The sequence below is a fragment of the Canis aureus genome, chromosome 10 (assembly GCF_053574225.1).
Source record: "Canis aureus isolate CA01 chromosome 10, VMU_Caureus_v.1.0, whole genome shotgun sequence".
NCBI lineage: Eukaryota > Metazoa > Chordata > Mammalia > Carnivora > Canidae > Canis > Canis aureus.
Window position 1 is genome coordinate 4,931,774 of NC_135620.1, and position 112,982 is coordinate 5,044,755.

A 112,982-nucleotide genomic window follows, 5' to 3' on the forward strand; every position below is an offset into this window, starting at 1 on the left:
TAGTATGTACTTCCAGGTACTTCCCTTAGATTTGCACACATGTGTGAATATATACTGAGCTTTTAATTGCTTACTTAATTTTTTTTGAGAGAGAGAATGTGTGCATGTGAGGGAAGGAGGGGCAGAGTGAGAGAGAGAGAGAGAGAATCATAAGCAGGCGCCATGCCCAGTGTAGAGCCTAGAGGGGGCTTGATCTCATGATCCTGACATCATGACCTGAGCCAAAATCAAGAGTCAGACAGTTAAAATTGGACCAACGCAGGCGCCCCCTGGGTAATGAATTAATGAAGTCATTAATGAATTACTTTATTTTTTTTACCTATATGGGATCAAACTCTTTTTCTAAAAAATCTTATTGAAGGTTTTGAAAGCAGTGGAATGACTGTAATGAAGGAGAATAACAGAGACCTTATATCATCTACACACCTAAAAACCACTGTTTGTGCAAGGAGGAATTGCCTGCATTGCTTAGGTATTTAAAGGAACAAAACTTGATGAAGTGATTTTCACGCTATTCATGTGAAAGCTATGGAGTTTATGGGACCAGAAGGTAATAGGACAAATCTCATACAATACACACACAGAGTCTACCCAACTGTGAAGTCACATCTTCAGACTTAGATATAAAAAGTATAGGCAACTTCCTTGTTTTTCTTTGACTGGTTGATACCTTAAGAAATTAACACTTTTTGGAGTACCTGGGTGGCTCATGGTTGAGCAGATGCCTTTGGTTCAGGTCGTAATCCTGGGGTCCTGGGATCAAGTCCCACATCGGGAGCCTGCTTCTCCCTCTGCCTACGTCTCTACCTTTCTCTCTATGTCTCTCAAGAATAAATAAATAAAATCTTTAAAAAAATTAACACTTTTTCTTTATGTGTTATATGTTGCATTTTCCTTCTTCTGTTTGTTAAATTGAGGAATCATAGCTAGTTGAATTAATTATCCAACCTAGAACATGCATGAAATTAAATCCAGATATCTTGGGGATCTAAAATCTGGAGGAAATTAGATTAAACTACAGATTTCTCAGGGAAGGCATCACCCTCGGTTGAGGGACTGATTGTATCAATGGTAATGTAGAGAAAAAAGGCATTGCCTTCTGAATTATTTTCTAGTTATTGTGTTACAGATGAACAAATATCTTGTTAGTTTTGTAGATATTTGGGTTTTGCTTGTAAAAATTCAGATGCTTTAGGCTGTTGCTTGTTCTTTTGGCACAAGGCCATCTCCGTCTTTGATCATTTGATCTATAGATAGATATGCAGAGTCTGCATAGAAGGTTGTACCTTCTATGGTGAGATGTCTACCCGCACCTCAAACCATGTAGAATCTCTCTAGCTTTTGTGCCTCTCTGCATGTCAGTCTTCTCCAGAGTTCAAAAGGGCTTCCTGGAGTGGAGTGGAGACTAGGTGGATTTGGGGCCTCAACTCCTACTTGGAACCAAGTCAGCAACATTTTAGGATAAGAATCTTGAGTCTGGTGAACCATAGTCAATAGTCAACACATGTGAATTCCCTCGTCTTTCTCTTTCTGGTGCCATAAGATTCTAAAACAGGCTTGTGTCCACCCATACTTCCTCATTTTTTGTTTTAAGATTATATGTATGTATGTATGTATGTATGTATGTGTGTGTGTGTATGTATTTATTTATTTAAGAGGATGAGAAAGTGTGTGAACAGGGGAGGAGCAGAGGCAAAGGAAGAAAGAATCTCAAGCATACTGTGTGCTGAGCGCAGAGCCCACATGGGGCTTGATCCCATGACCTTGAGATCATGACCTGAGCTAAAACCAAGAGTTGGACATTTAACTAACTGAGCCACCCAGGCATCCCTGAGTCCCTCATTTTTTAAATCTTTAGAAAAAAAATTAAAAAAAAATTGAGTATTCTCTATTCTCAGTGTGGGGCTTGATCTCATGATTCCATGATCAAGAGTTGCATGCTCTTCTGACTGAGTCAGCTAGGTACTCCAGTTACCTATTTTTTTTTTTTTTTAAGATTTATTTATTTATTTTAGAGAGAAAGAGAGAGCACGAATGGGAGGGGCAGAGGGAGGGACACAGGGAGAAGCTCATGCAGACACTTAGCACAGAGCCCAACATGGGGCTTGATCTCATAACCTTGAGATCATGACCTGACCTGACGTTTAAGTATTGGTGCCACCCAGGCACCTCCAATGCCCCATTTTAAAAAAAAACAAATGTTGGTGGCTAATAATAATGTATATGTTTATGTGCTTATTTAAACAATTTTTCTGAAAGATCTTATTTTTAAGTAATCTCTATTCCCAGTGTGGAGCTCAAACTCAAACCTTGAGATGAGGAGTTGCATGCTCTACTGACTGAACCAGCCAGGTGCCCTAGTTTTTAATTGCTTTAAAGACCTTACCAACAAGCATTGACTAATTGCCTCCTTTGTGTAAAACACTCAGCATTTATTTCCAGCTTATTTTGACCAGGGAGAAATATATACTTTATGTCCTTAGCTTTAGACTTGAGCAGAACCAGGTAAGCAAAGATATTTGGATGTCGTGGGACACTGGGTGTCTTAAAGTTTTGTTTTCTTTCTTTCTTTCTTTCTTTCTTTCTTTCTTTCTTTCTTTCTTTCTTTCTTTCTTTCTTTCTTTCTTCTTTCTTTCTTTCTTTCTTTCTTTCTTTCTTTCTTTCTTTCTTTCTTTCTTTCCTTCCTTCTTTCTTTTCTTTCTTTCCTTTAGTTAAATTGCCTGTCATCAAGGGAGTTGATTCTTGATGAGCTGGTTTAAAGCAATCATTGAGAGGCAGATCAAACAAACAATAAGTTTATTAATAATCTGTGCATATGGAGTATTACAGCTTCCAAAATGTATCTACTGGTTTTAATTTGTGTAAGCTACAGTTTAAGGAATGATGGCAAAACCAACTTGGATGGCAAGAGATGGAGATGGTATTAAACCAAGTAGAGTCTGAAATATCTGAAAATGCAAATGACTATGGTATTTGTTAATGAGATTGCTATTTTTGAAGACACACTAATACAGCCAATCTATTTCATAGCACAAGGTGACTTTTATGTTTATTGCTCCTTCTGTTTATTTTCTCCTTTTCTCAACCTTCCACTTAAACATTTCTTTTCCCTCTCTTTTTCTTCTAGGAGGATCCACTCAGCTACTGCATTTGGGTTAGGAAGCATAGAATAGGAAATGCACTTGGTTGGCTAGACTGGTCATGTGTCAAGAGGTTTCAGGGATCTTCCTTTGGATTCCTGGAGGTCCGCATGGCCACGTTCATCTTTGGAAAGACTCAGGTACACAGGAACATATTCCTAGAATTTAGGAGACATAGGTATGAGAGCCACACATCTGTTAACAGTTTGGGTGAACTAAGCAGGTGATTTGATCTTTCTGGGCTGTGAGTGACTGGGAGAAGAGAAAATCAACACTGACTCTGTGGAGGTCGGTTCACAATGGCTCTCAAAATTAATGCATATACTTTTTGATCAATCTCACTTCTGAGGGTTCATCCTCCAGACTGCAAGATGACAGACAGAACTCCTGCTGCATTGTTTGTATTATCAGAAGCCTGGGAGCAACACAACAGAGAATTGTTGAATATGATTTAGTACATCTGTACTATAGAATCTTATACAGCTATTTTAAAGAAGAAACTCCAATGCCGACACACATGTCTGAGATATATTGTTAAATGGGAAAATCAAGATTCAGAAGAGTGTGTACGATGTCTTTTGTTTAATAGAAGGGAGGAGGAACAAGAATATATATTAATGTTTCATCTTACTTGCACGAGAAGCTAATTGAGAACCCAAACCATCTACTACTTTTTTTTTTTTTTAAAGATTTTATTTATTTATTCATGGGAGATACACAGAGAGACGGAGAGACAGACAGAGGGAGAAGCAGGCTTCTCACTCAGAGCCCAGAGGACTCCATCTCAGGACCCTGGGATCACAACCTGAGCCAAAGGCAGGCGCCCCACCACTGAACCACCCAGGTGCCCCAACCCTCTGCTCCCTTACTGCACCTGATTATGGAGAATGGAAATGACACCTTACTGTCTCAGCTGACACCACTTTGTTTTTCCACTCTCTCTAGTACCATTTTTTTTCCCTTTTGGGGGACTGTCATGACCAAGCAGATGACTTGATTGCTTGTTACACAAACTTCTCAAAAGACCCATGAAGTCTTCATTGGAAAAACATCAATTTGTGTGTTAGGATTCTGAATCCCCTCATCTCAAAATTCTCACCTTGAGGGTTATATTTATCCTGTGCTGTTATATTGTGATTCTTACCCAGTTTTAGTCAAGACTGAGCATTGAAAGACAAGCCTTAAGCCCAACTTCCAATTCTCAATAAATTTTGACTTTATCTTACCCTCTCTGAAACACAATAGAGCTTTGGGATGTGGTGTCCTTTTGCTCACTGCAGTAAGCAACAAACTCAGCTTCATCTAATCAACAAACTGTGTTGGTGATCTTGGTGGAACCACCTTTTGTTAGATTAAAAAGTGGTTGCCTGGCGGGGTGGGGATATGTGTGTAAGGGAACCATCAGGGGATGGAAAGTGGGGGGCAAGACCCTTCACTGAATACTTTTACACTGTTCAATGATGTGAATGCATTATCTACCCAAAAGTGAAATACACTAAAAGTAAATCTTATTTTGAACACAGAAAAATATAAAATAAAATCAGAGCTTAATGATGAAGCCACTGAATTTCCTTTCAATGCTGTGAGCCCGTTACAATTTCATATTGTGCACTCAGAAAGTAATTTCCAAAATTGCAGTATGGAAGACAGCTGCTCAGTTTCTGTCCGGTTGTAATGGGATAGCTTGCAGATCCCCAGTTTATCGATCCACCCATGTTTCTAACACTGATTTCAATTAACATTTGTCAGAGCTAAAAATACAAATTTTATCTAGAGCCCAGGACTCTTTTGACAGAATGATTTTCAACATTGTGACTTTTTAGCACAGGAGACTGTGGTTTTAATTGGAAAACCAATTACTTCAACGACTGTTCTGCTCCTGCCCTTCAACATGATTTATATAAAAAGAGGCCCATATTTTTGGAAGGTTATGATGATTATTATGATTAGGGACAATTAGTGACTGGCAGGAAATCCAGGTGTCCCAGGGAGTATCGCATCTAACTTCAGAGGACTCTGAAGCTACTCTCAGAGACTTGGAAGACTGGAATTTATAAGTCTGTTGCTAAATTGAGGAATTGGAAGTAACAGAAAGGAAGGGAGGAAAGGGAAGAGAAGAGGGAGAGTGGGAAAGAATGAGGGAGGGAGGGAGGAAGGAAATTGGTAAAAAAGGGAAAAAGAGAGAAATTTGTAAAAGAGGTGAAAATGAGGGGCACCAGGGTGGCTCAGTCCATTAAGCATCTGCCTTACGCCTCAGGTCATGACCTCAGGTTCTTGGGATCGAGCTCCATGTTGTCAGGCTCCCCGCTCAGAGGGGAGTCTGCTTCTCCCTCTCCCTCTGCCCCTCCCCACTGCTTGTACGCTCTCTTCCCCATTCTCTGTCAAATAAATAAATAAAATATTATTTATTTATTTTTTTAAAGCAGTGAGAATTGAGTAGCAAAATGGACCTTGGCACTTTTTGTAGGACCATAGTTTGTTTTGACTTTTTTTTTTTCTTTAAATAAGGTATGGAGCAAAGGAGCTAAGTTAAAAGAAGAGAAGTGATACTTTGTAAGGTTAAATATCATGGAAAAGTAGGCTATGTAAATCCTTCTTTTTATAATCTATGGACTAAAAGATGGAGAAACTAGGCAGAGATAATTGAAAGGAAGCCCTGATCACTTACGTTTTATTATTCAGTATACACATTCTTCAGGTACTTCCTTTTTACCTTATTAAATCTGAGTGTAGAAAGAAAGAAATGATTAATTTTCAAAGTATTGTAACATAGATCTTGCATTTGCATAATAATATGTTTTGTTTGAATGGCATTTACAATTTGCCAGAGGCTTTCAGATCCATTCTTATTCCTGATATTATTCACTGTTGTCTGTATATGGCAAATGGAACAAAGAACATATCTTTCTTTCAATGCTGTTTTTTCCCTTTCATCCAATTAATATTTAACATTTACTGTGATCTTTCAGGCATATGTATTTATCATACTTCTTATCACTCATCACAAAACCCAATTACACATTCCAGAGAGAGTTCTTTTTCTTTTTTCTTTTTTAACTCCTACCCTCTGTGAAGCACGACCTCATTTGGCCGTGTCAGTTCAATGCTTTGCTGATGATCTGCTCTGTTCACTCATGATCATTTTATTTTTTTCCTCTGTAAATTGACAAAGGCTGTCATTTGCATATTGGCACATGGGATTGAAGTTTCTAAAACTCAGGGATTCAGTTTTCCTTTGTGGCTACAGAAGCAGTTGGATTGAAATTCTCTTTATCCTGCCATTGATTCTGATGAAAACTTGGAGCCCTGGGGCCCCAGGTTTACACAAAAGAGCGCCCTGTGCTGCTAGTTGGGTCTGTGTTGCCCTGAGCACAGGGGAGGCAGCCTGGAAGAGCATCTGTGAGAAGACTGAGGTGACATCTGGGAGAGAACTCCTCTTAAGGGTGAATTTGAATACTGCATGCAGTCTCTCCATCAGCTCTATTTCCTCCCCAGCCCTGTGGATATTTATCTTCCTCTTTGATGATACGAGAGAGGTTAATAAAAAGCAAGAAATAACTGTGTCATGGATCACCATGAAGCTCTGTACCTTGTATAACTGTGGGCAGGGCTGGAAGTGTCTCATAGATAACAAAGCTTTTGCATAATTAAGTGGCACTGCGTGGTGGCCCTGCGGGTAGGGATTCAAAGCTGAAGTAGTGTGTATGGGGTAGTTAAGAGGACAGAATCTTGAGCCTCGTGATTAGCCTCCCTGCTGTCTCCTGGCATTGACAGTTGAGAGCTTAGAGAAAACACTAGTTAAGAAAGATTTATTGTCATGAAAAGAAGTTCTTTAGATGACATCCATTTCTTAGTATGGGATCTAGGTTGGGCGGATTGACATTGGCCTGGAAAGAGGAAAGATTTCTAATCAGGAATGACTGCATTTGGCAAGGAGATCACCTAATTAATGCCAGCTTTAGGGCCAGGCCACTGAATTTTTAATTATCAGTCCTTCTCAACGAAGAGTTGGAGCTCATTCTCAGTGAGAGTAGTGGTAAAATCCCAGGTAGTTAGAGTAAGATTGTTCCTTAAGGGAACATTTATAGGTAAATTGAATTTGCCAGACCTTGAGCAGACTATATCCACAACACACAGGCGATGTGGCACTTCAGTGAGGAATTATTAAGGTTCTTTAGTAAGAGATACTGGTTAATTTTAGTAGGTATATGCTGCAAAACTATTAAAAAGACTTCCAATTTTTTAAGGATTTATTTATTTAAATAATCTCTACACCCAACGTGGGGCACAAACTCACCTAGATCGAGTTGCATGCTTTACTGATTGAGCCAACCAGGTGCCCCAAAATGACTTCTAATTTTTTTTAGAGTAGACTCTACACTGGGCTCAATGTGGGGCTTGAACTCACGACACTGAGATCAAGACCTGAGTTGAGATCAAGAGTCAGACGCTCAACCAACTGAGCCACCCAAGGTGCCCTGACTTAAATTTTTAAGATAGAAAGAACATAGGATCTCTATCACAGACCTTTCTTATGTCATAACTGAAGTATTAAGAAAAGGTACCTTTTATATCTATGAGGGAAGGTATTCAGTTTCAAATATTCGATGACTTAGTCAATGACTACTGATTCCTGAAGGTCTCTTCCAGCTTTGTGAGAAGTGTAATGTAGTAAAAAGAGTATCTTTGCTGGCTTTCTTTGTATTTATAAAATCTCTTCTTTAGAATCAATGGCTGATTTAGGTGTTTCTGTGCTAGAAGCTAAGATGCAGAACAGATGACAGTGAGAATTTATTAATGGTGCTGAAACTCTAGTATATTGTTCATAAAACCCAATTTCTGCTCATTCCTAATCCACAAGGTCCAGAGGCTCCTTCCTCTCTGGTAGGAGGAGGAATTTCAAATTATGGTCAGTTTTCATCCTTTTAGTCATGTTCTACTATGGCTGGGAAAAAACAAGTCTACTCTAACGTTATGTATTTCTTATTAAGTGATAAAAGTGTGGAAGTTTTTTTTTTTGGTCAAAAGTACAAAATTAAATATATAACATAAATTGGCAAAAGATTGATTTACTTATGAAATCTTAGTCTTTCTACTCTTGAGACAACTCCTTTTCCTCCCACGTGCTTAATTGTTCCTTCAACAAATATTTTTTTTAAAGGATTTTATTTATTTATTTGAGAGAGAGAGAAAGAGAAGCAGATTCCCCGCTGAGCAGGCAGCCTGACCTGGGACTCAATCCCATGACCCTGAGATCATGATCTGAGGTGAAATCAAGAGTAGGATCCTTAACTGACTGAGCCACCCAGGTTTCCCTGTTTCTTCAACAAATATTAATTGAACGTCTGCTGTGTGCCAAGAACTATGGTGTGTGTGTGTGTGTGTGTGTGTGTGTGTGTGTGTAATGGAGGGAGTGTTTACAACTGGAAACAGTGGAGATATGCTCTCTGCTCCCCTGGAGCTACCCGCCTAGCCCAGTGGGGTAATTAAGGACGTCTCTCCCATTCACTGGTCATGGGATCTCAGACAAAGTGCCTAATGTCATTTGCCTCCGTTCCATCTAGCATACAACACGTGAAAAAAATGCCTGGTTCATAGAGCTGGTGATTGTATTATATGAGATAAAGTATGTAGAGCACTTAGCAAAGTGCCTACCACAGAGAAAAATTAGTTCAGATAGGTGTATTATCTTTTTCTGGCTCTTGAAGCAAAACAGTCTGTAGGACAATACCACTATGAGTAAACCTAAAGATAAATCATCCTGGAAATATTTCTAAGGCCACCCCATTCTCCAGCCTTCCTCCTGCAGAAGATTGCCACTTTGTGTTTGCTGAAAAATCATTATAGTTGGGATGAGGGAATGAGGAATGATGCAAGTTTTCTGTTCTGCATTACTTCTTCGGGGAGTGCCACCGTCTTCCCTCGCTGGGCTAAGGAACGCAGTCCTGCTCACCTAACAGAAAGTCCTGCTGCTCCAGCACAGCCAGGGGACTGAGCTGATGGACTCATCCATGCCGGCAGTTGCCATGTTCCTTTCCAGAGCCACCTGGTGGATAAGGTCCAGCTATGAGCCATGGCGTCAGGTTGAGAAGCTCTTTCCTCTTACTCTGCCACAGGGGTAGAATGAAGCAGAATTCAGACACAGCCAGTAGTGACACTCAGACTCTTGCCAAAGAATCTGAGGTATAAAACATGCCCCTGACTTATCACTCCACCTCCCCATCGATATTGCAATAATTCGGGGATATAAAGAAAACAGAGTCTTAAGGTCAAGGAACTGAAAATCTGCGTGGGAGTTGGGACAGATAATGCATTTACCATGAAAACTGAAATTATAGGCAAATAACAACACTAGGTAACCACACTGTTTATTTACCAAGTCTTGTTCACCGGGCACTGTGTTGGGTATTGGGATGCCATTCTTAAGGAGCTTGTAGTCTAGAGAGGAAGACAGGTACAGAGTAGCAATCAAAATAGAAAGGTCGAGTCTTATGATCAATTATGCAAGTGTTTTGCTGCTGACTATATCTGAAGGGTCACAGGGGAGTACAGAGAAAGAGCTAAATGTGAATGAGAAATAATTGCTATTATATCTCTCCAGTCGGGAGGGAGATTATAGTAAACTGTGATAGGCCCAGGGAGGCTTAAGATGGGTTTTAAGGACTAAGAGAGACAAAGGACCTTCTCTGCTGGTCCCTTCAGCCTGGTGAGGGAGGCAGGGCAGGCAAGGCAGGATGAGGTCCTACGGTTTTCAGAGGAAGCCTGAAATGAAACTTGAGAGGGCTGTTGGCTTAGAAGACCAGACTTCAGTGTTGGCTCTGAAACCTACTGCTCCGATGATTTGTGTTATCGCCTCGCTTCTCTGGGCTTCTCTTCCTTCTGCATAAAACGAAGGGGTTGGGCTGGGGAATCTGCAAATGTCTTCTTCTGTTCACATCTTTGTCCAATTTCTTCACCTGGAACATAGGGTGAATTCAAAGGACGAGAATCTGAATGAAGGCTCATCAAGATTTGGAAGAGACAGTTTCTTTTCATATCAGAGCCAGCCATGTGGGAGAAAATGCAACATCCTAGGTATTGCTTTGCACTGGGAAATTTCTAAACTCTTGCAAATGTTTCACTGCTATGTGCTTCTACTTATTATATATTGCAGAAAGAACATCTCTCCCCACCAGCCACCCCAACCACGGGCTCTTTGTTGTTTTTATGCCCTAGGGAGCCAGTCCTCGATCATGCTTCCCAGTCTTGGAGAAAAGACGGACTGACTGTTGTTTGGATCTATCATTTTGGTAGAGTTTTCTCAATCTGGTCTGTACTGCACCAGAAATAATGTTCTTTAGGCTTCTCAACTCAGACTGTTTTTTCAGTTTTGCAAAAGCAATATGCCATACACCACAGACCACCATGGGCTGGGGACTGGTTGCTCGTATAAAAATACACAGTGGTTGCCGTGATGGAACTGACTTTATAATTTTTGTAAAAGAATGAGTTCTTTTCTCAGAACACATTCCTTCAGTAGCCTAAAAGGCTGTGTTTACACAGAAGCAAATAAAGGGAAGATCTGATCATTACACTGGCATCCTTGGAGGTACTTCAGGTTAAATTCCGGAATTCCACAATAAAGCAAATAAAGCAAGTATCACAATAAAGGGAGTCACTTGAGTTCTTTGGTTTCCCAGCGCATATGAAAGTTGTGTTTATATTAAACTGTCATCATTAAGTGTGCAATAGGATTCTTTTTTTTTGCAATAGGATTCTATATTAAAACATAAAGCACATACCTTAATTTTAAAATACTTTATTTTATGCTAAAAATGTTAACCCTTACCTGAGTTCACAGCAAGTCATAATCGCTGATCACAGATCACCATTAGCAAATGTAGTAATAATGAAAAAGTTTGAAATACTGCAAGAATGACCAAAAGGAGACACAGAGACAGTTAAGTGGGAAAATGCTGTTGGAAAAATGGTGCCAATAGACTTCTTGGGTGCAGGGTTTGTGGCAGTTTGTAAAAAATGCAGTATATGGGAAAAAACGAGGTGTGCCCATAAGACTCTGCTGATCTTTATACATCATCGAAATGCTGAAAATGAAAAGTTTGAAAATCTTTCCTATAGTTTTCTTTTTAAAGATAGTATCTATTTACTTGACAGAGTGAGAGGGCATAAGCAAAGGGAGTAACAGAAGCAGAGGGAGAAGCAGACTCCTACCTAGAGGGAGAAGTAGACTCCCTGCTGATTAGGGAGTCCGATATGGGACTCGATCCCAGGACCTTGGGATCATGACCTGAGCCAAAGGCAGACGCTTCACCCACTGAGCCGCCCAGGTGCCCCTTCTCTGTTGTTTTATAATCACAATATCCAGATTGGTTGCTTGCAATGGATAATGAATAAAACTCATCTTGTTTTGTGTGATAGTTACAAAAGCGAGACACATGACTTCTTCCTGCCGTTCAGAAGGCCGGCTATGGGGAAGGGTTTCCTGTGGGCAGCACTAGAAGCACCATCTTTGTGCATCCGGATTTTCTTTCACGGTCTCTCCTGCAGTTCTGCAAGCTTAAGAACGGTGGTGCTCCTGCCCTATTCTTGTTTCCCTGTTCATGCTTACAGGCTCTGGGCTGGGCTTTCCGCTCCCTGGTCATCAACATTTGCAGCGAGGTAAAGGAAGAAGAGAGCGCCATTCAACACCATGACACAAGCCAGTGACTTCTAAAGGTCAGGGGAGGACCTGCTGGCATCTTCCGTGGCTCCTGTGCCTGGTGTCCCACAAGATTACCAGGTGCACTGGCTGGGCTGGTGTCCCTTTTACAGAGAGGCATCAGATCCTGGCAACTGATGGATGGCGTGACCTGCAGAGGCAAACCCAGGGCTTATTCCATTCATTCCAGAAAGCTCTCCAATACTCCCCGAAGCACAAATCAACAATCAAATAAAAAACATGAATTAACTATTGAAAAAAGCACAGGGAGAGGAGAGCTTTCCACGTGGGTGGAGTGGTTAGATTTCTGCATTCCCAAAGCCTACAAGTAAAGGGCTAATAGGTATTTTGGGCAGAAGCATTCCAAAGACAGACTAGAGATGCATCTACCTGCCTCTGGGTATAGGCTCAATGTGCCCTGGGTGCCCTCAGCCAGAGAACAATGACTGTTTCTTCCCATTCTGAGTGCTCCCCGTTGAAACTATTGGGTGCACAGGGTCCTCAGTGAGACTGGCCCTCTCTCCCCGTTCCTCCTGGGACCAGAGGAGCACAGGTCTCTGCTGCATTTAGTGCTCAGACTTGCATTTTGGCTCTGGTTCAGAGAAACCTGGCCATCAGCAGGCTAGGGGGCCGTGGCAGGAGCCACCCTGGGGACCTGTCCCGATCATCCCTCTATGATCTTCTGAGGGTCTCTGCTTGGGAGGTGGAGACTGACAGCTCTGGCTAGCTTCCACCTCCCATAGGCTCATCTACAAGATGCCATCCTTCGTGGCTGTGTCTCAGATTCAGGCAGCCAGTGCCGTTCCGGGGCTAAACAACACTGCACACTTCTGACAGCTTTGAAGGCAGACCCTCCTGCTGGTTGTAAATCACAAGCGCCCTTCTCTGCCTAGCTCCACAAAGCAATCAAAATGAAAAAACAAAAAAGTGCAGGCTGGGAAGAAGCATGCGTGGGCGGGATCGTCTGGGGAGTGTTTCCAGGGATCTCTGGCAGGAGGCTTCTTGTTCATGAAGGATTTCCCCAGCACTGCGCCTGGGGGGTGGCAGGGGGTGGGGTGGGCAGGATAACAGATGGGCTTCTCTCTGCCGCAGAAGGGGAAATACCTTTTGTCTCCGCCAATGCCCTTCACTGCAGGCCAGCTACTAGCAGGCACCCCTTCTGCTCCTGGCTGCAGTCTCTGTCAGGAGGCATCCGATTTTTCTCTTTAGTGAGACTAGAAACCGCATTTTCACAAGTGTTCTGCTCCCAAAAGGTGTCGGCCGTGAAGACTAGTGCCCTGTCCTTGTTCGGAGGTGCAGCTTCTGGAACGGTCAGTGAAAAAGCCAAAGGCATTTTCATTTTTAGAGAGTGTCAGAAATAGACACAGGCTTTCTTCTGTTTATGACATACTGCCCCCCACCCCCCCATTACCTCCCCCTCCACCAAGGTGGCTGACCTCATTTTTTAAAATCTTCAGGCCGGGAGCATATATGAAGACCAGCTACCCGAGGATTTAGGATTGCAATTGAGAAACGACTCCCTCGTTGGAACCAGACTCTTGGCTCTTGGTCCTCTGATGTTCCTGAGTGGGCTCTAATGAGGGATGCAGGCTGAACCTGGTTGTTTGCAGGGCAGAATTTGGGCTTATAAATGTGTTACATGTACACAAGATTTGTGACTGCTAGGTCTTTGAGTTGGGATCCTTTTATACTTCTCTGCTTTCCTTCCTTCTTTTTCCTTTCTCCACCTCCTGTCCCTTTTCGTCCTTTGGATATTTTCAATCCATCCCACGGGTTTTAAACCCAACAAATGACCCACTTTCTGGTTGATGTCGTTATTTCTGACATAGATGTTTTGGAGGGTCTGGCCAAAAAAAGCATGCTAGGCTGCACGCTCCAACTATCTGATGATGATCTAGGTGGGTCTTCTAATCTAGGAATGCAGTTTGGTCCTGAAACAGGTTGAGAAAAACAGCTTCCCAGTTCAACATTTGTTACTGGTGACTTTATGTGGCTTTGCTTTTGTCAATATCCGGTAAGCTGCTACATTGTCTGTGCTCTTCTGTTCTGGATCCTTCTTGGTGGCAAGGATGGTCTCACCTCATTTTCATACCCTCTATGCTGACTGGTAGACTAATTGGGACTTCAGCTGATTTAATTTAATTCATATAAAAAGTGTGATGTGTCAGAGAGCTGGGGAAATGATTCATGCACAATTGAAAAGGGCACAACCATTTCATTTATGGATTTCTAGCTACTAAGCTATTGATTGGAAAGATTAATCTTTCCAGCTAAACTAGTTGGAGAAGTGGATCCAGGGAATCATTCCAGGGTTCTGTTATTTCCACAATGTTGTCAGGCATATTTGGAGCATTTTGGAAAGCTCTTGGAAACCTACTAGTTTGTGAGAGGAAATGTCCAGAGGAAATGTTTCAAATACTGAGGAATGTTTTCTTAACTCTCATAATCCCTGAATAGGAAAAATGTGTTTACTATAAAAATGTTTTCGGGGAACGGTGATAACAAAAATGCAGGAAGGTTAGTTTCTTGAGAGGAACAGAAATTAAAATTAGTTTTTGTGAAACTTTGTCGTCTGCATGGAGTCTGATGAAATAGAGGAGTCCTTTCCCATCCAACTTACACAGTGCACAAGATATTGAAGACTATGAAGAAAGCAACAGTGGTTGATTAACTGTCTTAAGTTAATGATTAAAATTTGTGTTTTTAGGGGCACCTGGGTGGCTCAGTGGTTGAGTGTCTGCCTTTGGCTCAGGTCGTGATCCCAGGGTCCTGGGATTGAGTCCTGCATCGGGTTCCCTGCAGGGAGCCTGCTTCTCCCTCTGCCTCTCTCTGTGTCTTTCATGAATCTTTATAAAAAATTGTATTTTACTTAGCAGATTCCTTTCTAGAAGGGGCTGTGTTGGTTGATGCATAAGCTGATGAATGGCTGGAGCTGGTATGTGAGGCACAAGAAAAGCATGTTTGGGACTCACAGACTTTTGTCATGTTACTTTCTAAGGATGATAGATTGAGGTAACTGCCTAGCTCTTATTTGGCTGCCTGAAGTTTGCAAGCTCAGTGAAGGATTAGTTGCTTAGGACATTAGGGAGGCTTTTAGAAGAAGAAAGGAGAGAAGCATGGTAAAGTGTTCAGTGACCAGAGCAGAAGTGAAGGAGGAGAAAGCATGGTCTCAGGAGGATTTTTGTTTAATATATAATTTATCTTACATCTCTTCCTTAAATTTTTTTTTTATTATTGAAGTTAGTTGTCATATAATGTTACAATAATTTCAAATGTGCAACCTAGGGATCTGAAAACTCTATACATCAGTCAATGCTCACTATGAGAAGTGTAGTCACCCTGAGACACTATTGCAATATTACTGACTGTATTCCCAGGTTATACTTTTCATCTCTGTGATTTATTTATTTTATAGCTGGAAGTTTGTACCTCTTAATCCCCTTTATCTATTTAAGAGTCTGTTTTTGTGTTAATTTGTTTGCTTGTTTACTTGTTTTGGTTTTTAGATTCCACATGTAAGTGCAGTCATGTAGTATTTGTCTTTCTCTGACTGACTTATTTCACTTAGCATGATTATTCTCTAGCTCCATCTGTGTTATTGCAAATGGCAAGGTCTTATTCTTTTTTATGGCTGAATAATACTCCAATAATACTCTCACATCTTTTTGATCCAATCATTTATCGATAGACATTTAGGCTGCTGCCATATCTTGGGCTCTAATGTTAAACCTAGGGGGTGCGTATATCTTTTCTAGTTAGTGTTTTCTAGGTAAATACTCAGAAGTGGAATTGCTAGCATTGTATAGCAATTCTATTTTTATTTTATTTTTAAATTTTTATATATTTTTGGAGGTAATTCTATTTTTAGTTTTTAAAAAAGATTTTATATATTTATTTGAGAAGATGAGAGAGGGAAAGCAGAGAGGGAGAGGCAGACTCCCTGCTGGGCAGAGAGCCTGAGGTGGGACTTGATCCCAGGACCTTGGGATCATGACCTGAGTTGAAATCAAGAGTTGGCCACTTAACTAACTGAGTCGCCAAAGCGCTCCAGGAATTTTTAAAAATGAAATTATGTTGCATGTTGTAAATTTTCTTTTCCACCACCCTTCCCATCCTCTTACCCCTTCAGTCTTCTGTAAAGTGTGTATTGCTCACAATGAAGTTGGTTTTCCTTGTTTGGGAAACCTTTCATTGATGAAAAGTTAAGGGTGATATGATGGTGGGCACACGAGCCAAGACTGCTCATGGAAAATCAGATACATTTTTATACTCAAGGAAACCAGTCATTTAAACTAACCCTGATTAAAAGATATGTCAGAGATGAGGCAAAATTGGCTTTGAACTATTTAGTGGACATGGCATTGGCTCTATTAGATTCTAGTAAGTATCCATTATTAGAACCCTCCAGAATATTCTTAATTTATCTAAAATTTGCAGAGGAGATTTAATAGGCCGAGTAGTCCCTCAAAGATATCAGGTCTTAACCCCTGGAAACTGTAAATGTTACCTTATACAGAAAGTATCTTTATTGATATGATTAAATTAAGGATCTGGAGATAGAGAGGTTATCCTGGATTATCCAGGAGGGGCCTAAATGTCATTGGATGTATCTGTATAAGATGGAAGCAGAGAGAGCACACAAACACAGAACAGAAAGCCATATGAAGACAAGGCAGAGAGATATTTGAAGATGCTGGCTTTGAAGATTGGAGAGACAAGGTCAAGAGCCAAGGAAAGCCCACAGCTACCATAAGCTGAAACTAGCAAGGAATGGATTCTCCCCTATAGCCTCTAGAAACAGAGAGTCCCACTGATGCCATGATTTTGGCCCAGTGCTACTGATTTCAGACTTTTGGCCTCCAGAACGTGTGAGAAGAAATTTCCATTATTGTAAGCCACTGAGTATGTGGTAACTGTCACTGAAGTCAGACCTTGCTATGTTAATGATCAGCCTAACTTTAGTGATTCTGGACAATCTTTTACATATCAGTGAGCACACAACTCAAAGTGGTATCACTGATGTTGATTATGAAGATTCAAACAGACTATCCCATCAATATGGAACTTGAGCAGATTGCCAGATGGCTTAGTTCAGTGATGAGTTTTAGAACTGGTGTTAGTTGTGGTGTTTCCCTTGTGAAACCCAACCAAATTGTATGAAGGATATGATGGGAAAAGAGGAATAAGGACCTACTGGAGAAGAACCTGAAGCTACACTACTCAGCTCTTTGATACTCAAGAAAGTGTAGGAGCAATCCAACAACTCCATTGTATATTAAGTAATACACGACTTATTTTGGGCAGAGGGTTTGCACAATTTTTGGAAGGAAGAGGCATAATTACCAATCACAGCCTACACTAGGATGGATGCTTACACTGTAGTCAGATTCCATCCAGCTCAGAACCACTTATACAACAATGCCCTGGAGTGTATCAGGCATGCTTCTGGGCATGGGGGATACAAGATGGGCAACATATGGTTTGGTCTTTAGAAAATTAAGAGAGTCCCATAGTAAGCCAATGTTTATTTAGTTCTGAAATCATGATTAAGGTGAACTAACACATGAGGTCAAAACTACCTTTGAGAATTCCCAAGGGAAGGCACCATGTTTGTCGTCAATGTATCATCTCTCAATTCAACCACACTTTTTAAAAAAAAGGTTTATTCATGAGACACACAGAGAGGCAGAAACAGAGAAAGAGGGAGAACCAGGCTCCCTATGATACCACTTTGAGTTGTGTGCTCACTCGATCCTAGGACCCCGGGATCATGACCTGAACCAAAGGCAAACACCCAACCACTGAGCCACGCAGGTGCCCCTGCCGTACATTTTTTTTCCAGCATTGAATCAGACAATTATTTCTTTAGTTAAGTACTTGATGAAACATTTGGTTTATATTTGGGACCATATCATAAAAGAATGATTTTTAACACTAGGGGCATACCTGGTGAGACTCGGACTGGAAGAAGAGCATAACATGTCCCATGTTCTCTTTACTTCTAGGATATTCCTGAATGATGGGTGAGATTTCTCTGCCATATGTAAATTGTGATCTATCTTTCTACACTTTGCCAAGTGTGTCTAGTTAATCTCAATTAAGTGCTCTGTGATGGGATGACACTTTTTGCCTTTTTATTTGTTCACCCATTCACATTTACTAACAGCTAGTAGGGCTGGGTAATAGCAGGTATTGCTGAGTAAGTGATTTGTGCCTGTAAGGAAATTACTGTCTAGTGGGGAGATAAATGTGCATGTTTTGGTATGTGACATATTTGAGAGTAAGCGTTGCCAACAGAGTTCAGAGATTACGTCTGGTGATGTAGGAAAGACTTTATGGGGGCAGGTAGTATTTTAGTTGGCTCTCACCTGCAGGGTAGGAGCTGAAGATGTGAGGAAACGTGAAAAATTATTTTCTAGATGGAGGTGAAGTGCGAGTGGGGTACAGAATGCAGGTAAGCTTCAGGCTTGCTTGGGAAATAGTTTTTTTTTTTTTTTTTTAAGAGAGGGAGAGGGACGAGAGGTAGAAGGAGAGGGGGAGAGAGAAAGAATCCCAAGCAGGTTCCACACTCAGCATGGAGCCTGACATGAGGGGCTTCAGCTCATGACCCTGGGATCACAACCTGAGCCGAAACCAAGAGTCAGATGCTTAACTGACTGAGCCAGCCAGGCACCCCAGGAAGTAGCATTTTTAAGAGAGAAAGAAACAACCGCTTCTAATTGAGGATGAATAAAGGGATAAGGTTTGCCTGGAACTAATGAATGGGAGAAGATATATAAAACAGTGGTTCTCAAGACGTCAAACAACAGAGCAATGAAGAAGAATAGTCCTTGAGAGATGGGAGACCAGTGAGATGGTCCCTACCATCGTCCCAGATGACTGCTCAGAGAGTTTCCAGCTGAAAGGCAGAGAGAGGTACTCAGGCTGAGCCTAGTGTTCTTCCTATGCTGAGAAGATGGAGCTATGGGTTCCGGGTAGTGAAAAGGGGTAGATGACTCAGGGAAGAGTACGAAAGATAAATATACACAGAGGAACACTGGGGCTCTGCGCACATTACCCCTGGCATACAGGAGAGCGCTGACCACACATGGGCATAAGGGAACCGTCCCGGCTGGGGCAGAAGTGCCTTAACAGACCAGAGGGAACAATGCTAGATGCTCACATTTGGCCAGGGAGAATGCTACCTTTCCTTATAGCCCTACTTTTCTTTTTTTTTTTTTTTTTAGCAGGCTCCACCATCAGTGTGGAGCCCAATGTGGAGCTTGAATTTATCACTCTGAGATCAAGACCTCAGCTGAGATCAAGAGATAGATGCTTAACCGACTAAGCCACCCAGGTGCCCCAAAGCCTTACTTGAAAGTCTCATAAATTATGGGGTTTTGGGTTGAATACTGAGAAGGATGGTGCCCCCAACATGGAACAAAATCAACTTTAAGCCACATGTTGCTCTGGTTTTGCCAAACAAAGCTTAAATCTAAGATCCATAAGAATCACAGTGCTGCCTAGAAACTTAACTGGATCCCAGAATAAAGCTCACACTTATTTGCAGAAATACACGTGTTTAGCATTACCAAAAAGGTAAACCAGGCATTCTGTCCTCTGTGCTGCCAGATGCATCTCCTCCTTCTTTGTTCTCCATCTATCCCAGAATGTTCTAGCTTCCAGATGCTGTGGCTTGACGCAGCTAAGCCCCAGGGTGATGCAAATGACTTACTTTTGGGAATGATGGGGTAGACCAGTTCTGTGGTCAACACACTTTGTGGTTAATGAAAGGGCCTAGCATTCTCTTCATCTGTTCCCGGCTTCTGCTGCCCTGCAGAATTTTGTAAGTCGGCCCGCAGAGGTGGTGTGCTCTGACGGCACTCTGGAACAGGAACATTTAGTGATTTATTGGTACCGGGGGTGGAGGATGCTCTAATAGAGCATTCTTATTTCCTTTTATTATTCCAACTTCACAAGCATGTAGCCCATCTGTCTTCACAAGGAAAACTTAATGTAGAAGCCGGAACAATTATGAAGTAATGAAGATCTTGTAAAACAGCTATGGATAAGGCACAGGAGAGGCGCGCTGGCAAAACTGGAAGGGATACGAAGCTGCAGGGCTGGCAGATGTGGGCTCTTCAGTCCTAAGGATGCTGCTTAGCTAATTTACATACTTGTTGGCAATTCATTTTGAAAATATTGTGGGAGAGAGAGCAGTCTGAGATATTTTTAAGTCGAATGGTTCTTGGCGGGTTGGTTCTAATAAATGGAACTGTACTGACTCTGGAGATATGTGAACAGGTGCTAAAATAGAAAGGAGGAGGAGAAGGAGGAGGATGAGGACGAGGAGGATGAGGAGGACAAGGAGGAGAGGAGAGGGGAGGGGAGAGAGAGAGAGAGAGGGAGAGAGAGAGAGAGTAGTAGGAAGAGTGGTGAGAGCACAGGTAACTGGTTAGTCCAGCCTGGCTCTAGAGTCTTTGCCTGGCCATTTATTAGTTGTGGGAATGTGGCCACTGTATTTAATGTTGCTAAGCCTTGGTTTCCTCTACCTGTAAAATGAAGACTTAACATCTATCTCAAAGTACCCTTGTAGAGAGTCAAATACCCCACCCCCCATCATATGAGCCTTTTTAATAAGTTTTATCTAATAACTCTTAAAGGAGGAATCATACCAGCCCACATTAATTGATATTTTGGGATGCCATCATAATACTAGAAAAAAAAAAAGGGCTTCACATTGTGTCTCATGTCATTTTGTTGATACCACTCTATTAGAATTCTCTTAGAATCTGGCTTTGTTACAGTTGCCATGAAAAACAAGCCAGAAAGGGTAAACCTGGTGGAAATGCTTTTCTGAAATCTCTGTTGCTTTGCTTTAGAACGTTCATCTCAGCAGGCATCCTGTTGCTGAGTAGAGCAGGTGTATGGCCCGTGTTGGAGGCTAGCAGAGGTCCAGATCCTCTGGAGTGCTTCTCAGGGCTTGTCATTCAAGAGAAATACTGGCATGTGAGTAAGATGGTGCTTCATCATAGGTGCTTGGTTGATTTTCAACTATGAGTGTAACCCAGATTAGCACAATGGGGAAGTGATCACATTAGACTCCCTCCCTCCCTCCCTCCCTCCCTCCCTCCCTCCCTCCCTCCCTCCCTCCCTCCCTCCCTTCCTTCCTTCCTTCCTTCCTTCCTTCCTTCCTTCCTTCCTTCCTTCCTTCCTTCCAGATTTTATTTATTTGAGAAAAAGAAAGAGCACAAGCAGGGGGAGGGTCAGAGGGAGAGAGAGAAGCAGACTTCTCATTGAGCAGGGAATCCCAAAGACCCTGGGATCCTGACCTGAGCGGAAGGCAGATACTTAACTGACTGAGCCACCCAGGTGCCCCCCATCACATGATATTTCTACCGAACAAATGAACCTGTATTGCTGCTCTTACAAAGAACCAGAGTCTACACTCTTAGGAGAGAGAACTGAACCAAGGCACAAACCAGATGACTTGATGCAGGGGGTGGTAGACATTAGTTTTAAATGACCTGTGGCCTGGATATAGGCCAACTAGATTCAGTTGCATCTCAGTATGATGTTTGGAAGCCAGTGTAAAACTAAAAATCAGGCCAATGAATGATTTGCCGTTCCTGGTTATACTTCCTTTCTTGTTTATTATGAAATAACATATCTAGAAATTGAGAGAAGGGGATCCTTTTACCTTTCCAGATCTGTAATTAAAAAAGGTTCCAAGGTGCTCATCTTTGAATGGAATCTGAAGTGACTACTCAGGACCTCCAGAACTTTGGAGGTGCCTCCAGAACTTTGCTATGGCCTGAAGAGACTTCTGGAAGAGCAATGCAGCTATCTGTGAAATTAGAAAAGTTGGCTTCTGAGAACGGAAAAGGATGATATGGTTATAAATTGCTAATGAAAGATTTATAACTTCTGGAAGTGGAGGAAAAACATGATTTATTGTGCCAAGAACCAAAAATGGGAAGTATTCACAAGGGAGGCAAATTAGCAGACCTAAGTCTGAGGTCAAGAGTCTTGGGGGTACATGAACCAGGGTAAAAGGGGACTTCAGGAAGAGGCCTAGGCAGAAACAGGACAGGTTTGGCCACATGTGGGGTTAGTCAACTGTCTAGTGATGGCTTTGTCATGGAGAAGCAGGCAGGATAGTAAGTCAATGGGGGTAAGACCCCCCTAGAGATGAGAGATACGGGGATCGGAGAGGTTTTGAGAGAGCAGCACCATATAGCAGAGCAGATGTCACTAAAATAAATAGCTGTTCTGAACAGAGGCTATTCATTCCCTGGGGCCCTACAGTGGTTCCTGTTGGTGATGGGGCCTCTGGGCTCTTGGGTGTTAACTGTGGCCAGGGGACGGGTCAGGACCCATGGAAGAGCTTCACCTCTTAATAGGACAGAGGACAGGGCTGAGTTTTCACCATCGCTGAGCATTCTGGAGTTTGTAAATGGTCCCTCCTTGGAACCTGGGCTATGGTCTAAGATTTCAGGGTTTGCTTTTATGTATTTACATCTAACTTGAAATTGGCTGGCCATTATTTAGATCTGGATTTTGGTGTTTGCAGGGAGGACTGGAAAGTTCATGTTTTTGTTTTGAGTGATGACTTCTATTCTACTTTGCTTAGTATTATTTAGGACCATCACCAATTTTGGTCCACACATGTTTCTTCTTATTTTTTCTTATGGCTGTTATTGATTTTTTAAAAAAGTCTTATCTTTTTCTCTTTTCTAATTTCTAGAGATTTTAGATATGAGACAAAGTAGGTGCCATTTTGATCTAACCTGGCTTAGCTACTTAATTTATTTTTAAATTTGGGGACACCTGGGTGGCTCAGTTGGTTGAGCATCTGACTTTTTTATGTTTTAATTTTTTTCTCTATTTACATTCAATTTACTTAACATATACTGTATTGCTAGTTTCAGAGGTAGAATTCAGTGATTCATCAGTTGCATATAATACCCAGTGCTCATTACATCACATGTGCTCCTTAATGCCCATCCCCCAGCCACCTCCTCTCCAGCAACCCTTTGTTTGTTTCGTAGAGTTCAACGTCTCTTATGGTTTACCTCCTTCTCCATTTTCATATTTTTTAATTTTTCTTTCCCTTCCCCTATGCTTATCTGTTTTGTTTCTTAAGTTCCACATGAGTGAAATCATATGGTATTTGTCTTTGACTGACTTATTTCACTTAGCATAATACCCTCTAGTTCCATCCATGTCATTGCAAATGGCAAAATTTCATTCTTTTTGATGGCTAATATATATATATATATATATATATATCATCTTCTTTATCCATGCATCTCTTGATGGACATCTGGGCTCTTTCCATAGTTTGGCAATTGTGGACATTGCAAACATCTGATTCTTCAACTCAGCTCAGGTCTTGATGATGTCAGGGTTGTGAGTTCAAGCCCCATGTTGGGCTCCAGGCTGGGTGTGGAGTTTACTTAAATTTTTAAAAATTTGTAAGTACATTCAAACAGGAAAAGTATAGAGATAGTACAAAGAATTTTATTACACCCTTTGCCCAGATTCACCTCTTGTTAACATTTTAGGCCATTTTGATCTATCTGCTTTGTCATTTGTTCTGTCTATCTTTATTCTATCATCTATCTATCTATCTATCTATCTATCATCTATCTATCTATATCTATCATCTATCTATCATCTAATTTTGGAACCAATTGAAAGCTGTGTAGAGTATAATTGTTTATCCCTAAGTACCTTACTGTAGATTTCCTAAGAATGAAACTATTATATTTTCACAGTACAGGGATCAATCTCAGTTGATTTCACAGTGACCCAAAACTTTTACCTAATCTCCCTTCTCACAATGCAATTTTGCCAAAAAGGCCTTTTGTATATTTCTGTGCATATGCATGTACCTTCCCCCTGTCTTACAAGGTCCAGTTTAGGACAAAGTAATGCATTTAATTATTTGATCTTTTTAGGATTCCCCAATCTGGAACAGTTCCTCAGTCTTTATTTTTCTTTTACGACATTGAAATGTTGAAGAATGCCAGCCCCTTTCAAAGCAGAACATTCTGCATGGAGGGTTTGTGTATGTTTTGCCATGGTTAGTTTTGGGTTATGCACTGACACCACCTCCCGCCTCCTGCCCCACCTCCTTCAGAATATTACAAAAGTGATATCATGTCCTTCTCAGGGTATGTCATCCAGAGACACGCAGTCTCCACTTCCTTTCATTTATGGTGGTTTTGATCAGTATTGCCTGATTTCTCCACTGTCTAGATACTATTATTTGCCCTGGATCCTCATAAGCAATCTGTGGTGAGACATTTTCAGACCATGCACGTACCCTGCTCTTCACCAAAGTTGACTCCCTATACACCCTCTGGAAATAGCTACAGAAAAACAAACAGTGACAATACCAAGGATCCATAGCAACTATAATTCTCATACATCACTGTGGGAGTGTTTTTGTTTTTGTTTTTGTTTTTAACTGTGGGAGAGTTATAATGGTGTAAATCCCTTTGCCGAATTTCTGGAAGTTTTTTTAGAAAACTTCCACGTGCCCTACAATTTTGCTCTGTTATTTGTCCAAAAGAAATTAAAGGATATGTCCATACCAAGACTTGTGCACAAATAGACATGGTGGCCTTGTTCATAATAGGCCCAAACTGGAAACAGCTCAAATGTCCATCAACAGGTGAGCACATATACAAATTGTGGCATATCCACACCATGGAATATGATTCAGCCATAAAAAGGGACAGCATTCTTTTTATTTTATTTATTTTTTATTTATTTATGATAGTCACAGAGAGACAGAGAGAGAGAGAGAGAGAGAGAGAGAGAGAGAGGCAGAGGCATAGGCAGAGGGAGAAGCAGGCTCCATGCACCGGGAGCCCGACGTGGGATTCGATCCTGGGTCTCCAGGATCACGCCCTGGGCCAAAGGCAGGCGCTAAACCGCTGCGCCACCCAGGGATCCCTGGATAACATTCTGATGTGTGCAACAGAATGTATGAATGTCAACAGCCAGGGACCTGAATGTGTTCCATGAAAGAAGCCGGGGACCAAAGAATGTTGTACTGTATGATTCCAGTTATGTGAAATTCTAGACAACGGAAACTAATATCTAGTGAGAGGAAGCACATTGCTGCTGGCCTGAGGCCAGGAATGTGGGGGGTGTTGATTGCAAAGGGGCACATGGGAATTTTTAAGGTGATGGAAAATATTTTAATCTTGATCTTAGTGATGGCTACAGAGGTGTGTAAATTTGTTGCAACTCCTCAAACTCTAACCAATGATGGATGCATTTTATTGTGTGCAAATTTTTCCTTGTAACGTTGGCAACTTCCTTCCTAGGTTTAGCATCCATTTGTGATTCTGCCCTGACTGATCTTTATTGTGATGGTTACAAAATAATGATTTGTTCACTCCAACATTCTCTCCATGTTTACCACACAGTCCTTGGCATTCTTCTGCAAGTGAGGGTCCACCCTCCTGCCACATCATTCTTTTTTTTTTTTTTTTTTAAAGATTTTATTTATTTATTCATGAGAGACGAGAGAGAGAGAGAGGCAGAGACACAGGCAGAGGAAGAAGCAGGCTCCATGCAGGGAGCCTGATGTGGGACTCGATCCCAGGACTCCAGGATCATGCCCTGGGCTGAAGGCAGGCGCTAAACCGCTGAGCCACCCAGGGATCCCCCTGCCACATCATTCTTGCCTTGTTTGTTATCATGATAGACTCACTGAGTCCCATTTCCCCACCAGAGGCTTGTAATTTATTAATGCCTTTAATTATTTCGGCACTTAAAATTGTCTTGGATTTGTCTCATATTTGGCTCGAGGTAGCCCTTTCCTAGAGGCCGATGCCTGTGTCCTTGTGACATGCCCCGTCCTTACCCAGAAAGCAACTGTTGGCCCATCGGAGCCCTGTTGGCCACTCTGCTTCTCAGGAAGGCAGCTGCCTCTGTGGGGTGTGTGCGTGTGAGTATGGGCATCTGTGAGTATGGGCATCCTTGTGTATGTGTGTGTGTGTGTGTGTGTGTGTGTGTGTGTGTGATTTAGGAAGGAGATGCAGAGTGAGCTGGAAATGGAGGTGGGATCTCGGGCAGCAGGCTTTGGAGTCTATTTCCATGTAAAGTAGGGCAAGGGAGGAATCGGCACATCTCTTTTTCTTGAGTTACCATTTATAATTTCACAGGCTGCTATATACCGTTAGCAAGGCAGCTTCCCCAAGGGTGTATGAGTGCTGAGATGTGCTTCCTAGATTTTCTTCTTGTGACTGGAAATACCCATTGATGAGTCCCATCTATGGCACCACTGTTGCTTAGTCAGAGTCCAGTGAGCTGTGGTGTGGCTGGGAGGTCCTTCTAGAGCTCAGTAAGGCACAGATGGCCTCTCCACACATTTGTAGTGCATCTGTCATCCCAGAGAGACAACAGTTGACTTCTATATTGGGAAATAGATGAAACCCTCATGCTTGAGTCATTTAATCCTGAACTGAAAGAACCCAGGAGAATATACACAGGAAACGTGGACAGGAGATGGGAGACCTTCTCCAGCTTTAACTGGTCTTATTGAATAAAGAGAAAGCAGGGATGCCCATTAAGTGATTGGAATGGCTGTCTCGGCTCGTGTTTCCTGTAGTGAAATCAAATTTACAGAATGGAAACTCCATTATTGTGTTTTCTTTGACTCATCTGGCGGACGCATTATACACATTATAATGGAAAACTCATCATGGTGATGCTAATTGTTCTCTCTTTCTCTTCTCATTTTACTCGTCTTATTTTTCATTTTGCAGTCAGTGGACTTTATTGGTTTTGCAAAAAGGAAACAAACTTGATAAGAAATTCAGGTCATAAAAGAAAAACAGAATCACTCAAAAGGCTCATTCAGAAAGAATGTACTTAATATTTGGTGAACCCTATGCCATAGGGGTTTTGATTTGGAAAAATGAAGACATACATGTATATGCATGTCCGTATGTATGTACATGGCATGTGTGATGTTGTGTTTGCACATATATGAGTGTATGCCTGTGCATGTGTACATATGTGTGTGTGTGTGCACATGTGTATTTGTAAAAATGAGTGTTTGGAACCAGAATCCCTAATTCTTCCATACATTGAAAATGCCTTTTTATGCAAGAGGAAGTCTTAAGTCAAACTTTCTTTCCCTTGGAAGTTTGTGAACGTCACTAGCAATAATCTGATTGTTTTTTGCTCTATAGGACTTGCTTTATAGGTGTAAATGTTTATGCAATTTTTTTTAGGTGCTTGAAACCTAAAAATTTCTTTGATACATGTATCAGAATCAATCATTCACTCTTGGGCAGCCTGGGTGGCTCAGTGGTTTAGCACCACCTTCAGCCCAGGGCATGATCCTGGAGACCTGGGATCGAGTCCCATGTCAGAAGCCAGCTTCTCCCTCTGCCTGTGTCTCTGCCTCTCTCTCTCTCTCTCTGTGTGTCTCAAATAAATAAATAAATAAATAAATAAATAAATAAAATCTTAAAAAAAATCATTCACTCTTTTTCATAGCACCTGGTATAGCTTTTTGAGTTGTACATTCAAACATTTCATGGGTGTGCCTGGGACGCTCAGTCAGTTAAGCGTCTGCTCAGGTCAGGATCCTAGGGTCCTGAGATCGAGCCCCACGTTAGGCTCCCTGCTCAGTGGGGAGTTTGCTTCTCCCTCTGCCTCTCCCTCCACTCATGCATGTGCATGTGTGCACGCTCTCTTTCTGCCAAATAAATATATAAAATCTTAAAAAATTTTCTTGATTTCAGGAGAAATACTAACGTACATGTGACATGTCAGTATTGATTTTGGTAGATTGTCTTTGTCATGTTTCAGGGCTTTCCCCCTATTCCTATCTGACCCGAGTTTTTATCCAAAATGACTGTTGGATTTTATAAGCTTTCCTTCCTTCATTTGATGATGTAATGCATGGCACTGGTTTCCTAAATGTCTTTACATTCCCCCAATAACATATTTCTTGGTCATGGTGTCTTGTTATTTCTATATACCTCTGTATTTTAGCAGATAATATTTTGTTTTGAATTTTTGTATCTGTATTTATGAGTGGGGTTTACATTAATTAATATTAGTGTTAAGGTGATATTAACTTTATAAATAAGTCTCCTTTTGTGCTGTTGTCTGAAACAGTTTAACTGTTACAAGACTAGAAACTGTTTTGTAAAGTTTTATTTTAGCTTGCCTACAAAGCTCACACATAAAAATAACCTTCAGCAAGCATCTTTCTTAAATGGCTGATCTTAAAAATTGCCTTTCGGTACCAATTATGTTTATTTTGCTAGAAAACTATCCATGTCCCTTAGCTTTTCAAAACTGTTGATAAAGAATTGCAGATGATGTTCTTTTTTAAGTCTTCCAATCTCTTCTATACTTTATAGTAACCAGTATTGTTATTTTTGTATTCCCCCTTTTAGAGGGGTTGATTTAATTCATTTTCTCTTTGGAGTGCTTGGTTGGCCTAGTTGGTGGAGCATGAGACTCTTGATCTTGGGGTTGTGAGTTTGAGCCCCACATTGTGTATAGAGATTACTTAAAAAATAAGAAAAATTTTAAGTTCTTATTTAAATTCTAGTTAGTTAACATATAGTGTAATATTGGTTTCAGGAGTAGAATTTAGTGATTCATCACTTACATACAACACCCAGTGCTCATGCTCATCACAAGTGCCTTCGTAATGCCCATCCGGCATCTAGCCCATCCCCCACCTCCCTCCCTCCACCAACCCTGTTTGTTCTGTCCTTAAGAATCCTTTATGTTTAGCTCTCTCTTCTTCTTTTTTCACCCCCTTTTCCTATGTTCACCTGTTTTGTTTCTTGAATTCCATTATATGAGTGAAATCATATGGCTAAAATAAAGTGTTTAATTCACTTTCTTTTTTAGAGCTTTTGTTTTGTTTATCCTTTCTACGGTTTGTATTTTCCCTTTCCTTAAGTTAGCTTTTAAAGACTTTATTAATCTTTTCCTACCTACGTGTACTTTCTTTTTCCTTATTATATATATTTCCCTAATATATGTATTCCAAATATGTTATTTTGCATACTTATTTTTTTGTATTTCTCTTATTGGAGTCCGATTTGCCAACATATAGCATAATACCCAATGCTCATCCTGTCAAGTGCCCCCCTCAGTGCCCGTCACCCAGTCACCCCATCCCCCCACCCACCTCCCTTTCCACTACCCCTTGTTCGTTTCCCAGAGTTAGGAGTCTCTCATGTTCTGTCACCCTCACTGATATTTTCATTCATTTTATCTCCTTTCCCCTTTATTCCCTTTCACTATTTTTTATATTCCCCAGATGAATGAGACCATATAATGTTTGTCCTTCTCTGATTGACTCACTTCACTCAGCATAATACCCTCCAGGTCCATCCACGTCAAAGCAAATGGTGGGTATTTGTTGTTTCGAATGGCTGAGGAATATTCCATTGTATACCTAGACCACAGCTTCTTTATCCATTCATCTGTCGATGGACACCGAGGCTCCTTCCACAGTTTGGCTATTGTGGACATTGCTGCTAGAAACATCGGGGTGCAGGTGTCCTGGTGTTTCACTGCATCTGTATCTTTGGGGTAAATCCCCAGCAGTGCAATTGCTGGGTTGTACAGCAGATCTATTTTTAACTCTTTGAGGAACCTCCACACAGTTTTCCAGAGTGGCTGCACCAGTTCACATTCCCACCAACAGTGCAGGAGGGTTCCCCTTTTACGCATCCTCTCCAACATTTGCTGTTTCCTATCTTGTTAATTTTCACTATTCTCACTGGTGTGAGGTGGTATCTCATTGTGGTTTTGATTTGTATTTCCCTGGTGGCAAGTGATGCAGAGCATCTTCTCACGTGCTTGTTGGCCATGTCTATGTCTTCCTCTGTGAGATTTCTGTTCAGGTCTTTTGCCCACTTCATGATTGGATTGTTTCTTTGTTGTTGAGTTTAATAAGTTCTTTATAGATCTTGGATACTAGCCCTTTATCTGATAGGTCATTTGCAAATATCTTCTCCCATTCTGTAGGTTGTCTTTGAGTTTTGTTGACTGTTTCTTTTGCTGTGCAGAAGCTTTTTATCCTGATGAAGTCCCAATAGTTCATTTTTGCTTTTGTTTCCCTTGCCTTCATAGATGTATCTGGCAAGAAGTTGCTGTGGCCAAGTTCAAAAAGGGTGTTGCCTGTGTTCTCCTTTAGGATTTTGATGGATTCTTGTCTCACGTTTAGATCTTTCATCCATTTTGAGTTTATCTTTGTGTCTGGTGTAAGAGAATGATCTAGTTTCATTCTTCTGCACGTGGCTGTCCAATTTTCCCAGCACCATTTATTGAAGAGACTGTCCTTTGTCCAGTGGATAGTCTTTCCTGCTTTGTCAAATATTAGTTGACCATAGAGTTGAGGGCCCATTTCTGGGTTCTCTATTCTGTTCCATGGATCTATGTGTCTGTTTTTGTGCCAGTACCACACTGTCTTGATGATCACAGCTTTGTGGTACAACTTGAAATCCAGCATTGTGATGACCCTGGCATTGGTTTTCTTTTTCAATATTTCCCTGGCTATTTGGGGTCTTTTCTGATTCCAGACAAATCTTAAGATGATTTGTTCCAACTCTCTGAAGAAAGTCCATGGTATTTTGTAGGGATTGCATTGAATGTGTAAATTTCCCTGGGTAGCATTGACATTTTCACAATATTAATTCTGCCAATCCATGAGCTTGGAATATTTTTCCATCTCTTTGTGTCTTCCTCAATTTCTTTCAGAAGTGTTCTGTGGTTTTTAGGGTATAGAATCTTTACATCTTTGGTTAGGTTTATTCCTAGGTATCTTATGCCTTTGGGTGCAATTATAAATGGTATTGACTCCTTAATTTCTCTTTCTTCAGTCTCACTGCTAGTGTATAGACATGCCACTGATTTCTGGGTATTGATTTTGTATCCTGCCACACTGCCAAATTGCTGTATGAGTTCTAGCAATCTTGGGGTGGAGTCTTTTGGGTTTTCTATGTACAGTATCATGTCATCTGCAAAGGGGGGAGTTTGACTACTTCTTTGCCAATTTGAATGCCTTTTATTTCTTTTTGTTTCCTGATTGCTGAGGCTAGGACTTCTCGTACTATGTTGAATAACATTGGTGAGAATGGGCATCCCTGTCATGTTCCTGATCTTAGAGAAAAGGCTCTCAGTTTTTCCCCATTGAGAATGATATCGCTGTGGGCTTTTCATAAATGGCTTTTAAGATATTGAGGAATGTTCCCTCTATCCCTACACTCTGAAGAGTTTTGATCAGGAATGGATGCTGTATTTTGTCAAATGTTTTCTCTGCATCTATTGAGGATCATATGGTTCTTGTTTTTTCTCTTGTTCTCATTGATTGCCTTACAAGTGTTTAGCCAGCCTTGCATCCCGGGGATAAATCCCACTTGGTCATGGTGAATAATCTTCTTAATGTACTGTTGGATCCTATTGGCTAGTATCTTGTTGAGAATTTTTGCAACTGTGTTCATCAGGGATATTGGTCTATAATTCTCCTTTTTGTTGGGGTCTTTGGTTTTGGCATTAAGGTGATGCTGGCCTCATAAAACAAGTTTGGAAGATTCCATCCCTTTCTATCTTTCAGAACATTTTTAGTAGACTAGGTATTATTTCTTCTTTAAATGTGTGATAGAATTCCCCTGGGAAGCCATCTGGCCCTGGACTTTTGTGTCTTGGGAGATTTTTGATGACTGCTTCAATTTCCTCCCTAGTTATTGGCCTGTTCAGGTTTTCTATTTCTTCCTGTTCCAGTTTTGGTAGTTTGTGGTTTTCCAGAAATGTGTTCATTTCTTCTAGATTGCCTATTTATTGGCTCATAAGTTTTAATTTTTAATTAATTTATTTTTTTCATAATAAGTTTTTAAAATCATTTGTATTTCCTTGGTATTGGTGGTGATCACTCCTTTTTCATTTGTGACTTTATTAATTTGAGTCTTTTTTCTTTTTAATAAGGCTGGATAATGGCTTATCTATCTTATTAATTCTTTCAAAGAACCAACTCCTGGTTTTGTTGATCTGTTCTACAGTTCTTCTGGTCTCTATTTCATTGAGTTCTGCCCAAATCTTTATTAACTATTTTCTTCTGCTTGGTGTAGGCTTTATTTGTTGTTCTTTCTCTAATTCCTTTAGGTGTGAGGTTAGCTTGTATATTTGAGTTTTTTCCAATTTTTTGAGGGATTCTTGTATTGTGATGTATTTCCCTCTTAGGACTGCTTTTGGTGTATCCCAAATATTTTGAACAGTTGTACCTTCATTCTCATTTATTTCCATGAATCTTTTTAATTCTTCTCTAATTTCCTGGTTGACCCTTTCATCTTTTAGCAGGATGCTCTTTAACCTCCACGTGTTTGAGTTTCTTCCAAATTTCTTCTTGTGGATTGAGTTCAAGCTTCAAAGCATTATGGTCTGAAAATATGCAGGGGACAATCCCAATCTTTTGGTATCTGTTGAGACCTGATTTGTGACCCAGTATGTGGTCTATTCTGGAGAAAGTTTCATGTGCACTTGAGAAGAATGTGTATTCAGTTGCGTTTGGATGTAGAGTTCTGTCTATATCTGTGAAATCCATCTGGTCCAGTGTATCATTTAAAGCTCTTGTTTCTTTGGAGATGTTGTGCTTAGAATATCTGTCCTTTGCAGAAAGTGCCATGTTGAAGTCTCCTGCTATTAGTGTATTATTATCTAAGTATGTCTTTTTTTTTTAAAGATTTTATTTATTTATTCATGAGACACACACACACACACACATAAAGGCAGAGGCATAGGCAGAGGGAGAAGCAGGATCCATGCAAGGAGCTCGATGTGGGACTTGATCCCGGGACTCCAGGATCACGCCCTTGACCAAAGGCAGGCGCTAAACTGCTGAGCCACCTAGGGATCCCCTCTAAGTATGTCTTTACTTTGCTTATTAATTGATTGATATACTTGGCAGCTCCCACATTAGGGGCATAAATATTCATGATTGTTAGGTCCTCTTGTTGGATAGATTCTTTAAGTATGATATAGTGTCCCTCTTCATCTCTTACTACAGTCTTTGGGATAAACTTTAATTTATCTGATAAGAGGATTGCTACCCCAGCTTCCTTTCTTTCTTTCTTTTTTTACTTTATTTAATAATCTGTCCTTTATTCATCATGTTTAAATGTATTTCAAGGTAGCATTAACTTTATATATGTAGAACAATTATGTTTTAGATTTTTAAATAGTAGAAGATCATAATAATATCAGTTAAGTTCTTTCTTAGCAGATAGCTAATACGTCTATATTTCTGTTTCCTGCAATCAAGGAACCTGATTACAGAAGAGCCTGATAATGGACCAAAAAGCTTAAGAGTTTTCTGTATAAGAATACACAACGCAGCATAGCTTGATGCAGAGAAAAGGGGGAAATGACTTCCCTTAATCAGGGATGCTTAAATAGATCGATGCTATCTCTAATCGTCAAAATACATATATTGAAACAATTAGGTCTGTATGAAAACATGGAAAAATGTTAATAAAAATATAAATAATGTTATTATATTGATGTTATAATAAAATAAAATAAAAAATATATGAACCCCCCCAAAAAAAACCACAGAAAAATAAAAACAATACATTTGCTTTGTTACTAAAAAAAAAAAAAAAAAAAAAAAAAGGAAAAAACTTTTCAAAGGTCTGCTATTTAGGACTATTTAGCACCTCGGTGGCTCAGTTGGTTAAGCCTCTGACTCTTGATTTTAGCTCAGGTCTTGATATCATGGGGCCTTGGACTGAGCCCCACCTCAGGACCCTGCTCAGCGCTATCCCAGCTTTCTTTTGAGGACCATTTGAATGGTAAATGGTTCTCCAACTTTTCATTTTCAGGCTGTAGGTGTCCTTAGGTCTAAAATAAGTCTCTTGTAGACAGCAAACAGATGGGACTCGCTTTTTTATCCACTCTGAAACCCTGCATCTTTTGATGGGATCATGTTCAGAGTTACTATTGAAAGATATGAATTTAGTGTCATCATAATACCTATTCAGTCCCTGTTTTTGTGGATTATTTCTTTGGGCTTCCTCTTTCTTTTACAGGGTCCCCCTTAATATTTCTTGCAGAGCTTGTTTGGTGGTCACGTATTCTTTCAGTTTCTGTGTATCCTGGAAGCTCTTTATCTCTTCTTCTATTCTGAATGAGAGCCTTGCTGGATAGAGTATTCTTGGCTGCATGTTCTTCTCACTTAGGACCCTGAATATATCCTGCCAGCCCTTTCTGGCCTGCCAGGTCTCTGTGGAGAGGTCTGCTGTTAATCTAATATTTCTCTCCATATAATTTAGGGATCTCTTGTCTCTTGCTGCTTTAAGGATTTTCTCTTTATCTTTGGAATTCGCTAGTTTCACTATTAAATGTTGAGGTGTTGAACAGTTTTTATTGATTTGTGGGGGGACCTCTATCTCCTGGATCTGAATGCCTGTTTCCCTCCCCAAATTAGGGAAGTTCTCAGCTATGATTTGTTCAAATATGCTTTCTGGTCCTCTGTCCCTCTTGGCGCCCTCTGGAACCCCAATTAAACATAGATTTTTCCTTCTGAGGCTGCCATTTATTTCCCTTAACCTTTCTTCTTGGCCTTTAAATGTTTTTCTCTTTTTTCCTCAGCTTCCTTCCTTGCCATCAACTTGTCTTCTATGTTACTCACTCTTTCTTCTACCTCATTAACCCTAGCATTTAGGACCTCCAGTTTGGATTACATCTCATTTTTTTCTCTTTTTTAAAAGATGTTATTTATTTATTCATGAGAGACACACACACACAGGGAGAGAGAGAGAGAGAGAAAGAGAGAGAGACAGAGACACAGGCAGAGGGAGAAGCAGGCTCCATGCAGGGAGCCTGACATGGGACTTGATCCCGGGTCTCCAGGATCAATCAGGTCCTGGGCTGAAGGCAGGTGCCAAACCGCTGAGCCACCTTGGCTGCCCTGAATTGCATCTCATTTAATTGATTTTTAATTTCGGCCTGTTTAGATCTAAAGTCTGCAGTCATGTAATCTCTTGAATACTTTATGCTTTTTTCCAGAGCCACCAGTAGCTTTATAATTGTGCTTCTGAATTGGTTTTCTGACATCGAATTGTAATCCAAATTCTGTAACTCTGTGGGAGAGGGTACTGTTTCTGATTCTTTCTTTTGTGGTGAGTTCTTCTTTCTAGTCATTTTGCTCAGTGCAGAGTGGCTAAAAATGAGTTGTACTTGTTAGAAGAGCGAAGTCTTCTCTCTGTAGCATTCCTGCTATTTTCTCTTTAAATCTCAGGTCGAATTCATAGGTTTTCAGGATGATTTGAAAGTTATCTAGGTAAGTTGGTGGGAACAGGTGACTTGGGGACCCTACTCCTCCGCGATCTTGTCCCACCTCCTATTTTGCAATCTTAAATTCTAGGTATTTCTGTAACTTTTTCTCATCTATTCCAGCTTGAGTAATGAACATAAATTATGCTTATATTGGACCGAGTATATGTGTGGCTTTTCTTTGTCATATTTTCACCTTTCTTTCCCTTTCTCTCTCTGATTCTACCTGCTTGCTTTTCATCCATTCATATGAACTCACAATTTCTTCTTTGGACTATATAATCTCTTCTTTGAGCTCTTTTAAATAATCAGTAAGCTTTCTGTAATTTCTTTGTGGCTATAAATGGCTATTACTCTGAATCCTTTCTGGGTTTCTTTTTGGCAGTTCCCCCTTTAAATGTGTTCTCTGCTTGCCTATTGTTTGTATTTTATTCTACCTCTCCCTCGACTCCGCCCCCCCCCCTTTTTTGCAAATTTTAAATACACATGTCCAGGTTGGTTCTTTTTGTGATTATTACTCACCTCTGAGTCTCCTGGCCACTGGTACAGGGTGTGGAGAGGGTTTGGGTTGTTGGACAAGAGGAGGAAAAATGATCTGGATAGTCCTATATGACTACTCTGGTTTTCTGTCTTAAAATTTCCCCCTTCATAGTGGAAGGGGAGGTGGGCGGGGGGTTGGAGTGTGACTGGGTGATGGGCACTGAGAGGGGGCACTTGGCGGGATGAGCACTGGGTGTTATGCTATATGTTGGCAAACTGAACTCCAAAAAAATTAAAAAAAATAAAATTTCCCCTTTCAATATGTTATTTCTATTTTCTCATGAGTCGTTTACATGATAGTTTTTCATGATTTGTCAGCTCCTTACTCCTGCCTCAGCTACACACAGCCTCATCTGTGGGATCTTCCTTGGCTAGGATACTAGAAGTGGCCTGGCAACATGGTTTCTCTTCAGCATCCCCTCCCCTGCTAGGTTTCTGTAGGAGCATTTGCAGATCCTTCAGGGTAGTGGGCATGTCCTAGATCTCAGCAAGCAATCACAGGATCAGTAGCGATGCATGTGCTGTAAACTTTTGAGGAAATCTGTATTGTAGGGGCCAAGGGCAGGCTGCCTCAAGATAAGCCACTTTGATGTTGAACTTTATTCTCAGTTAAAAGCAATCAAAACCCAGCAGATTCAGGAAAAGCTCTTTACCTCCCCCTCAACTGCCTGCTTGTACCAGGAAGAGAGCTATTAACAGACCTTCATATATATAAATGTGTGTGTGTGTGTATATATATATATATACACACCACATCTTCTTTATCCATTCATCTATCGGAGGACATCTTGGCTGCTTCCACAGTTTGGCTGTTGTGGACATTGCTGCTGTGAACATTGGGATGGGTGTTATACTATATGTTGGCAAATTGAGTTTAAATAAAATAAAAAGAAAAGAAAAGAAAACCAGGCATTCCCTTTAAGGGAAGAAGAAACCATTATCTACAAAACAGGGCAACTCCTTCATTTTCCCAACATCTCCTCTCACCTCCCTGCTACTACTGGTCTTTCTCCATTTGTATCCTCAGACCCCACCCCTCTCCTTGGCTCTTGTAAGTATCATGTTTCCTGTCTTTGGAATTGCCATGTCTGTGTGGATTCCCCATACATATGCTATTAAATTTGATTTTCTCTTATTAATCAGTCTCATGTCAATTTGATTCATGGTCTAGCTAGAAGGACCTTAAAGGGCAGAGGAAATTCTTCTTCCCCAAACAGTAGCTTGCTGGAGGTGTGGGTTGAGTGTTCTGCTGGCTCCTTTGTCTAAACCCAGACTTCACAGGATTTGGCTGATAGGCCTCAGAGGTTGTAGTCCTGTATTCATTCTTGCTGCACCTTTCAGAGAGCAGAGGAAAAAGCAGATGAATGGACGTTCAGGTTTGCAGGAGCAAAAGGCAGCAGGGGAGATGAGAAATAAGCTGGGAAAAATCTACCAACTGGCTCATCAGTCCTTGAATTGCTGAGAAATCTGTGTTCACTTGAGAGTAGAGAGGAGAGGCAGACCATTTCTCCTGAGACATAATGACTTATTGAGATTGATTTTGTTATTCTTTGAAGTCTTAGAGCACCGTGGCCCAATTTGTGTTTATATTTTGTCAGTTAAGAAGCTTCGTATGATCAAGGTTGTGTTTATTTATCTCTGGCGTTAGCCTCCTGGCCTCTGTGAGTGGAGATTTAGTGGGCGACTTGTGTGCTCTGTTTCAATACTAATAACCAGAAGTCCATATCTATTTCCAGAGGGATCACAAGTAGAATTCTTCAACTGAGCAGTCTCAAGTAGCTGTCAAACAGCCATTGGAGTGAGCACGTACCTGAGATCAGGCGGGAGGGGGGGTATGCTCTTGTTTCTCTCTTCGAAACGTTACCTGTCCACCTTCTGCTTTGTAATGAATGCCTGGCTCCTGCAAAACAGTTTTCTCTTTTGCCTGCTAGCTTTCAGTTAGGTTGCCTGTAGGGGGCGCCAGAGAGTACTCCAGAGAGCCCACAGAGGAGGGAGAAGGTGCCCCCTGAGCGGTGTGTTGAGGCACATAAGTCCAGGAGCCTCACGGGCTTGGAAGTGTGACAGTATTACTGTTACTTTTGAAAGACCCAGGTGAAGTATTTTCATTCATAGCTTTTATTCACTGTAAAATTTGTCAGATAGTGGTTGAGTGTTCTCACATAATTGGCGCACCCTTTGCAATTGCAGTCTAGACTGCTGTTGTACTGAAGTGTCCTAACTTGGAAATTCTTCAATCTTATGCATAGAAAGACACAAACACACACCTGTGTTTATTTAGTGAGCATTTGATGACTTTCCCAATTGCCTCCCTTTGTTATAATGCTTTGCCAAAGTTTAACTTTCCTATAGGGCATGATATTTATAGGATCCTGTTGAAAAATTTTGATTTTATTTCTTTCTAATTTCAGCTTGGTGGAAGTGATTTGTACAATGTTTATTTTTATGAAAAACATTCAAATTCAATCTATGTTGATATAGAAATAAGACCATTTGTCTCAATTCTCATTTGTCTCATGTTAACACATCCTGTGTTAGTTTCCTGGATGAACTGGAAGAGTATAGGCTGACTGCCTTCATCTGGCAAACCGGATTATTTGTGTGGCTTAATCAATGATGTCAGTGTATTGGCTGGTTTCTATGTCCTGCTCCATTTCAGAGCTTGGGGAGCTCACACTTCTGTGTCTCTCTGTTGACTCCTCTAAATAGCTTGGACCGTGTGATCACATTTGAAATTTCTGGAGGATATAGTTTGAATAATTCCTGCTTGTGGAGAATATCTTGCTTATGAGGATTTATTGTTGCTTGGATTTACTAATTTATGCGACAAATATGGCCAGTCACTGTCATGTGGCAGGAACTTTTTTAAGCTCTGGGCAGCAGTCAACACGCAGATAAGATCTCTATGCTCATGGAGCTAACATTCTAGTGGAGAGTAGTAGAAAGCATACTAAAAAGATTAATGATAACTGTAATAGATGCTCGGCAAGAAAGTAAACAGTCTTGTGATAATAACCATGTGGGGAGGGCCGCTTGAGTGGCTCAGTTCGTTGAAACTTCTGCTCTTGATCTCAGCTCAGGTCTTGATCTCAGGGTCGCATGAGTTCAAACCCCACACTGGGCTCTGCGCTAGGTGTGGAGTCTACTTAAAACAAGTTACTAACTATGTGGGGATAAGATGGTCTGGGGAAGTTTCTCTGAAGAGGTGGCATTTGAGATAGGGATACTTGGGTAGCAGGAAATTAAGGAGACAGAACATAGGGAGCAAGGAAGGGCATGGGCAATAATAATCATCATGCGGGAACTTTTAGAAATTTAGATTTTATTCATAGAGCAGTTAAGATGCCACTAACAGAGTTTAAGCTGGTGAGTGAAAAAATCTGACACGTGGCAGCAGTTATGTTCCTAATCATAAGCCAAAGGGTATAAAGTGGCTATTTGTCCATATTTGCATAATTGAGTTTCTATTCCCTAAAAAGTGCTTAAGATTATTATTATTTCATTTAAAGTCTAAAATCAGGTTGGATGAGATCCTGGGAAATGGAGGACTGCAGGTCATGCATGAAGTGTTTCTTTTCATTGCCTGTTTTCTGTCTTGTATAACATGGAAACCTTCATTACAGAGCAGTCTTTGCTAATGCTTAATAATCCAAAGAGGACCTCAAGGAAACCTTGGAAGGCTCTGGAATAACCTAGTTTACCTGTGGGTTCGGGGGAAGGGGAGGGGAAATGGCAAATGTATCCTCTTGTTGGTAACTGCGCTGTACTCAGAGTGTCCCCTTGGTGGAACTGGTAGGACTCTGAATCATGACATCATTGACATCATTGACACATGATGTCAGTACTCCCTTTCCTTTTTTAAAAATTTTTTTAATTTTCATTTTTTTTTAGTACTCCCTTTCCATCTTCATTCTTCCACTAGGCTATACCCAGGCTTTGGAAACCCCTGAACTGATGCTGCAGTGTAGAAAGTCAGTCAAGGAAGACATGATCTGTTGGCCAGTTTCTTAGGAAATACATAGCCATAAAAAAAAGAACCTCCTTTCCTGTTTATTGTTTTCAGGCACATAAATATGCCTACTGGGCATTAGGATTAGGTTGTATTGGGGGATTAGGTTGTTTGGGGTAGTTGGGGATAGAGAATTGGTCACATAAATATGTCCACTGGGCATTAGGACTAGGTTGTATTGGGGGACTAGATTGTACAGGGGAGATGGGGACAGGTAGACTAGCAGTCTACTATCTCACTTTGGCATTATGGAAGCATGATGGCATTACTTAAATTTAGTCCTACTTGTTGATAATGGTAAGGAGGAACCCAAAAGGTAAACTTTCGCTTCACATTTAGGGGATTTTATAAAAGGGACCAGAGCACCACCCTGAATCTCTTAAAACATGGTTTCCCAGTCTTGGCTTTTAATCCATGTAAATTCTTTCTTTTGTGGGTGAGGCTGCCTTGTGCATAGTAGGATATTTAGCAACATCCTTGGCTTGAACCCACGAGATGCTAGTAGCATCTGCTTTATTGTGGCAACCAAAAATGTCTCTAGGCACTGCTGTTTTAGATCCCCAGCCAGATTATCCATAGTCCCACCTTTTTCTTTCTTTTGTGTCTTGACTCCTTAAGCCATCACTTACATTGGTGAACATCCAGGACCTTTCCAACTTTTTAAAAAAGATTTTATTTATTTATTCATGAGAGACATAGAGAGAGAGGCAGAGACACAGGCAGAGGGAGAAGCACGCTCCCTGTGGGGAACCCGATGTGGGAGTTCATCCCAGGACCCCAGGATCATGACCTGAGCCAAAGGCAGATGCTCAACCACTGAGCCACCCAGGCATCCCTCCAACTTTTTTTTTTTTTTTAAATCAATCTCTTCCATTGTATCCAGTAATCTTAGGAATTGTACCGTGTGTCTGCACTTGCAATCATTCCAGTTTCTCTTTATTTAGCTTATTTTATATGTTCAAAGTGCTGAATGTGCTCTGATTATCAGCTAGGAGAATGTAGAAAAAAATTCTTAGAAAAGTGTTATCTCTGGTAAACATGAGGCAAGAGCAAAGATACCATCAAGAGAATGAGGTAGGGAAATATCTTTTTTATCTAATCAAATAGAGTTAACATTTGGTCATATAATTGCTCCGGTTGAATGGAACCAAATTTTTATTTTTATAGACTTCAATTCTATCACAGGAGAGAAAGAAAGCAACTTGAAAGATGAATTTCAAGGCTCTAAAATATTCTGATAAAATTGAGTTTAGCTTCATAATTTTCTAACAACAAAATTCTTCCATGAATATGTTTAGAAATTGGTGGCATTCAACTGATGTCCTGAAATCTGTGATGTGAAGATAATCTGGGATGACAAAATGGGCGAAACTGGATTCTGGTAAAATGTGTTTTGGGCTCTTAGTAGCTGGGTGACCTTGGACTTTCATTTTTCAATTTAGGGAAAAAGTTACTCATTAGGTATGCATATACATAATACCTTCAATTTAGATAATCATCCTTTAAAGACCCTTGGTAGAGGTTATTTATGTGATATTTCATAACAAATATGTAATAAGATGGAGAGAAATATACTTTCTCTGTATTCCAGGAGCATAATTTCAAGGATTTAGTGTGTAACTGACTTCACCAGGGTCAAACATAGGCAGTATCATAGACAAAAATCTTATTGGTCAACTCAATAAAATCAAATTTCAATTTTTAAATTATTTTTTAACTCATTATCTTAATAAGTGTGTAAATTTAACTGATAAACAATCCAAGTGAGAAATTTAAATTTTTGCTAGGTCCAACCTAGATAACCAAGTTCAAATAATGTGATTAGATGGTTCTTACTTGGAAGGAGCTTCATTGCTCTTTTTGAACTACTCTCACTTCATTCACAGATTTAATCTTTCCTTTCCTAGAAGGATAATTGTGTTGTCATTGTGGAAAATGAGATATTCTTTAGGATCTTTAAATCCAAATCTTTATGTTTCTAGGTGTCTTATTGGGGAATTTGGTTTTCCAACATGGTGGCATGACTTTGTGAAGTCAATGAAATCAAATGGGAACCTGACTTCTCGGTGTCTTGTCAATTGTAGGCCATTAAGAAATATTCCCGCCTGGTACTGCATGACCTTTGGGTATCTGAACCTTGCCTTACCCCAAGCATTGTGTACTACATCTATCCTATTCCCTCTCAACCCTCTTGGCTTCCATGGCCCATTTTATGAATGCATTCAACGTTATTCCAGTGACTCACTTCCTTGACAAATGCTCCATTATGTTTCAGCTGTCACTTGACTCTCCTTCTACCACACTCTTACCACTTGCCCTTCCTTCCTCTCCTCCCTCAGATCTGATGATGTCTTTCATCCCATGGCCTGTTCCAGTGATTGTGCAAAAGGGGCAGGAATTCTCACTTAGCACAGAAGCCACCGTAGTTATTCATTATTAAATACTTATGAGTTCTGGGTGCCTGGGTGGTGCAGGTGGCTAAGTAGCCAACTCTTGGTTGCACATCAGGTCGTGATCTCAGGGTCGTGAGATCGAGCCCTGAGTTGGGCTCCATGCTTAGTGTGCTTTCAAAAAATACAAGTTCTTAGTATGTTTCAAGCATTGTGAGCTATTTAGTGACTCCTCCTGGAGCCTATACATAGTGGAGAAAATAGAAATCAAACAGGCATACAATAACATAAATAATTACAAAGTGTGTTGCTGAAGGAGGAGATCTCTATGGACAGAATAGCATAGATATTGGCCTGGAGGTGGGACGGAGTATAGTTTGACTCAGGAAAGGACAGAGGCCAATTTGGTTGTGTTTTAGTGAGTAGAGGAGAGTGATCCACGTTCCACTGAAGATTGTCTTCCTTTTACTTCTCAGCTGGCTGTCAGTCAAGCACACCCAGAGTCAACAAAGGAGATTCTGAAAGATGGATAGGTACCCTGGGAGATGTGGTGTCTTTAGAGAGCCCTCACTTATGGCTCCAGCAGGGCTCTGCTTTTCTGTGAGGCTTAATACAATCTTAGTCAAACATCCTAGATGGTATTTCCTGTCTGCTTTGTAACTCATACTCTGATTCCATTTCTCTTTAGGCTTATTCTTAACTTCCTTCCTCCCTTCTTTCTTCAAGGGATAATACCTTAAAACTTTCCAAAATTAATAACAGAAACTGAAATACAAATCCAGGAAGCTTAGAGAACAAGAAGCAGGATAAAAAAACAAAATAAAACTATGCCTAAACATATTGTATTCAGATTGCAGAAAGCCAAAGAGAGAATCTTGAATGAAGCCAGAGTAGGGGAAACTTTACCTATTGTAATAGTGTGATTTATAATAAGAAATATGTATTTGGTCCTCAGTCCCATTTAGAAAGCAAAAGAAATCTTTTGTTATGTTAACGAGGTGACTTTTGGACCCCACCTAAGAATGGAAGCTGGTTGCTGGGGAAACCAACCATGCAACTAGAAGGTTGGGAGCTGGTTAAGTCAGTCACCAATAGCCAATGGTTTAATCAATCATGTCAGTGAATTGAAGCCTCCATAAAAGTCCAAGAGGGTGTGGGAGTGCCTGAGTGGCTCAGTTGGTTAAACATCCATCTTTTGGTTTCAGCTTAGGTTGTGATCTTGCAGTAGTGGAATTGAGCTCCCTTTGGGCTCTGCACTCAGTGAAGAGTCTGCTTCAGATTCTCTCCCCATCTCCCTCTTGTTCACTCTCTCTTTCTCTCTATCAAATAAGTAAATGAAACCTTTAAACAACAACAACAATAAAACCCCCAAAGGGTGTGATTTGGAGAGATTCCAGATGGTGAGCTTTCAGAACTCAGGAGAAACTAGTTTACTCACTAGATTACACATTTATTACAAATGATATTAAAGGATATGAATCAATAGCCAGGTAAAGGTAGGCAAGTTCCTGAACAAAGGAATTTCTGTCCCCTTGGAATTTAGGGCCTATAAGTTTGCATGTGGATATATTCTGGTTTACTCACTTGGAAGCTAGTCTAATACGTAACTGTTCAAAGTAATTATAGCAGTAATGTATCGGTTGGATATAGCTTATGGATAAGTCAAATAAGGCCATGTTGTAGGGATGAGGAAGATGATTGTGAATGCCCCATTATGAGGTATCATCCATGAAGTGTTACTTGAAAGTGGACATTGATTCATATATTGTAAACTCTAGAGCAACCACCAGCAAAACTTAGAAAAAACCCACAACCTAAAGTAGTTGACATAGTTCAAACATTTACTTTATCTGATCCTCATATGTGAAAAGCACCTTCAAATTCAAGTGTGAACTCTTAGAAGAGTGAATCCTGATTGGATAGTGGAAAATCATGTGCCTACTTTGGGGAGTATGGGCTCCTGTTTTGTCTCCATTTTATATTTCAAGTTTTAGGATGTAAAGAGGAAACAGAAAACTGGACATTTCTTTCCGTGTGCTCTGGTATTGTTGCTTTACCTCTGTAAACCCTGTTTCCTCACCTGCCAGTGTAGACGTAGTGCTACTTGCTTCACTATGCTGTTGTCTGCTTTCATGAAACAACAGATATTGAAAGTTTTGGGGAACCCTTCAATTCTCTTGTTTATCTTATGCTCTTTTTTTTTTTTAAAGAAAGATATTTTTCCAGCAATGGAAACCCTCAATAATTAATCACCAACCTTTCTATCTTTTATGGCTGCTAAGAAAATGTTATTTCCCTTAGAATGCTGAATGTGGAAACAATATTCACGAAAGAAATGCAGTGTTTTGTTTGGAGAGTCTTTGCCACCCGTTACCCCCTCCATAAGAGTCTAATATTCTAGTTGCTGACTTTACTGCGGAAGTTATGTTCTTTTCCTTATGAAATATGTGATAAGAGTTGAAATAGGATCTAACATATCTTAAGCATCCAGTGAGGTTTCAAGGATAAATCTTTACTTGTCAAAGTGAATCAGCAAATAACTACTTCCATTTGGTTTAGTTTGATTTGCTTTCAACTATTAATGGAAATAAAATCTTTTGAAGAGGCATATTAGTCCTCAAGACACACAATTCCCACTCCATTAGATATATATATACCTTGTTTCTTGATTATGGTGGTGACATTACAGAGATATTTGGGTCCTCACAAAGAGTGGAAATTTGCCTTTCCAAGTGCTGACAATAAGCAGGAGTTCACAGGCTCTGTACCTAGAAGGTGGTACATTGAGGAATTGAAGAAAGACATGATGAAGCAGGCAGGCCAAGATCTTTGCTTACTTAGGAAGCTTTACAGTCGAAGCTCAGAGGCCTGTAGCTACTAAGTCTCACTTCTGTATTCCCAGGGAAGGAAGTGGGTTGGAGAGTGATCCTGAGCAGGGCAGAGCTACTCTAATGTCTCCAGATGTGGGCATACAGAGAGCTGTCCAAGAAAGGGACACTGAAGACGCCAGCTACTCGAGGTCATGGTCTCCATGAAGGAGGTGATATCATACAAATGACATAGAAATATACAACGGCCCCGCTCCAAAGCCATGGGTCTTAAGGTATCCTGAGGGAAGGAGTGTGAAGAACTAGGGAAGGTCTAAAGCCCATCTCAGGAAACTGTTCAGGTCAGAATGGATGTGGGCACAGAAAGTACAGAGAGAATAAAGGGTGTCTTTTAGGCACTTCTTGCTTTGTTATTTTCACAGTTTCGGTGTTTAAAACAGCTGTTTATTTCTTATTAGTTGAGTAGACACCTATTTTATAAAATCCTGGAGTAACTTAATTAGGCCCATGGATTTTAATGTTTGATGATGGAAGAGGCTCACATTACAGCCATCCATTCTAGGGGGAAGTTAAAACTACGGTCGAGGACCTCAGAAGTCATTACAGGCCCTGTCCAGGATGTTCCCTGAAACTGATGGGCAGAAGTGTTTGTGAGAAGCATTCAGTTCTGTTCACAGGGAAATTGTCCCTCATTGTAAACACAGACCTTAGCCCATGGCATGGAGTAGCTAAAGCTTTACCCAAGGGCTGCAGTGCCTGTAGGGATCACTCCATCCCTGGGATGCACACCGTATTCCTAAATTTTAGGATACCAGTAAAATAATTCCCACGGTTTTTAAAGGAACCTCCCATATGATTGCACAATTATTTGGACGCAAGACATAATCACGACATGGTACTGTTTATTAACAATACTTTAGCTCCCAAGGTGCACAGGCATCCCCTGGGCATAGTCTGCAGGAAGACTTCAGGAGTCTTTTCTGGAGGCAAAGAGTAGTTCAGGGTCAGCTGATCTGTTCAGTCTTTTCTTTCCTCTTTTTTTTTTTTTTTTTTTTAAAGAGATGGGGAGGGCTAGGGCCAGAGGAGAGGGAGAGAGAATCCACTGGGTGTGGAACCTGACTCAGGGCTCAATTTCACGCCGCTGAGATCATGACCTGAGCCGAAATCAAGCGTCTGGATGCTTAATCCACAGAGCCACCCAAGTGCCTCTCCTCTTTACATCTCAACACTTGGATCAGGAAACAGTCAAAGCAGCCACCCTGGGCCACTGGTGCTCATCCTTCTCATGGTGCCTCCCTGCTGTACCCTGGTTCTGGTCGGGGTTCAGCTTGCCTCTTGGCTCCTCCAGGATTCCACTCAAACGTAACTCCCTTTGCCTGGAGATCATAGTCCTCTTAGAAATTCAAAGTAGTTAAAAAACCTTCTTAACACCTATTCTGCTTTTCTTTTACCCGGACACAAATGAGACATCCTGTTGTCAAGCTTGGCCAGTGCTTTGTTATGTTATACCTCTGCTTATACTTAACTGCTTTGCTGTTTTCTCTCTCCTGTCAAAACCTGAGTTGGCCAACCCACCAACTCTTATCCCATTGGCCAGCTTTTCTCTTTCTCAGTCTAGATGAAATCTACTTTGTGTCTGGATGCAGATCTCGTAAAACCTATATCTTAAGGACCCTCTTCTCCACTCCCTGCCCCCACTTTTATAAACCAGATCCTAGAAAAGTCAATTATTTATTTGTACCCTGTCCTGTCTTTACAGCCTGAGCCAACAGGAACCAATATGCCGCATCGTAATTGTTTTTGAGAAAATGACGTATTAGCAGCTTGGTGGAATGTTTTTCCATCCTGCCAGTTCTATCTTCTGATGAAACCTTGGATTTATTTTAACTGACCTGTTATCTACAGATTTAATTACAAGTGAATCCTGGATCATTTTCTTCTGCCTTGCTTGTGGGAGGGGGATGTGTGCCTGCTGCAGCGGTAAAACCGCAGGGGGATTTTTGTCTGCTTTGAACAGCAGCAAGGGTAGGCAAGGGAGCCACATGCTTCCCTATCTCCAGAAAAAAGAAGAGGGAAATTTTGCCAGACAAAGCTTTTATCTCAATAGGGGTACAAGTATGCATGAGAAAGAGGAGTTTTTCAGTAGTGTTTTTTTTTTTTTTTAAGATTTTGTTTATTCATGAGAGATACACAAAGAGGCAGAGACACAGGCAGAGGGAGAAGCAGGCTCCTTGCAGGGAGCCTGATGCGGGACTCGATCCCAGGGCCCCAGGGATCATGACTTGAGCCAAAGGCCGACGCTCAACTACTGAGCCACCTCAGTAATGTTTTAAAACTGATTCTCTTCCTCGTATCCAGCAAGGGTCAGCATTGTACATTGGGAGACCTGGTGTCTTTCTCCTTAGGCTTTATAAGTTATGCTGGCTGCTTTTTTATGGTGGTCTTCACAACATTTCCTTATGTCTAAAATATTATGTGATGTGGGATATTAGGAAGAGAGGCACAGTTTTTGGCTTCATGTTTCTGGTCATGCTGTAGAAATAGCAGGACATGGATGCTCTCCTGTCACTAAAATATGTGTGACTTTGAGCAAGGCCTTTAACCTCCACGAGCCACAGATTTTATACATGTGTGGAACTCAAGAATCCCCAAAGTTCCAAAATGCCATTTGTGAGAGGTAGGCTTGGTCTTCAGATCATTTGCAGAGGCTCTCTAATTCAGTAGGAGACTTCAAAACGGCCCTTACTTTCAAACAAAAACACCTTTCCAAATATACATACTGCCCAAATCTGGGGGGCTCCCTTTCTTTGTGTCAGACTGCTCCAGTTTTTTAAGTCTCATTGAGAATGAGCCTTATTTATTTCTCAGTAAGTGCAGTATCCAAAAAATCCTTAAATACTACCTCCTTGCTTCTAGCCTCTCTGAAGTAGAAGCTTCCAGTGCTCTTGGTCTTCAGCTGAGCCTCCCCATGGGATTTCTGATCATAGATCCTTGAGTTTTTCTGTGATCCTTCATGGGCATCAGAAGGGCAGGGTGGTAGTTTAAAATGGAAATCTATTCCCCTCCTCTTGGACTTAAATCCATTAGACAAATGCCATCCAAGACAGTCTTGTTTGGGGGCGCCTGGGTGGCTCAGTCGGTTGGATGCCCTACTCTTGATTTCAGCTTAGATCATGATCTCAGGATTGTGAGATCGAACCATGCATCAGGCTCTGGACTCAGTGGGGAGTCTGCTTTAGATTCTTTCTCTCTCTGTTTGCTCCTCCCCCTGCTCTCTCTCTCTAAAAACAAATAAATAAAATCTTAAAAAAAAAAAAAGACAATCTTGTTTGACAAGCCAAGGAATTTACATCTTCCTAGAGTAGTGGAATGAAACATTCACTAGAGTGATCGGTTCATTTCTTTTTTTTCTTACATAACCACTAAAAGAGTTTTGAAAAATTATGTAACTGCATCCCACTGTTTTTATGTTGATAACTCTTTTTTCCAATATAAGTTTACATACTTGAAATGATGTGTCATTTCCGGTGCACTGTGATTATTCCAATGCTGGCAAATGTTTCTGGCCTTGGAGATTTGATTCTCTTATAAATTTACAAAATATGTAAGAAGCTTACTTTAACAGAAATTTTACATCAGTCCATTTATCCTGGGCTTGTATTTCCATTCTACTTCCTGCAGAGAATTTTATATCAGGATATATATTTCAGGCAGGGAATTCTTTTATTGATTGTTTTGCCACATGTCTGTGCAAGAAAAATATTTATATAAATTGAAATTGTTCTTCTTAAATTGGACTTTACTATGATATTCTTTGTAAATTATTTCTGGGGGAGGGGGGAAGTTTCTTCTGGATTGAATTACGACAACAACCAATTATTCCTGCACAATGAATCAAAATAAAATAAATAAAAATTTTGATGAGGGACTTTTTAGACACAAATGGTAAAATTTTTGAGGATACTTATCATCTGAATAAAGCTAATAGGACTTGTTGTCCAGTTAGTTTATGAATCCATAGATAAATATTACTCATTGCTGTAATTAAAATAGTGCTGAACATCACTTTTCTTTATATATATTTTTCTAGATATAAACACTAAAAACCATATTCCCATATGAATAAGTATTTAGAAGTGGAAGGAGTTATGTAAATAGTAGCGAATTTTTGAACTCCTTCCCAATTATGCATCCAAATCACTTAGTTACATGTCATCAAAAATTGTTTTTAACACTAATATATCAGCTGATAACTTGATTCAGTGTTCCTTCAGTTTTATTGAAATTAAGGAATACAAAACCATCCAATATCCAAGTGTATTTGTTACCAAGTCATGAGAGCGCCCCTCCTTCCCAATTTCTGGAATGTATGTCAAAAAAGCTTTATCATAAGATTCACCAATAATTACCAGCTTTACCCATGATTCTTTACTCTTAGGGACCTTGTTGAATATATCCTCTGAAAGGGTTGGAACACAGAGATACTATTCATTTAAGAACATTTTTGTCATTCAGTACTTTTAAAAGTGCTCAGAAGCAGTAAGGCTCTGAATTCTGTAGTGTGCTCCTGTCCTTGGTCTCTAGGGACTCCCTTCAGGGAGGAGATGTAATTGTGGTGCATGGAAGAGCAACATGTCCTGGAGCTTTTGAAACTCTGAAGTGATGCATCCTAGTAGGACTGGGGGGCAAGAGGTACTCTTTCCTATTTTAAGGGCAAAGGATGACTTAGGAAGCAGGGAGAAGCAGCAAGATATCTCCACTCCAGGGACATTTTCAGTGGCTCCATTTTTTAAATTGAGATCTCATTAATGTAGGTCATTTTATTCATTTCAGGATTAGAACAAAATGATTGGATATTTGTATATACTGTAGTCAGTCGATCCATTTATGAAGTTGGAGGTAAGAGTCAAGTCTGGAACTGATTTCCTTGAAACCAACCATCCTTATGTTTCCTTGAGGGCACTAAGCGGCCTCAGGAAGTAGATGTTTTCCAGATGGAAGGCCATGGCTCTATGGCATGCTACCAAAATTCTTTTTTTTTTTTTTTCAAAATTCTTAATATCCTTATTTGTTACATGTTTTCTGCAAGGTAAATATGTAATTACCATTCATGAAAAGTTTTGTGTGACTTTTGGCATACTTTCCTTGGGAATGATGAACAATGCTTACAGAATTTATCTTCACTTGTCTTATGAGAAGGAAAAATGGACATATTCCTGGCACCGGAGGAATTTCTGCTTTTGTGGGATTTACCCTGTAAATGCCTCCCTAACAACATCTAACATGGCCCCTGGATGCATGACCACAGTCACACACATGAAATGTCCAATCACTCCCTTCCAACAGTCCGACCCTTGGTTCCCTCAGTGCTGATGCTCCTCCCTCAGGAATCCTAACAAAATACAGCGACCAAGCCAGGCCTGGCAATAGCTTGCCCCAGCTCCTCATTTCACAGGACATTTCTCACTTGGCAACTACCATTTGCTGCTTGACCTTGTAAGCGACCTAAAATCCAGGTGACCCTGAGTGATTCTCAAGGGCTCCCAACAATATTGGATCCCAGCTGATTTCAATATATTCCTGACTTAGTGATTGCCCAAACCTATATTATTTTAGAGCCACAGAACCTTTTGTTTTCCCTTTAAATGAACATTTGAAAAGATGAAAGTGTAGCTGCTTTAGTGTAATTATGGATGTGGGCCTGGAGTCCTGCCCACCTGATCATCTTTAAGGTCTGGGTGACTAGGTTTATTTTTATTTATTAAAAAGATTTATTTATTTGAGAGAGAATGCATACATGCATGAGCAGGGGGAGAGGCAGAGGGAGAGAGAGAATCTTAAGCAGACTCCTCACTGAGCATGGAGCCCGAACACAGGGCTCGAACCCATGACCCATGAGATCATGGACTGAGCAGAAATCAAGAGACAGATGCTTGATGGACCAAGCCACCCAGGCATGTTCCCCTTCCCTATGGGCAACTAGGTTTATAAAGCACTGTCTCAAGTGGCTTCTCATGGGCCAGTCTCAATTGCCTCTGACACCTTTGCCGCAGATCACCAAAGTATGGTTGTTATACTTGGATACTTACTGAAATCACCTGCAAGCTTTAAAAAATACTGATGCTTGAAAAAACAAAAACAAAAATAAAAACAAAAACAACTGATGCTTGAGACTTGTCCCTACTACCAAGAGCTTCTGTTGAAGAACTTTTGGGTCTCCTGTCCTTGGTGATTATAATGTGCAGCCAAAGTTGAGTACTGCACCAGAGGCTTTTAAAAATTTATTTATTTATTTATTTTAAAAAGATTTTATTTATTTATTCATGAGAGACACACACACACACACACACAGAGAGAGAGAGAGAGAGAGAGAGAGAGAGAGAGAAGCAGAGACATAGGCAGAGGAAGAAGCAGGCTCCATGCAGGAAGCCTGATGTGGGACTTGATCCTGGGACTCCGGGATCATGCCCTGAGCCAAAGGCAGATGCTCAACCACTGAGATGCCCAGGCGTTCCCAGAGGGTTTTTTAAAAAAATGTAAATTTGATTATGTCTCACTCACTCTTAATATCGTAAAGCTTTTCAGTGTTTCTCAAAGTGTGGTCCCCAGACTCACAGTTTAAGCATCACCTGGAACTCATTAGCAATGCAAATTACCTGACTTAATCCCAGACCCATTGAATCAGAAACTCTGGGAGTGAGATTCAACAATCTGTATTTGAGCAAGCCCTCAAGGTGGTTTTGAGAAAGACCAACCCACAAAATAAAGTCCAAACAGGAGACCCTGGTTCCCTAGATGAGTCCCACCAATAGAATACTCACTCTAGAATCTGTTTTCTCTTAATTCACTTTTGTTTTAAAAATATTTAAAATCAGATCATTTCACATAATCGTTTTTTATATATCCAACTTTCTAGTGACTTTCAAACTTGAGTAAAAGTGACTCTGAAAAACTTGTTGTAAATGGATATTTCTGAAGTCAATTCTAGAGACTGATTCAGTAACTCTGGGCTCAGATGGGGTCTTTCAAAAGCACCACATGGGGGCGCCTGGCTGGGACAGTCAGTTGGGTCTGAGACTCTTGATCTCAGGGTTGTACATTTGAGCCCATGTTGGGTGTAGACATTACTCAAAAATAAAATCTTAAAAAAAAAAATAAAAGCGCAACAGCTCAGTTCTGACTATAGGGGAAGCCACCACTTGGAGGGTCACACCAAAGAAAGGGCAGCAACTTTAGCTCTGCTCTTCTGATGACCACATGGCCCAGCCTGTGAGTTAGTTTAAGAGAGGACATCTGGGTGTCTGCTTCACCCTCTCCCTACATGGGTGAAAAACTAAGCCCAAGGAGACATGCCCTTCAGCATTATAATAATTTGTGAAAATACTGGTTACTCAAGTGTATTGCTTGGGTTTTTTTCTTAGCACTTTTGAGAAAACAAAGCCAACAGGAGAGGGTGTATGTATGGACATTAAATGTCAGGTAAGTGAGGCATACTTAAAAAACTTACGAGGAAAAAGAAAGGTCTTTCTGTTTAAACTATTTGAGAATCAGGTTTAAGTGATTGGAGTTGGTTCCTAAAGTCACAATGGGTTTGTTTTGGAAGCCAGACAAGGAGTGTGAGGTAGGGATCAATACTTTTTATTTTTTATTTTTATTTTTCGGGATATCCAGTTCTTACAGCAGACTTTATCCATGGAATTACCTTTACATCTTGGTCAAAATCAGTTGCTTGTAAATATGCAGGTCTTTTTCTGAGCTCTGTTCTGTTGATTTCTGTGTCAGATCTTTCCCTGGTGCCAAACTGTCTTGACTAATGTAGCTTTTTCATAACTTAGTTACTGTGTAAGTCCTCCCAACTCTTTTTTTTCTTCAAAATTATTCTGGCTATTCTAAGTTCTTGACATTTTCACATACATTTTAGAATCAACTTGTCAGTAGCTATGAAAATAGCCTCCTGGCACTTTGACTGGGGTGTTGAATCTTTAGATCGATTTGTGGAGAATTGATAACACTGAATATTACATTCAAGAACATAACTCTCCATTTATTTAGGCCCTTTAGAATTTCTTACTGGAAAAAAAATTCTTACTGAGATCTTTGTTTTCAGGATGCAGTTCTTAAACATAGTTTGTTAAATTTGTCCCCAAATATTTCTTGTTTTTTTGATGCTGATTATATTGTTAATAGATTTTTAAAATTCCCTTTTTAATGCAAACTTTGCTAATCTATATGTAAGTGCTTCTCATGTAGTCCCCTGGTATCCAGTGACTGTGCTAACCTGTATAATAGATCTAACAAGCTTTTTGTAGACATGTTAGGATTTCCTTTTTTTTTTTTAAAGATTTTATTTATTTATTCATGAGAGACAGAGAGAGAGAGAGAGAGAGAGAGAGAGGCAGAGACACAGGCAGAGGGAGAAGCAGGCTCCACCCAGGGAGCCCGATGTGGGACTTGATCCTGGATCTCCAGGATCAGGCCGTGGGCTGAAGGCGGCGCTAAATCGCTGAGCCACTCCGGCTGCCCACATGTTAGGATTTTCTATATAGACATGCTATCTGGGAATAAAGACAGCTTCACAGCTTCACATCTTGAAAGATGTCTTTTATTTTCTTTTTCTTGCTTTATTATGGTGACTAGAAATCCTTTTTTTAAGGTTTATTTATTAAGGAGAGAGTGTGTGTGCACATACCCAAGAGCATGGGGGGTGGGCAGAGGGAGAGAAGCTTCAAGCACATGCCCTGCTGAGCCCGTCCACGGGGCTCTAGCCCATGACCCATGAGATTGTGACATGAGCTGAAACCAAGAGTCAGACACTTAACTGACCGAGCCACCCAGGAGCCCCAGTGACTAGGAATTCTAATACACTGTTGAATCGAAGTGGTGAGAGAGGGCATGGTCTTCTTCCTGCTTTTAGGGGAAGAGTATTTAGCCTTACACCACTAAGTACGATATTAGCTGCCATTTTTTTGAAGGCAGTTTTTATCAGATTAGGGTAGTTCCCCTCTATTCTGCTTTGCTGAGACATTTTTTTTTTCCTCTAGTGGGTATTGAATTTTGTCAGATGCTTTTATTGCACCTGTTGAAATGACCCTATGGTTTTTCAGCATATATATTATGGTTGATGTTGATGTTTTAGCAGCTTTGCTTGGGTAAGAGAAATTACCTTCTGACTGGAGAGGCAATTTACAAAATGGAACTACTGCTTATGACCAAAAAATGTCTTTGTGTCATAAAATATTTCCCTCTGATGTGCTTCATGGCTTTAAACTACTGCAATGGATTAAACAAAATAGTTGGCTTTTCCTTTCATCTATGCTAATGCTTTCCATTAGGAATCAATGAGATTGGATTATCCAAATTTAGTCGTGGCATTTTACTAGGCAGAATAATGAAATACAGTCTTTTGCCAGAGAGGAAAGGGAATTAATGTTGATTAAGAATTCACTATTCTTAGATAAGCTCTTTGCATGTAGTTTATCATTTAAAATTGTCCTCATATACACCCCATAGCTAAGAATCATCTTCATTTTTCAAATGAGCTGGACTCAGAAAAATTTACTTATACAATGAATCAGATTCATGCATTTTTAGTTTTAAAAACAATATTGAAACATTACACAAGATTTGGAAAAAGGAAGTAGTGAACCACTCATCATCTCAGTGCTCTCACACAGTAAGTATTTTTCAGAACAGATGTTGTGGGGTTTTTTGGCTAAATATCAATTTGAAGAGCCATTTTGTTAAATGCTTATATATTCTAATCCTTTCCACTTACTCAAGTGTGCACAGGGGAGAAGTGTAGGTAAAGCCCCTGGTACCATATCAGGCTCTTGATATGAACCAATAAGTGATAGTTACAGTTATTTTTATCCATTGCCATCTTGTGTATTGACCGTAGTATGGTCTCCCCAAAGATATAGACCGTGTTCTCAATAGTAGTCATCATAGTGTTGAATGCGAGGTCTGGATTTTAAGAAATGCTGTGGGATCAGTGGCTGGTGGATAAACTAATGTGGGACCTTAGTGTGGCAGAACAGGAACACCATCTGTCCAGCCTGACCATGAACAAGAAGGTAGAGGAGGAGGAGGAAGGAGTAAGAAAGATCGAGATATTCTGGTGATAGCAACAAATAGAATTTTGGAGCACATAATATTGCTCAGAATATGAAATTCAGGACAGAAATTCAGGACTCAGAATATGAAATTCAGGACAAAGGAGATGCTTGACTGGTTGTAGGAGCAGAGCACTGTGGGTATGGCCTCATGGTCCTAACTCATTCGTAGCCAAATGCGGGCATCGTCCCTCCTCTGCTCCAGAGTAAGTTCTCAGTTCTAACCCACCGGTGGGAGTCCTGTTTCTTCCAAAGAGGAGGAGGAAGAAGATTGCACAGTGGGAAAACAGGCCGCAGGCCCTCTGAAGGCCTGCATTTGAATCCTGATTCTGTGTTTCAAAGGCATTTTCAGGACGCTTTTAGTGGCTACTTAAAATAAGAATCAGAACACACTGAAATGCCCTCAGTTGGTTTTACCAAAAAGGTAATTCTTCATTTCCCATAATAGGATTTCCAGAAGCGAGAAGGGCTTCAGAGGCGGTGATTGGCTCCTCAGAGATGCAATGGAGAACTTAGATCCTGCCATCCCTCCATTCCTCCACTGTGTGTCAGCATCATTGGCAGACCAGCAGCTAGACGGCCATGGCATTCCCACACCTGGCATTCACATACAGCAGTGGCCAAGAAAGAGGGACTATGTATCTTTCAGTTCTTTCTCAGGAATCACAGACTCTTTTTCAGGAGGCCCTTGGCAGGCATCACAACAGAACTAGACAGAATTGGGTGAAAAGTCTGCTCCTAATCCAGTTGCCAATAAAGGGAAATGCATTATCACAAGCCCTCTGGGTGTCTCCTGGACATGGGGCTTGGACCAGCTTCCCAGAAGATCCATCTATGCACGAAATTCTGGCTTTAAAGAGAAAAGGGGGGCAGGGTGAGTTCTAGGTAGGAAAGCTCTGTGGTGGGGGTCCCTTTAGAGCTGGGTGTACCGAGGCTGGCGTCACAGTGGCATTAAGTGCTTTTGAGTTTCAGTTTATCGCCTGACAAGTAGGAATAGTAATGCTCATGCTCTGCTACTGGGTCTCTATATACGGCAGCTGGAATCATATATGTAAAAGAGCCATGGAAAGTAGTGTCATTATTGTCCGATATCTTTAGCTCGCACGAACATCCTAATGAGTTTACTAGCTCAATAATAGTTTTATGTGTGTTAGTCATATTTCCAGTTGGATTGTAAACATCCTGCAAGTGCCTATCCTTCTGTGATCTATATATTTGTTAGAATATTGGGCCCACAGTATGTTCTGAATGTTTAATTGACTGTAGTATTATCCATCTTAAAAAGCATCATTTACAGATAAAAGAGAGTCCTTGTTTAAAAAAAACAAATAAACCCTTTATTTTGGAGTGTTACAGTCTTCTGACCTTTCGCAACGTATAGATTCATTTAGTAGCACTTTTTCCGTTAAGTGAAAAGTACATTCAGTTCTTCCATGAGTTTAATGGCTCCATAAAATTTCCACTAGCATTAGTGATAAAGTACCAGGTGGAAATCGGATCAATAGGCTGAAAAATGATTAGGTTCAAGACCTGTGTATATCATCCGACCTCTTCACTAAGATTTTAATCCTGGTAAAATTGTGGTTAATGAGAAACACAGTGTGTAGTGCTGGAAGGAAAATGAGCTCACATAGGACCCCAGGAAGCTGGGCAATGTATGTGGACATAGAAGTTGAAGTCAGTCTACTCTTGTTTTAATCAGTGACTCTGGGTTTTAGGACTGAACCTCTTGAGTTTTTTGTATCAGTTGAAAAGGGCATTTCTCCTCTTCCTCAAAGTTAGTTACTATCTAGGGGCACCTGGGTCGCTCAGTTGGTTAAGTGTCCAATTCTTGGTTTTGGCTTGGGTCATGATCTTAGCATCCTGGGCTTGAGCCCTGAGTTGGGCTCTGCATTCAGTGGAGAGTCTGTTTCAGATTCTCATTCCCTCCCCCTCTACTGTTCCTGCTCCTGCTCTCTCTCTCTTAAAAAGAAGTTACTATCCTAGTCCAGGGTCACCATGCCATTTCACCATTTATCCTGTATTTTCTCAACTTTAGATCCTTTAAAAATATCTTACTTCTGGAATATAGTCAGTGGTGTCATAATAGGGTTGTATGGTGACAGGTGGGAGCTACGTTTGCAGTGAGCACAGCATAATGTGTAGACTATTGAATCACTATGTTGTACCCCTGAAACTAATATCATTGTGTGTCAATTATACCTCAAAAAAGGGAAAAAATTTAAATTGTTTTTACCTCATTTTGCACTTATATTTTCTAGCACCTACTAATTTACCAGGCTTAGGTCATAATAATTGGTACCATAATTAATTGAGAGCCTGTGTCATGTTTGGTGTGTAGAGTTCCTACTCATCTTAAGATGCCTTCTAACTTAACTTTTTTTTTTTTTAAAGATTTGATTTATTTATTTGAGAGAGAGAGAGAGACAGAGAGAGTGGAGAGAGGAGCAGAGGAAGAGGGAAATAATCTCCAGCAGACTCCTCACTGAGCATGGAACTCAACATGGGGCTCGATCTCACAAACTTGAGATCATGACCTGAGCTGAAACAAAGAGTTAGGTACTTAACCGACTGCACCACCCAGGTGTCTCTATGAGTCCCATTATATAGATGAGGAAACTGATGTGGAGGGGTTTTAGTAACTTGGTCAAGCTATAAGGCAGATGAAGCACTTGAACCCAGGTAGGTATTTCAGGCTTTAAACCTGCTGCTCTCATTTAACTATATCTCAAATATGATCTTGCTGAGTCTCTACATTCTTGTCATTAAACTAGAGTTGGCCAGTAAGCTTGCCTTGAGATTCATGTCAGTTTTGTGAATTCTAAGATTAATCAAAATTTTGCAGGGAAATAAAATTCTTTTTTAAAAATTTTTTTTAGAATTTATTTATTCATGAGAGACACAGAGACATAGGCAGAGGGAGAAACAGACTCCTTGCTGAGTAGGGAGCCCCACACAGGGCTCCATCCCAGGACCCTGAGATCATGACCTGAACTGAAAGCAGCTGCTTAAACAACTGAGTCATCCAAGCACCCCCTAAAGTGCCATTAACAGTAGCTTTCCTCGAAACTATAGAAAATATTTTGATTATTATTTGGTAATGGACATTACAATTATTGGGTACATTTTACATGAGATAGAACAAATAGTCTCATTAATAATCATTTTCATTTATTGGATTGATGGGGTTTGCCATGGGCCAGCATTTAAGTGCTCTAAATTAATAGAAACTAATTTACTTTATTATTATTTTAAGAGATTTTTATTTATTTATTGAGAGACAGAGGGCATGTGCAAGCAGTGGGGAGGAGCAGAGGAAGAGGGAGAGAGAGAATCTCAAATAGACTCCATGCTGAGCCCAGAGCCTGATGTGGGACTTGATCTCATGATCCTGAGATCAAAACCCAAGCTGAAACCAGGAGTTGGACACTGAACTGACTGAGCCACCCAGGTGCCACTAATAAAAACTAATTTATTTCAATACATCACTATTAAGTGAATCTTAATTTTTTCTGGCATTGATGGAAAATCTAATCATGAGCTGTTGAGTTTACTTTGGTGGAGGAAGGCCACGTATCCTGCGACTAAAAACCTTATCTCTCATTTTGAAAAGTAAGTTGGTGAGCAAAACCACATTTAAGCCAGAATAACTTCCATAGTCAATGAAAAGGAAATACAAATCCTGTTTCCAGGGAAAGTGTATTTGGTGATGACTCAGACGAATGTTGGGACCTGATAAGAGGGCTCCTTCAGGCTTTTAATTGAAATGTGACTACAACAAGGGATTGACAGAAATCACCTCTGATTCCCCGATAAACGCATCAATCCAATGTCATTGAAAGCTGATAACAGATTTCCAGCAAAGAGATTTAAATAGTACCTCCTGCCTTGCTTCTTCCAAAGTAGGACGACATCAGTGGGACTTTGTTCATTTGACAACTGAATTTTTAATGACTCTCCGGGTCTCACTGGCAGTAAAGGAGGATTATTTCCATTTTCACAGATGTGTTAAAGCTCCTTTACTCTCTGTAGCTATCGAAATGTGAAATAATAAGATAATATCAACAGCAAGCTTAAGGATTTCCGTTTTAGTTATTAGAGAACACTCACCCTAGAGGTTGTTGGTCTCCCGATGGGCTAAGACATGCATCCTTCCAGATGATGCCTGCATCATCTCACCATTATGCATGCACCTCGGGACAGATTTTGCATCACAAGATGTGTGCATTGAGAAGCAAACGGAGTGGGTCTCCCTACTACTTTATTCCCAGGAATGCAGCGTTGATACAAATCAGGTGGTATCCTGTAACCTCCTCCGTCCAGGGTGGACACTGTGACTACTCCGTTTGCAACCACAGGAAGGCATATTCTGATTCAGTGGAAGGACCTAATTAACTATGGGGGCTGGGAAGAGCATCCTGTTTGGGGAAGAAAGGACCACCGGCCTCGGAGTCCTTCCCTGCCATTACAGATTGGGTTCCCCACCCATGTCCACGTCCCAGCCGACCCAGAGATGGACATTGGTGCGTGGAAGATTTCTTATGGATTACTCCACAGCTGGGTAAAAGGAAGGAGGCAGGTTTGGTTGGAGGAAGTTGGGTTGCAAAGCAACCTCAAGAATATTCTCGGCTAACCTCATGGGAAGTTCAGAAACCAAGAGGGTGGGTACGCCTGGGTGGTTCAGCGGCAGATGCCTTTGGCTTAGGGCGTGATCCTGGAGTCCCCGGATGGAGTCTCACATCGGGCTCCCTGCATGGAGCCAAATTCTTCCTCTGCCTATGTCTCTGCCTATCTCTGTGTGTCTCATGAATAATTAAACAAAATCTTAAAAAAAAAAAAAAAAAAAAAAGAAACCAACGGGGTATTACTCCACACTACAAAAGGGCATCACCTGTGTGTTCCTATGTTGACCTGTTCCTGGATTCATGCTGCCGCCAGAAGGAGGTGTAGCCTGGGAGAAGGAGCTGCCTTCAGCCAATTATTGGAGTTGACCATGGAGAGCAGTTAGCCTCTGCACTCCTCAGAGCAGCAGATCATTTGGTCCTGGAGGAAGATCTGTGGGACATGTTGCAGCCTTTAGTTCTCCAGAGCCATTAGATTTGGACTGAGCCTCAAGATGGAGCAGTGGGTGGGAAGGATGTATTTTTTCCAGGAGATTCTACAAGAAGAATCTGGACACACTCCTAAGCATATGAATTACTCTTAAGTCCTTTCCATCTTGAGATAAAGTGGTGTAAAACTGCTTTTCTCAGTTTTCTGCCTGATTGCATATTGTCCCTTGTGACTTGCTTGCTTTTTTAAGACTAAGCTCAAAATTTGTTTTTGTTTTTTTTAAATTAAGTGGGCTCAGGGCATCTGGCTGGCTCAGTCAGAAGCATGTATCACTCTTGATCTTGGGGTTGTGAGCTAGAGCCTCATGTGGGGTGTAGATATTACTTAAGTAAAAATTTAAAAATGGGGCACCTGGGTGGCTCTGCCAGTTAAATATCTGCTTTTGGCAAGTCATGATCCTGGGATCCTGGGATCGAGCCCTGTGTCTGACTCCCTGCTCAGCAAGGGGTCTGCTTTTCCCTCTCTCCTCTGGTTCCTCCCCAGCCCATGCTTTCTCTCTCAAATAAATAAATAAAATCTTTTTAAAAAATCGATTTCTTAAATTAAGTAGGCTCCACGCCCAATGTGGGTCTTGAACTGAAGACTCTGAGATGAAGAGTCCCATATTCTACTGACTGAGCCAGCCAGGTGCCTCTAAACTCACTATTTCTTTTAACCTAGCTTCATGTGTATGGAAATATTGAGGAAATATATTTTCTCTATCCCCAGGAATGTTCTCAGGCCCCTTTAAAGACAGTTAGGAGGAGATCATGGAGTCCTTTGTCACAATTTGTCATTAAATCACATGAATCAGAAATGTCTGAGTAGATAAAATTGTGATTACTGGGCTTCACTTCAGCATTAAGACATAATAACTTGATGGTAGCTGATAGTAACAGGAGCTTATGCATCTTCTCGGCCTGGGAATATGCATTTAACACATTTTCTAGGTAAATCTTACATGTGGTAGAGTTTGTAAACCACAGGCCTAGAAGAATATTATGTTCTTTAGATTGTTCTGAAGTATGGATGTGATGGTTAATTTTATGTCTCCACTTAGCTAGACAATAGTACCCAGATATTTGGTTCAACATTATTCTAGATGTTTCTGTGAAGCTATATTTATTTTATTTATTTATTTTTTAATTTTTAATTATTTATGATAGTCACACAGAGAGAGAGAGAGAGGCAGAGACACAGGCAGAGGGAGAAGCAGGCTCCATGCCCCGGGAGCCTGACGTGGGACTCGATCCCGGGTCTCCAGGATCGCGCCCTGGGCTGAAGGCAGGCGCTAAACCGCTGCGCCACCCAGGGATCCCTGTGAAGCTATATTTAGATGAAATTAATGTTTAGATCAGTGGGCTTTGAGTAAAGCAGATTACCCTCCTAAGAGGGGTGGACCTAATCTAATCAGTTGAAGGCCTTAGCAGAGAAAGGGCTGGCCTCCCCTGAGGGGAATTCTGGCAAAGACTGACTTTCAGACTCAAACTGGGTCTTCTCTGGGTCTCCAGCCTTCTGGCCTACTCTTGCTGGTTCTGTGAGGTCATAAAGAAAACCTTGATAAATTTTTTTAAAATCTAGAAATTGTCAGCTCTTACTATGTGATCACAATGCAATAAAAATAGGAGTTAGTGACAAAAATAGGAATAAACAAAACCCCCTCCCAGCCAGTTACATTTCAAAAACCAAGAGACCTACTGAATGAGAAGAGAAAATTCATAGTATTATTACATTAAGAATATAATTATAATTGTCATATTACCTATAGAAACACAACAAAGACTAGTAATGAGTTCACAGGAGAATTTGTAATGGTACATTCTTCCTAAACAAGGAAGAATGTTAATAAAAATATGCACTCTACTCAAGACATTTGAAAAAACATGCCATGTTAAAACAGGAATCATTAAATATGTAGAATCTAAAAAACAAACTAAACAGAAATAGACTTGTAAGTACAGAGAACAAAGTGGTGGCTGCCAGAGGGGCAGAGGTGAGGAGATGGGTGAGATAGGGAGAGGGGAGTAGGAGGGACACATTTCCAGTTATAAAATAAGTAAGTCACATGGATGAAAAGTACAGCCTAGGGAATATGGTCAATCATATTATAATAACATGGTGATAGATGGTAACTACACTTGTGGTGAGCTCTGAATGATGTATAGAGTTGTTGAATCCATATGTTGCACACCTGAAAATAATATCATATGGCAACTATGCTTCAATAAAAAAAAGATCTCAGGTAAACAACTTTCTACCTCAAGGTACTAGAGAACAGAGAGCAAACAAAAGGAGTTAGTAAAAGGAAATCATAAAGATTAGAGCAGAAATAGAAGGAGATCATAAAGGTTAGAGCAGAAATAAATGAAATAGAGAATAGGGACACAACAGAAAAAAAATCAACAGAATGGAGAAGTGTGGGTTTTTTTTTTTGGAAAGAAAATGAACAAACCTTTAGCTAGACTAAGAAAAAGAATGTGAAGACTACAATCTAAGACTCCTTTTAAGTCTTCTTCTAAGACTAAATCATGAAGAATAAAGTCTGAACAGATCCATAATAAGTAAGGAGGTAGATTCAGTGATCCAAAACCTTCCAGAAAAGATAAGCCCAAGGCCAGATGGCCTCACTTGTGAATTATATGAAATATTTTTAGAAGTATTAACATCAATCCTTCTCAAACTCTTCCAGAAAATTGAAAAGGAGGGAACACCTTAGATTCATTTTACAAACTTAGCATTATCTGATACCAAAGCTAGACAAAGACATTACAGGAAGAGGAAATTGCAGGCCAGTCTTCCTGATGAACATAAATCCAAGATACTAGCTAATAAAAATACTAGCTATCCTCAACAAAATACTAGTAAACCAAATTCAACAGTTTATTTTTAAAGATTTTATTTATTCATGAGAGACAGAGAGGCAGAGACATAGGCAGGGGGAGAAGCAGGCTCCTTGTGGGGAGCCTGATGCAGGACTCAATCCCAGGACCCCAGGATCATGACCTGACCCAAAGGCAGATGCTCAACTGCTGAGCCACCCAGGTGTCCCTCAACAGTTTATTAAAAGGATCACACACCATGACCAAGCAGGATTTATTTCTGGGGGTTAGGGTTGGTTCAACATATATAAATCAATAAACATGATATATTATATTAATAGAATGAAGGATAAAAATCCACATGACCATCTCAGTAGATGTAGAAAAAGCATGTGACAGAATTCAGCACTTTTCAATGATAAAAACTAAAAAAAACCCAATAATGTTGGGAATAGAAGGAAATTACCTCAAAATTATAAAGGCCATATATGGAAAGCCCACAGTATGTACAGAGAGGAAAAAGTAATCTCTTTAATAAATGGTGTTGGGAAAACTGGACAGCCACATGCAATAGAGTGGATCTGGACTCCTATCTTTAATCTTACAGCAAAATCAACTCAACATGGGTTTAAAGTTTTAAATTTAAGCCTGGGGACTAAAACTTCTAGAAGGAACATAGAGCCAAACTCCTTGACATCAGTCTTGGCACTGTTTTTTTTTTTTTTTTTTTTGGATATGACAACAGAAGCAAAGGGAACAAAAGCAAAAATAAACAAGTGGGACTATGTCAAACTAAAAAGCTTCTACACAGCAAAGGAAACCATCCACAAAATGAAAATGACCTACTGAATGGGAAAAAATGTTTATAAACTACATATCTGATAAGGGGTTAATTTCAAAGTATGTAAGGGTTACTTACAACTCAATAGCAAAACACCCTAATAACCTGAATTAAAAATGTGCTAAAGACTTAAATAGACATTTCCCCAAAGAAGACATACAAGTGGCCAGAAGGGGTATGAAAAACTGCTCATTGTCACTTACCATCAGGGAAATGCAAATCAAAATCACAGTGAGATATCACTGCACACCTGTCAGGATGGCTAAAATCAACCACACCAGAAACAACAGGGGTTGGTGAGGACGTGGAGATATCGGAACCCTTGTATACTGTGGGTGGGAACGCAAAGTGGTGCAGCTGCTATGGAAAACAGCATGGAAGTTCCTCAAAACATTAAAAACAGAACTATCATATGATGCAGGGTATTGATCCATAAGTATTGAAATCAGAATCCCAAAGGGATATTAGCACTCCTGTGTTCATTATTCTTAATAACCAAGAGATGGAAACAACCTAAGGGTTCATAAACAGATGAATGGATAAAAAATGGGATATATATTTATTCAACCTTAAAAAAGAAGGAAATTCTATAATAGGCAACAGCATGGATAAGCACATTATACTAAGTGAAGTATGGCATTCACAGAAGGACAAGAATGAGATACCTAAAAGAGTCAAACTCAGGCACCTGGGTAGCTCAGTAGGTTAAGTGTCTGACTTGATGTGGGCTCAGGTCATGATCTCAGAGTCATGAGATTGAGCTCTGAGTCGAGATCCATGCTCAGCCAGGATTCTACTTGGAATTTGTTCTCCCTCGCCCTCTGTCCCTCCCCTCACTCGTGCATGCACATGTTCTCTCTCTCTCTCTTTCTCAAATAAATCAAGTCTTTAAAAATAGTCAAACTCCCAGTACCTGAGAGTGTAATGGTGATTGCCAGGGCTGGTGGAGGAGAAGTGGGGAGTTAGTAAATCCACATGTATACAGTTTCAGTTCTGACAGATGAATAATTTCTAGAAATCTGGTGTACAATAGTGTGCCTATAACAATACAGTATGGTACAGTTTGTTACTAAAAATGTGTTAAGAGGGTAGATCTCATGTTCAGTGTCATTACCACAATACAATAAAAATTTAAAAAGGAAGAAGGTAAAGGAACTGTAACTGGAACCAGAAGAAGAGAAAGGCCAGCTTGGGAGGAGCTGTGGCTTTTAGTTCTACCCTACAAGGAGGAAGAAGGAAGATACCTATTCCAACATCACTTTCCTCCCTGAATATCACCTCCTGCTGGGACTCTCTGTTGGCCACATCCAATGAGAAGCAGAGAAAGGACTACAGGTACCCAGCAAGTCAGCCTCTTAGAGCTGAGAGTTGGGTGGGGAAGGTGAGAGAGAGGACATGAAAAAGCAAACAGAAGATCCACAGCACAGATAGGAACTCTCAGCAATGTAGGCTTGCTTGGATAATCTTTACACCTTGTGTGCCACCCTACATAGCTTACTTGTGGGAAGGTGCTCACCCAGACAGATTGAAATCAAAGAGCAAGCTACATCGCTGGTGCAGTGTCCTCTCTGGGGCTTCTTTTGGAGGGCTGGCTCAACTGACCTGAATCTGACTCAACTCAGCTGGTGAAGGGAACTGCTTTTTTTTTTTTTTTTTTTTTTTTTTGGGAACTGCTTATATGAGGCTGAAGAGAATGAAACCAAGCCAATCTTGTTGAAGAGAAAACAGGTAATGTGGTGGTTACATAAACATCCTTTGTTCAAATGAAGTTTCGCCTTGAGCTCCAGATCTTCCCAGTGGAGCTGCTCTCTGGGTGAAGAGGAAAGGGAGTATGGAGGCATCCAAGAACTTTTGGGCTGGAGCTTTGGGGACAGTTTTGAAACAGTGGGTCCTTTTATTTATTTATTTATTTTTTATTTTTTTTATTTATGATAGTCACAGAGAGAGAGAGAGAAAGAGAGAGAGAGAGAGGCAGAGACACAGGCAGAGGGAGAAGCAGGCTCCATGCACCGGGAGCCCGACGTGGGATTCGATCCCGGGTCTCCAGGATCGCGCCCTGAGCCAAAGGCTGCGCCACCCAGGGATCCCCCAGTGGGTCCTTTTAAAGGCTCTCCTTATGCACACAGGGAAACCAAGAACCAGTGAGTAGAAGTTCAAGGTCAACCAAGGAGCTTGTGGCTACTCCATGTTCAAAGCCAAATCTCCTCATGTTTAGTCTCATGGTCTTCCCATCTTCCCTTGCTGCCATATCCTAGCTTAGACTATTTTTACTTTTAATTGCAAATGTTCTCTATGCATAGGCAGCCTCCATGATATATTTACTTCTTGTGGTGCTGAGGCAGGAGAGCTGCCCATGCTATTTGCTCATAGATGTCAAGGGTGTATCAATTCTGTACTTCCTTGGGATTGTGGGTGGTTAACACAAGCATGGCAGCCTTTGATGTGGCGTCCTTTCAGGCTGCTGTGGCTTGTAATTGCCATAGTTTTCCTCATAGTAATTCTCTTAATTATATTTTCTGGGCCTTGACTGACTATGACATTAGCTGTCATTTTGTCATCTTAATTTTGTAGATTTTGCCTTTAGGGAGCTGCTACTGTGGTTTCCTGGTGCTTCTCCAGAGGGTGGGACAGAGCCCCGGGATGTAGGTCGGCAGTCAGACCTCTGCCCACCTGAAGATTTGGTGGGTGACCTCCAAGGGGTAGTGGAGGCTGCTCCCCTATATCTTCACACTTAGAAATACTACTTTAAAAAAGGTTTTTTTTATTTTTTTATTTTTATTTTTTTTTAATTTTTATTTATTTATGATAGTCACAGAGAGAGAGAGAGAGGCAGAGACACAGGCAGAGGGAGAAGCAGGCTCCATGCACCGGGAGCCCGACGTGGGATTCGATCCCGGGTCTCCAGGATCGCGCCCTGGGCCAAAGGCAGGCGCCAAACCGCTGCGCCACCCAGGGATCCCTAAAAAAGGTTTTATTGATTTGAGAGAGAGAGAGAGAGAGAGAGAGAAAACAGGCAGTGGGGAGAAGCAGAGGGAAAAGCAGAGTCCTCTCTGAGTAGGAAGCCTGATGTAGGGCTTGATCCCAGGACCCTGGGATCATGACCTGAGCTGAATGCAGACACTTAGCCAACTGAGCTACCCAGGTGCCCTTACAAATGCTACTTTTTAAAGATGAAATGACTAGAATTCTCCAGTTTAAAATAAATTGCGATAGCACTTTTAGAGTAATGATTTTTTTTTTAATTTTTTTTTTAATTTTTATTTATTTATGATAGTCATACACAGAGAGAGAGAGAGGCAGAGACACAGGCAGAGGGAGAAGCAGGCTCCATGCACCGGGAGCCTGACGTGGGATTCGATCCTGGGTCTCCAGGATCGCGCCCTGGGCCAAAGGCAGGCGCCAAACCGCTGCGCCACCCAGGGATCCCATAGAGTAATGATTTATAGAAACTAGATTCTGGGCTATGATTATAATTTGTACCATGTTCAGGCCAAAAAAGGATTGGTATTTATTTATATAATTTATTATCTTCTTATTAAGATAGTGGATGAGCTGTTTTATTAAGCTAATATCTTAATAAGTGAAAGAATAAGAAAATATTTCTTTCGCTCATAGTCTTTTATTATTTGTGTCTGTAGTTGAAAAGGAATGTGAATAGGTTTTCCCCTTCACTCATGAAATCTCTCAAAGCATTGTTAATCTAGACGTGTTATTGTGCAGAGGAGGCATAGGATACAATTGTTGTGCTGCCCTTCTAGTGTGTCTTCTGTAAAGGGAATCTCTCGGAATCATAACTCCCTGTTAGGTAACTCCTTGTCCTTTCTCTTCTCAAACCCCAGGAAGAAAAGGAAAGTGTCAGGGTCATATCACAGGGGACTGTAAATCTCCAGAGTCTTCTATGAAGTCAAGCAAAGAATTGTACTTTCTTGTCTTATATCTGTTTTTAATCTCTCTGAAAGGAAATCACTGTCATTCTGTACACTCTGGTATTTTACCCATAAGTAAACCCTTAGGCTACATATATTTTCTCGGGGCCCATTAGACGTCCCACACTGTGCTAAGTGTCAGGAATGTAATGACACCAGATGACAGGAGATTGACTAACATTGCAACCTCAATAGTCCATGAAGTTGCCATGTTAGTCAATCTTCTAATTGTAGATTAATTCTAATTGTAGATTAATCTAATTTGATTGTGATTTAGATTAGAAGATTGCGATGTTAGTCTTCAATTGTAGTAGCTCAGAATAAAAAACCCCTCAGGGCTTCTGTGGTTTAACACAGCTAGGGTTTATTTCTCACTCATGTCAGAACTCTTACTATCACAAAGTTCTTTGCTTTCAGCTGCATGAGCGAGGGAATATGGAGAAGTTAACACCAGTTGTAAGTACTGTAGCAATGGGATCCCTCCCAGCCAGGGGACCAAGGCTAGTCCCAAAACTCTGTTCTATAGCAGGAAAGCCTGGAAAAGTGTGGCAGGAAGAGTTGGAATATGCAGTGGGCACTCCTGTCTTTGCCATGCTCTGTGGAGGGATCAGGAGTTGCCCCTCTGAGGACGAGGCATTTATTTAAGCCAACACATTAAACAAGAGTGAGGGCAGTCGGACAAGAAATGGGTGGACAAGCATTTCAGGGAGAGGGAGCGAGCTACATGTATGGATGCCATGAGGGGGCAGCCAGCCTGCTCCGTCCAAGGCACTGAACAAAGACCAGTGGGGCTGTAACATTAGAGGGAAAGAAGCACGGTCTGGGGAGTTCATGTTAGGAAATGGATGTACACCAGATAAGGCAGGACCGTAGCCTACTGGCACTGTTCAAGATTTCAGATATTCTAGACTAAATGTAATAGAAATCCATTGGAGAGTTTTAAGCAGGGGAGTGGCATGGTGAGCTTTGTGTTTACACTTGCCCGCAAGGTAAAAGAATTTATCGGAGAGGATAAGATTCAGTGTGGGAGATCAGTTAGGTTTTTCAGAAGTCCAGGAGGGCAAGGACAGAACAAGGAAAGTGCAGAGCAACAGATGTATTTGAGAAATCTAGGAAGTAGGATGAACAGAGGTGGTGACTGATTGGATGTGAAAGGTGAAGGTGAGAAGGAGTCAGTCATGGTGCTGGGTGTCTTGCAAGAGCAGCTCCTGAGCCAGGACGTGTTGGGAACACAAGGTGCAGGTTTGCCAGGTATAGGGGGAGCCGTGTGTGTGTGTGTGTGTGTGTGTGTGTGTGTGTGTGTAAGTGATGATGTTTTAGGTCTGAGATCTGGAGAGTTGGGTTTGCCTGCCAGATGTCTAAATGGAGCCATGAAAAGTTAGTTAGATATATTTTTATGGGGCTTCAAATAAAGGTCTGGACTAAAATTGTACATTGGAAGTCCTTGGTTTAAACATGGGAATGAAAACCATAGACGGGGCTGCGAATGCTTCAAGGAAGAGAAGAGCAGAGGGCCCAAGACGGACTCTGAGAAACTTGGGGAGTTGAAGATTACAAGAGGAGTTGGTGGAGTGGGTAAAACTGAGTAAGAAGGAATAGTGGAGGGGTGCCTGGGTGGTAAAGCGTCTGCCTTCAGCTCCGATCATGATCCTGGGGTCCTGGGATTGAGTCCTGCATCTCCCTGCTCAGCAGGGAGTCTGCTTCTCCCTTTCCCCCTGCTTGTGCTCTCTCTCTCTCAAACAAATAAAAAATTTAAAAACAAAAGGAAGGAATAATGGAGAGAGAAGAGAGATACCTGGATTATGCAGTTGCAAGAGAGAAGAGCTGTTTCAAAGAAGGATTCCTTGAGGATGGACGATGAGGGGTCAAAGAAGATGAGGTCAGGAAGTGTCATTAGATCAGGCACATGGAAACCCTTAGCGACCTGACCAGAACAAGAGTAGCTTTGCTGGGCCTGAATTCTGCTTTCAGTTTTGAAGGTGGTTCTCAGCCTTGTTTGGCTGATTCCCTGAACAATACCTCCAACAACTGGATTTTTTAAATAAATTTTTTGAAGGGGTGGTGGGTGGGGGGTTGGGGTAATTGGGTGCTGGGCTGAAGGGCACGTGATGTGATGAGCACTGGGTGCTATACACAAGTGATGAATTATTGAGAACTACATCAGAAACTAATGGTGTACTCTATGTTGGCTAATTGAATTTAAGAAAAGATGCTTTCTGCAAAAAAATATAAACATTCAGAAAGGTTTTTTCCCCATAGAACAGAAAAGTGTTTGACAGAATTGAAAATGTTCCTTTTTTGAGCACACAACAGATTCATAGGAGTGAAAGGTTTCCAACGTTGAATGTTGATGAATGATAACATTTTTAAGAAGCTTTCAAAATGAGCATGCCCTGGGTACGACTCTTCTCTAAAAGTGAAGCCATGCGTCTTCTTGGTATACCTTTTTACTGGTTCTAAGTGTACTGTGTCCAGTTGGCTTTTTAATTGAACATGGTGCAGGAAACCAGAGAGACTAGAATGGTGGAAGTTATCGAAGGGGTGAATTAGAGGAATGGTCCCGTGGGGCAAAATTAATGATGTTAATTTTGTGTAATGTGTAAGAAAATAACAAAGTGTCACCTAAATGATCCTTTAGTAATGACTATGAAGAAATACAGAGGGAATCTTGACTCATGGCTCTTCATCCCCATGGAAGAGCAAAGGAAGAGGAATAGGGCTAGAATTGCTTTAAGAGATAAGTGGTTTGGTAAGAAGAGCTTTCTGGATGTCAGTGATCAAACAGCTGGAGGTCATGAAGAAAAATGAGAGATTTCCCATCTCTCAACACATTTAGCTAGAGAGTTGGCAGGTGGGGTCCTGTCATTCTTTGATGGGCTTCTCTGGAGAAATGGGAGGGTATCGTGCATCTCTAAGGGAGGTCACTGGTAAGGGCTTCTCCTGCAATTTTTTTTCTGCTTCCAGAAACCTGTTCCGCGTTGTTGAGCTGCTTCCCTGTGCATGGGAACAGACCTTCCAATGGACATGAGAGGTTTCTGAATAGACTCTACTGAGTGTCAGGGTAATGAGGAGCAGGAGACGTGGATTATATGGCAGGAAAGGAAAACAAAATTGGAAACACATATTTTGCTTCTGGAGTCTGTGCACAACACACAGGCCCCCTTCTGGCCTTTTTTTCCTTGGTTCTGGACTTCTGCCCTGTAGTTGGGGGGTCATTGATTTCTCATGCACTTTCTCATCTCTGTTTTCATGGGGGGTCGGGGGGGTGCTCAAGGTCCCAACCCTTTTCCTTGTTTGCCTTAGAAGGAAACAATAAACAAATCACCTCTTAATTGTCAGCTTTTTACAATTTAAGTTTGGCTGCTTGTTGACTTAACTGTGTGGTTTCAGAATAGCCTTTGTTTTCCTTCACTGAGTAAAGCACATCCAGGTATTCCATTTTGTATTTTTCGCCAGTACAGCCCTGGCTCTTAAAAGGATGAGTTACTCTTAAAGCTTTTGAAGGTCCCAAACCAAATTTCAAAGTGGAGTCATGTACTTGAAATTTGCCTTTCCCCAGATCAGTTTCTCCCAGTTTCAACAAGTGAAAATACTGTTCTTAGAATTGCCAAAGGTTAAAATAAATTTCTCCCCGTTGCATAAATATTCCTGATATTGGCACAATCTACCTTATAGGGTGCTTAGTAGAGGAGAATATACAGGCAGAAGCATATTCACACAAAAGTTTCGATGAGAGATGTAGTGAAATGTTGGGACACCTGCACCCCAATGTTCAGAGTAGCAATGCCCACGATAGCCAAACTGTGGAAGGAGCCTCGGTGTCCATCAACAGATGAATGGATAAAGAAGATGTGGTCTATGTATACAATGGAATATGACTCAGCCATCAGAAGAGATGAATACCCACCATTTGCTTCAACGTGGATAGAACTGGAGGGCATTATGCTGAGTGAAATAAGTCAATCAGAGAAGGACAGTCATCATATGGATTCACTCATACGGGGAATATTAAGAAATAGTGAAAGGGATTATAAGGTAAAGGAGGGGAATTGAGTGGGAAAAATTAGAGTGGGAGACAAACCATGAGAGACTCCTAACTCTGGGAAACAAACAAAGGGTCATGGAAGGGGAGGTGGGTGGGGGGATGGGGTAACTGGATGAGGGCACTGAGGAGGGCACTTGATGGGATGAGCACTGGGTGTTATACTATATGTTGGCAAGTTGAATTTAAATAAAAAATTAAAATTAAAAAAAGTTTCTATAAGAACCTCAAGAGGAATTAAAGGGAGTAAATGTCACTGCCGATCTGCTGTATCCATTGATCCTCAGGTCCTGTTGATGTTGCCTCCTTGATGTCTCTCAAACATGCTGCATCTATCAATTTTGCCCATTACGCTTCTCTGCTGTTTTTTGTATTCCCAGCTCCTAACCAAGGCTGGGAAATGCGAGGGACTCATTCAAAGATCATTGCGTGATTGGATGGGTGGAAGAAGGAATGAGAAAGATCAAATGATTCTAGAAATTTGATGATGGAATCCTACATAAATGTGACTGGAGAGTCTGCCCCCCTCCGTTTTTTATTCCCACCAGAATAGAGTGACAGAAGTAAACATAGGCATCAAGAGAACAAAACAAATTTGAAAGAGGTAGAATATGAAGACTGCAATGAATTTTTACAAATCAATTAGGCAGGAGAGGGGAAGTGTGGTTCAAGTTCTTATGTAAAGATAGAAAGCTTGTATTTATTTACAGGCTACACTTGAGCTGTGATCAGGATGAGAGAATAAATCACCAGCACCGTTGTTGATCAGATGCTCCTGAGTATCTAGCATAATACTAAGCGTGTCATGAAGTAACAGTCATTATCATGATGATATTGATGAACATCAACATCTTTAGTCCTTACCTCAAATGTATACAGATAGATAGAATTATCCTCATTTTTACAAGTGGAGAAATTGACCTTTGGAGAAATTAACTAACTTTCCCAGGATGACCTGACTAGTCTAGGATAAAGCGGGATTTGAACCCACATCGTTCTGAATCTAGATATTGTGCAGTTGGCCTCTGTTGAATCATGTGGCACACCCAAGACTCATGTAACATTGTGTGTCAACTGCACTCAAATAAAAAAAAAGTACTGCTCATACACTGTATCTCCCTAACTTTAGTAGGGCTTGGTAATCCCATTTGCAAGAAGGAAACAGCATGGAGGCTGGAGTGTAAGCCTAAAGAAAAATTAAAAATGCAGGGAGAGAGGGCTCTAGGTAATCTTGACTCATTGCATAATTTTGCCTAGGGTTGCTTTAATTATTCTGGGGTGTGGGCTCAGATTTTAATGGTAGCTATATATCAAGTAAACACTTCTGCCCCAAATTCATTTCTTAGATGAAGAAGATAAGGTTTGGAGAGCTCCCTTGCATAGATTCATACAGCTAATACCTTAACTGGGGTCCAGCCCCCAATCTGTCAGTCATAACGCCACCTTCCTGCCATAACCCCATAGTGACCTTTTGTGTGATAGCAAATGTTTATCATAGGTAGATTCATGATATTTTACAGTGAAAGGATAGTATAGAGATTATGTAATTCAATTCGTTCATTTTGTACTTGAAGAGAGGGTATGAAAGCAAATTGACTTGATAGTGATGATGAGCTAGTCAATCAAAAAGCTATGCCCAGATCCAGGCTTCTTGCCCCCACAATAAACTGCCTTTTTGAATTTCAAGGACATCTTTTGACAAAAGCCATATCCAGATCTGTAAACCAACATGGTACAAAGAAGGGTGACTCCTTGTCTTGGGGCAGCTCTCTCTGGGAAAGCGCATCACAAAGGGCTCCTCTTGTGGGCTCTGATCCATTTTCTTTCTTTTTTTTTTTCCTGATCCGTTTTCTTTGGCGGCGCAGGTGTGCAGAATTAGATACCATTGACTTGCCCGCAGGCTTTCCGTTAGACTTTTGCAAGAAAAAATCTGCCTGTCAGCCGTTTCAAAACGAAGCCTAATTATTCTCCATTCTGCAGTGACAGACGTCACAGTAATGGCGTATTTGCGTTCAAACACTGCAAATACTTGACATACGTTATATTCCAAATATTTGAATATATTTCACCCAAGTAGAGCGTGTTTCCCTGCTAATATATATCTGAATTGTAGAATTTAGGGATTTGGTGAAGCAGAGGGAACACTGGAAAAATATAGTTGAGAACAACAGTCAGCCTGCTCTTCAAGGATAATCCTCTGTGTCTAAATTATATATGTATTATTGTCCTTCATTTGCATGACCAATTACAGGGAAGTTCCTTATTGCAGGATGCAATAATTTTATATAATTGCAGCAGCTTCAGCAGTTTTGAAGGAGATTTCCCTCGCAGAACACAGGCTCAGGGAAAACAAATTATGTTGATTTACTAGCAATTCTGCAAATGGATTGTCTGGGGGAATTAGAGGGTGTCTTTTTATGGAGCACAAAGAAACTGCTCACTATTTGACATTGTAAATTGCTTGCTTGGAATATGCAAAGCGGCAGACCCATAATTGCATGTCGTTGCCTCCGAGGAGCGACCATTTTGCACTTGGCCGCGGAGACTTTCCGTGCGCTGATTAAGGGAGAGAAATGATACTCATTTACCCAATAGTAGAGGGCAGGGTGGGGGCTGTGAACATCCAGGAAAAAGCAGAAACGAGCAAGTCAATGGTAAATTCCTGTTTAAGACAGCTCCAGTAGCTCTCTGATTTTACTGAAATTAGCTCACATGAATGTTGTCACCAAATGAGCAGCAAGAGGAGGGAAGGTGCTTGGCCGCCTCATAATCCCCCAGTCTCCTGAAGTCTCGGATGAGGTGGGTTGAGAGAGAGTCTAGGCTCTGCTGCCCCTCTCCGCGGGCGGGAAGGCCGGGAGGTTGAATGCCTTGTCTGGCCGGGGCCCAGTTAGGGCGCCGGGAGAAGTCAAGGCTGAATTTTGCGGGCAGGTTGTTTCATGTCCAATCAGGGTGGACGATTCCTGGTGGATTGATGGTATTAAATAGGATCTTGCAGAATTTCAGAAGCTCTGCTTGGCATTTTATTTACTTCCCGTGAGGCCCAAGAAATTGACAACGACAATTTTCAGATGGCCAAATGTAAGCCTTTGCTGGAGACCAGGGAGCTGCTTTAAAAAAAAAAAAGATTATATGAGGTGACTGGGTGACGGGCACAGAGGGGGGCACTTGACAGCTTGACAGGATGAGCACTGGGTGCTATACTATATGTTGGCAAATCAAACTCCAATAAAAAATATACAAAAAAAAGATTATGTATTTATTCACGAGAGACACAGACATAGGCAGAGGGAGAAGCAGGCTCCCTGCAGGGAGCCCCTGGGACCCCGGGATAACGCCCTGAGCCCAAGGCAGATGCTCAACTACTGAGCCACCCAGGCGCCCCAGGGAGCTGCTTTCTTGACAAAGTACTGCGTACGTGGCCTGGCAAAGATGCCTCATGGCTTCCAGGGTGTCGAGTGCCCTTCTTTTGTGTTGTGCTAAGGATTTGAGGCTCCTGCTGCTCTTCCTCTGACTACATATTTAAGAAAACTTGGCTTTCTTGGGGGGAATTTCTGGCCCGGAGTGGTGGAGTACCAGTAATAAACCTATACGCTCTTGTTTCTTTAACAGGAATCAAGTTTTTAAAAATTAAAAACATTTTTTTGAATCTGCTGTGTTTTAAACTCTTTATTGTTATTACTCATGTGGGTCTTCTGTGTGACATTTGATCTCATTTTTGTTTTACATTCGATTAGAATATTATAAAGGATAGACCCTCAATGTGAAAAAACTTTGCCTCTGCCATCCTGTTTAGCATGTCCTACCTCTCACACACACAGCAGGTCCTCAGTAAATGTTGCTAAGTGAGGGATGTCTGGGTGGCTCAGTGGTTGAGCATCTGCCTTTGGCTCATGTCATGATCCTGGAGTCCTGGGATGGAGTCCCACATTGGGCTCCCCGCAGGGAGCCTGTTTGTGTCTCTGCCTCTGCCCCTCTCTCTGTGTCTCTCATGAATGAATAAATAAAATCTTTTAAAAAAGATGTTGCTAAATGATGGGCACATCCCTGGCCATCCCTGGGCCCCTCTCTTTCCAGATCTTTCCCAGTACCTATAGTTGCACAAGTAGGGTTTCTGCCTACAATTTGTCTTCCTCTGAGATGTGGTGGGTAATGGTATGGAGACCTCTGCTTTATTCCTGACAATCCCTCAATCACGTACTCAATCTCTTCTTCCAGGACTTGTCTGGTAAAGAGAAATCTCAAGGTGGTCCTCCAGACCTGAGCCTTTGTGCACATCAGTTTTTTCATTTATAAGCTGAGATGAAACTCAGTAAAAAAGTTTTCTTTCACTGCCCAGACAGAACAAATTATGCTTATTATTACATTTTTAGTGAATTTGCTTAATGGGAACTATAACTGGCATCATTTTAGACAATTAGGCCCTTTTTCCATGACCTGGTAATTTTTTTTTTCAAGAATCTTCCTAGAACAATGAACTATTTTTTGTTTTTTAAAAGATTTTATTTATTTATCTGAGAGCACAAGCAGGGGGAATGGCAGAGGGAGAGGGAGAAGCAGACTACCCTGCTAAGCAGGGAGCCTGATGCGTGACTTGATTCCAGGACCCTGGGATCATGACCTGAGCTGAAGGCAGATGCTTACCCCACTGAGCCAACAGGTGCTCCAACAACGAACTGTTTTTAGCTTTTCTAAAGCTTTTTTGGAGCTACTATCATTCTTCTATTCCTTAGAATTTGGGATATCATAGAACCATTATTTTTGCAATCTCTTTATGAAGTAGATTTTTTAAGGCTAATGTTCTGAAGGCTGATTTTATCAATTTGATTCTTAAGAAAGTTTGAGATTCATAAATAGGTCTTGTAATGAGGTTCCTAAGTGTCCCAGATTCTGCGTGTATGCTGTGTACACTCCTCTTTGAGATCAATCATTTGATGACATCTTCCCTTCAGAATTCTAAAATAGAGCCTCGGTAAGTCATTGCAATGCAGATGGAGGAGGAAGAATTTGAGGAGGCTGTAGAGATAGAGGTGAAGACCAAGTCTGGATAAACTTGAGTTCTCCAAAAGAGGGAAGTGAAGGGAAAAGCTTGAGATGGTGGAGAAGAGAGACCTGAATAAAGCATGAGAGGAAGGGTGATTGTTGTAGAAACTATTTCAGACTATGGGTTTAGGAATTACAGCCAGTGTAAGACATGTGATCTGGGGGAAGGGAGGAATACCTTTGTCTATGTTAGATGTTGGCAGAGGTGTGCAGTTTGAATGGAGCTTGGGAGTTGTGTCCAGAGGTTAGCTGAAGAGGACCTGGCATTCGACCAGGTACTTGGGTATTAAAACGGATTCAGAGCCACTGAAACCTTTTACTCTCTAAGCACAAGAGAGGCTGAAATCCCTCTGTTCTACTAATTTTACAAACCAGAACAGGTGGGACTCCCAAGGAATAATTATTCATCCTTGAGGATGAGCTCATGTTTAAAATTGACAAATTACATAAGTGAGATCCAGCAGATGCAACCAGCAAAATAATTAGTATCCAGAGACACATTTTTAAAAAATATTTATTTATTTATTTGAGAGAGAGAGAGAAAGAGAGAAAGAGAGAGAGAGAGTGCACTTGAATGAGCACATGCATTTGAGTGGGGGAGGCCCAGAGAGAGAGAGAGAAAGAACCTCAAGCAGACTCTCTGCTGAACAGGGAACCCACCATGGGGCTTGATCCCAGGACCTGAGATCATGACCTAGCTGTTTAACCGACTGACCCATCCAGGTGCCCCTGAAGATACAAACATTTTAAATCTGAGAGAAACTATAATGAGAATATTTCATATGAGTGTAGAGGTAAAAAAAAAAAAAAAGAAAACACAAGGAAAAAGAAAAAGAACAAGTGAATTAGGGAAGAGGAACCAAACAGATGCCTAGCAATAAAAAAAAAAAAAAGTGTCTCTGAAATGCACAGTAGGAGAGATGAGTTAAATAGAGGATTGAGAATAGAAGAAAATTAGTTGAATTAACACCATTAGAGGGAAATCCCTAGGATGTCTGACAGAGATATGATAAGATGGAAAGAGTGAAAGAGCAATCAGTAGATAAGTAAGTCATAGGAATAAAAGACACAACATAGGGAATATAGTCAATGGTATTATAATAGTGTTGCATAATGACAGATGGTGTCTATACTTGTGAGCATAGCATAATGTACAAACATGTCAATTCACTATGTTGTATACCTGAAACTAATAATATACATTGTATGTCAAATATACTCAAAAAATTTTTTAAAAAGAGTAGATCATAGATGAAGGTGACAGGATAAGTAAGCATTGTAAAGTATGCAAGAAAGAGAATGGAGAAGAGGTGATATCTGAGGGAATAAGATTTTAAAATTTTATTTATATTTAAAGACTTCATTTATTCATTTATGAAAGATCCAGAGATAGGCACAGACACAGGCAGAGGGAGAAGCAAGCTCCCTGTAGGGAGCCTGATGCAGGATTCGATCCCAGGGTCCCAGGATCATGACCTGAGCTGAAGGCAGATGCCCAACCACTGAGCCACCCAGGTGCCCCAAGATTTTTTATAACTGAAGAAAGATGTAAGTAATATTGAAGGATCACAGTGTATTTCAAGTGGAATAGAAAGACCCCTCCCCTACTCTTCTTGCTATTTAATATTATCCTCTTCATTGCAAATCTCATATTTTAAAAACATATCTGTGATAGGGGTGCCTGGGTGTTGGTTAAGCATCCAACTCTTGATTTCAGCTCAGGTCTTGATCTAAGGGTCATGAGTTCAAGGCCTGTATTGGGCTCCATACTGAGCATGGAGCCTACTTAAAAAAATATAAGTATCAGTGATATTGTAAGTAATGTATCGTGAATAAAATATGGACTAAAATAGCCCCTCTACTTGGGGAGTTCACAGTCATCATCATTATATTCACATTCTCAACATCATCAGTGAGAACATATATCGAGGGTGAGAAACAAAACTAAGCATTTTAGGTCGAGAACTTCATTGACTATCAGAGTCCTATTTTATAGCTTTGCTAGATTAACTGAATGATGACATCCCTATAAGTCTTCTGAATAAAATAAGGGGACCAAAATTAATTTTGCGGTAAAATGTTATATCTTTCTGACATTCTATGAGAAAATTTTTTTACAGATATGTTTAATGTAATTTGATGAATGACCAGCACAATTAGATTAATTTAAGAAAATCAGTAGGCATTTATTGGTCACCTACTATGTATACTAAGGGATGTAGGCAATTTAAAGTCTGAGGGTTTTTTATTTTTATTTTTATTTTTTTAAAGATTTAATTTCTTTATTCATGAGAGACACAGAGGCAGAGACATAGGCAGAGGGAGAAGGAGACTCCCTGTGGGGAGACCAATGTGGGACTCTATCTCAGGACCCCAGGATCACGACTTGAGCCAAAGGCAGATGCTCAACCATTGAGTCACCCAGGTGTTCCATTTTTTTTTTCTAAATTTAAAATTTTGATTCCAGTAGAGTTAACATACAGTGTTATACTAGTTACAGGTGTACAATATAGTGATTCAACAGTTCTATGCATAACTTAGTGGTCTGAGGTCAAAGGTCTGAGTATTTTACCAAGCATAGCACACATATCAATATAACAAGACTTAGTGGCTCAAGACAAAATTTACCTGCTTCTGTAGGTTGGCAATATGGGCTGGGTCCAACTTGTGATAATTCATTTCTGCTCCACAGCTTGAAGGTTGGGCTCAGACATAAGGATGGGCTTGGGTTCAGATGCAGGCATAGTTGAGATGGTTGGAATAGCAGACAACTTACTCTATATGCTCTCACATCCCCCAAGAAGCTACTTGGGCATTTTTTGCTGGTGGTAGAAGAATTCCTTGTAGGCAAGCACTTTTTAAGCCTCTGTTGCCTTACGTTTGCCAATATTCCATTGGTCAAAGCAAGTCACATGGCCAAGCTCAACGTTTGTGTGTGTGTGTGTGTGTGTGTGTGTGTGTGTAGGGTGAGGGGAATAGCCAATGGGCATAGATACAGGGAGACTCAATTCACAGGCACCATTTTTACAACTGTTTGCCTCAAGGGAAATTAAAATTTTATTTCATTTATTTGCCAGAACAAGCATGAGTTGGGGGAGGGGCAGAAGGAGATGGAGAAGCAGACTCTCTGTTGAGCAGGGAGCTGATGTGGGACTTGATCCCAGGAACCCAAGATCCTAACCTGAGCTGGAGGCAGATGCTTAATGGACTGAGCCACCCAGGTGCCCCATGGGTAATTAAAATTTTAACTGGAGTTGAATCTCAACCCAAAATTTTGAGGCATGCAAAATTTGAGTTTTACTATTCTTTTAAGATTGTAACCATAGTCATTTCTTAGATCATGATGGTCCACCTTGAAGCATTTGTCTGGGGAATTTAGTCTAGTTGGGCAGCCAATTTGAATTCTTCAGGTAAAAACAGGCTCCCCTTACAACGATGTCCAAGAATCTGTCCATTTTACCTGAGTAGATTGGTCTTATACAGTTCCTCAGAAGTGCTCCTTGGGAGAGCTGCCTTGGAGGCAGTGAATTATTGCTTCTGTGGAAGGATCAAGTGACTAACCTTCCATTCATATCTCACTGCCAGAGGCAAAGAATCTCTTGACCTCCTTAGAAGCTGGAAGAAAGATGATGCCCTCCAGGACATTGGACAGCTCAGTCTGCAAGAATATAATTAATCATTACTTTCTGGGTCAGCTCCTGAAATGGCTCCTTTATCATCATCCATCTTTTTCTAGAAGGGATCTTTAAATTCTACTTTGTTAAAGAAAGAATAATGTGGCTGCTTTTTGTGGGTGGGGGGTGGGATATGAGTTTCGGAGGAAATCGTTCTTTTTCTTTTGAGAGAGAGATTTTTAAACCTCCGTTAAGTATATTGGTTAAAGTCTTAATGTTTTTTGGGATACTTGTGTCTTTAGAAAGTTATCACTGTACAGAGGTGCCAGGTGGTTCAGTCAGTTAAGTGTCTCCCTTTGACTCAGGTCATGATCTCAGGGAACATTATCACTGTATAGACTATGATGGACCTTTGCTGCCAACCACTACTGCCTCTTTGCTTCTTCCCAGTCACTGCAGATTTCCATGTGGGTTTCCTGGAAAACTGGCTCTATCCCTAGCCTCAAGAACTAGAACCTGAGATTCCAATCAGACAATGAGTGAATTTTATTCTACTGGCCTCAGCTCTGATGTGGGCCGGTAACCTAAACTATTATCATTAGATTGAATTTGTGGGCATGTCAGGGAAATTATTAATTTTTTTTCTGCAAGATGAGGAACAAAGAGCCTATAGCATGTGGAGCTGTGGATCTCCATGCCACTCAAGACCACAAAGGGGGCTCATGCTAGATAAAGAAAACCATGCTGAAACTGAAGGCAGAGTGGCAAGATAGGAAGAGGTCAGGCCCAGGGTGGCATCCATGAGCTGCTGAACCAAGCTTCAGCTAAGCAACTTTTTCAATTATGTGAGCCAATAAATGACCCTTCTGTTTGATCTAGATTGAGTTAGGCTATTATATTATCTGTAGCTTATAGCATCCCAGCTGATCTACAGCTGACCTCAAAGAGCAGATGAAATTCTCCTGTGAAATCCCTTGAAGCCTACAGAATGAGCAAGAGGGTTCTTTCTAAGGATGTGGGTGAAGGAGAGGATGATTATGACCTAGAGGAGGGGGACTTTGTCTAACATGCTGCTCCCAGTAGAGCCTTGAGAAAGAAAGATATTGACACATGGCATTTAATGGTGCAAGAACCATCAGTGATAAAGAATACTCAGAAATAAACTATGTTCTATTAAGGAATGATAGGACCTTTTTATTTTTGCCTTGGGACCACTTTGCCTTGGCATTCCTTTTACCACATAGTCATTTGTATAAAAATGGATTTAATAGACATTTATTGAGGATACAGAGAATATTTCTCATAACTCCTATACTAAAAAATTCAGAAATTAGTGGGGAGAGGGTAGGAGAGATCCAGTGAGATAAACAAAACTCACTGGAGCAAATCTGTGTACAAAGTGTTACCACACAGTAACACTGATGGAATGACCAGCTCCATCTCTAGGCCAGGACCGGGGTTCCCATTTGCAAGTCCATGGCTGTTCTTTTGTGACTGTTGTTTTCCTGTGGCAAAATGAGAAAGTTGAGAACGACCAAATGAGTAAAGTTTTCATAAAACCAAATTCATGGGGCAGCCTGGGTGGTTCAGCAGTTTAGCGCTGCCTTCAGTCCAGGGTCTGATCCTGGAGACCTGGGATCGAGTCCCACGTCGGGCTTTCTGCATGGAGCCTGTTTCTCCCTCTGCCTCTCTCTCTCTCTCTCTCTGTCTCTCATGAATAAATAAATTAAAAAAATTAAAAAAACCCAAATTCATGAAATTGAAAAACTGTCATTTATTCTGAGGCTAGATTCTTCCTGGGTTGGTTTGTTGATTTTTGGTTCTAACTTGTCCTATATATTATGGTAGGTATGTGTATATACGTGTGCGAGCAAAGTAAAAGTAGACAGTCCTCTATTAGAACTTCCTTGTTAAATACCGATAATATCTGCACTACAAAACCTTGGCAATTGCTTGTCTAGGATATAGATAGAGAAGATTTGGAGAGGTTATTCTGTAGCGGATCTTGAAGAGTAGATAGTGTCAGCAGGCACAGTGAAGAAGAGGCACTCAGCATATGCAAACACCCAGATATGAAGTGGGTAAGACCTGTTTGGGGAATGGCAGGTATTTTGGCATATTTTAAGAAGGGAATGGCAGACACTGTAGTTGAAATAATTGGCCTGCTTCAGATATTAAAAGGCCTTGAATGTCCTGCTAAAGAATTTGGATTTGATCTAACAGGCAGTTAGAGTCACTGAAGCATTTAAAGTAGGGGAGTAACATCCGATAATGTGATTTCTAAAGCTCATAAAATAGGGAAATGTGTCCGTTTCTTTGGCAGATACATTTTCCAGTGGATCTAAAAGCAGAAACAGCTTTTCAAATACAAAGAAGGAAACTCTTAAGAGGGCTCTGATATTTATCAGTAGTAGGAATTGATCAGTGATTCTTGCAAAAAGATGAATGACAAGCTTGGCTGTTGCTGGTTATTTTTTAAACAGTAAAGGGAACCCCTTCCCATCCAGTACACACAGGGACACACACACACACACACACACACACACACACACACACCTCTCCAGAGCACAGCTTCTCCCTCTCCTGATAGTTCCTTTTTTTAAGGAGCAATTTCTTGTCGGATTTGTTACAATGAAAAAATACCTATTGGTCTTCCCAGAAGCCAAACTGTGTTTCCAAAGGCCCAGCTTGGGAACCTTTGGAAGGCATCTAGTTACTATGACCAGGAGCCTGGGAAGGACAAGCTTAGGGACTCTGGGTCTCTCTAGGCAGATACTCTATTTGGATTAGCAGATGGTTGTTGGTTTCTTTTGCCCATTCCAAATGAAAACAAAACCCAAGAGCAAGTAAGATGCCATTTGTATCCACATCTCAAGGCTGAATTTAAATGGAGGCATGATTGAATGGAAAGAAAATCTTTGCAATTGGCAAGAATTTTGTTGGAAGTCCAGGTCCTTGCTTATTAGCTATGGGATCCTGGCCAAGCATTTTAACCTCTTTGGTCCTCAGGTCAGGTGCGTAACCCGTCTCAGAAAATCGCTAGCAGGTTTAAGTGAAATGACGTAAGGAGAGCTCAGTTCCTGGCCCATCACAGATGCTCACAAACTGGCAGTTAGCTTCTCACAGATGAGAACAGCAGGCTATTCTCATTTTATATCTGCAGGGTCCCAGGCAAGAGTGCAAATGGAAGCCTGTGCCCCACATGTCTAAATGCTTCAAAGTTCAGAATCAGCAAACTTAATATATATGTCATCTGGTTCTAGATGGGCAAATATATCCTTGTAGATAAGAGTTCAAAACTTTGAGTGAAACAAAAGTTCTTAACAGATCATTGCGGATAGCCTAGATATCGTTGCTGAAGACCAGGATTCTTCCCAGAAGACTCACTGGCGCTGGGCCGAGAGAGAGAGAGACAGGAAATTTCTCCATCACTGGTTGGTTCAAAGGGACCTGAAACTGGAGGGCCAGGCTCTAACATCCCCTCCAATCTCTGGTCCATAGTCTTTCTTCTTGCCTCTCATATCTGATTCTGCCCTGAAACAGGGTTTCTTGTACTGGACACACCAGCCCGTAGGTCCAGGCTCTACCCACATACATTGCAATAGCTGCCCTTGCCTGTCCCTTGGGCCATGGGGTATACACACTGGTGGCCTTTCAGGAATCTCAGAGTCCCTGTATCCCAAGCGTTAGAGAGGAGGGAAGGCCCAGCCTGCAGGTGGGCACATCACCTGTGTACAGGGATGTGGATGGAGGAGAGAGCTGCCTCTCTCTCTGCCTGTGTTTCTGCCTCCCTCTGTGTCTCTCATGAATAAATAAATAAACTCTTAAAAAAATGTTGTAGTAACTAACCTCTTCTGAGAACTTTGCCAAAACAGCTTCCTTCCCACACTATGGTAATTGGCAAATTTCCATTTCTCCGTGAAAAGAAGAAAGAATGTTCTCTCCCGTTGTTGTGTCTATGTCCTGACAGTGCAAATCACCTAGGATTTTGGTAGCATTTTCGCTCACGCCAAGAGCTCTTTTTCCCCCAATTTGGTAAATGAGGAGAAAGGTAGTGATAATTTTAAAGTTTTTTCTGCCCGCCTCCAGCCTTTTGGAGGAATCTGTCCTTGCTTTGAAAGACCTTTCTACACTTCATGCTTGTTACTTGGAGCTAAAAGCCAATTAAATTTGCATGGGCAAAGAGTCTACGGAGAGCTTTGCAAGTTGAAATGCCAGGAAACATTTAATAAGTTGTCAGCATATAAATCGTCGTGGACCAGGCCTTGTGAACTTATTACGCTTACAGCTGACTTGGCAGGATTTCCCAAGTGAGGGGGACCTAGTACCTGTGTCTGTGAGAGACAAGAGTCTGCGCTCCTGAAGGTTCGGCGGCAGAGCAGCGGGGTGCTGGTTCCCATTCTGCCACTTGGGGGACCAGAATATACCACCCCAAGAGATGCCATCTGGCATAAGGATTTAGAGCTGGTGGCAGAAGGATGTCTTCCTCGACCTTCCCTATTCTGACTAAAAGTGGAAACCTCTGAAAAATGGGGTGTACCATGGATCTCCCCTTTGGAGAATTTTATGGCCACGAAAACGATGGAAAGATAGGCTGGCACAAATAACCTTTATTTCATTAGTTTCCCCTGTATGTCTACCTCCCTGCAGTGTGCCGCCTTTGAAAGCTGACAACCCTTTTTCCTTGGTCTTGTCACTTCCCTGCAAGTGGATTGTTCTTCTGTTGAAGATACTACAGAAGCCCGAATTCTAACAACCCCTTCGGTTTACTCATCTCTGCTGTGTAGTTCCAGGGGACCCCGCAGTGCATGAGTTAATAAACTTCTGTTTGTTTGTTTCTTGTTAATCTATATTTTGTCAATCGCATTTTCCAGGGCTCTAGCTGGAGAAAAGGAATTTTTTCCTCCCCTTACATCAGTCTTTGGGGTGGGGGTAGAAGGGCAGGGGAGAGAGGACAGTCCAGGTTGCAAGACTCCTGTGATTTTCTGGATTGGCTCCAAGCAGTGCAGAGAGATCAAAACTCTGTATTAAAATATTGGATCTAGACACAGATAAACTCTCTTTGTAGTGAACTCCACAGTGCATTTGTTCTATGAATAGAGATGCATTGCTGGCGGAAATCCCGCTGCCCGGCCAGCAGAGCTGCAGCTGAACCAGTAGCAAAATTTTCTGCTGTATGTGTGTGAGTGCAAAACAGTTTGGAATTTAGGGAAGCTGATTAGTGTCAGATGCACACCGCTCACAGTTTGGGGCCACACTGGCTCCCACCCTCACGCTTCCACCTCAGGGCCTCTGCACTTTTGATCTTCTCTGCCTCCATGCCACTAGCCCAGATAATCACATAGCCCACCCACTCACTTCCTTCTGGTCTTTCCTCTTTTAAAAAATCCAAAATTCACCTGAGTAAATTCAAAGATCTAACAACTGGCTTTGTTAAATGATTCATGAATTGGGCTGTGTCCCATCTAGCAAGTGGCAGGGAGCTCTGTGGAGCTGCAGAAAAGGAAAGCGTTTTCAAGGCAGGGGTGGAGGAGTGAAGGGTGGCGTAGGGGGTGGTTATTAGCAAAGAATCCACTGTTTGAGGCCTGGTGGCTCTCCTAAGAGGAACGGAAGGGTATGCCAGTGGGTCACCTCCTGGTTATTACTCAGGAAGTTCTAGTTTAGCTGGTTCAAGGTTACATTCCTGTGGTGGGGAGTGGGTTAAAGCTGCAGTTAGGCTAAGTACTAAGTCTTAATTTACTGACTTGGGGCTTTAACCAAAGTGATGCCATTTTGTGTCTATGGTTTTCTTTTTACATTTATCTCAAATGACACTTTCTCAAGGAGGCCATCCCTGGACGCCCCATCTAAGATTGCCTGGTCCTCTCCCCCATTATTTTTTTCTCAAGCTCTTAGGAGTATTTAACAGATTCTAAAATATACTCAATCTTTCTGTCTCCACTCTGTGCTCCAAAACAGAGTATCAGCTCCATAAAAGGGAGGCTGTGTCTGTGTTGTTCACTGCTCTGTCTTCTATACCTAGAGTAGTGTTGGACACATAGTAGGATCTCAATAAATATTGGTGGCAGGAACTGAGTGGCTGACTCCCATGGCTCTCTGTAGGTCCCCACTGGCCCACCTGTCATTCTGCACTCAGGGAGCTCAGCCACCCTCTATGGCTCCCATGTACCTTGCCTCCCCCAGCTCTTGGGTCCTTAGCTTCCTGGATTGTCCTCTTTGAGGTGAGGTGCCACACTCCTCAGCTTTCAGCTCTCTCAAGTCACCACAAAACTTAAAATAATTATTGCTGCTGGTAACTACATAGAAGAAGGCGAGATTAGCTAAAATTATGGTAAGGGAGAAGTCACCAGTTATTTATAGTTTGTGAGATTCACCATCAGTACTACCCCTGATTTCTAGCAAAACGTGGAGGATTTGGGCTTGCATCTGTTTCTGTCTCTTTACCTATATTTCCTTCTTAGAACAGCCTGTGAAAGATCTCTGTCCTTCTGATCCTGGGGCCCTGGGATGGAGCCCCACATCAGGCTGCCTGCTCAGCAGGGAGTCTGCTTCTTCTCCCTCTCTGCCTCTCCATCTGCTAGTGCTCTCTCTCTTTATCAAATAAATAAAATCTTAAAAAGGAAAAAAATTGGTTTGGCCCACATTGCAAGTTCTTAAACAGTATTTAGGAGAGTGAATGCCTGTAGTCTTCAGGGAAGATCTTGCCAGAAAGGGAATAGGTCCATGAGTAAGCCCCCCACCCCTTGGGACTATGGAAAGAAGCCAGGAAACTGAATTAGTGCAACTGAGATAAGACTCAGCTCAAATCCCCTCTTCATCTGTTTCAGCCACATTGCAATCCCTTTATTCCAATTTCCTATTTTACTGGGGGCTCACAGTGAAATCTTCTCATTGTCTTACATCTGTTCATTTTCCTCAGAGCTTCTGGAGGTTGGAAAACATGTCCCGACTTTCTGTGTTGCTGTTGCCACAGAATGAAGAGTCTGTGGAGTCAGAATGTGTATCTTTTGTTTGAGAAGGAAACCGGGAAATGAAGTATCAAGTCTGTCCTTTTTTTTTTTTTTTTTTTTTTTTAATAATTCATGAGAGACACAGAGAAAGGCAGAGACATGGGCAGAGAGAGAAGCAGGCTCCCTGTGGGGAACCCAATGTGGGATTCGATCTTAGGACTCCAGGATCTGGACCTGAGCCAAAGGCAGACGCTCAACCACTAAGCCAAACAGGTGCTCCTCGAGTCTGTTCTTAGTTAGCCCTGAGTAGAAGCCAGTTTGGGTGTGGAGTTTTGCAACAGAAGCAATCAGTTGGACTACATTGCGTATTCAGTCAGTGTGCTTTCAATGACCATTCTGATAAGAATGGGGAAGGCTGAAGAGTATCTTTGACTTAGTGAGCTAAGCCCAGAATCATATTAATTGATTAATTAGGTTAAAAAGGCCTTAGATAAGATTAAATTGGTCCCTTATCATAAGTTAGAGACTTTCTCTGTGGCCCCTTCCTAACATTCAATGCAAAGGCGTCAAGCCTCTTAAGGTCAGTTTGTTTTATGTACAGCAGCGAAGCCTGTCTTAACTGGAGAACATAGCTCTTAGGTCTGAGGCTTATCTTAAACCCCAAAGTTTGTAGAATATACCACATTTACTTGGAATATGTGTGTATTGTAAGGAATAGTATAATTTCATGAAATAGAGATACTATATTGTGAGTAGGATATAAGTGACCCAACTCCCTAAATTTTTTCCTCTTTCCCTTCTTTGCTCTCCTTCTCTTTTTTTAAAGGATTTTATTTATTTATTTATTTATTTATTTATTTATTTATTTATTTATTAATTTATTTATGAGAGACACAGAGAGAGAGGCAGAGACACAGGCAGAGGGAGAAGCAGGCTACCTGCGGGGTGCCCAATGTGGGACTCGATCCCAGGACCCCAGGATCACACCCTGAGCTGAAGGCAGGTGCTCAACCACTGAGCCACCCAGGTGTCTCACTTCTTTGTTCTCCTAATATATAACTATATTCCATAAAACTCTCGGAGGGAAGGAATCAGTTCTGCTTGCCCTTTCCCTCTGCCGCTGCTGGCATTGGAATAAAGATGCCCCCTGGCTGCTTCTGATTCAAATCCAGCTCAAAGCTTTGTTTCTTCCAAATCCTCAGGTTAGGCATCTGGCAGGTGTTCAATCCATACCTGTTGATTAACTGAACTGTAATTGACGAACTGTCTTTAATAAGGAATCTGGAGACCTGGAGGCATTTTCATCTGGTGTTTTACATGAGGCTGTGGCTGGCCCTACATTCGCAATAATCATCTCTGCTGGACACACACTCTGAGGCATGTGGTGAGGACACGATTCCTGGCCCCCAAAAGTGTGCTGGATATGGCTTCCAAGGTTCTAATTAACCTCTCTTTTTCTGAGTTTCAATTAAAGTGAACTAAATGCAGGTAGTAAAAAAAACACTGAAGTGTTATTACCTTGCAGGCTTTTTTTTTTTTTTTTAACCAGAAATTATAGCCAATAATCTTATGAAAAAGAATGTCAGTCAGGTAGAGCATGCCGCCACCTCTGCTCTCCAGATCCTTGTTTGTTTCCTTAGGGGTGACATTTGGTGTGGCCCAGAGTTGCTGTTGACAGCAGGATCCTTCAGGGCAGCAGGCTCTTGTCTGAGTCTGAAAGCTATTTTATCCCTGGGAAGACTGACAGCAAATAGACTTCTAGCAGAATAACAAGTGGGGGGCCGGTGACAGGATGACATTCTTCAGAATTTCTACAGTAACCAGTCAATTGGCTGTACCTTAGGTTCTGCTCAAACTACAGTAAAACATTTAGGAAAACTATAGAAGCCCAGATCCTTGTCCAAATGAAGCAGAAAAGCTCGATTTCAGGACTGGCAGGCAGTTGAAGAAATTCCCCCCCAAACACTGCCTGTGTGAATGACGTGTGTATGCAGTAGCAGCTGATGTCCATGACTGAAATGGAAATGTGAAGAAATAAATTTGTTTCTGTTTAGAAAGCCCTTGGCTTTAGATTTTCAAAATTAACCGTGGGAAATAAAGAAGTACTTATTTTTATTTATTTTTTCAAGAGCTAGATGTGGCAAAGCATTAGGCCGTAAACCCAAGGAGAGAGAATTGCCTTTGATTGAAGTGGACAGTTTGTCTACAGGGACAGAAGGTGTATTAGGGTAAAGCTTATTAGATGCAGTGAAGTAATAGTCTATTTCTCCTTCATAGCACGGAGCAGAGCAGGTCAGTCTTCTCTTGGGGGCTGTATGCCTCTAAACGGTGATTTTAGAAATGGAGCTCCTGCCGTGGTGTAGCTCTGCCATCCCGGGATCCTTTATTTCCAGCCATGCAGGGGAGACAGCCAAGAATTTCAAGGGAGATTTTAGGGGCCAGGTATGGAAATGGCTTGTGTTACTTTCACTCCCATTTCTTTGGCTACCACTCATGCCCTAGCCCAATGACAAGGAAGGCTGGAAAGTGTAGTCTTCTGTGTTTGCAGGAACAAAAGAGAGAATTAATGAGCTACCAGCCAGTCTCTGTCGTAGAAAGGAAGACAGAGCATCCAGATGCCAGTGATTTTTTTTTTTTCTAGTTAATGTGATTGTGGGAATGAGTGGAAGTGTTTTTCATTTCTTAGTGCGAGTGGAAGCAAGGGTGTCGGGAGGCAGGAAGGTTGAGGGTTAGAGGAAAGAAGGAATGATATAAACCGGTTGTCTAAGTAGATTGAGAGTAAATGCTGAGGGAAATGCATAGAATACCTCTGAGGGAATCATGGTCAATGAGCAAGCCCCCTGAGGTTTGGCTTGTAGCTGCTGTTGGTCAGCAGGGCCAGCTGGAGGGAGACAAGCTGGAAGCTGAAGCTGACCGGGCACATGCACATCTGTCTCTTTCTCTGAGAGTCCTATCACACAGCACCTGTGCTTCATTTTTGCCTTCTAAACATCACACACATTCCTTTTTGGTCAAACTCTTACCAAAAGCCCTAGAAAGAAAGGAATTCTGGGAAGTGTAGTTCCTAGCTTCAGTCAAGGTAACAACCAAGCACACTCCAGTATCCTAGGCTGTAGTTTTGGCCAAAGCGTATACATGTCACTATCTGAAATACTATACATGTACTTTGTTTGTTTGTTTGTTTGTTTTGTTGTTGTTGTTCTCCTGTTATAAAACTTAACTCTATAAAGATACCATTTGCTTTGTCCACTGTTAGGATCCTCAACACCTAGAACAATACCTGGCGTAGAAGATATTTGTGGAATGAATGAATGAGTTCCAGATGTCTTTCCATGTATGTATACATGTACAACTGCACACAAACAGATATGGGAGTCAAATTTTATGAAAATGGGATCACACTCTACATTTACAGTTCTATAACCTTTTTTTTTTTAAAAAAAAAAGGTTTTATTTATTTATTTGAGAGAGATTGAGAGAGAAAGAGAGATCACAGGGGAAGAGGGACAAGCAGGCTCCCCATTGAGCAGAGAGCCCAACATGGGGCTCGATCCGAGGACCCTGGGATCATGACCCAAGATGAAGGCAGATGCTCAACTGACTGAGCCACCCAGGTGCCCTCTATAACCTTTTTTTGTTTTGTTTTGTTTTTATTACAAAATCAGACCTATTTCAGTAGCAGTAACTATTGGTCACTATCACATTTCTAAATTGTTATAAAGAATCCTGTCATGTGTATCACATTTAACTAATGAATTCCATGTGTGATTAAATGTAAATTAATTAATACCTGATTGGTAGGCATTGTATTAGCCTGGCTCTGCTGGATGAAAAACACAGAAGGGTCTTGAATTGATTCTTTAAAATGAAACCAATACGATATGATTTTTGCAATATAATCTCAGTTCACTCTATGCTAGTGTAGCTTGGACTTTTCCCCAGCCATGCAGTGCTCGTGCACTAGAGGTTGGGAGGGTGGGATGTGGGATATACTTACCAAAAGGTCCTTATCAAATGCCAGGCTAGGCAGAGAAGATGGGACAACTTGTGTTGACTTAGCAGTTACGGTCTAAGGCCATGAAACTCAAAATTTAGCATGCTCAGAGTCACAAATCGTCAGATGCCTCTGTACCTTATTCCTACAGATTTTCTCCATTCCTCCACTAATAGCCTGTGAGATAAACAAAATGATAAAAGATGAAGCTTGTGGTCTAAGTGGTTTGGAGTAACCGTTTGGAGCCCAGTCTTCAACACAGTCCCTGCTGCGGCTGAAGGCTGGAGGTTTAGTTGGGGAAGTGATCGTATAAGAAAGCTCAAGGAGGACATATGCAAAAGTCTCTAAATCCTGGCCTAGGAAAGTGTAGAATCTCTTGGTTACTTACCAAAATATCCTGAGCATCCCTGAAAATCAAGAACGTGCAACCTTTGCAGTCTATCCAAACTGCATAGTCCTCACCACAGACCAATCACATCAAATGTTGGTCTTTGTGAAATCAGATAAAGGAAGCATGGAATTGGCCACATGTGGATAATGGTTTCCATCCGTGCTTTGAGTCGGGGGGTCAGGGAGTCTGTGACTGTGTGAGGTAGGGGAGAGTAGTGCGGTGGTGGCAGTGGCCGCTGCTGTAGCAATCTGCCCGGAGTCTAGTTATCAGTGACCAGTCGGGACCTGCTGTCATCCACAGCTGGGAAGGCAGGAGCCTGGTCAGAAGAATCGTGGAGAACAGACCCCCACAGCGTGGCATGCCCCTGGGCTTGTGATGTGTCCACCATTCACCTCTGTTTTGATGGTTCGGTCCCAGCCTGCCCTTACTAATTAGCTCTCTGCTTTCCACTCTCAGAGATGACAACTGGAGCTTCAACTGGCAAATATTTCTAGCTAGTAATACACCATGTGTCTAGTGCTTCCTCCCTGCATGGAAGCCCCGAAAGATCTCGTGAAGAGCATCTTGTAATGAATTTACAGAAAGGTGAGTATATGCATGTTCCTCATGTAGTTGTCTTAAGATTTTGGTTTGCTTTTTTTTTTTTTTCCCAAGTGAAGAAAATATGGTAAGTATATATAGGATCATCCATTTTGATAAAAACATAGATGACCAAAGCTTCAAAAATAATAAATCTTGGTATTTTCATGGAGAAAGGAATGGAATGAAGCACATCAGTTGTTAACATTGGGATCTTGAGGCAGGGGCGGGGTGGGGGGGCAGAGGGAGATGAGAGAGGGATAATTAACTAAAACTTTTTGAATTGTGTTAATCACAATGAGCATATTAATTTTGGAAAAGGGATTTCAGAAAAATCTCAAAATGTATGACCAGAGATTTTTTTCAATCCCTTTGTGGCCAATGTAAAACTTAAATGGAAGGAGGTCTTGTAGAAAAAGATGATGGGACCTTGTTATTGATGTCACTACCAAACCAGCGGTGTTTATTTGCTCATTCATTCATTCATGCAGGCATGCATTAATTCATTCATGCATCCATTCATTCAGTGAATGTTAACTGAACCAGTACCATGTCCCAAATTGTACCCTGCTATGATTCTAGGTCTGGTACAGCAGCAAATGGCTTGGGTCTCTTCCTTTTCTTATGCATCTGGTAGTGAGAAGTGATGGTGGGGCAAGGGAAAGCAGATAATATGGATACAGGATGGGGAAGGTGATCAGGGTAGAACTCACCAAGGAGGCAACATGTGAGTGGAGATTTAAATCAAGCAAGGGAGCAAGCCATGGAAAGATGAGGGTGGGTGGGAAATAAAGATCTGGACAAAGAGGAGTAATATGTTCAGAGAACAGCAGGAAGGCAGAGTGGCCCAGGAAAGAGTGGAGGGGAATGGGCTGAAGGAGAAGGAGAGAGAAAATCTCAAGCAGACTGTGTGCTGAGATTGGAGCCTGACACAGGGCTCTTTCTGATGACCCTGAGATCATGACCTGAGCCGAAATCAAGAGTTGGACACTTGACCAGATGAGGCACTCATGCACCTCCTGTATATAAATTTTAAAAGGATCACTCTGGGGGCATCTAGGTGGCTCAGTGGTTGAGCATCTGCCTTTGGCTCAGGTCCAGATCCCAGAGTCCTGAGATCGAGTCCCACACTGGGGTCCCCATAGGGAGCCTGCTTCTCCCTCTGCCTATGTCTCTGCTTCTCTCTCTGTCTTCCATGAATAAATAAATAAAATCTAAAAAAAGTTAAAAGGATCGCTCTACTTATTATGTGGATAGACTATTGGGGGACAAAAGTAGGAGTCAGGGATCATGGAGGAGACTATTTCATTAGACCAGACAAAAGAATCTGGGAGAATGTTGACCTCTTTACCTTTCTGGCAAATACTCTATTGCTTCAGTACCTGTTCTTTGTTGCTCTTGAGCATGAGAAAGACAAACCTAAGGAGAAGCCCCTCTGAGGTCTTAGGTGTGCAACTGAAATGAATTGCCTATGAATCTGAGCTACTTGCTCACATAGTTTGCTCTTGCCTCTGAATCCACTCAAGCCCAGCCTCCAATGTGTCACTTCTTTGGCACCAGAGAATGCTTCTGGCCTTATGACCTGGTGTATCAGAGGACACAGAGCTGACAGTAGTCACTCAAGTCATGAAGTTAGCAATGTCCAGTGATCAGAGCCACGGTTTCTACTGGGGCCTATTAGCTCACAGGAGGTATGTAGTTCTCTGCTGTCAGGCACACACCTGCTCTAGAATCCCAAGGGCCTGCCAGAGACTGCAGCAACTTCATTAGCCAGAGGTCTCCAGGACAGTCACACCTGCTGGCTCATCCAACCCAAGAGGATAGAACACTTATTCTACAGCTTGCATTTGTTTTAGAGCTTTCTTTTGAATTGGCTCCCACAGGAAACTGGTAGCCTTTTGTTATCTGATTAATAAGTGGGACTAAGTTTTCCAAAGTCCAGCATCTACTGCTTCCAAGATCCAAAAAGCCTTACTATGCGCTGTACCTTTTGTTTAGTGGTAGGAGGTATAATGTACAATAATTTGTGTTTTAATTTAGAGGGAATGTCCTGGGACATTGAATCCCTGAAAGCATCACTGATGTGATGGTTCCCTGATGTCAGGTTTGCTGCTAATTCCCTGCATATGTCTGTCTTACTAGAGCATCCTGGGCACCGCACCTGTCACTGTCTGTTCGTTAAGTTCAGTCAGGGTGACGTTGTCAGTATCCTGAACCAGCATGATGTCCTGTAGGTTGTTAGGGTGGTAAGTCCTTCAGACTATACTTTGGAGGAGAGTGGGAGTGTGAATATAGCCCTAAGGTAAGAAAGGGATTGTGGAATACTTTCCCAGCAAAGTAAAGTTGATCTTTGTACATTAGGATGTGGACATCTTTGGGGGGAACATTAGTCTGCCTTCCGCAATCCCAATGCCGAGGCTTCCTGCTAAGAGCATTCTATAAGTAAGGATTCTCCTCCTCCTAGCAAATATTGTTAGTATACCGGGAAGATGGTCATCAGCACAATTATAAGCAGTTTAGTCTGGGTCGGCTGTCTTCTTCCCTTTCAGTAACTGGGATAGAAATTGAAGATGGGCCAGCTGCTTTAAGTCCTTCCTTTACAGATTGATTGGTGTTACATACCAGGAATCAGAAACTGGGGGACTCCGTTGTCAATTGTGGCATCTGACATCTTTCTATTATATTTATCTCTTTTATTCTCTATGAATCCCTTAACATATCCGTCAGCTCTGTCTACCCGCTCATCCATCCATCCATCCATCCATCCACTCATCCATCCACCCATCCATCTTCCCATCCATCCATGGATCCATCCAGTCATCCACCCATCTACTCATCTATCCATCCACCCATCTGTCTAAACTTTAATTTGTCCATCTACATAAATTCACTCTTATGAATTATTTAAAATCATGTAAAGAGTCTTTAGCTCAAATGTTAAGCATAAATTATCCATAAAACTAAGTAAAAGTTATTTGCTAGGAGAGGAGGGGAGAGCACAGGGAAATTGAACGGGGACAAGGGAGAGGTGAAGAACTCCATCCTGGGAGGGACTGGGGAAGCCAGGACTGGTAGATTCCTGGCCATTGCTTCATGAGTCAAAATGTGCCTGGTGGAGGGGACAAAAGCAAGGCATCCATGGGGAGCTGCTCACCTGAGAAAATGACATTAAATTTCTGTCAGAAGCATCCTTCACCTCTCCTGTGTGGCCGTGGGCATAGAGAACTCTCACCACTTGTGAGTCTTCTTTCCACATAAGAACCCCCAAACTGGGCTTGGTGTTACCCTCCCATTTCCCCCCTCATCTCTCTTTTAGTATTATTGTCATTTACCAGGGAAATACACAGTGTGAGAGGGAGTGAATAACTCAACCTTGGTAAAAGCCTTTCTTCTATATTTTGCTTTTGCTTTTTTACTAATTTTCTTTTGGATAATTTTTTTTTTTTATTAAAAGAGAAATAAAAGGGGCACTTGAGTGGCTCAGTCAATTAAGCATCTTCTTCAGCTCAGGTCATGATCTCAAGGTCCTGGGATGAAGTCCTGCACAGGGCTCCCTGTTTAGTGGGGAGTCTGTTTCTTCCTCTCCCTCTTCCCCTTCCCCCTGCCTTATACTCTCTCTCTCTCTCTCAAATAAATAAGATCTTAGAAAAAAGGAAAATAAGAACTTCAATAAAGGACTTTATTTTTATTTTTAATAGAAGTATAGTTGATATGCAGTGTTACCTTAGTTTCAAGTATACAGCATAGTGATTCAACAATTCTATGCATTATGAAGTGCTCACCATGATGAGAGCAGTCACCATCTGTCAACATACAAAATTATTACAATATTATTGACTATATTCCCTAGGCTGTATTTTTCATCCTTGTGACTTGCTTATTTTATAACTGGAAGTTTGTACCTCCTAATCCTTCACTAAGGGGCTTTGCAATTAAATTTCACTGATTGGTCCCAGGGTCCCTTAAAAATTAACTTAAATTATGGAGTATTTCAAACATGCTAAAAAATGAAAAGAAATAATGTGCATACCATATATGCATCACTAAGATTAAACAATATGTCAAACTCTTATTTACTCCGTGTTTCTTGTTCCCTTTTAGTTTTTACTTTGTAGGAAATAGAACATTACAAAATGGATCAAAAACCTAACACACACTTCCTGTCCTCCTCATACCCCAGATGTACTTTTTTATCTTTTGCGAGCACGTTATTATGCTTTTATTACACATTCATGTATTTATGAATACTATCCTGTTGCTACTTGCTTTCTGCATCCCATATCATGTGTGTGTAGTCTCTTCATGTTGATTCATGAAGCTCTCTTTGTAATTTTAGTAGCTGTATAAAATTTCATTGTATAACTGAATTAGTTTATCTATCGTCTGATTCATTGACATTTAGATTTTTCTAGTTTTCAATTGTATGTGAAATGAGCACAACAAACCTCGTCTTTGTGAATATTTGTGAACATTTTTGTAGGATAGATGATAGGAGTAGATTTCTGGTCATTGTGAATCGTCATTATGTATCTATCTATCTATCTATCTATCATCCATCTATCATCTACATCTGTCTTCAGGTTGGCTGGATATTTTCCAATTCCTCTTCAAAGAGGTTCAATCAATTTACACTTCACTCACAGCATAAAAGAGTTGCTGTTACAGATCTAGTAAGTAGTTTGTGCCAAATTCGATACAGTGGTGAAATAGGTCAAATTTGTCTATGTCGCTCTCTTTGGGAGAATTCTCCCTTTCTTGGAATCTCCATTTCTGAGGTGTCCCCAAACACTCTGGGCATGACTTTAGAAGTTGCACCTCTTGAAATTTTCTTTCTTTCTCACACATCAGTCACTAGGTTTGTTAGACATTTAAATGTTTTGCCACTCTGATAGATGTAAATTGTGTTTCATTTTGCTACTGTCATTTGTTTTAATAGCTGTATGGGTTTTCGATGAATAGAATTTCTTAATCATTCTTTTATATACCCATTGGCCATTTGGATGTTCTCTCTTGTGATTTCCCAGTTCTTATTAATTTTACATTTTTCTCTCAGATTGCATGCCTTTTTTCATAATTTTTTAAAAAGATGTTATTTATCTATTCATGAGACACAGAGAGAGGCAGATACACAGGCAGAGAGAGAGGCAGGCTCCCTGCCCAATGCAGGACTCGATCCCAGGACCCCAGGATCACGACCTGAGCCAAAGACAGATGCTCAACCACTGAGCCACCCAGGTGCCCCATTTTTTCATAAATTTTTACTTGGCATATGTGTTATTAATGTCTTTTTGTAGTCTGCAGTTTGCCTTTTTACTTGTGCCTTTGTGATAAAGTCGTTCATTTTAATGTCATACATATAATTTTCCTTACAGTTTTGGCTTTTTGTGTTCTGCCTAAGAAATTAGTTTTTATCCAGAAGTCATGAAGATATTCCTCAAATTTTAGGGATTTGTTTCTTATACTTAAGAAGTTAACTTTTATGCATGTGTTGGAGATCTACTTCTGTGTTTCACTATATAAATTACCAAAATTTTCACCACTACTATTGAACAGTGTTTTTTTCACTGTTCAATTTATAATATCTACTGTCATGTGCCAGTTCTCTTCTGTGTACGAGTTCCCTGAGCCAATATTACATTGGTTACATTATAGTCTCATAGTAGGTTGATACTTGTAAAAAGAGTGCTCACTCTTCTTTTCCTTAAAAAATTTTGGCTCTTCCTGCTACTGAGTTCAGGGATCAGATTGTCAAGTTCTCTGAAAAACTGTGTGGAGACCTATAAATACAGAGAACAATCTGATGGTGGCTAGAGGAGGAGGGGAGAAGAGGGATAGGCAAAGTGGGTGAAGGGGAGTGGGAGATACAGGCTTCTAGTTATGGATGGAGTAAGTCATGACAACAAAAGGCACAGCATAGGGAATAGAGTTAATGGTATCGTAATAGTGTTGTATGGTGACAGATGGTGGCCACACTTTGGTGAGCACAGCATAACATAGATTTGTCGAATCACTGTATTGCATACCTGAAAGTAATGTAACATTGTGTGCCAACTATACTTCAACTTTAAAAAGTCTGTTGAGATTTTGATTGGAAGTATACCGAATATATTAATAGATTTTCTAATGTTAGTTAACCCTGAAATTCCTGGAACAAGCCCTGTTTCACCGTGTTGTGTGATTACTTTTCAGTATTGCTGTATGCAATCTGTTCGTGTCTTCCATGGGATATTTACTTCTGTATTCACAAGTAACATTAGACATTCCTTCTTACCCTGGCCTGATCTGGGGGATTAAGGTAAGAAAAGTCCCATTCAAAGGTCTTCCCATTCAAAGTCCCTTCTCAAAGGTCCCATGAGAGACCCTTCCCATTCAACGTCCCTTCTCAAACATCCCATGAGAGACCCCTAACTCTCAAAAGGGTTGCAGAAGGGGAGGTGGGTGGGGGATGGGGTGACTGGGTGACAGGCACTGAGGAGGGCACTTGATGGGATGAGCACCGGATGTTATACTATATGTTGGCAAATTGGATTGAAATAAAATATAGAAAAATAAATAAAATCAGAGCATTAAACCAAGTCAAAAAAAAGGAAAGAAAAAGGAAAGTCCCATTAAGTTAGTTGTAGAGATCTTTTTTTTTTTTCCCCCATCATCTAGAACAGGGGTTAGCAAACAAGGGCTTGCTCATTGAATTCAGTCCACTGCTTGTTTTATAAATAAAATTCAGTTGGAACAGCTTTGCCCCTTGGTCCATGTGCTGTATGTGGCTGCTCTTATGCCATAGCGTGGCATTGCATTGGATACTGTGTTGCTTGAATGTGAAAAACCCATTATAAGTAGCGGAAGGAATCATAAAACCAAAAGCCCAAGTCAGTGAAATAAAAAGGAAAGAGAAAATAAAGAACACCAATGGAACCAAAAGCTCATTCTTGAAAAATATTAATGAAAAAGATAAACTTCTTTCAAGATTACCTACAAAAATGAGGAGAAAATAAACAGCATTAAGAATGGAAAACAGGCCATAAAAATGAAAGCTACAGTTCAGGGCTTGGAGATATAAAAATCACAATAGAATATGACCAATGCTATTTCAATTAATTTTGAAAACTTGGGTGAAACAGATATTTTACTTAGAAAGTAAGAATTGTTGAAAGAATTACTTTTGACTCAAGAATGAACATGAAATCGAATAGATATATAATCATCATAATACTGTGGTTAAAAATGTAAACACACAGGGGAACCTGGGTGGCTCAGTGGTTGAGCATCTGCCTTTGGCTCAGGTCACGATCCTGGGGTCCTGGGATCGAGTCCTGCACCGGGCCTTCCTGCGAGGAGTCTGCTTCTCCCTCTGCCTGTGTCTCTGCCTCTCTCTCTGTGTCTCTCATGAATAAATAAATAAAATCTTAAAAAAAAAAACCCTAAACACACACACACACACACACGCACGCACACACATACACACATATACCCCTGGTGTCCACTAGGACCAGATGATTTTATAAGCAGGACTTACCAAATTTCAGGAACAGTCTGACACAATGTGCTCTAGACTAAGGATTGACAAATTAAGGGTATCATTATACAATTACTCTTTTTAAAAATTGCTATTATTCATTTCTTGGGCCATCCTGACAGTGTCAAGTTAACTCTGAGCCTGTACAAGACACAGGCTTGGGGTTGCAACTTCTTATGGAGACTTCCCTTCCCTTATTCTACCAAACTCCAGGGTGGGATAGAGTTCCTTGTCATCACCCTGTAACACTGAGTAGATGACTTCAAACCCATTTTTTCACTGAAAGGGTAGGCCCTTGAAGACCTTGTTTCTAATGCTTTGCTTTACTCAGGCTCAGGACCTTATCTCTTGGCTCTGAGGAGGGCCAAAGCCCCTTGTGGCTGAGACATTCACCCTTCCACCTCACTCAGGCAATCTGCCACATCAGATCAGAGACATTCATAGTTGTGATTCTAGCCTTTCTCTAGTTTGGAAAACTAGGAAATCACAGTTATAAGCTAAAACTTTTCTCTGGCATCCCCCTCCCCCCTCCACCAAATTCATATGTTGAAGTTGTAGCACCCTAATCCTTAGAATATGATTGTATTTTGGGATAGGGTCTTAAACTGGTAATTAGGTTAAAATGAAGGTCATTAGGGTGGCCCTAATCCAATATGGCTGACATCCGGAGAAGAAGGGGAAGTTGGGACCCACACATGTAGAGAGAAAAGACCGTGTGAGGACATGGTGGAAAGGCCTATCCACAGGGGGAATAGGCTCAAGAAGTAACCAACTCTACCGACCCCTGAGCCTTGGACTTCTATACTCCAGGACTGTGAGAGAATAAATTCCAGCTGCTTAAGCTGTGGTACTTTGCAATGGCAGCCCCAGCAAACAGAGACGCTCCCTTCTTCCTGTAAGCTCAGCTTTGCATTTGAAGCAAGATATTGGGACACCTGGGTGGCTCAGAGGTTGAGCATCTGCCTTTGGCTCAGGGCATGATCCTGGGGACCCTGGATCGAGTCCCACGTCGGGCTCTCTGCATGGAGCCTGCTTCTCCCTCTGCCTATGTCTCTGCCTCTCTCTCTGTGTCTCTCATGAATGAATAAATGAAATCTATTTAAAAAATAAAAAAGAAACGAGATTTTATTATATTCTACCAGAATTTCTAATGGTAGCTGGCGGGGTTTTCAGGTTAGCTAGGAAACCTACTGTGGGAATGTAAGTCTCAGGCTCATTTGAAAGAACCAGGCTGTGCCTTCTGGACTCTGCCGATCTTCCTGATAGGTGTCACCCCGTGTCTAGTGGTGGGTGCCACACCAGAGGTAAGAGCCCTAGGCTTTCAGCACACCTTTGCATTCAACTAGCTGCGAGCCACTTAAACACTCCTTCTTAGTTTTGGGGCTCTCATCTGCAAAAGAGGGGTCTTCCAATGGCCCTAAACCTGTATTTCTTCAGACACCCCTCTGGGGCTTACTCAGGTGCTGGAGAAGATGCCGAATGGTGGCTCCTGTAGCATCCACTCACTTTGACCCGCATAGTCCCTCTCATGTGCACATGTGTTGTCTTTGAATTCGGAAAAAGATCTCATCTGAGAAAGCCTTATGGGCTTAAAACCAATGTAAAGACATTTTTTTAATTTTAATTTTTAAAAAGATTTTATTTATTTGAGAGAGAGAGCACAAGCATGAGCAGGGGGAGAGGCAGAGAGGTGGGGAGAAGCAGACTCCCCTCTGAGCATGGAATCCGATGTGGGGCTCGATCCCAAGACCCTGGGATCATGACCTGAGCTGAAGGCAGATGCTTAACCTACTGAGCCACCCAGGCGCCCCCAAAGGCATTTTTTAAAAAGATAAAAAACAGGACTGTAGGCCCCTGCTGCCTGGCCCTCCCTTCTTAAGTCAGAGCTACGTGAGCATGCAGCCTGCTTGTGTGACTGAGCATGACATTTCTGAGCATCACACCCCACGACAGTTCAGAGATTTCCCAACAACTCTGGGGAGAATGTTGTGGATTCCTTTAAAAGAGCCACCTGCCTTTTTATTCCCCACCCTCCTATTTCCAAGCAACTTGGGTCAGCTGACAGGCACCTGTCAACTGCTTCCCAGGCTGCTGTGGGGAAATAGTATCTGGCCACACCAAGGGATAGGAGGCTATAAAATTCCATGTGTGGACAGTCAGTGTCTGTCAGAGAAGGCACACTCCGTGCATTGCTCAGACCGCATCTCCAGCCATGACGTCGGCAAGGACACTCACCACGTGCCAGGGCCTTATCTGTGTCCCTGAGCCCTCTGGACCCCTGTGGATCCGGGTCCCACAGAGGGCCAGGCGGCAGACAGCAAATGCTGCTTTCACCGGATTATCCTGGAGAGTAGCCTTTTTGGTGTTCATTCAGTATCTACAAGCAAAAAGCTATAACCAAACAAAAATTCCATGGGTTCTCTTGGGTTCTGACCATTTAAAAAATATATTGGTCTTTCTTCTTTAACTCTTTTTTTTAAAAAAAGATTTTATTTATTCATGAGAGACATAGAGGCAGAGACACAGGCAGGGGGAGAAGCAGGGTCCCTGTGGGGAGCCGGATGGGGGACTTGATCCTAGGACCCCGGGATCATGACCTGAGCCAAAGGCAGATGCTCAACCACTGAGCCACCCAGGCACCCATTGTTCTTAAAACTTTCCTCTTTTCCTCTTCCTTTTTTTTTTTTTTAAATATTTATTTGTTCATGAGAGAGGCAGAGTGAGAAGCAAGCTCCATGCAGGGAGCTTGACATGGGACTCGATCTTGGCTCTCCAAGATCAGGCCCCGGGCTGAAGGTGGCGCTAAACCGCTGAGCCACCTGGGCTGCCCCCTCTTTTCCTCTTCCAAACACAAACAGCACCTAATCAAATTCTAATTAGCATACGGTGTTGTATAAGTTTTGGTGTACAATATGGTGATTCAACATTTCTATACATTTGCCAGTGCCCATCGGGACAAGTGCCCTCCTTAATCCCCATCACCTATTTCCCCCATTCCCCACCTCCCTTTCCTCTGGTGACCATCAGCTTGTTCTCTATAACTAAGAATCTGGTTTTTGGTTTCTCTTTTTTTTTTTATTCTTAAATTTCTCATATGAGTGAAATCCTATGGTATTTGTCTTTCTCTGACTGAATCATTTCACTTAGCATTATACTCTCTAGCTCCATCCATGTTATTGCAAATGGCAAGATGTTATTCTTTTTTATGGCTGAATAATATTCCACTGTGTGTGTGTGTGTGTGTGTGTGTGTGTGTATATACATGTATCTTTATCCATTCATCCATGTATGGACACTTAGGCTGCTTCCATATCTTGGTTATTGTAAATAATGCTGCCATAACCATAGCGGTGCATACATCTTTTTTTTTTTTTTTTAAATTTTTTTTAAGCATACATCTTTTTGAATTAGTGTTTTCACTTCTTTTGGGTAAATACCCACTAGTGGATTTAATGGATCATAGGGTAGTTTTATTTTTAATTTTTTGAGGGACCTCCACACTGTTTCCCACAGTGGCTGGTGCCAATTCACATTCCCACCAGTAGTGCACAAGCGTTCCTTTTTCTCCACATCTTTGCCAACACTTGTTATTTCTTGTGCTTCTAATTTTAGCCATCTGACAGGTATGAGGTAATACCTCATTGTGATTTTGATTTGTATTTCCCTGATGATGAGTGATGCTGAGCATCTTTTCATGTGTCTGTTGGCATCTGTAAAGATACCATCTAAAAATACTTTTCCTCTTCTTAAGAACCCAAATTAATTTCAATAAGATTTAAAGGAACAAACTGAAATATTTCACATTTATTTCTAAACGTTTTTAAAAGAATTTCTTATGGAGTCATACCAATTTGGAATCAGAAGTAACATTAACAATCATAGGCTATGTGGGATATTTCTTGCTGTTTTTGGTAAAGTATCTGAATTTCCATTTGGAGACCCGACTCTCTCCAGCTTTCCACCCACGTGGTTTGGGGGGAGTAGATGTTCTCTCTTTCAGGCTCCAGGGTGAGTGCAGAGCTCAGGTCTGTCTAATTAGCTTGTTCTTCCTCTCTGGTCTTTGGTCTTACAGATTGGCTCAATGATAGATTCAGGACTCCTGCCTTGAATGTTAAGAAAGATTTCTCCTCTTCCTCCTTCTTCTTTAAAGATTTTGTTTACTTATTCATGAGAGACATAGAGAGAGAGGCAGGGTCCCTGTGGGGAGCCTGATGCAGGACTCGATCCAAGGACCCCAGGATCACACCCTGAGCCAAAGATAGACGCTCAACCACTGAGCCACCCAGGTGCCCTAGGAAAGATTTCTTCTTATCCTTGGACTTGAACTTGGAAGAATATTGTGTCTGCTAGCAGCCATCTTGCTCTAAATTGGGGCCTGACAAGGAAGCTGTGGAGCAGGGCTGAGGGAAGGAATGGGAAGAAACCAGGTCCTGGTAATAGATTATGCTGTACCTAGAGCCATTTGTACTCTTGGACATTTTAGTTACATGAGGCAAGAAATAACCTTCCTCTTTCCCCAGTGCTTGCATGTGTACACAGATACACACATTTTGTCTTTTCTAAGCCAGTTTGATTTGGATTTTACTCCACCTGCAATGGAGAGATTTTATCCTCTTCATTTGATAGACAAGGAGACTCAGACATAGGGACTGGAAGCAACCTGGCCAGGATCCCTCAGTGAGCAGATTGATGAAAGAACCAGGGCCTGGACCCGGGCTCCGAATCTGCCTGTGCGTTTTTACCATGGTCGGAGCTGAATGCATATCTAAGTGGTTTTGGAAAACCAAAAGTGGCATCATTCAGGTCTGGAAACACTGGCAGAGGAGTGGCCATAGTTAAATATAGGGTTTTGAGCATTACAGATGAAGGGTAAAGCACTATCAAGTCTACCAGAATGTTGGAGTTGAAATAGTATTTTAGATATAACTAAACAACCATCAAGATAAGTCAGGTGTGCACTAATAAGAGAGCCACGAATACAAGGTTGGTAGAAAAATATGTAGATTAGTTAACTCCAGCAGATGTAGACATAATACAAAAAGCATCTTGTTCTTTGTAAAATATAACACAGAAATGTAGTGTTCTTTGTATGCATTTGGGGAAAAAAAACCAACTAGTGTTATGTGTATCACCAAAAAAAAAAAAAATGCTGCCAAGGTGCAAATTTGGTCAAAGAATTGGGGGTACTCTGGAACCTTCCCACCCTAACCATCCCCTGCCACCCACCCACACATACACAGAGTAGGAAAAGATTATTCTGGAACTCACTGGAAATCTGAGTAGACTGAAAGAGAGAATAAAGTAAGGAACGTGGGATCGATTATATTTAAACACATAAAAATAATCAGCATATGTTCAAGAACCTCTGGGTATGACCAACACTGTTGCTGTCTGTATAAATAAAGCCAACATTGCAGGTTTGCTATACTCCGCCCAGGCACCTTCTAACATTTGTAGGACTCAAGGCAGAAGTAGAAATGGAGGCCTAATACCATATTTTAAGAAGTTAGAATGCAACTGTAAAGCCAACTGTAAAAAGAGTAAAACATGTTCTACTGTTCTACCTTGGTATGAAGGTAGGAGCCAGGTTAAATGTTGAATCATGAGACTCTTGGGAGTTCCATGCTGGAATGTGGCCTCATGAGGCTTCATCCATGGCTCCTGTTTTCCCAGCTATTGTTTTTATTTATTTATTATTTTTAAAAAAGATTTTATTTATTTTTTTGAGAGAGAGAGAGCAAGAGAGAGAGAGAGAGAGAGCAAGTGAATAAGCAGGGGGAGGAGATAGGGAAAGGAAAGAGCAGGGCTTGATCCCAGGACTCTGGGATCATGACTCAGGCTAAAGGTAGACACTTAACTGACTGAGCCACCCAGATGCCTTGGTTCCCCAGCTTTTAGCCCAACCCACAGCATATGCTCCATGTTGTCCCATCTCCAACACTGCCTTTTGTTGGGGAGGGTTGTCTCACACACACATATGGACACACAGTCTGTGTATCTAAGCTCTTTCCTCAAAAGTCACTCTTGGACTGCCACTTGGGCCTAGAGGTACACTTGGAAGTATAGTCTCCTCTTAGATGGACAGACTGAGGAAGAGGTCTATGCAGTTCCTGGAAGCAGGTTTGGAGAGAAAGACCTCTGGATCCAATGGAAGAGGAACATAGCCTTGGAGGAAAGGGACATAGGGCTTTGGTACTTATCTTTGGCCATGGTGTCGTAACCCTGAGGAGGGGCAGGGTCAGATCATGGGGTCCCTCTTGCCTTGGCTTTAGTGATGCTGACTTTGCCTCCTCCACTCTCAACCATCTGGTTTTGTAAGGACTGATTCTTGGACAGGGAGACAGGGACCACTTAGCAGGGCTTGAGAGTTGAATGGAAATGGTGGCAATGCTGACGCCTTTCTAAGGCTCTCTCTCTCCCATTTCTTTTTTCCTTTCTTTTTTTTAAAAAAGATTTTATTTATTTATTCATGAAAGACACAGAGAGAGGCAGAAACAGAGAAAGAGGGAGAAGCAGGCCCCCTGTGGGAACTTGATGCAGGACTCAATCCCAGGACCCTGGGATCATGACCTGAGCTGAACAGACAGTCAACCACTGAGCCACCCAGGTGTCCTGATCTCTTCTCTTTCTAATAATGTATTTGTGGTTAAACCAGTAGACTGGACAGCATCCTTCCAGGTCTTACTGTGTTTGTAACTCACCCAACTACTCTGCCCACTGACTTCCTTCTGCTGCTTCAATCTCACCTTTAAAATCTCGCTCATCCCCCCATCTGCATTTTCTGTGACCTTGCCTTCCCTTTGGTGATCTTTTGAATTCACCTTTGGATCACAGCCATAGCTGTGATCTTCTTGGACTACGTGCTCTTCTACTTTCCACCACATTATTGTTTGCAGAGAAGTCCCTGGACTTCATTTTCTTTTTTTTTTTAAAGATTTTACTTATTTACTAGAGAGGGCACTTATGAGAAAGAGAGAGAGAGAGCAGGGGCAGAAGCAGAGGGAAAAGGAGAAGCAGACTCCCTGCTGAGCGGAGAACCTGATGTGGGGCTCAATCCCAGGACCCTGAGATCATGACCTGAGCCAAAGGCAGACACTTAATGGACTGAGCCACCCAGTGCCCCCTGCCCCCGGACTTTGTTCTGCTGCCCCATACCCCAGCCCTGGATGGTCCTGCCCCCCACTAGTTCTCATCAGCTTTTAGTTTGGCTCAGTCTCCTGGCTGAAGCATACAACATATGCATTTATAGATGTTGACACATACATATACTTGTAGGAAAGGATGTTAGAAATTATCTCTAAGACTATTTAAGCATCCTTTGGCCCAGATTTCAGAGTTTATAGAACAGGAATGTGAGCCCCATTGATGTGCTATGAAAGGTTACACACTGTATCAGGGACACTGCCAAGACTGGCGGCCAGGCCTTCTGACCTTTTCTCCCCCATCCTTCCCATTCTCCCAGCTTGACTCCCTCCCAACACATAGCAGATATCCCCCTCTTCCTGCCAACTTATAATTCCTGGAACTAGCAGAATGTAAGATAATCCATTTCAAGCATTTCTTGTTTTCTTTCTTTTTTAATTTGCTCGTGTTTCTCTTATAATATCTTCTGGTCTATGCACACTAAAACAGATCTGTGACTTGGTTCACATTTGATTCTCTTTCCTCTTAATTTCAACCTTCTGAGAAGAAAAGCAGATAACCTTCCTTTTTCCCTCTCTTTTTCTCAATTTCAGAAGTCAATCTGCGAGTCTAGGATGCACCTAAGAGTAACCCTGGGATAGTCAAGCTGTTTGCTTCTCATTGGCACCAGAAGGTGGGTTCATAGTTAAAAAGGTGAATAGATGTTTACTCTTCTAATGCATTCACTAACTAATTAATCCCACAGTGTTAAGCTAAGGGGAGGTGGGGGGGATGGGGTAATTGGGTGATGGGTGTTAAGGAGGGCACACGATGAGATGAGCACTGGGAGTTAGACTATATGTTGGCTAATTGAATTTAAATAAATAAAATAATGATGAGTTGAAAAAAATTCCCCAAGCTAAGGCTGTCTGAGGTCAAGGATAATTTTTTGTGTTCTGCAACCCAACATTGCAACACACATACACGTGCATGTGTGTGCACAAGTGAATGATATAAAAATCATTTATAATCATTTTCTGAATAGTCAGACCATCTTGCAAAAGAATCACGTGTTCTAGGGCTGAGAGCAATTCATTAGTAGTTTCTAGCATAATTCAGTTCCTGTGTGTGTGTGTGTAAGTTACAATATTGAAAAGGGTACAAAATTTAATTTATTTTATTCAAATCAGCCAATGAGAAACTTATTGTTCTTTGCCTCCTATGTGGCCCAATAATTGTCCTTATTCTGTGAATTTCATCAGATTTGTTTTTGCCCTTATGGGACTTGTAGTCTGGTTCATTCATGCCTGAGTCTCCTTTTTCAGATACATAATAGACATTAAAGAGATAAAATAAGAATATAAACACATGAAAAAATGGTTAATAAACCTAGTAAGTGACTAAGATGAAATATTCACTGTCAACATTGTACATCATTTGGTAAACTCATTAGTGAGGCAGTCAATGTAAAGAGAATTAATGTAATTTCCAAATTTAGACAGAGTGAGAATGGAAGAATTAAGGATCATTTTTTCTTTACTATTTCTATAATTCTGGGGAAAATGGATGGGAAAAATCATTACTGCTCTATATCTCATTTCAAAGGTTTTTGGTTGCATTTGTTCATAATTTGTTTCTTTGTAGAATCTGATTAAGTATTGGAAACTTAAGTGGGAATGCAGTCTATTCTTGACATATATCTGTCTAATAGGAAATCTTCATGCTCTGCTGCCCTTGCCAAAGGGAATGCTGACATTTACTGAGAACCTGTGTTTTACATATAGTATTTCATGTAATCACAGTAACTCCATGATGTGTGTGTGTGTGTGTGTGTGTGCGTGTGTGTGGTGCAAATAAGTTGTATTGAGCCACATAACTAAAGGGTGATAGATCTGGCTCTTAGAACTTGGTCTCACTGCTGAGTGCATGGGTCATGCATCAAATGATGCCACCTCTCTAAAAGGCTGAGTTGAAGTGATGCTCTCCGTTAATGGTCTAATGACCATTAAAAGCTTTACAAGCTAGCTTGGAGAAAAGGAAATAGGGACAAGGGGAAGAAAGGAAGGAGAATGATGAGGAACAGTAGTGGGGGTAACTCTTAATTCATTTTACTTCTCCGTCAATACTCATTTAAGCTCACTCTAGGATCTTCCATTGAGTCTTCCCTAGAAAGGAAAAAAAATAGATAATTTGGTATAATTTTTTCCCCCAGATAGTGTTCAAAATCCTGCAAATGTTCTTTAAATTGAATAGTTTTCACTAAAGCCCAGCTTCTGGAACCCTTCTGAAAGTTCCACACTAGCAAAAGAGATGAACATTGAAACAGGTCTACATCATACAATATTAAGTTAAACAGAGCCCCTAAGTACCTAGTGATAAATATAGTTAATCATATCAGTGAGACTTTCTACCAGGCATTATAGTTGGCATTTGATGTTATAACCATTAGAGCAATGTTGTTTGAATATTTATTAGCTGAAGGATACTGTGCTTTGCATAAATTATCTTCCACTTATTTTTTTTACAGTATTTCAGTGAGGCAGAAAATATATTTCCAAAAGAAAATAAGAGAAATATATCATCTCCATTTTGCATATGAGAAAATTGATCTTCAGTGAGGTCAAGTTGTGTAAATCACATGGCTGGTTAGGAGCAAGAGGCCAGAATTGATTTTCTAACAAGGTGATTTTTCAAAACTGGAGCATTACAAGGGATACACCAGAAGTGTCTTCTAGAAAGAAATGGAATAGCCCTTTTGAATGCTCTTTATTAGAACGAAAGCTGAGAAATTAATCCCTCCTCCTCCTTCCCAGATAATTTCTGAACATGCTTCCTATGCGAAAAGCTCTCTGCCTGAGAAAAGCCTAGGGGGACACTCAGAGGCCACGTTGCTCTAAAGGAGCTTGCTGCCTGCATGGTAGAGATGGGACAAGCACATGATCACAACGTTACAGCATAGATTGGACCCTGTGGGAGGCTGAGGCAGCACAAAGCCTCTTACTCAACTTTGTATCTCTCGCTATCCAGCACAAAAGGAATTAAAAAAAAATTTTTTTTGGATGGGTGAACCAAAATGACAAAAAATTTGCAAACCTGTTTAAGATTCTTATTAAACCTTTTTTTCTGGATGAATGAAAACAATGCTAAAAGCTTTACAAGCTAGCTTGGAGAAAAGGAAATAGGGACAAGGGGAAGAAAGGAAGGAGAATGATGAGGAACAGTAGTGGGGGTAACAGCTATCCGTCCCACATATCTATATTTATATTTATATTTATATTTATATTTATTTATATTTATATTTATTTATATTTATATTTATTATTATTTAAGTAGGCTCCATGCCCAGTGTGGAGCCCAATGTGGAGCTTGAACTCACAACCCTGAGATCAAGAATTGGACACACAACCAGCTGAACCACTCAGGAACCCCTAATGGTTTTTTATTTTATTTATTTATTTATTTATTTATTTATTTATTTATTTATTAGATTTTTTTATTGATTTATTCATGATAGACGTAGAGAGAGAGAGAGAGAGAGAGAGAGAGAGAGGCAGAAACACAGGCAGAGGGAGAAGCAGGCTCCATGCCGGGAGCCCGGCGTCGGACTCGATCCCGGGTCTCCAGGATCAGGCCCTGGGCCAGAGACAGGCGCTAAACCGGTGAGCCACCCAGGGATTCCCCCCCCCCTTTTTGTTTTGTTTTTTTTTTGTTTGTTTGTTTTTAAGTAATCTCTATCCAAATGTGGGGCTCAAACTCACGACTCCCAGATCAGGAGTTGCATGCTCCACCCACTGAGCTAGCCAGATGCCCCTCTGTTGGGCTCAATTTTAGAAGCAACAAAGATAACAGAAAATAGTCCTTGCTTGTTTGCCTTAAAAAGGAAATGTTCTCAGAATGGCCAGTTTCCTGTGAGGAATAGGTGTCAGCCTTTGTGTCTCCCACAGTAACCCTAAAAGCATGACTTAACTGGCAACCCAAGATGTTAATAATTGACCTATAGTCACCATGCTACTTCTTTTTCTCATTTGACTAACAAATAACTGCTTAAATAAATCTAATTCTGTTCTTGATTCTTTCTAAATCAAAGTAAGAATTTTAAGTATGGCGATAAAGAAGGAATGGAGTTTCAAGTCTTCAGCTCGCTACCGTAAGTTCTGTGAGACGTGGGAAGGCAGCATGTTGTTTTAGGTAGAGTCATCTGTATGCCTGGAATTTGGGTTGACATAATTAAGCTCACACATATGTGTGTAAGTGTATATATATAAATATATCTCGCTTCTCTCTTGTATCTAACTAGCTATCAATATGCCTTACATATAGATAGATTTGGGGAGTTCCCAAGGCTTATTGATTCTAAATTCTATAACATCTAACTTAGTGCTATAAATTGCTTTGCCTCATCTTTAAGTGAAAAATTTCCACTTCAAAAATCTAGCATTTTACCAACTTCTCTGTACAAAAGCTGCTTTGCTAGTGATGTTCAGGGCCTTTAGAAGATAGCCAGGCCAGTTCTTGCAATAGCTTCAGTGATGAGTGATTGAGCTTTGACTATTTATTTCATTAAATTCTGTCCTAATTTCACATTGAAAGAAAATTTCCTTTTGTAGCTAAGGTCTTTGCTGACAATAGCAGCTTCATAATGGTGTGGACATATCGTTTGTATTACAAGGACTTTGTGTTGTGGTTACTTTAGATGAGGTTTGAAGGTGGATTTCCCATCCTTACCACTCAAAACCCATTGTACCCTGTAAATAGGAGAGTAGCATCAGGGCCGATCTCTGATAACATAGCCCCTGGAGCCTGTACAGTTTGAGTGTCATTCTTAAGAAAGAGAATACACAGGGGGACCTGGGTGGCTTAATCAGTTGAGCATCTGACTCTTGATTACAGCTTAGGTCATGATCTTGCTAACGATCCTGGCATAGAGCTCCACATCGGGCTCCACCCACAGTGTGGAGTCTGCTTCAGATTCTTTCTCCCTCCCTCTCTGTCCCTCCAGACTCACATCTCTGTCTCAAGGAAAGAAAGAAGGAAAGAAAGAAAGAAAGAAAGAAAGAAAGAAAGAAAGAAAGAAAGAAAGAAAAAGAAAAGAAAGAAGAACACAAATATCTTAATTTTGTAAGTACAAAAGCATATGGTCATAACAACATATTGCCAGTGTCAGGGAGGAAGAATTTCCTCTACCCTTCAAGGTCCTTCTAGTTGGAGTACAAATCAAAGTGATGTGAGATTAACAGGAGAAAATCAAATTTATTAGCATATGTACATATGTACGAGGAATCCACACAGACATAGAAATTCCAAAAATAGGCAAAATGGAGCTTACATGAGCTAAGGAGAGGGGCAGGGGTCTGAGGATACAAATGGGAGAAAGGGGAGAAAGACCTCTCACCAGGAAGGTGAGAGGAGATGTTTGGAGAACAAAGGGTTGCCCTGTTATGGAGATACAGAGATACGTGTCTTTAGTAAGGGGAGTGTCTGTTAATAGCTCTCTTCCTGGTATAAGCAGGCCATTGAGGGGGAGGTAAAGAGCTTTTCCTGAATCTGCTGGGTTTTGATTGCTGTTAACTCAATGTTTATGCTGCAGTGCCTCATCATGGGGCGGCCTGCCCTTGGCCCCTACACTAGGAACCTTCTTTCTCAGAAGGGACCATGGACATGAGAGCTTTGGCCTCGTTAGCATCATGGTCCATTTGCCTCTTGTTGGCTCTTGTCATACTATCTTCAAAATGTCTTTTCCTATTTCTCTTGCTCCCACTTAACTCCAAGTCCTTGGGGGCAGAGGCCATGTCTTTTTAATCTTTTTCTATTTAAGATGTTAAAAAAAGGCTTGTTAAACTGAGCCAAACTGGAAAATGCATTAGGAACTGGCAGCCTTGATATGTTCACACCTTGTCCTGCAGAAACTAGGTCAAAAGAGCTTTAACAACATGAAGGAATCCTCACTCATTAGCCTTACAGTGTTTCTCCCGTTGACAAATTAGGGCATGATCTTTTTTCTACGAAGCATCATGAATAAAAATATAATAGTGA

General features: G+C 41.2%; 1 long non-coding RNA gene across 1 annotated transcript; it reads left to right on the forward strand.

The window, feature by feature from the left end:
* Positions 1–20,629: 20,629 nt before the first annotated feature.
* On the forward strand, positions 20,630–107,643 carry LOC144321567 (uncharacterized). Its single transcript, XR_013387170.1, has 5 exons — positions 20,630–20,826; positions 90,607–90,684; positions 92,192–92,320; positions 98,504–98,609; positions 107,564–107,643. It is a non-coding gene; the product is annotated as an uncharacterized LOC144321567 (long non-coding RNA).
* Positions 107,644–112,982: the final 5,339 nt, after the last annotated feature.